This window comes from Haliotis rufescens, unplaced genomic scaffold, assembly GCF_023055435.1.
Source record: "Haliotis rufescens isolate VD_foot unplaced genomic scaffold, xgHalRufe1.0.p SCAF_69, whole genome shotgun sequence".
NCBI classification, from domain to species: domain Eukaryota; kingdom Metazoa; phylum Mollusca; class Gastropoda; order Lepetellida; family Haliotidae; genus Haliotis; species Haliotis rufescens.
The window spans coordinates 259,202-403,380 of record NW_025964360.1 but is presented as its reverse complement, the minus strand read 5'-3'; the positions used below and the strand labels follow the sequence as shown (position 1 = coordinate 403,380).

General features: G+C 40.7%; 1 protein-coding gene across 3 annotated transcripts; it reads left to right on the top strand.

Annotated features, from left to right (window-relative positions):
* Positions 1 to 44,148: 44,148 nt before the first annotated feature.
* On the top strand, positions 44,149 to 128,111 carry LOC124112067 (serine/threonine-protein phosphatase 6 regulatory ankyrin repeat subunit C-like). 3 transcript variants are annotated; one of them, XM_048387273.1, is made up of 4 exons: positions 44,149 to 44,460; positions 109,893 to 110,033; positions 113,839 to 113,928; positions 123,134 to 128,111. In XM_048387273.1, exons 2-4 carry the CDS (start codon positions 109,904 to 109,906, stop codon positions 127,228 to 127,230), a joined length of 4,317 nt encoding a protein of 1,438 aa, XP_048243230.1. In that variant the 5' UTR covers positions 44,149 to 44,460; positions 109,893 to 109,903; the 3' UTR covers positions 127,231 to 128,111. The 3 variants fall into 3 exon arrangements, with proteins under 3 accessions (XP_048243230.1, XP_048243229.1, XP_048243228.1); XM_048387272.1 differs by lacking the exon at positions 44,149 to 44,460 and adding an exon at positions 108,937 to 109,004 and having other exon boundaries at positions 109,898 to 110,033; XM_048387271.1 differs by lacking the exon at positions 44,149 to 44,460 and adding an exon at positions 108,937 to 109,004.
* The last annotated feature ends 16,068 nt before the right edge of the window (positions 128,112 to 144,179 follow it).

Below are 144,179 nucleotides of genomic sequence, written 5' to 3'. Positions count from 1 at the left end.
ATGGATTAATGCAGACTTGCTCAGAGGCCGTGACACAAGTATACACCAAATTTCAAGAATAAATCCCAAATTGGAATTAATCATTTCAAAGATGTAGCTTTTTTCAACCCCAAAGCAACTTTCATTCCAGCGGTACATTTGTGACCTGTTCTTCTAAACCTGTGACTTACAAAGGGATTATTTTAGGCATAACAGGTTATACATATATCATGCTATAAAAAACAAGATTGTTGTTGTTGTTTGTTCCAGTGATTGACATCATGAGCATCGATCCACGCAATTTGGATACGATGACATGCATCAACCAAGTTTATAAGCTAGTCTGACCACCCGATCCTGTTAGTCACCGCTTACAACAAGCATAGTCGCCTTTTATGGCAAGCATAGTTGCTGAAGACCTATTCTAGTTCATTAATAGTTTCTGATCAAATTCCTTTCAATCATTGAATAAAAATAATTCTTTTGAGTCATTATGATAACATTTTTCAGTGAATCACGGGTAGATCATGGTATTTATGACTACCTATTTCCTAGTCGATTTTACAAGCACATCACACACGACCCTATTACTTTGCTCCCATAAAGAAATTACTCATGCAACAGGAAATACAATTGAAAATGTAAACTATTTTGTCCAGTGAGTACTCTAGTTTAAGACTGAGCATTGAAACACAAGACAGCTCGTTTTCCTGAAATGCAGGGTTAGAAACTAACAGTTTTTGTCCACTAGTCCTTATAATGATAACATACAGCAAAACCCTTAAAATGGGCCAATTCCTACTAGTCCTTAGGAAACCTTTACTATTGGGCAGTTTGGTAAGGACTACAGGACTAGTGCCAATTTCTAACGCTGAAATGTACCCTAGAAAGGGATGTCTGTAGAAAAGATGGTAAATTTTTGTCTGAACATCCATCGTCACATACCCAGTGTCCGAAATAACAGCTTGCCTGCCTGCCCGTGGCTGGTAACTTTTCTATTGGGCTGCATGAAATTTTCCTCCACTTGCCAGACTGTCTGACAGATAACTACAGACGACTTACGTATTCAGTTCTATTATTACTCCATGTAGATTCTCAAGTAATTGTTTGCATAATTTCAACTGAGTCAAGACGCTATTTGTCTCTTTATTTTTTTTTGCGATTTTTCAATATTTATAATGTGGGAATGCAGGCAGGTAACACTTATGGGTCACCTGCCTGACTGTCTCTTTGGGTTTTAAACATATTTCAAACACTGCCCAATAATCTTCTCCCATCTATTTCATCATGCCCGAATTAGTGACAAGGCACATAGAAATGAGTGAAGAGAGAGTTCCAGAACAGCTAGATAGTTGCATAAACTGTGGAACATAAATCACTATTACCGTATTCGTCATAATAAGCGCCCCGTCTAATAAGCGTCCATGGCGATATTTGCTAATATATTGGCTAGTGAACAATCCCAATTAGCACCCTTTCCAATTGATCAATGTACACAAGACTTATTTATTCGTGTATAATGCGCACTCGTGTGTTATATGCACCCTTAATCATGGGCAATTAAATTCTCGAAAATATATCTATCGTGTATAATACACATAGATTCTTCTTTTACATCATTTCAGGCTGTCAGCATAAACCACAAAATTTACGATCTTTCAACACTGTTTTCTCTCTCACCAAAATTATATTCTAATAAGAGCCCCCTATTTCTAATTTTGAGAGCGCAGTGGGCGCTTATTACGTCGAATACGGTACCCTATTTATTTCACCTCCCGGTAAACACTACTGTACATTATTCGGGGACACCTGTAATAAAGGGTCCTTGTGGAGCTTCCCTACCTACAACAGTCAGTGTCATGAAAGCATTCAAGCTCGAAACTAGTACCTGATTAAAAAGAGAGTACTTGGAGGTGTTAGCCCAATACCCTATCTTACGTATCATACACACTCTCTATATAAAAATAGGTTATTTATATTGCGCATATTTCCACACCACTCAGGGGCATGCTCGAAGCGCTATTATTACCCTGGTCACAGGATCACTGTGGACTTAAGAATCATTCTCAGCTCTCTGGGCAGTACAGAACCCAAGCTGCCTGTAACTTCACCTGATTTGTGACCTATCCTAAGAGTAATGGCTGACGCCCCACTGAGTCTTCCTCATTCAGTAGTCTGGAAAGTGGTTTGATCACTACTGTCATTTAGGTGAGGTGAAATTGGGTTTAAAACCGCGTCCAAGATTATTGCACTTATATAGCAACGTGCATGCACGTCTGTGTGTGGCTGCTTATACTAGTCAGGACCGATGCCGATTTATAGTGCTAGCCCACTGAGATACCATGCCACAGTTTAACATGAATACCCCACTCAGACACAGTATACTGACTCCAAGCTGACCAGTCCTTGTTTTAGCCCCTTAATGCCAAGCGCCAGACAGAGTAACAACAAGTACTATCTTTTAACGTCTTTTGGTATGACGCGGCCGGGGATCGAACCCAGTACCTTCCGCTCTTCGGGCGGACGCTCTATCACTTGACCATGGAGGCGGTCCTACTGACATTTAAGTCAAACCATCCAGTTAAAGGCAGCGTGTTTTGGGACGCTACAGTCCAAATCAACAGACAATATCGCCAAAGCAGAGGAACTGCCTAACAATCAGGTTGGACCCTACAAAACATACAGAAATCTAATTAGCAAAATCACCAGCATGCAACTAGAATTCTTGATTGCCTGCAAAGAGAACCGTCTAGAGCATGGCTAAACAGGATCAGGTGGTGAGTTGGTTGACGCATGTCATGGCATTCCAATTGCGTGGATCAATGCCCATGATGTCAATCACTGGATTGCCTGGCCTAGACTCAATCATTTACAGACCGCCGTCATATAGCTGGAATATTGTTGAGCGCGGTGTTTATAAACAAAAAAAACAACAAACAAAACTGTCCACCCGCAAGACATGACTGAGAAGATCTGGTCCTGGAGTTCCCCCCACCTATTTCTCTGCCTATTCATTTTGAGTGGCTAGCATAGAAACATGCATGAAACATTGAAAGAACAGTTATATAACTACACTCTGCATAATTACCCAATGTATTGTTACCCATAAATTGTGTCTACTTGGCCATCTGTAAACTTCTTAGTGATGAGGGGGCACAGATGGTCCAGTCGCCTAAGGTGCCGCGATTCGCTGTGCAGAGTTGCGTCCCTTGGGCACGCCAGAAACCTATGATTGTGGGTTCGAATCCCAGTTTGCCCCGATTATGTTTCTAGGTTTGTCAGCACCATAGCCGTGCTCGTGGGTTTCACCGAAGTGGTAAACGTCTGAGACCTGCATCACTTCGGGCTTTCCTCCCACATTAAGCTGACACGCCGTGATATAACTGGAATAATGTTAAAAGCGGCGTTAAACTCAACTCACTCACACACTCTTAGTGATGCCTATCAAACAATACAAAATAGAAGTCACCTGATACAACCAAGGCTCTAACTAAAAGCAGCGAACTTTTCAAAGTTATTTATCATTATTTGTGTTAGTCATACACATAGTAAGAGCCAAATTCATTTGATTATTTAAGTCTTGAAATCTACTGGACCTAAGGGAGTAAAAATATATTGAATACCCAAAGAAAACTATCAATACCCAATGTGAATGACGACTTGTGAGTTAATACTCAATTACCATAAACATTACCGGTATCTGGAGCCCTGAAGTTATGTATAGTTAATCCAAGCACGGCTTTATTTCAAGCAAAGCAAGCTATTGAACTTGAACAAGTGGACAAAATATTTGACATCCTGTTTCTGAGAATACTGCAAGGATAAAGACGTGGTGATCTCTGTCAATGTAACCTCTCTCTTATTAGTGCTACAATATCCTGCACAGCAATATCCTTTGGTTGATTTGGGGGTGTGGGGGTGTGGGGTGTGGGGGTGTGTGTGTGTGTGGGGGGGGGGGGGGGTGTGTATGGGGTGGGGGGGTAGGCAGATTCAGATATATATATATACACGGGTGGGCAGGTTCATATACATACAGGGGTGGGCAGGTTAATATATATATATACAGGGGTGGGCAGGTTCATATACATACAGGGGTGGCAGACCTGTCAACCCTCCCACATTTTGCGGGAGACTCCCGCAATTTGATGAAATCTCCCAGTCTCCCGCAAGATGGACTATTTCTCCCGCAAAACAGAATTCTTCATTATTTAAAAAAATCGCCTCATTGTCCCGTGAGTGAAAACAATGAACGGGAAGTTTGCGTCCTGATCTGTCCGGTAGGCTCCCGGATTAGCGACCCTTATCACAGCCACCCGCAGGGGGACCCAGATGGGCCTTTGTCCAGTAATCAAATGGTAATTAATTTCATATGGTGAACGATTGAACAATGTAAACTGTTAAGAAAACTCGGATAGTCCTAACAGGTGCCTGAAGGGTTGAACTTGAAATGAAAAATCAGCCAAGTATTCATCACTTCATGAAATGAACTGTTGTCTTCATGTTCTTAGCGTGTTTATTCTTCCATAATTTAAGAACGTAGATACATATGGCCGGTCCAGTTATACATGACTTTATTGGTTATCAGATTTGTCAGAAACTTTGTTAAAACATCAACATACCTCAAAGTTACGTCATTGAACTCTTGGAAATGAAAACAAAATATGTCCTGCAAGCGCCGTCTTCAGAAACAACACTATGCGTGATTGGTTGATTCGGTAGTCGAAATAACAATGAGTTACACGATCAGGCTTCCTCACAGCAGGATTTCAAAGTCAAAGTTTAAAGTGAAACTTACAAATTTCCTTTTGACTGACATCGTGACTTGTGTGCACAGAAAATATCAAAACAGAACTTTATCAAATTTTGCGAGAATGTATCATGTGATTATTTTACACGATTTGATTGGCTAATAGTTTGCTTGCGTCCCAGATCTGCAATCTAATTTGCATACAACAGTACTAGTCAACCAATGAGATTAATACACGCCAAGGTCAGAAAGGTCAACAACGACAACGAGACTCATTTCATTCATAAATTGTAGTAAAACGTAATAGTACTTCCAAATATGGCATACATTTCTTGGAATGGAATAACGTGAACATTTCTAGGAAATTTAAGAAGCGAAGTAATGGGACTGTCAACAGACTACCGCAGACAGAAAAAAAACCAGTATATCTTATTGAAATTAAGGGCGATGATGTTGCGTCAGGATAAATGCATTTGATATTTCTTTGGCGAATTTTGTAACCAACATCGCGCCAAATACTCAGAAAACCTGCATCGTAACGAAGCCTGACAACTGGTCGGATTGAACACGTCGTCAACTGGTCAAGCTACTGATTGTGAAATTTCAATATCTGTTTGCGTTTATCTGAGATGATCTTTGAACGAAAGTTATATGGGTAGATTGTGCTGTGTTTATTTTTGGAGGAGGAAAATGCAAACGGAAATTATGCAAGCTGTACGTATAAGAAACTTATTGATTATTTATTGTTTCAAAATATTTGGTTTTCTTTGTAACATTATTAAAAATAATAGTTGGAAATTATCTTATCCACTATCTTAAAAATCTCCCCCTTTGGAGGCAAATCTCCCCCATTTTGAAGTCAAATCTCCCACATTGTCATGATGAGGGGTTGACAGGTCTGGGGTGGGCAGGTTCATATATATACAGGGGTGGGCAGGTTCATATACATACAGGGGTCGGCAGGTTCATATACATACAGGGGTGGGCGGGTTCATATATATACAGGGGTGGGCAGGTTCATATACATACAGGGGTGGGCGGGTTCATATATATACAGGGGTGGGCAGGTTCATATACATACAGGGGTAGGCAGGTTCATATATATACAAGGGTGGACAGGTTCATATAAATACAAGGGTGGGCAGGTTCATATACATACAGGGGTAGGCAGGTTCATATATATACAGGGGTGGGCAGGTTCATATACATACAGGGGTAGGCAGGTTCATATACATACAGGGGTGGGCGGGTTCATATATATATATACAGGGGTAGGCAGGTTAATATATATACAGGGGTGGGCAGGTTCTTATATATACAGGGGTGGGCAGGTTCATATATATACAGGGGTGGGCAGGTTCATATATATATATATACAGGGGTGGGCAGGTTCATATATATACAGGGGTTGGCAGGTTCATATATATACAGGGGTTGGCAGGTTCAGATATATACAGGCGTGGGCAGGTTCATATATATATACATATATACACAGGATTGGGCAGGTTCATATATATATACAGGAGTAGGCAGATTCATATATATACAGAGGTGGGCAGATTCATATATATATACAGGGTTGTTGTTGCATTAAGTGTTTAAGAGGTCGCCTTCTGCCTAAGCAATTTCGGCTGACCTGTCCCTCTTTGGGACTCCTGTGTGTGAGTAGGGTATTATGTGTCGAGTGTTAACCAAAGACCTCCAACATTGATATATCATACATAAAAGATCAGTTATCCACTCTGTAACATGGTAATTGGAAGTACTTATATCCACATATTAGAGACGGGCACTTATTGGAGGAAACATGGTAATTTTCAGCTCTAACGTAATGTCACCCCATCAGCAAAGAGGAAACAAAATGTCACAGGGCAATCAAACACAAGGTGGGCAGGCAGCCAACTCTGCCCAGCTAACTGCAAACTTCCTCCTGGATATTAATTCTTCTTAGCGTGGCAGAGGAACAATGGTGTCAGGAAATTAGGTTACTAACAGCGCCATGCATGGGTTACAAAGCCATGTGACTTTGAATGTGATGATACATGTATATTCCTGTATGCAAACAGTCTGTGCAGGGTTTTGGGGTTCATAGCTTCTGGTATTTATTTATATACATATATACTTGCATAAAAAAAACTTGCTTATACTGCAAGCTATCAATCTGGGGTTCCTTAACATTTTATAAATATATATACGATTGCCTACAAAGTAAAAAGTATCGATTCTAACCTTAAATGTATTCTTTAATAAATGTTACACCAAACACTAACTACTAGTGAGTGAGTGAGTGAGTGAGTTGGGTTTAACGCCGCTTATATCACGGCGTGTCAGAGGAAAGTCCGAAGTGATGCAGGTCTCAGACATTTACCACTTCGGTGAAACCCACGAGCACGGTATGGTGCTGACAAACCTAGAAACATAATCGAGACGAACCGGGATTCGAACCCACGATCATAGGTCTCTGGCGTGTCCTAGGGACGCAACTCTGCACAGCGAATCGCGGCGCCTTAGACGACTGGGCCACCCGTGCCCCAACTACTAGTGAAATTGAGGGGTGAAAACAAGAATATTTTCATTTATTGCGCTATACTTGACTCGGCCAACTGTAAATCATCAGTGTGCCCGGTATTGGGCCATCCTGCCTATAAAAAAGGTGAGCAAGGTATCGTAATACATATCGGATCTCACAGTTGGTGTATTGTAGGTAAAATCAGAGTTTTTTTAGTTGCACTAAGCATGCAAAGGTACTGAAAAATAACGACTCCCTAAAATGACAAAATTCAAAAACACTTAATATTTTCTTATAAAATGTCCATTTTGAATTACCCTCCCAAAATATACATGTGTTTTATATTTTTATGGTCCTCCGCTACAGACTGTCATATTTTTCACTTCGCTGACTTCCACCACACCCTACCCTCTACCGCCGATATTAAATGACTGGCCTCTAAGTGCTCCACTTTTCAAGTTCTAGATCGACCCGTGAAGATCCAGGTTAGAATACCGTATTTTCTTGAGTATAGTGCACACTTTTTTCCCCAAAAACACAGCTGTTTAGAGGGGGGTGTGCATTATACATGCCATAATGAGTTTTGATGTTTTTTCCCACATGGAAAGACATTACCTTGAGCACGTAACACTGAAAATACCATGTCAACAAGTCCATACTGAAGTACGCAAATTGATCATGTAATTACACTGTCTGGCTAAGTGTTCTTTGTATATCTGGACTTATGTTTGTAACTTATTCCATTAATTTTATTCAAAATTCCTTTTAATATTGTTTTAATTAATTTCGGCAAAATCGTGTGTGAAGCAATCTGAATATCGTACAACTCACCATTATTAACTGCAAACACGGTCAGATTACCTCTATTGACGCCTTGAAACAAATTTTAGTTGACAGAGAATGGATACATATATCATAAATGTCATACTTTGACTCGTTAAAATTAATATTTGTTATAGTTTGACGATTCTATGTCAACACATATAGTTCTCGCGATCACGTGCGCGGGAGCCTTGATGGTGACTGGTCAAACTAATTCCATGTGAAAAATAATAACCGGCAATGATAGCGATCAGCTGCTTAACTTGGGGTTATTATTATTTTAAATATATTTAGTAAAAGCTGCAACTAAATTAACAATATATTGGAATATATTATTCCTGATAAAAAAAAAAAGTTTCAGATACAATTTTTGCCGATCCTTGCATTAAAATCCAGTAAAGTTTTATCATTGGGTGTGTCTTGACCGAATCACCGATAGATTCTAAGAAAAATGTGTGCTCAGCTGATTTCTGGTTCCGGCTTAGTTTACGAGAAAATACAAAAGGTAATCTTAATTCCTGGATGTAGAACAATGCTTAGCAGAACAAAAACTACAATACAAACGGTAAATCAACATTTCTGGTGATCTTTTATCTCAAATTTCAAATTTGTACCAAGTTTCTCATCACCCGTTCGTTTATCGGAATTCGGTGAAGGGGTACAGTGTAATTTGTTTTCTGCGCATAAAATTCGAAGTTTTTATCAAAAATGTTTTAGCTTCCTCCAGCTTGAACAAAGTTTGTTTTCTACCACGATATCTCTAATAACAAATGGAACTCATGTATCAGGCCAAGGGCATTTATAACAGAGTATATGGTAATACATTCCTGAATTGAGAACCCATTGATATGCCCTGCACACAGCCAGCTATTATTAGCCCTCCATGCTCTACTGAGTCTACAATAGTGGTTTATGAATTCGAGTGCTGCAGCTCACATTATGCAATATTATACATGATAATTCATATCCTGCTGCGTATTATTACTATGAGAACATGAATGAGTACTTTGAACTAGGTGAAACAAATATCACTCACATTTATAATCATAACTACACAAGACCATATAGTATACATGTGTATATAACTTATACACTCCAAACATTTCACTTACGAGTAGAGGTGTAATGACACGGTTGTGTCGCAATATGATCCTATCTCGATACTATGGTGTGATTCGATTTATATCACCATACAGTACTTATATTTCAAAAGATAATTCTTTGATTTTGCAGGTTAATCACAAACCTTAATCATTTATTTTGGAATTTACAGATGGGATGTTGTTGGGCAGAAATTTATCATGGTTAGGTTTAACGCCGCTTTTAACATTATTTCAGTTATATCACGGCGCATCAGCTTAATGTGGGAGGAAAGACCGAAGTGATGCAGGTCTCAGACGTTTACCACTTCACTGAAACCCACGAGCACGGGTATGGTGCTGACAAACCTAAAAAACATAATTGGGGCAAACCGGGAATCAAACCCACAATCATAGGTTTCTGGTGCGCCAAAGGGACGCAATTCTGCACAGCGAATTGCGGCGCCTTAGACAACTGGGCCACCCGTGCCCCCACAGGGATTGTAAGTCAGTGTATAGTGGGCCTCGTATCGGGATACAATACTGTATTGTCGTATCATTACACCAGTACCTACAAGCCGGTGGTACAACCAGACAATCCAGTGATTACCGATCCATACATTGGAGTATGATGACATGCTATTCCAGTTGAGAACTTGTTTGTTTGTTGTTAAATGCTGCACTCAGCATTATTCCAGCTATATGATGGAGTCTGTAAATAATCAAGTCTGAACCAGACAGTCCAGTGATTGACATCATGAACATCGATCTACTCAACTGGGATACAATGACATGCATCAAGAAAGTCAGCTTGACTGACCACCCAGTCCTGCTAGTCACCTCTTACGACAAGCCTAGCCGCCTTTTACGGCAAACATGGGTTGCTGAAGACCTATTCTAACACGGTCATCATGGGGATTCCGGGTGAGAATTGTCCCCAGCAACTTACTATATGCCTAATGGATCAACGGTCAGACTCGGTGACTAGGCTGATAGCATGTCAACATACCCTTATGGCGAGGACTGTTGCTCATAATATCAATCACTGGATTGTCTGGTCCAGACTCGATTATTTACAGGCTGTCATCACAAATAGATTCTTCATATCAAAACCAAGGTCACCACAGTCAGATTTGAAATGGAGTATTACAATGTCCTCTGTCCACACAACCAGCAAGGCTTGTACCCAAATGTAAGAATACTATAAACAACTTGATACATTAACACTCACCATGCTCACTGATACATTTCACCAGGCCAAGGAAATATAACACGCTCGAAAACAACCTAGTCTACCAGAAATGAAATAACAATGTGCAACTGCAATGGAACTGAACAATTCAACATTCGAAATTACTGAACAATTTGATTCAATCAGGTTCCACTGTCAACATTACTGAACAGTCTGGATTAATCTGATTCCATGTAGCAACTCTTGACCAATTTGGATAAATGAGGTTCTACTGTAGACATTACTCACCAACAGTCTGGATAAATCAGGTTCTACTGTAGACATGACCGAACAACAGTTTGGATAAATGAGGTTCGACTGTAGACATGACTGAACAACAGTCTGGATAAATCAGGTTCAACTATATACATTACCGAACAACAGTCTGGATAAATCAAGTTCTACTGAAGCAACTACTAAACAGTCTGGATAAATCAGGTTCAACTGTAGAGATAACTGAACAGTCTGATTTGTCAAGCCCCAATGTTGTGGCCATAGAACAGATTGAATTAACTGAGGTTGTAAAGCAGTGGTTATTAAAAAACAGGTTGAATTAACTGAGGTTGTAAAGCAGTGGTTATTAAAAAACAGGTTGAATTAACTGAGGTTGTAAAGCAGTGCTTTTAAAAAACAGGTTGAACATAGCAGAATGATTTTCACATATATAAATATATAATTCACATTTCTTTTCATAATTATTACGATCGATTTATATGGCACACTAAGATGAAAAAAGTGTTTCCTCGTTTACAATAAGCAAGCCATCATTATTCACAGTAGTAGACCAGATTTCATGTGTGTGTTTTGCCTGCATTCAATCAGTAAACAAAGATCTGTACAAAGTAACATGCATTGCATGTCAAAAAGGATACATTATGCAATTGGGATTTTTTTTATAATTTCCAGTGGGTTTCTACACAAGCAACTCAAAAGTAATTTGGTAAAGGTGATTTATTCTGCGTATTTTACACAACTTAGCAGTTCATCTGGAGCTCTGTACTCAATCTCATTGAAATCAGATCTAAGTTCTCACTGCCGCTAAACAAAGATATGAGGACATCCGATTATTGGTCACACCAGGACGACCTTGGGCGAACTTTGACCGACATCTGACAAGAAGTCGACATAAGCCAATTAGAAAGCAGCTTTCTTGAGCTTTACGGCACTCGTTTCAACCTGGCGAATTCCATTTCTGTCTTCGCTTGAAAAATATAATGACGCAGTTCTCGATTAATATTTTGAAAACTGAACAAACGAACATTCTGGAATGTCTAATATCTGGTTGAGAATGTATGGCAGTGCTTCCCACGTACTGTGCAAAACCTCCTCCGTTCAAATGTTTATCCCACGGAAGCGAGAGATAGACAATCATTTTGACAGAAACAGTCGTACGGGCTGTAACTTTCGTTCGGAATACCCCATGTTAACGTTTTCGAGGTTGCATGATTAGAAAATACATTCAGACTGTCACTTTCATGATCTGGTAAGCGACGCTTTGATTGGTCGGATGAAAGGTCGTTCTGACATGACCCGCAATGGGATGTCCTGGGCTCTTTGTTTAGCGATAGCGAGAACTAAGATCTGATTTTAATGAGATTGCTCTGTACTTCAACAGGAAAGATCAAGTACCATGGATTCCCCTTAATTTCTAACACTGGTTTACTGATAAAGTCTGGACTAAACTTAAACCAGTCAAATCATGTTAAAGTTAAATATCTTATATTAAGAAACAAAAACCTACTACCTTATCTACACATCCTCCAGAAACTAGTCCTCAATTGTAACAAAAGGATGTCTGGACCCTTGTTGTTGTCTCCACTATCTCTAACCTTGACCATGCAGACAGTGGATGCTAATCCCAAACTGGAAATCTATCATCAGACAACAGGAAATAGTCGTCTTGCAGACTTTGGACTTTCTGTCAAGTGTTTCACAAACAGCCCTCAATCTACAGACACAATCACATTGTGAAACTATAAATGCATGTCTCATGCAACACGTGTCCTGCATGGTTATGTGGGTGATGTAGGTTGCTCTTGGATTAAAACTTGGGTGGGCTAAATATGATGATTTACTCGCTATTTGAATTGAGTTAGATGCCGGAGCAGACGCCATGGAAATTATCAAAGGGAGGTTAGTCTCAATTCTGCCAAAGCTGTTTTCATTCATGTCATTGTGAACTGAGGTTCTACTTCTCATTGCAAACAGGGAAATAACGGCAGTTGGTTGCTTGGAAACACTTAAATACAAAAGTACTTTAGAGTGATGAATAATTAGTTAACCAGGACATGAATCAGTGGAGAAGGTGATGAGTTGGGCTCACCTGCTCATTGAGCATTCTTATTGGGCATGCTGGCTGTATGTGGGAGCTAAAGTACTCATGGAAATGAAAAAAAAACTGTTTTGCTGGATTTAATAATCAACACAAAGCATTACGGAGATGTAAATACGAAATAACAAAACAACTGGAAAAGTACTAGTCTGGATTTGCTAGTTTTATCTCAGTGCTCAATACAAAATGTACTTTACAGGAGGTAATTTGTGGGCACTTTCAACATTCATAAATAAAAGTAAGTCCAAATTGACGTGGCAGAAACAGGCTATAGGCATTATGCAAATTAGCCTGGAAAAAAGGCTGGACAGACACAGTGTCATGAGAGATGGTAGATATAATCATGCCATAATTCTTCCCAGGTAATAATATTCAAATATATGACAAGTTTGAAGAAGTTCTTTCACCGAAAATTGAGGTGGATGCGCCATCTTGTTGGACAGTAATGAAAGAACGATGTTACCAAGGATACTTAGATCACGAGGGAGGTAATTAGAACAGCCCAATGACATCAGTCCTTTATGATGTTATTAAAAAATGTACTTTTTCGCAGGTCGAAGTACAGTCGGTGCCTTTGATTGTTTATCGAGATTCTTAGAATAAAAAATACATACCTACAAAATATGAAGTAAAATCCATATGGAGCTCAGAACAATGCTTAAGATTTGCCAGATAATTCAACAATTGTTATTCATTTTTCCCTTTATTTTCTTAGATCTGGGATATCTCTAAGGGATGCAGGTCATACATACATGTGCACGATGTGTAACATTTTCACTGAATAAGGTTCTGGCACAGCAAAGGGGCACAACTCTGTGCAGTGATTCGAGGCATAGTAACATGACTGGGCTAAAAATAGTTTTCCAGCATTGGGTCGCCTGTATTTTTGTTTCCATGTTACATATCAATGCATATCTAATCAGTAATTTATTTTAAATGCATATAAGTTTTTAAGTATAAAGTGTGTAAAATGTTAGCTTCATCTGGAGTTGGGTTTAAGGCCGCTTTTAACAGTATTCCAGTTATATCACGGCGGGTCAGCCTAATGTGGGAGGAAAGCCCGAAGTGATGCAGGTCCCAGACGTTTACCACCTCGGTGAAACCCACAAGTACAGGTATCGTGCTGACAAACTTAGAAACATAATCGGGGCGAACCGGGATTCGAACCCACAATCCTAGGTTTCTGGCCTGCCCAAGGGACGAAACGCTGCAAAGTGAATCGCAGCGCCTTAGACAACTGAGCCATCCGTGCCCCCATCAGGAGCTGAAATATGTACCTGCTTTCTTCATGGTATACTTCTGTAAACACTCACAATTTACCATTCCCCCCTTCCCTACCCTAACCTAGCTATAATAAATGTCAACATGGTCAAGTCTCTGGACTTGCTCACCACTAAAAATTTCAAATGTATGTCACATTCCTAACGGTTGTCACTATCTTGGAGTCTTAGTTGTCTGTAAAACACTGTTGATAAGTACTTCACATTTATGTAATCAATATATCCATACCAGATGTCTGCCTAATCTGTATAATAACCAAACATTTGCACGACTTATAATAAATATGGCACAATTCAAAATACAAAAAACAAAAAATTAACGTCAAGGTAAAACATATATCATAAATCTGATACGACAAAACTGGTTAGTATCAAGGCATGAGTAAATATTGATTGCCACATAAGTAATGTCTTAGACACAAGTGTCCCAAGCACTGGTAGAAACTAACATTTTTAGTCTGCTTGTCCTTATAATGATAACATATAAAACCCCTAAAACTGGCAAGATTTTTCTAGTCCTTATGTTACCTTAAGTATTGGGCAATTTGGCAAGGACTACAGGACTAGTGTCAATTTTAAGATTACCAGAATAATCCCAAAGAATTCAACTCACCTGACACAAACAGCCCTGTTGTCCGTGAATTGGACCTATAGCCTGACTCAGCATATAAGCAACAAGGTAAGACCCCACACACTGTAAAGTCGTAACTGTTATTGTATACAGATAAACACACATCAGCTCTGTGTTGGATATAAACTGGAGCTCTAAGTCTTCATACGGGGATTTCACAAACTCACGTGAGCAGTGGTTTTGATGTGGATCTATATTTAGCCAGCATTACATTATAGCCCCGGAATGCCAGCCATGCATTCACTCGTGTTTTTTGACTGAACATTACAACAAATAAGAAAGAGAAACCTGTGACTTGATCATCAATTTGACCATTTTGTAGCAAGGCTGTTTTTTGTGGCTAGGGGACAGTGAACTGAGGTGAAATGGGGTTCACATCGCGTCCTAGATTATTGCACTTATATAGCGACGTGCATGCATGTGTGTGTGTGTGTGTGGCTGCTTGTACTAGTCCAGACTGATGCAGTATATATGTGAAATTACTTGTAAAATTGAGAAAACAAGATGCCCTTCTAGGTTTACTGTGGTGCCACAACCAAAGTTTTAGGTCAAGTTGTTTGTTGTTTTCTCTGGTCTGTTAATACTCATGTTTGGACCAGACAATCCAGTGATTGACGTCATGAGCATCTATCCACACGATTTTATCAGCATCCCAGGTATATGATGACAACCTGTAAATATTTAAGTGAGGTGAGGTGAAATGGGGTTCACATCGCGTCCTAGATTATTGCACTTATATAGCGACGTGCATGCATGTGTGTGTGTGTGTGTGGCTGCTTGTACTAGTCCAGACTGATGCAGTATATATGTGAAATTACTTGTAAAATTGAGAAAACAAGATGCCCTTCTAGGTTTACTGTGGTGCCACAACCAAAGTTTTAGGTCAAGTTGTTTGTTGTTTTCTCTGGTCTGTTAATACTCATGTTTGGACCAGACAATCCAGTGATTGACGTCATGAGCATCTATCCACACGATTTTATCAGCATCCCAGGTATATGATGACAACCTGTAAATATTTAAGTGAGGTGAGGTGAAATGGGGTTCACATCGCGTCCTAGATTATTGCACTTATATAGCGACGTGCATGCATGTGTGTGTGTGTGTGTGGCTGCTTGTACTAGTCCAGACTGATGCAGTATATATGTGAAATTACTTGTAAAATTGAGAAAACAAGATGCCCTTCTAGGTTTACTGTGGTGCCACAACCAAAGTTTTAGGTCAAGTTGTTTGTTGTTTTCTCTGGTCTGTTAATACTCATGTTTGGACCAGACAATCCAGTGATTGACGTCATGAGCATCTATCCACACGATTTTATCAGCATCCCAGGTATATGATGACAACCTGTAAATATTTAAGTGAGGTGAGGTGAAATGGGGTTCACATCGCGTCCTAGATTATTGCACTTATATAGCGACGTGCATGCATGTGTGTGTGTGTGTGGCTGCTTGTACTAGTCCAGACTGATGCAGTATATATGTGAAATTACTTGTAAAATTGAGAAACAAGATGCCCTTCTAGGTTTACTGTGGTGCCACAACCAAAGTTTTAGGTCAAGTTGTTTGTTGTTTTCTCTGGTCTGTTAATACTCATGTTTGGACCAGACAATCCAGTGATTGACGTCATGAGCATCTATCCACACGATTTTATCAGCATCCCAGGTATATGATGACAACCTGTAAATATTTAAGTGAGGTGAGGTGAAATGGGGTTCACATCGCGTCCTAGATTATTGCACTTATATAGCGACGTGCATGCATGTGTGTGTGTGTGGCTGCTTGTACTAGTCCAGACTGATGCAGTATATATGTGAAATTACTTGTAAAATTGAGAAAACAAGATGCCCTTCTAGGTTTACTGTGGTGCCACAACCAAAGTTTTAGGTCAAGTTGTTTGTTGTTTTCTCTGGTCTGTTAATACTCATGTTTGGACCAGACAATCCAGTGATTGACGTCATGAGCATCTATCCACACGATTTTATCAGCATCCCAGGTATATGATGACAACCTGTAAATATTTAAGTGAGGTGAGGTGAAATGGGGTTCACATCGCGTCCTAGATTATTGCACTTATATAGCGACGTGCATGCATGTGTGTGTGTGTGTGGCTGCTTGTACTAGTCCAGACTGATGCAGTATATATGTGAAATTACTTGTAAAATTGAGAAACAAGATGCCCTTCTAGGTTTACTGTGGTGCCACAACCAAAGTTTTAGGTCAAGTTGTTTGTTGTTTTCTCTGGTCTGTTAACACTCATGTTTGGACCAGACAATCCAGTGATTGACGTCATGAGCATCTATCCACACGATTTTATCAGCATCCCAGGTATATGATGACAACCTGTAAATATTTAAGTGAGGTGAGGTGAAATGGGGTTCACATCGCGTCCTAGATTATTGCACTTATATAGCGACGTGCATGCATGTGTGTGTGTGTGTGGCTGCTTCTACTAGTCCAGACTGATGCAGTATATATGTGAAATTACTTGTAAAATTGAGAAAACAAGATGCCCTTCTAGGTTTACTGTGGTGCCACAACCAAAGTTTTAGGTCAAGTTGTTTGTTGTTTTCTCTGGTCTGTTAATACTCATGTTTGGACCAGACAATCCAGTGATTGACGTCATGAGCATCTATCCACACGATTTTATCAGCATCCCAGGTATATGATGACAACCTGTAAATATTTAAGTGAGGTGAGGTGAAATGGGGTTCACATCGCGTCCTAGATTATTGCACTTATATAGCGACGTGCATGCATGTGTGTGTGTGTGTGGCTGCTTGTACTAGTCCAGACTGATGCAGTATATATGTGAAATTACTTGTAAAATTGAGAAACAAGATGCCCTTCTAGGTTTACTGTGGTGCCACAACCAAAGTTTTAGGTCAAGTTGTTTGTTGTTTTCTCTGGTCTGTTAATACTCATGTTTGGACCAGACAATCCAGTGATTGACGTCATGAGCATCTATCCACACGATTTTATCAGCATCCCAGGTATATGATGACAACCTGTAAATATTTAAGTGAGGTGAGGTGAAATGGGGTTCACATCGCGTCCTAGATTATTGCACTTATATAGCGACGTGCATGCATGTGTGTGTGTGTGGCTGCTTGTACTAGTCCAGACTGATGCAGTATATATGTGAAATTACTTGTAAAATTGAGAAACAAGATGCCCTTCTAGGTTTACTGTGGTGCCACAACCAAAGTTTTAGGTCAAGTTGTTTGTTGTTTTCTCTGGTCTGTTAATACTCATGTTTGGACCAGACAATCCAGTGATTGACGTCATGAGCATCTATCCACACGATTTTATCAGCATCCCAGGTATATGATGACAACCTGTAAATATTTAAGTGAGGTGAGGTGAAATGGGGTTCACATCGCGTCCTAGATTATTGCACTTATATAGCGACGTGCATGCATGTGTGTGTGTGTGGCTGCTTCTACTAGTCCAGACTGATGCTGATTTATAGTGCTAGCCCACTGAGATACCATGCTGCAGTTTAATATGAATACCCCACTCAGACACAGTACACTGACTCTGAGCCGACCAGTCTTTGTTTTAGCCCCTTAATGCTGAGTGCCAGACAGGGTAACAACAAGTACCATCTTTTAACATCTTTTGGTATGACGCGACCGGGGATCAAACCCCAGACCTTCCGCTCTCCAGGCGGTTTCTAGGGGACAGTGGGTGTGCCTCTGAGTTCTATGTAACTCTGGCACAACAGACTTGGTGAATTCAACTGGACTACATACTCACAAACTGGCCTATTTTCTTAACTATATTCTCAAATCTAAACTGAATAAGGTTTTCAAAATGTATCTGTTGCCAAATATATATATTGGTTTAATATTTCTCAAAACTAAAAAAATTTCGTCAGATTTATTCTTTATTTTTGTTGAAAAGACGTTTGTTTAAGTGAGGGGGAAAAATGCTTGGCCCATAGGCAGATGACAAGTCAGCATCTCTCCAGCATCCTCAGTCTGCTTTCCCTCCTTTAGTGATCACCGCTTGAGTTATTTCTCCCACTCTTGAGGCGGGCACCTGTTGCTCCTAAACTACTGGCTATCTCCAAGTCAAAGTTCCCCTAAAGACACAAGTCCAATGAAAAAAATCTTTTTGATCTTGTGGACTTCTGTAAACAATCAGGCATTTATTTATTTCGGTAAATTCTTAGTTTACCATGTTCATCATGTTCAGGGGAGGAATTCACGGTTTTGTTTGGAGACTAGATTTGATAGACAAAGAATCATGGCATCTTGATTTCTCACGAATATTTACAGTGGCAAGTATTGTTAAAATCTTACATATACAACCCCAGTCTTAAATGAACTGTGTATTAGTTGGGTTTTATCTGTGTCTCTACCTGTCTTCTTGCCTAAGTCTAACTTGTTCATCTTCCCGAGGCAAGAGAGTTAACCTACTTTAAAAGTCCAGTTTCCACCCTTGCTGAACTAGGCTGGAATTCCTGGGCTCGATCGTAGCACCTCCAGTGGTTATTACGAGTTATGTCCATTCTGAGCCTCTCCTATGGACCAATCAGATTCCACCTCTCGTATCACTTGCATTTGTTTCAAACAAAATGGCGGCGTCCAGTCAAGACTATCTGATCGATACTCAAGATCTATATTGTGATAAAACGGGTCTTACATCGCGAAGTGCATCACATCACACGAGCACCTTGATTAAAAACATGAAAAGATTGGAAAAATATCTGTTGACAACGAGTTGGCGGTGCACATGCTTCGCAAATCCTGCAATCAACCGAAATCTGCACAAAAGTTACGAACTGGATTTCAATTTTGTTGCGCGAGTTTGATTGGACTATGCATAGACTCGTTAGTCCAGCCAAAATTTAACTCCATATCCTAGCCTAGTAGGGCAAGGGTGAAAACTGGACTTTTATAGTCTGTTAACTCTCTTGCCTTGGGAAGATGAACTTGTTTGGCTTCAAAACTTCACAAGGATGGCAATGGCACAGTTAGAATCATAGTGGAACTGTGCAGTGTTTGAAATAAAACAACAACCAGACAATCCAGTGGTTGACATCATGAACATCGAGCCACACAACTGAGATACGATGACCCGATCCCGTAAGTCCCCTCTTCCGACAAGCACAGTCGCCTTTTACGAATAGCTGGGTTGCTGAAGACCTATTCTACCCCGGATCTTAACAGGTGGTGTGTTATCAGACCAGTTATAGGTCAATGTCAACATCATGTGGGAGGAAAGATGAAGCAGGACCTAGAGTGAAGGTCACAAACACGGGTGTGGTGCTGACAGATCCAGAAGGATAATCAGGGAAAGTATTGGATTGAAACTCACTATCTCCACCCGATCCCGTTAAGTCTCCTCTTATGACAAGCATGTCGCCTTTTGCGTCAAACTGGGCTGCTGACTTCGACCTATTCTTCCCCAGATCTTCACGGGTCCTTCAATATGTCCAGACCTACAGACCTACTGTAAGGCATCAGCAAAACTCCAGAGGAAATTCTGATTTTTATACATGTGATCTGGTCAAGTCATATGACCATGTGTCACATGTGTGTAACAATCCACGGCCAGTGACTTAAGACACAAGGAAGATATTGACAGGCAGGTTGTCACGAGGACAGTAGTCAAAGGAAGGTATCATATTTACTCATACAATGAGTCCAACCTGGAGAAAAGACAATTTGAAATACGGAAGAATTTCCAGTAGGCGAAATTGATGTGGTGGTCAGATTGGATGACTTGGTTGATAGCATGTCATCATATCCACACGGTGTGGTATAATTGTCAAAATACCAATAACTGGATTCTCTCACGTGGTCCGTGGTCTAGTGGTAGACGTCCGACCGGAGAGCAGAAGGTCTGGGGTTCAATCCCCGGTTGTGTCATACCAAGACGTTAAAAGATGGTACTTGTTGTTACCCTGTCTGGCACTCGGCATTAAGGGGCTAAAACAAGGACTGGCCAGCTGGAAGTCAGTAAACTGTGTCTGAGAGGGGTATTCATGTTATCTGCGGCATGTATCTCAGTGGGCTAGCACCATAAACCGGCATCAGTCTGGACTGGTATGGACAGCCACATACACATGTGCATGCACGTCGCGATATAAGCGCAATAATCTAGGACACGACGTTAAACCCCATTTCATGTCACCTCATTTAAATATTTATAGGTTGTCATCATATACCTGGGATGCTGAGTGCAGCATTAAACAACAAACAACTTGTCCTAAAACTTTGGTTGTGGCACTACAGTAAACCTAGAAGGGCATCTTGTTTTCTCAATTTTACAAGTAATTTCACATACGGTATATACTACCCATGAAGATCCGGGGTAGAATAGGTCTTCAGCAACCCATGCTTGCCGTAAAAGGCACTATACTTGTAAAAGGCAACTAACGGGATTGGGCGGTCAGGCTTGTTGACATGGTCGATACACATCTTTGAATCCAAATCGCGTGGATAGATGCTCATGATGTCAATCACTGGATTGTCTAGTCCAAACTTGAGTATTTACAGACCAGAGGAATATTGCTTAGTGCAGCATTAAACAACAAACAAACCAACAAACAAACAGACAAATAAATGAACTGTGGAGTAGTCATGGTAGTTGGATTTGAACTGGGTGTCTCACCAATGCTTAGGCCTAATTGGCCACGGTTTGAAATGTCTTGTATGAGAGTGGCAATGAAACAATAAGAATCATAACGGTATGGTTGGAAAAAGTTCACAGTGGCTACGAATACACATTTCTACAAGGAAGATACCCTGTGAGAATCTTCATGATGTGAAGACAGTGGATAATAAAAAACTGGAAAATTGATGAACATAAACTGGACAAAAAAGTAAGGGATCATGGCTATTTTTTTAGAATAATTTAATGAAATTGTGTGCTCAGTCTTCACTACACAATAATATTCCCCCAAAATAATAATAATAATATTCCCCAAAATAGTCATAATCAAAGGTTTCTGGCATGCCCAAGGGACGCAACTCTGCACAGCGAATCACGGCACCTTAGACGACAGGGCCGCCCATGGCCCCCTATAGCACTTGAACAAAGACACCAGAATGCTATCTCTTGTTATCCTGTAACTGCTATGATGCTGTCATATTACAACAGCAGGGATAGAAACTAACAGTTTTCCGCCACTAGTCCTTATAATGATAACAAATAGTAAAACCCTTAAAAAGGGCAAATTTGTACTAGTCAATACAGGGGTCCGGAAACCGTCATATGCGCCGGACATGTCCGATTGGGAATCTCAAATGTCCGTTTTAAAATATTGCTTACCGGACATTTTAAAAAGTATTGTCCCGACATTCTTAAATTTTGACCGGACATGATCAACAGTTGGACTGAGCAGTTTCTGTCTGCAGTTGCAACACAATGAAGATTAACTACACTGACAAGCTTTGTTTGTTTTGATTGCTGTAAATACATCGTACCTACATGATAGTCCAATCGGTCAATCACTGTAATAGGCAATAAACTGAGTTGACACTGATTAATCGAGGATTAATTACTGAGAACATCTTGTTAATTTGAGTGAAAGGTGTTTACAACTGTACATTAATACCTTGCATCATCGATGTACCTCATTATCCTCACAATGCTACGATACGTAACCTCAGACAAGAAGCGAAAGCGTGACGACAGCCAGTCGACCGATGCAGATCAGTCGAGCGGATCTGCCAAACCCTCAAAGTCTGGACGATCATTTTGTAAGTCGTGGCTAACGACTTTCACTTGGTTGACATACAATGAGGATTTGCAGATTTTATTGTTTTCAGTAGCTAGTCGTATATTGAATCTTGATTGACCGCCATTTTGTTTTCTCGGACGATCGATATCCAATTTTTTTATGGTCAATAAATAAGTACAGATGAAAAAAGTATTCAAATAACTATTGCTATCAACGATATTTTAGTATTTGTGATTAAATTATGTCTTGTTTTTAAAAAAATCTTGAGTTTAAAAAAAAAAATTCCCGTGAGGTCACGTGATAACCAAATATGGGATAATAGTCTCAATCCAAATGTTACAACGCGTACACTTGAGCAGACTCATGAATATGCACATATATACTGAAACACTTTTATAACTCTTTTTTCCTTTTTTTTTAAATAATTGGCAAAATGGCCAAAAATCAAACCAAGTTCTGTGTATTTAGGCATAGGACAATCAAACACAACAATGTTGTCAAACGGGTTCAAATCTCATTCCATGTGTAGATGGACTTGAACGCATAACCATATCATATCTTCTCTGATGTGAAGTTGATCATGCATTGTCAGTTTCAGTACCTTATTAAGCGCCCACAGCAATATTTGCTAATATATTGGCTAGTGAACAATCCCAATTAGCACCCCTTTCAAATTGACCAATGTACACAAGAAATTTCTATTCGCGTATAATATGCACTCATGTGTTATAGCATCTATATGCACTCTTAATTATGGGCGATTAAATTCTTGAAAAATATATGTCCTATATAAACACTTCAGGGTGTCAGCATAAACCACAAAATTAATCCTTTTGTCACCAAAATAATATTCTAATAAGAGCATACTATTTCTAATTTTGAGAGCGACCTGGGCGCTTATTACGTAAAATTACGCCAGAGGCCTTAAACTCAATAAATATATCAACATCACCATTTCATTCAAGGACACAAACCAATGTTCTGCAAGCATGGTCCATATGTTTATCGAGGACCATATTGCTAGGGTACTAGCAACAACTGAGCCAATGACTGCTTCAATAACAAAACTAGCCACAACTATACACATGAAGTCCTACTTACCATCAGTGAGAGAACAGAGATGCACCTACAAGCAACCCTTCCTATATAACAAGGTGGAAACCAATCCAGTGTTTCAAGGAACTGTAATGCATTCAGCTCATTGACACCAGATTCGACTGGCTCCATATAAGGAAACATTGACTGTAATCAGTAATTTGTAAGGTCAACTACGAGACTAGGTCAAATACACCAGGACATGGGGCGACCTAGATGAGTGGCGTTGATCAATGCAACAAAGCATTGTTGACCCGGATGCAAAGCATGCATGCACAATGCACGATTAACATGAAAGAACTTGTCTTTCTTGGTAAATGCTTTAGTTTTCTGAGAGCACAGATCTTGCCTCTCTGACGTCAGTTAATAGAGTTGGGTAAAACTAGACATGAAGGTCCCCAACTGAAACAAATCTACAAGTGATAGCACTGGAAGATTGTAACGCATTTAGCTGTGGATTGTATTTTTATAAATGTTCATGTACAGAAATACATTTGGATTTGTACCAGATAATAGCAGAGAGAGCAATTGTAGCATTATTCTTAAACATGCATACAAACTTTCTGCATCTTATATCGCAGTGGATGCACTCTGTATTTATCTTAGGTCATCATTATCACTTTTTATGCGTTTAGGACACAGGACTTCATTATTAATTTTAGTAGTAGTAGTAGGAGTATAAGTAGTAGTAGTAGTAGTAGTAGTAGTAGTAGTAGTAGTAGTAGTGAATTATGAATTTGCATAATGTATTATCGTTATTATTATTATTATTTTATTATCATTTTATTACATTATATTATGAATTTGCATCATCATCATCATCATCATCATCATCATCATCATCATCTTTTTGCATAGTGCACAAATATAAACTGCTGAAAAATGCACAAAGACAATGATAGATATTCCAGTGTTCCAGTGAGCACTGGATTTTCATTCTGAGCTCCCTGGGGAGTATACAGTGACATATTTTGAACAACGTAACTTGCCGGAGGAAATAAAGGCAAACATGCCAGGAATTTAAGGTCAAGCAAGACAATCTACCATGATTAATCTCCTTCAGAGTCAAACACTATGAGGTTTCAAATATGTGTGTCTTTCTCTCTGATCTGAAGTCCAACATGATGACCTATTGACCCTAAAATAGCATCCACGATGCAGCAAAAATGATGATTCCGATTTCCTTTTCAATGCACAGTTTCACCGCGTTGTGTCAGATGATTTCTGAAGCCAACTTTAGCACAGTGTGATTTTAACATTCAAAAATAACACAATATTTTAACAATTGTAAATCTGCATTATTTCATTCCTACTGATGACGAATCACATCTTACTAGACCCGTGAAGATCCGGGGTAAAATAGGTGGTGATTATTTATAGACCGCCGTCATATAGCGGGAATATTGCTGAGTGCGGGTCGAAGACTCTAATGCTAAACTGGATCTTCCAGGGTATTCTGATTTAGAGTATTTCAGTAATGAGTTATATCATGGTGTGTCAGCTAAATGTATAAGAAAACCCAAGGTAATCCTGAGTGAGTGTGGTTTTACACTGCTTTTAGCAATATTCTAGCAATATCAAGGCAGGGAACACCAGAAATGGGCTTCACACATTGAACCCATGTCAGGAATCTAACCCGGGTCTTCGTCATGACGAACGAACGCTTTAACCACTAGGCTACCCGACTGCCGTTTTGGAATTAGAAAACACAATCAGTGAATCCTGGCATGACTAGGGGACATAACTCTGTACAACCTTAAATCTATGAACCACCAACCCTCATATCAGCCATAACGTCATGAGGACTTTTAACTGAAAACACAAATCATGAAAAAAAGCTGTAACAGAAGACAAAGCCATCAGGTGACAATGCTCCAGGAAGTAATACCATGCAAAGGCATGACAAAATTGTAAATTCATACTGTATGGCCATGACATTGTGAACTGACTGATCCGAACTTGGAGAGACTTGAAACAGGAAACAGATCAGTTATATTTATAGAAGTCAGAAGAATGGATCTGATCAGGAGTGAAACCCTTTCTCTCCGTCATCATAAAAATGTTATCAGTCGCGGTGATCAGTTGATAATGTTTTTTGAGATGGGGGAAAACAGGGTGTCATTAGAAAATAGGGGTGACTGTTGGTCTGGAAATCACTATTGCGATAACTATTGATACTGAAAGGAACTATTGCGATAACTATTGATACTGAAAGGAACTATTGCAATAACTATTGATACTGAAAGGAACTATTGCGATAACTATTAATATTGGAAGCAACTTTTGCGATAAATATCAATACTTTTCAGCATGTTCAGTGTAGAATTTTAGATGGACTTTAGAGTTGAATTAAACCTTGGAACTGAAGTTTCCTTTAAATGTGATAACCATAACAACAAATAAAAGTAAAGTTTGAGATATGACTGATTTGTTTTTTCTTTACCCTAATAATTTAAGAAAAAGAAACTTCCACATCACCATGTGTAAATTACTGCCACTCATGATCAAAAGAAAAACAAATTTGAACGGCATGGCATGTATTTTATTGATATGGTAAATACAATCGAAACTATCGATATTCCAAAATGATATCAATACTATTGATCGGAAACTGATTTTTTATTCGATTTATTGACTTTAAGTGCCTACCAATAGCAATATATCGACATTTCGATTTATTACCACTAATGAATACCCCACTCAAAAACAGTATGCTGACTCTCATTCGTGACCAACTTGTGTTATTCAGGGACAAGCCGAATAGTGACTCGTGCCCATCTCGTGGCCATTTTTGCGACCGGGTTCCGTCTTAGCGCAAAAGGACATACCTAAAACAATTGTCAACTCGTTGTGAAATGGTTCACTGTTTATTTCCCCGTATATTATATATATTTCAGAAGGAATTTAAAGCACATCGGGACATGCAGAATTTTACAGTATGATTGAACACATTTATCTGTATCTTGGGTTTATTTTTAGATGCAAGACGTATGTAAAATCAAAAATTATTTCTGAGGGATTCTTTGACGATGAACTTGAAATCATACGCGCATTCTGATTGGTTTGTCGTATTTTCGCACATAACATTAATCAATAGGGATGAGTCTTCTTGCAGGTAATGGAAAGGGGCGAGTGGTGACGAATGACCGACTCCAAGCCATCCAGTCGCCCTTGTTTTAGCTCCTTATTAAAGCCTAGCGCCAGACAGGGTAACAACAAGTACCATCTCTTAACATCTTTTGGGATCAAACAGCTAGACCTTCCTCTCTCTGGGCGGACATTCTTCCACTAGACCATGAAGGCAGTCCAGAAGACAACAAACAAAGGCATAGCAAAGAAACCGATGTAACATACAGCATGGCTGGTCCAATCATCATAATCAATCATAATGAATCAAACTTGAAGATAGCATGTTACATTTAACCATGATAACAAACATTTTTCTTCTGGTAAGAAATGCACCCAAAAGGTTTTCAAACTTCAATAGTTGATTTTCACCAACATCTAAATCCCTATCTTAAGGATACTGAGCATGTGCAATGACATTCCTGGGAATCATACGAAGTGTGACACACTCCCAGCCTGGGACTCATGTTCCATCTTCCTGAGGCAGGGGAGTTAAATGACTAAGTCCAGTTTCCACCCTTCCCGAACTAGGCTGGAATCATGGAGTTATATAAATATGGAGTTTTGGTTGGTTTGTTGTTTAACGCCGCACTCAGTAATATTCAAGCTATATGACGGCGGTCTGTAAATAATCGAGTCTGGACCAGACAATCCAGTGATTAATATCATGAGCATCAATCCACGCAATTGGCATCGATGACATGCATCAACCAAGTCAGCGAGCCTGACCACCCGATCCCGTTAGTCGCCTTTTACGACAAGCATAGTCACCTTTTACGGCAAGCATGGGTTGCTGAAGACCTATTCTTCCCCGGCGTCTTCATGGGGCAGTTATATTTTGACTGGACTAACAAGTCTATGCACAGTCCAATCAAAACCATGCAATGAACCAGACACCCGGTCCGTAAACAGTCATGCAGATTTTGGTTGATTGCAGGATTTGCAAAGCTTGTGTACCGTCAACAAGCCATCAACAGAAATTTTCCAAATCTTTTCATCTTATAAATTCAAGGTGCACTTTGCAAAGTAAGACCCGTTTTATTACAACAGAGCAATTGATTATCAATCAGATCATCTTGACTGGGCGCCGCCATTGTGTTTGATGCAAATGTAAGTGATATGAGAGTGAGTGAGTGAGTTTGGATTAACGCCACTTTCTAATAGTATTCCAGTTATACCACGGCATGTCAGCTTAATGTGGGAGGAAAGCCCGAAGTGATGCAGGTCTCAGACGTTTACCACTTCAGTGAAACCCACGAGCACGGGTATGGTGCTGACAAACCTAGAAACATAATCGGGGCGAACCGGGATTCGAACCCAAAGTGATATGAGAGGTGGAATCTGATTGGTCAATAGGAGTGAGTGTGTGAGTGAGTATGGTTTTACACCGCTTTTAGCAATATTCCAGCAATATCACGGCAGAGGACACCAGAAATGGGCTTCACACATTGTACCCATGTCAGGAATCGAACCTGGGTCTACGGCGTGACGAGCTAGCGCTTTAACCACTAGGCTACCCGACCGCCCGGTCAATAAGAGGGGCATAGAAGGAACATAACTCATAATAGCCACTGGTGGTGCTACGTTCGAGCCCAGAAATTCCAGCCTAGTTCGGCAAAGGTGGAAAGTGGACTTTTACAGTCAGTTAACTTCCTTGCCTCGGGTAGATGATCATGTTCATGCATGAAAAATTATTCTTAAGAGTCCACAGATCTTGAAAATAGAAAGATCCAGCATTTCAAATTGGCACGAGTCCTATAGTCCTTGCCAAACTGGCCAATAGTTAGGTTTCATAAGGACCAGTAGAAATTTACCATTTTTAATGGTTTTGCTAGTATGTTATCATTAGGAGAATAATGGACTAAAAATGTGAGTTTCTACCACTGTAGATCAAACTAAATATGTGTTTCACGTACACTGCCAGTTCATCTTATCTTGCACTGGTTTGAACTTTCTTCCTTGATCCAGCTATATAGCAACATGGGTCTCCCCACATTGGCATGGACTGATACCTCAGACACAGGAAACATACATAGCAAACACATGATCCCATTTTCATCCGTAGCAGACAAGGTAGTCCTGCACCATGACTGTGGAATATATTTGTTTTATGAAAAAAATAATAATAATCTAGAAACGTATGCAAAAGCAAGTCTAGCCAGCTCTCGCTTGCTCATTTCCACATGAAATCAGCATCGGGAAAAATATTGTTTTTATTTTTAGAGTCAAGAAGGGTATTGTGTAATAAAAGAAATCAAAGACTAAACGTTAGTTTACAGACAAGGCAGTACAGGAGTTATTTAGGACTGTTAACTAAGTGCCCCTCCCAGGAAAATTGGGAAAAAACAATATTTTGTTTATAATTTGGAATTTGTAAAAGTTCATATTTTCTTAAATTCAAACGTATTTCAGCAGTATAAACTAACATTGTTAGTCCACTAGTCCTTATAATGATAAAATAGCAAATTTCTACTGCTCCTTATGATGCCTAATCTATTGGGCACTTTGGCAAGGACTTTAAGACTAGTGCCAATTTCTAACATCATATTTTGAGATTGCATTAAATGCACTAATATAAAATGAAGAATCAAAACCTGTTCCTTTTTATTTTGTTATTTTTGTTGTTATAAGTGAATGCAGACTACTTCTACAAAGCCATAAAATTAGTTATATATATTAATACATAGTAACAAGAATTGGGAAATTCCTAATTCCAATTTTGAATTTTGAATGACACTTGGGGCTGAATATTGGCCTCAAAGCAGATCTAGGTAAGTCCCCGCAGTGGCAAGGCATATTATCATGATTATATTTAACAAAATATATCTGATTGCCATGATGATGTATAGCACATGTTATACTATATATAGGTATAATTAGAGATATGTTTGTTTGCTTGTTGTTTAACACCGCACTCAGCAATATTCAAGCTATATGACGGCAGTCTGTAAATAATCGTGTCTGGACCAGACAATGCAGCGAATGACATCATGATCAGCGATCCACACAATTGGAATCAACGACATGCATCAACCAAGTCAGGGAGCCTGAACACCCGACCCCGTGAGTCGCTTCTTACGACAAGCATATATGTAACATGATGCAGGCAATATACAGCTATGTTAACATGCAATAACATGCTCGTGTCAGGAAGTGCAATAGTGTGTGATGTTCTTTTGTTTCAATACTCTACTTATAACCAGGACATGATTTCAATGGGCAAAAACAATTTCCCTGTCACACCCCTAAAATTGAAACCAATGTTAGTGAAATAAACATGGACGAAATAAACATGGATCTGCAATCCCGAGGCCAATAGATTTGTTCTGGGGCTGATAGTTTTAAATTTCAGCTTTAACAAGAAATACAAAGGAAGAGAATTTATGGATGTCAACTTCTTTATTATAAGGAACACAACATTTCAGACTAATTACTTACTTCTATATCAGGTGAAAAAAACACCTGAACAGTTATTTTATTTTCAGAGATTGAGTGATGGGGAACGCAGCTTTTAGCAATATTCCAGCGATATCACGGCGGGGGACACCAGAAATGGGCTTCACACATTTTACCCATGTCGGGAATCGAACCCAGGTCTTCGGCGTGATGAGCGAACACTTTAACCACTAGGCTACCCGACCGCCACGGATTTTACATGATGTTACTGAGACGTTACAATATCACATCGGAACATAAAATCACAGGGATGTTGTAACACACCAACGTATGACTTAACAGACTCACGAGGCTTTAATGTTTGGATTCAAACAAACATGAGACAGTATCATAATGCATAGGCCCCTCAACAGAGACAGTCCAAACAACCCATTGTTTTGAAACTACAACAATCTTGAACAAACACTCCTTACACTAAATCCCTGTATGGTAGATAAAGTTTACTGGGGAATGCACTACACCACTCCAAATCACCTGACCCAGATACTGAATAATGTTTGACCATAGATTGGTTTAGACGAGATTACACTATACCTGATACATTATTTCAGTCTGGAGCCCAGTTCAAGTCTATGTCAAGTCACTTGCTCCTCATGTGAAACCACACACTGTCCGTGTGTAATTTGGATAATCATTATAATCTTGTGGACTTCAGATTAATAATAAAATTTTTAAGTTAATGACAAGGAAATGGATTTTAAATGAGTTTAATCATACTTGTAAGACTCAATTGTCCAGAGTGTAGTTCAAGAGTGAGTGAGTGAGTTGGGTTTAACGCTGCTTTTAACGGTATTCCAGTTATATCGCAGCGTGTCAGCTTAATGTGGGAGGAAAGCCGAAGTGATGCAGGTCTCAGACGTTTAGCACTTCGGTGAAACCCACGAGCACGGGTATGGTGTCGACAAACATACAAACATAATTGGGGCGAACTGGGATTCGAACGCACAATCATAGGTTTCTGGCGTGCCCAAGGGACGCAACTCTGCACAGCGAATCGCGGCGCCTTAGATGACTGGGCCAACCGTGCCCCCTGTAATTCAAGAAATCATTGTGTTCTGACTCTGAAATATAATTCTATTGCATTATGATTCTGTTCAAGTTATCTGACCCATATCCTGTGGTTAGTTTATTTGTTGTTGAACGCCGCACTTCGCAATTTTCCAGCTATATGACTGCGGTCTGTAAATAATCGAGTCTGGACCAAGACAATCCTGGTGATTGTTTGTTTGTTGTTTAACATGTTTAACACCGCACTCCGCAATTTTCCAGCTATATGACTGCGGTCTGTAAATAATCGAGTCTGGACCAAGACAATCCAGTGACTGATACTATGAGCATCGATCCATCAATTGGGAGACAATAACATACATCAATGTTAGTCGCCTGTGGTATCCTGTGGTATTGTCAATGAATATTCCTTACGATGGTTTAGAGAAATGTCCAGGTGACAGTCTGTTTACCACTTATCATCATGTGCATATGTCATGTATAAATAATGTGATTAATTAACTCTTAGGTTTACTCTTAGCAGAAATTAAATTGAAATATTACTTCAATGCATCCAGACAGCACATAAGGACACCCTGAAACTCTGCAACTGGACTTTAGCCATGTTGGCGAAGGACTCGGGAGAGCAGACTGATCAAATTCTATTCATGCTAACAGCTAATGTAAACTGGTTGATAATAGCGAGATGCAAAACAATCACCCTCTGTGTTAATACATTCCACAAGGAGAATAATGACTGAGTCATGCGTCTGTTAATCGAGATATGCCTAGTGCTTAGACGTGCCAATGGCCGGCGTTGACCTGACTTGAAAGCTTACAAGTGGTCCATTACAAATTGGCCATGGCATGATGCAACACACAGACAACTATTGCAATATACACATCTGAAAGAGTAGAACTTACCATCGCATTCCCTTTGTGGTTGTAAGTGGTCCTTGTTGTGCTAACTTCTGAAATCCACTCAGTTCTAAACTTTTAGCCAGTACCAGGAAATGTCGTATCACCTATGTTATTTACTGGGTTTCCGTCTACAGTACAAGTAGCAATTGTCGCGGAATATTTTGCGCGTATCGACACGTGAGGACCAGTCAAAGACTTCAGCGCCGTCTGAGTCTGAGAAAGATAACTCTCACAATTCTACTTTTTCAGTTATTTAATTGGAATAATCGTTCGTAAAATATCAACGTTACTGATGACAAAATGAATGTCGGACATGAATAGAAAAGGATTTCCACCCCGTGAATGATTACCCATATAGGAAATAAAACCAAACTATATATCTATCACATGGAAAAAAACACATCATATTTCTGTAGAGTCTCCGACTCATATTAAACTTGATGAATGTCAGAAACCACGTGAGACGTTTCAGATAAAAATGATTCTATAGATCTCCTGAGAATCACCTCTGAAAACAAAGTGTCATTTTTAAAAAAAAGTTTCTAATAATTATTTTTAGATGCTGTTTTTGTATAATTATTAAAGATAGTGCCGAGACTTAATTGCGATAGAAGCGGTGATAATTTTCTAGCTCTAGTTTTGGCTATAATAGTTCAGGGCAAACTATATTTATTTAACTGAGGGTAGAGTAAACTTTATTTCTTAATTAACGATTGAGACGTCCCCTCAAATGTCACACATGGTTTGCCAGGATCGTTGCTCATGTGCTCAGTCCATGGTTTGCCAGGATCGTTGCTCATGTGTTCAGTCCATGGTTTGCCAGGTTCGTTGCTCATGTGTTCAGTCCATGGTTTGCCAGGTTCGTTGCTCATGTGTTCAGTCCATGGTTTGCCAGGATTGTTGCTCATGTATTCAGTCCATGGTTTGCCAGGTTCGTTGCTCATGTGTTCAGTCCATGGTTTGCCAGGTTCGTTGCTCATGTGTTCAGTCCATGGTTAGCCAGGATCGTTGATCATGTGCTCAGTCCATGGTTTGCCAGGTTCGTTGCTCATGTGTTCAGTCCATGGTTTGCCAGGTTCGTTGCTCATGTGTTCAGTCCATGGTTTGCCAGGATCGTTGCTCATGTGCTCAGTCCATGGTTTGCCAGGATCGTTGCTCATGTGCCCAGTCCATGGTTTGCCAGGATTGTTGCTCGTGTGTTCAGTCCATGGTTTGCCAGGTTCGTTGCTCATGTGTTCAGTCCATGGTTTGCCAGGATCGTTGCTCATGTGCTCAGTCCATGGTTTGCCAGGATTGTTGCTCATGTGTTCAGTCCATGGTTTGCCAGGATCGTTGCTCATGTATTTAGTCCATATCTTTTCCGAGATCATTGCTCATGTGTTCAGTCCATGGTTTACCAGGATCGTTGCTCACGTATTCAGTCCGTGATTTGCCAGGACAGATGCTCATGTGTTCAGTCCATGGTTTGCCAGGATCGTTGCTCGTGTGTTAAGTCCATGGTTTGCGAGAATCGTTGCTCATGTATTCAGTCCGTGGTTTGCCAGGACAGATGCTCATGTGTTCAGTCCATGGTTTGCCAGGATCGTTGCTTATGTGCTCAGTCTATGGTTTGCCAAGATCGTTGCTCATGTGTTTAGTCCATGGTTTGCCAGGATCGTTGCTCATGTTTTCAGTCCATGGTTTCCAAAGATCGTTGCTCATGTGTTCAGTCCATGGTTTGCCAGGATCGTTGCTCATGTGTTCAGTCCATGGTTTGCCAGGATCGTTGCTCCCTTTTTCAGTTCATGGTTTGCTAGGATCGTTGCTCATGTGTTCAGTACATGGTTTTCCAAGATAATTGCTCATGTGTTCAGTCCATGGTTTTCCAAGATCGTTGCTCATGTGTTCAGTCCATGGTTTTCCAAGATCATTGCTCATGTGTTAAGTCCATAGTTTGCCAAGATCGTTGTTCATGTGTTCAGTCCATGGTTTGCCAGGATCGTTGCTCATGTGTTTAGTCCATGTTTTTCCGAGATCGTTGCTCATGTGTTCAGTCCATGGTTTGCCAGGATCGTTGCTCATGTGTTCAGTCCATGTTTTTCCGAGATCATTGCTCATGTGTTCAGTCCATGGTTTGCCAGGAGCGTTGCTCATGTGTTCAATCCATGGTTTTCCAGGATCATTGCTCATGTGTTCAGTCCATGGTTTGCCAGGATCGTTGCTCATGTGTTCAGTCGATGTTTTTCCGAGATCGTTGCTCATGTGTTCAGTCCATGGTTTACCAGGAGCGTTGCTCATGTGTTCAGTCCATGGTTTGCCAGGGTCGTTGCTCATGTGTTCAGTCCATGGTTTGCCAGGATCGTTGCTCGTGTATTCAGTCCATGGTTTACCAGGATCGTTGCTCATGTGTTCAGTCCATGGTTTGCCAGGATCGTTGCTCGTGTGTTAAGTCCATGGTTTGCCAGGATCGTTGCTCATGTGTTCAGTCCATGGTTTGCCAGGATCGTTGCTCATGTGTTCAGTCCATGGTTTGCCAGGATCGGTGCTCATGTGTGTAGTCCATGGTTTGCCAGGATCGTTGCTCATGTGTTCAGTCCATGGTTTGCTAGGATCGTTGCTCATGTGTTCAGTCCCTGGTTTGCCAGGATCGTTGCTCCCTTTTTCAGTTCATGGTTTGCTAGGATCGTTGCTCATGTGTTCAGTCCATGGTTTTCCAAGATAATTGCACATGTGTTCAGTCCATGGTTTTCCAAGATCGTTGCTCATGTGTTCAGTCCATGGTTTTCCAAGATCATTGCTCATGTGTTAAGTCCATAGTTTGCCAAGATCGTTGTTCATGTGTTCAGTCCATGGTTTGCCAGGATCGTTGCTAATGTGTTTAGTCCATGTTTTTCCGAGATCGTTGCTCATGTGTTCAGTCCATGGTTTGCCAGGATCGTTGCTCATGTGTTTAGTCCATGTTTTTCCGAGATCATTGCTCATGTGTTCAGTCCATGGTTTGCCAGGAGCGTTGCTCATGTGTTCAGTCAATAGTTTTCCAGGATCATTGCTCATGTGTTCAGTCCATGCTTTGCCAGGATCGTTGCTCATGTGTTCAGTCCATGTTTTTCCGAGATCGTTGCTCATGTGTTCAGTCCATGGTTTGCCAGGGTCGTTGCTCATGTGTTCAGTCCATGGTTTGCCAGGATCGTTGCTCGTGTATTCAGTCCAGGGTTTACCAGGATCGTTGCTCATGTGTTCAGTCCATGGTTTGCCAGGATCGTTGCTCGTGTGTTCAGTCCGTGGTTTGCCAGGATCGTTGCTCATGTGTTCAGTCCATGGTTTGCCAGGATCGTTGCTCATGTGTTCAGTCCATGGTTTGCCAGGATCGTTGCTCATGTGTTTAGTCCATGGTTTGCCAGGATCGTTGCTCATGTGTTCAGTCCATGGTTTGCCAGGATCGTTGCTCATGTGTATTCAGTCCCTGGTTTGCCAGGAATCGTTGCTCATGTGTTCAGTCCATGGTTTGCCTGGTTATTACTTGTAGATTTGACGGTGCTTGAGTTTGGAATCCAGATTGCAGTGATATACTTGAAACCGCGAAGACCAGGGTTAGAATAGGTTCAATGGTTGAAATTCGCCTTCCTGTTATTGTACGGATTTCTCAATTTGACAAATTTGAATCCATTGCTTAGTGCAATAACGTAATGAGACGATCTTGTCTAGGTGTCGTTTTTTAGGCCAGTCACGCACAGATCTCATTGCAAACCCACCCATATGAAGATACTTGTCCCACAGAGGAAAGATTACACCTTTTGCTTAGCCAGCATTCGGGCAACGTGGGATATTGACGTTTCTCCTCTCTTTTGTACCCACAATTTACCATCTTCCCTGTTCATTGAGATACTGTCTCGGATGCATTTTAAGCGTGTATTTAGCCCATATGCATTAGTGATTGTGAGTCCCCTATAAGTGCTAACGCACCACACTTCACTCATGCACGTGATTAGATGTTGCGTTCAGACGCAGCGCCACGGTATTGTAACTGTGCACCTCAACGATAAGTACGAAATCACTAGAAATCACTAGTTCCCTTATTTCTGTCGGTAGAATATAGGAGATCCTTTGTGAAATGCTGCTTCGACTCTTAAACCTTTCCTTCAGATGCAGTGTTATCTTTGCCACTGCTTGTAGATGAATAATCAGTGAGACCCGTTTATCCGGACGGTGTAGTATCCTGGATAAACAAATCCCAGAATCACTGTTTCGACGTTCCTCACAGAATCATATAGTCTGGACATGTTTAACAGAATCGTTAGGTATACGCTCTTACTACCGCCTCCATGGTCTAGTGGCAGAGCGGCCGCCCGGAGAGCAGAAGGTCCCGGGTTCGATCCCCGGCCGCGTCATACCAAAAGACGTTAAAAGATGGCACTTGTTGTTACCCTGTCTGGCGCTCGGCATTAAGGGGCTAAAACAAGGACTGGTCGGCTCGGAGTCAGTATACTGTGTCTGAGTGGGGCATTCATGTTAAACTGTGGTACGGTATCTCAGTTGGCTAGCACTATAAATCGGCATCAGTCCGGACTAGTACAAGCAGCTACACACACTTGCATGCACGTCGCTATATAAGTGGCTATATAAGTGCAATGACCTTGGACGCCGTTAAACCCCATTTCACCTCACCCCCACCTTTCGTGGTCTTACTGGCCGTCCTGAGGACGATCTCATGAGTCCGCCGGACCTTTTCCCCCATGCGGAATAGTAACAAGCAGCTCAACTCACTGATGCCTATTACTTTTGACCAATTAGATTTTCAAATGAACCGATTGATAAACTTGAAGTTTATTTTTGTTGTTAAAAGGGGGCGTTGGATCGGATCCGCTAAATGTGATTCAAGACCTTCAAACACCACATTGTCTGCTAGTTCAGAATGTATTGTGTGTCAACTAATGACGTCTTGATCTAGACTACGGAGCATTGTCCCCAATTAACACAGCACTCAGAAGTAGTCCCGCGTCATTGGTGCCTGTAAATAATGGAGACAAAAACCAGTGATTGATTCGATTTAGCAGCTATCGTTCCCTAAAGCAATCTTTGCATACGACTGCCGTAACTGTATCTTAATTTGGAATTAAAATACTGGGAAGAGTGAGTGAGTTTGGTTTTACGCCGCGTTTAGCTATATTCCAGCAATATCACGGCGGGGGACACCAGAAATGGGCTTCACACATTGTACCCATGTCGGGAATCGAAACCGGGTCTTCAGCGTGACAAGCGAACGCTTTTAAAATACTGTGAGCCATACTTGGATTATAAGATACTATTACCTCAATGTCATCAAAATCAGATCTGATTTTAATGAGATTGTTATTACCCTGAATCAGTACAGTTAAAAATGGTCAAGATTATAGATTATCAACATTGTTTACATTGCTCTCGTAGTTATTTGTCCAAGTGTGTACGTTTTGCACTCGGATGGTAGCTCAGTGTGATGACGGAAAACAAAACTCGGGTGAAGATTGGACGACAGCCGCCATATTTAGAGTTGATGGGGAATATCGGTCGAAAAGATACTAGTAATGGCAATCACGTGACAGAACGCACACCGGGACCGAGTAGACTGGTTCCCTTTCGTTCCTGCGACAGACTGGGATTGGAAAGCGAACAAGTGCAGCGACACCAAGCGGAGGATCCGGGAACCAGTCTACGGGACCGAGTTACCAATATGTTCACGGTGCGGAGACCCGTTCTGTCACTAAAACACTGCAGGAAGCCGGACCCGTACTCTATGAAGGTTCATAATCCAATGAACTCACACAAAGTGACAGGCATTTCTTAAGTAAATAAAGTTTGATATTCTAAGGACTAGAATTGATTGTGTCTCACATGTCAGAATGTCAGCAGCACGTGTACCTATAACTTCAGATGGATCTTCGAATACGTATGCGGAGAGTGGAAGTGGAACCAGTAGTATTGACAGATTCAGTTGCACTGGTTGCAGTCTCACACGGAAGAGTCTGTCCAATAGCATCTAGGGGCGGTCGGGTAGCCTAGTGGTTAAAGCGTTCGCTCGTCACGCCGAAGACCCGGGTTCGATTCCCGACATGGGTACAATGTGTGAAGCCCATTTCTGGTGTCCCCCGCAGTGATATTGCTGGAATATTGCTAAAAGCGGCGTAAAACTGTACTCACCCAATAGCATCTTCGTCAGACTGTGAGAGATTTGGTGAGCGCGGGCCATGTACTTCGAGTGAGATGCAGGCAGAAATAAACACTCACTCAGATAGTGGTATGTGTTGGAACGTCACTCAAGAAACATAGACAAGATGTTCTCTGAAAACATTGACCGCCAAGTCGTTGTTGACTCGAGTAGGGAGTTATGTGAGAGTTGCCTACATGAAATGTTGCCGCGCTTATTACTTTGGCATCCTCTGATGATTGCACTTCATCCAGAAGAGAGTCTAGTGCTTGTGAAATTTCAGGTTGATAGAGCCAAAAGCACCAGATCTGGGTTCAATCCACGCCCCATAGCTGGGCTAGCACACAGGCGGTACAACGTCGCCTCGTCGAGTTGACATGGGTCTGAAGGAATGCACGAAGACCAATGGGGAAATGGCGACCTAATGTTGTAGCTGATGTATCCCATCTGTTGGCCTGAATGACACAGGAATCAGCGTTACATTCATCACGGCGACGCAAAACACGTACACGACCGTAAGCATGAAAAAGATGGTGGCGAGACTTGTCCGAAAAGTCCACTTGACACCACTGAGCACGTCGCCAACGTTGATGTTGCCGGGCCCACTGTAAACGTTGTTGACGTTTTAGTGTCAAAGCTGGTCCGACGGCGGAGTTTAGCAGCGTCGTCGAATGGTGTCTGCTGATACTGCGGCCCCTGGCTCCCCGACATACGGACGTTGACAGCGGAGTTTAGCAGCGTCGTCGAGTGGTGTCTGCTGACACTCCGCCCCCTGGCTCCTGAGCTACAGCTGCTGTTCTTGTTGCTGCTTGAGGACTGGGACCCTCATAACGCCATATTGTGCAGATGTTGTAACTCTGGGTCGTCAGAACGTGGTCGATCAGTAACAGACAGCCTACTGCCGACGCTGTGCAAGTCTTGTGATAGTGGTGAGATGACGTCCAAACTGTCTGGCTAGAACTGTTACTGAGTTACCGGCCAACAACATTCCAAGGAGCCATTCCTCTCTGCACAGAGGGCAGTCTAGGCATCGTTGGCGTTAACTGTAGACCTTCTCGTGTGAATACTACTAAACCTTGATATTCACCTTTACAAAGAATATATTTGTTCGCGCTTTTACCCCGGATCATGACTGCACGTGCACAATTCATGGTTTTGGTTGGTTGTGTTTGTGTGTATGTATGTGTTGGACGCCACATTGCATGACGCTAGTTCATACGTCATGTAATCAGACAAAATGGTATGTATACAGTCATAATTTTTAAAAAAGTACTATCGCGATGTTACGGACAGTGTAACGATGGTGTCATGCGCTGGGAAGGAGCTTGAGTATGAGACAAGGGATGGGAGGTAATCCTCACTGATGGTAGAGTTACATAATGTGCATACCACTAATGGCGTATATTATATACTTACCTCCCTTGCCAAGGCGAAAAAGAAAGTTGATATTTCCGACACCTAACTTCCTGACGCTAGTCGATGAGACGAGGCTCACACAGCCCCTTCAGCATGTTCAACTGACGAAATGTGAGCGTTTAATATGTATGTGGTGCTTGTAACACGGTGTCATGACAAGGTTAGAACACGATGGTGTAAACAGTGCCATGACTTGGTTGGAATTTTTAAGTGTCGTAAATTCTAAGAGTAGTTCGAACACGGATGTAAAACGAAAACCGCTGATGGGGATGCTGTAACTGCTGCTACAGGCAAGTCCGTTAAGTAACACTTTTGATTGCTTTTGTTCGCTTTCCAGCTTCTCCCCACCCACCCCTTATCTCATTATCCAAAAATCTTGGTGGTGCGATACTTTTGACGAGGTGTATATGTTACATAACACTTTGCAAGGAATACTTGTCCCTCGGTATAGCTGCCATGTAGACCATGGTCGAGCGTCATCCTGGAGAGCATAACGTTGGTTGTTCAATCTCCTGCCCCCTCAGTTGATAAAACCATCTGAGTCATCTTCCAGAGCGACCTGTGATGATCCGGGTTAGAATAGGTCTTCAGTAGCACATTCTTGCCGTAAAAGGCGACTATGCTTGTCGTGAGAGGCGACAAACGGGATCGGGTGGTGACTTGGTTGATGTATGTCATCGTATCCCAATTCCGTGGATCGATGCTCATGATATCAATCACCGAATTGTCTGGCTCAGACTCGATTATTTACAGACCATCGTCATATAGTTGGAATATTGCTGAGTGCGGCGTTAAACATCAAACAAAACCAACATAAACTTGTATAGAAAATGATCTACTTCTCATTCAGATCAAATTTATTACATGTGCAGTGTTGGGATGAAATAATATTTACTTGATGAAACAGATTTGAAGCCAGGGAGGTAAGGTTTTAAGCTGAAAGTTATATTTTTTGTTGGCCGGATTCTACATCCGGAAGCATGTACGAGCCTGCAACCTTGATACCTGATGCCGATTGGATTTAATAATATATGTACTTAACATCCTGTTAGCTCACCTCATTCTAAGTTTCAAACCTGCCATGGAACATCCTGACAATAGTGTCTCTGATATCTGCACACTGAATTTAAAGCATAGGGGCCGTGACAGACATTATGATTTTACAATTTTAACCGTAAATGTAGGCTGTTGATGGTCGCTGTGGGCACAGGTGGTACAGATATGTAATGTCTATTTAGTGCAGTTTTACAGCTTGGGTCCAGTTAAAACAAACACTGTACGAGCAGTGATGAGGCGGTATGATCGTTGATAATGGAGGAATTGTGTATACGTTAGCAACCACCTTAAGAGCAAAATGGAGAGGAAAGATTCACCTGTTGATGGTCGCTATCGGCACAGGTGGTACAGATATGTAATCTGTGCGCACCCCACCTTTTTATTTCGAAAAAAATCATTATTTCTGTATAAATTACCACCAAAGACAATAGATAGATCTTAATTGTGCACCTCCCCTTTTAAAAAAAGCTGTATCCGCACATGTAATGGAGGAATTGTGTATACGTTAGCAACCACCTTAAGAGCAAAATGGAGAGAAAAGATTCATCTAAATGACAAGTAAAATTGTCACATGCTATGTCAAAGAGCATATATATGTATATGTAAGAACAAGAAGACATTATCACCTATCAGCGTCAATTATCTGTTAGCTTCCTTTGTAAAGTGCCCACCTTCTCTGATCTTCTTGTTCTTACATGTACATATATATGCCATCTGCCTCATAGCATTCTTTCACCTGATGAAGGAGTAAGCATATACTCAGAAACGCTGTGTTCCTCATACTAAAGAAGTTGACATCCATAAATTCTCACACTTATGAATTATATTTGCAGTTACATATCAAAGTCTGCTACTTTGTTAAAAAAAATGTTTAAAGTCACAGCAAGGCCACTCATTCGCAACCATCTTCTCGAGGCAAGTGGTTAACTGACTATAAAATTCCAGTTTCCACACTTGCCGAACTGGGCTTGTAAAAAGGAGTTACATTTTGGCGGTACTTACGAGTCTATGTATAGTCCAATCAAAATCGCGCACCGAAATCGAAATCCGGTTTTGATCTCTACACTGACCAGTTTGTGTAACCATTTCGTGACAGCCATAGGGTCAATTGTGTACTTTGTGATAAAAGCATGACACTTGGCACAATTGTAGATATTAACATTTCAAATATTGGGGCCACTAAAAATGTCCCTTATGGCCGCTAAATCCAATATGGCAGCCATGGAGGAATGAAATTCCAGTATATCTCACTTGAACATGACATACTTTATTGAGGCCAATTAACTATACCAATAGTGTGTGAACTTCTAAATTATCTAATTATTGGAGAAAGAGGATATCAAAGTTTCAACTGATCCAGGACTTTAATATTGTCTTTAATTTTAAACTGCACAAATTCCATATGACATATTTCCATAAATTCTGTGAATATCCACACAATGATTGAATAATATAACACACACCCCAAGAATAAGTCGTAATATAATGAACAGTTGCAGCACAGTTGCAGGACAGTAACTTGTACCATGGCTCGGACAGGTTGAAAAACCGTATGACCTCTATTCCCTTAACACAATCTTCTTACACTCTCTTAGAAACATGTCTTTCTTCTTTCATATCTTTAAACTCTCTGCTCCCTTTCTCACACTCATTTTTCCAAATCTATATCTGAAATTCTTGTGGGATACTTATTGCGGTTGATTAGGTCACGACCTCTAGGACTCCACACAAGACAATTAACTTTTAAGTCTTAGCTGCAACATTATACTATTGCTGTCACCAACCCCTGGGAAAATAGCCTGAAACGGCCGTTTGCAGCAAGGGCTGGCTGTTTCTTATGTTTTATCTTATAACGATACTAAACACATGCACCCATGTACACATACAAACCCTAACAAAGTTCCAATTAAAAGGATTTTCAAATAACTACAAATACCTAAAATTCAGCTCTAACAAGTGTATACTCATTAGGTGAATACAATGACAGTAACTATATATTTAAAGAACAAAAATTGTCTTTTTAAAAATATGCTGCCTGTAAATAGTTTGGTTGTCTGGGAACAGTTACATGTGATCAGTGTTGCCACCACATTTGCAAAGCGGTGTACTAATTAATGTGACACACTTGCTCTGCTCCCCTTCTCAGACTCTACAACTACATCTGAGAAGCTCTTGGCATGACTTAGAAGCTTGTGGTAGTGTAGTCCACAAAGGACACATCCTGTTAGGTTGGTACATCACCAATAACACAGGCATTCAGTCTCATTGGCGATGTATCAATCGAACAAGATGTGACGAACACGAGGCACGCAAAGAATTGATCACTGAGTATGGCAGAGACACTGATTTCATTCTTCCTGCTTTTGGCTGCTTTGTACCAACATGTCAAGGGCTGCATTTCAAGCTGACCGACGTTGAGGATTGTTGCGTGTCGATTCCCAAATTGGAACAATATATTCGCCCAGATTCTGTACGTTAAAGAACTTAACCAAACAACCAACAATAGTATACAATCAACAATTGTAATACATAATAAACTAGGTTTTCAAATCAATACAAATGACTGCACATCAATTACAATGGCAGTACACAAAATAGTGGTCGTCCAATATTCAATGGCAGTATCAAATACAAGGTACGATGTCAGTGTTGAAGCCAAAGGTTCAGTGGTAATAATATTTATCTATCCCCAGCAAGCTTCCAAGATAGGCCAAGGCTGGATATCCGGGGTCGTAATTGATCCTCACACGAAAGCTGGTCTTGATGTAATCAAGTGTAATGACAGGCACACGCCCGCTCCACTTATATAATCTGGGTCCACAGGTGGCCCAGTCGTCTAAGGCGCCGCGTTCGCTGTGCAGAGTTGCGTCCCTTGGGCACGCCAGAAACCTATGATTGGGGGGGTTCGAATCCCGGTTTGGTTTGTCAGCACAATACCCATGCTCGTGGGTTTGAGACCAGCATCACTTCGAGCTTTCCTCCCACATTAAGCTGACACGCCGTAACTTAACCGTAATACTGTTAAAAAGCAGCGTTAAACCCAACTCACTCACTTATATAATCTAACTAGTAATACATTGTAATATACTTTTATCCTTATATTGAAACCTGTCATTGTTTTTAGTGGTGAGGTGTAAAAGTCAGCGTCAACTTAATACGATGTATAATACTGTATTTCATTTTATTGATCAATGTGATCAATAAAAGTGACAAATGCGCTTAGGAATTGCGCAACACAGGTCGCGAACTAGTCTAGGTTTCTGCTATATCATCCGGGTACTCACGGAAAAACGTAATAACAAAGGCAACAACCAGTCCCGGGGAATTGTTTTAGATCAGTGCCCCTTTAATGTGACATATTAATTGAGTTTGTTGTCTTTATTTTTGTGTGGCCGTTTTGACTTCGCTTTTTGAGGCCATTCTAACATTAGGCCGTTTTGATCTGTCATCAAAATCGTTTACAGGGAACACCACAGAGATATGGTTGTTGCAACTTTCCCATGTACAAGTTGATCAATGTAGTTCTATTGCTTATTTATTCCATAAGGTCTTTCTTATGTGGCTAAAATATTATTTGGAATTTCGCTGGTCCGTTTTGCCCAATGAAATTGTTCATGAATATGGCCCGCGGGACAAGGCTATAAATAGCTTCTCGGTCTTTCCTCGGGGCCGAGTTTACTGCGTCTCCAGTATATCCACCCCAAAGGCCTTGAAAGGGTGACTGGCAGAATCGCTGGGACACGAACACTTTGAAGATGATGATAATCAAATGCGGTTGATCTAGACGGTCTGAAAGCGATCATAAGTCAACTGAACAACTCGTCAAGCTATCGAAAGTCAACCTAAGAGAAGACGCGCCACCCGGAGACTTGCAACGCCTTCAGCAACAGCAGGTACCCTCCTTCGCGGTCAGCATGTGATTGTTTCGCCCAGAACTGCAGAAGGTAACGCCACTAGAATTTCTCATTATGTATCTAATAACAATCGCAATGCACTAAAATGAAGTCTTACCTATATATGAGCACATTTATTTCTGTTTACAATTAAAAAATAATGACCACATCTTGTCAATTTAATCGTGATAATGCCCCGCCATGCTTGACGAGTCAATCAGGCGCCATCTTGTTAACGTCACCTGATTTCGTATCTCTTCCCAAGCTCCTTCCCAGCGGGTGACACCTTGTTACACTCTCGGTAACATCGCTGCCACCAGTGTTAGACATGTTCGACACACGTTATGTGAAGAACCTTCTCGATGTACTGCTCTTTGAAAACTTTGCAGTCAGAAGAAATGTCTCTGTCTTAGAACCTCCAATAAAAACGTATATTCTGTTCGATGCTACATCGTTAATCCGACAATCGGCTTTATCCGACACTAATGATGGGAACCGATTAAATCAGTGCTATTTAGACCCGTTAATCCGACATTCTCGCACTCCGACTCCGACTCCGACACACCTAATTTGCAACGAATTACCGAAATCACTTATTAATCTGTCTCGTTAATCCGACACAGTGATCAGCGTACTCCGTGGTCATCTGCCCTTTACTTCTATTCTAAGTGAAAGAATTAATAATTATCTAGAAAATAATAATTTGTTATCAGAATCACAAGGAGGATTTCGACACGGATAGTCTACTGTTGATAACATGTTCGTATTGCACTCCCTCATTGAATACCTTAGGGCACACAAAAAGAAACTGTATTGTACATTTATAGATTTCTCTAAGGCCTTCGATAACGTTTGGTGCTTTGGACTCTGGCAAAAAGTAATAAAAACAAATGTACAAGGTAAACGTTTCGAGATCATATTTAACATGTATCAAGGCATAAAGTCGTGTGAAAATTCATCGTTTTTCTCTAGTAATATCGGAGTTAGACAGGGGGGAAATCTATCGCCAATTCTCTTTGCCCTGTACCTAAATGACCTTGAAGAATATCTAAAACAGAAAATATGTAAAGGTATTGATGTTATATCGGAAGATGAAGTATTTAGATGATACTATTATACTTGCAGATAACCCCTGTGACCTTAGAGAAAAATAATATGAATATTTTTTATGAATATTGAAAAGAATGGAAGTTGAATATTAATAAAACTAAGGTGGTTGTATTTTGATCAAGAAAGAACAATAATGTGTTTAGGATAGGCGATAATGTTGGGCCCATAATGTTGTTGAAGTAGTAGATCAATATAAGTACTTGGGTCTGGTTTTTAAACGAAATGGAAATTTCCTAGCAGCCAAGATGTTGTTAGTAGCTCAAGCTAGAAAAGCTATGCACTTATTATATATTAGAATACGTAATCTTGACCTGACTGTAACCATAAATACAGCTGGCTCGAATATGTTAAAAGACTATTCGATGGATTAGGCCTTAGTTTTATATGGACCCAACAATTCATGCCAAATATAAACGGATTAAAATGTGTTATTAAACAACTATCTTTGATCAGATTAGCCAGACGTGGACAAGTTATGTAAACAACTCTCCCAAGGTAGTATTTTACCGAATATTTAAACATAAACTCCAGTTAGAAAATTATCTGCTGTCGCTACCCTGAAGATTCAGTATCCCGATTACTAAAATAAGATAGATTACCAATAGAAAAGGGGGGATGGGAAAATATACCGCGGGAAGACAGAATTTGTAGTCACTGTAATAAACATGACTTAGCTGACGAATATCACTATCTACTAATATGTCCTTTTCTGCATAACTTCCGTGAGTAATATCTTCAAAAGAAGTATTTTACAAGACCTAGTGCGATACTACTTGATATGTTACTCAATACTGAAGGTTTATCAGATCAAAGAAAACTAGCACAGTTTGTAAAAGAAATCCTCAAGATGCTTAATTAAATGTATGAGTGTGTTGCAGTTAAACGTAAAGTCTCCTGCCTCGTGTCACCATACATCTCCATTTGTACCTTCAATATGTCACAGCTATGACCTTGAAGCGAAATATACGTTTGTTGCTTGTTATTGTGTTGTTGTTGCCTGCGAGTACACAGCCTTGTGTTTTGATGCGAGACGAGTCGGCGAGTAGCTGCATATTTCAACGGCTGCAGAGATAAACTTGCTCAACAATAAACAATTACTGCTTTAAATAAACAAAACAGGATTTATCACATACCTAGATTACCTCAAGCTCATAAAATCGGATACAAGTTCTCGCTGCCACTGAGGACATCCCATTACAAGTATAGTGCAAACCGTAAATAACTTTGAAATCGTTGTCGGATTTTTCAAAAGATTTCTGGATATTAGACACGTAAGCTCTCTCAACTGCCCACGACTGACAGTGAGAGTGTGTGTGTTTGGGGAGAGGCAGTAGCGTCAGTAAATATTCCTGTCAGACACACTTTCAGTGGCCTGTCAGTAATGGGTGATAGCAATCTTTACGTGTGTTGTGAATTTCCAGGCAATTATAGCTCTACAGATTTGTTTAGTCTCTGAAAAAAAAGAGAGTATTTATTATTAACATATTTAATAACTAATATTTAACAACTGGTTTTATCTGTAAAATATGTTAATTTCAGAGACAAGATGTTCGTCTAAGACATAGTATGTCGTCATTGTTACGGTTTGTGGCTGTTTTAGTTTTAAGGCACACTCACCAAGAAAGGGTGATGACCAACAGTAACACACCCCGAGACACCAACCAATTCCAGATGAAAAACGCAGAGATTGTATAAGAAGATATGAAGATAATATGGAGTAAAAGATATAGCAGAATCGCTGCAAACCCCCCACCCCCACTCCTCACCCCCAACCCCCACCAGAGGGAGGCTATATAGTTTTCACCAGGTGGTATAGAGCGATATAGAGCTACACCTTTTACTTCATTTTATGCCTAAATGGTTCAGGAAAGAGATAATAATATTTTAAACCCGTACTTTAATCTATTTCCATGCGGAACATGCGAGGCTCCCAGATGTGCCACTAAGTTTTCAGGCTATTTCCATAGGGACGTTTGTATAGACAACCCCCCTGTGGTAAAGGGAAGCATTATAGTTTCCAAAAGGGGATATAGAGCGACTGTTTTAAAGTTATTGTATGCCTCAATGGTCCAGGAAAGAGATAATAATATTTCAACACGTATTTTAATCTATTTCCATGCGAAACATGCGAGGCTTCCATATGTGCCACTAAGTTTTCAGGTTTTTTCCAAAGGGACGTTTGTATAGACGACCCCCTGTGTTAAAGGGAAGCTATATAGTTTCCAAGACAGGATATAGAGCTACACCTTTTACTTCATTTTATGTCTAAATGGTTCAGGAAAGAGATTATAATATTTCAAACACGTATTTTAAACTATTTCCATGCGAAAAATGCGAGGCTCCCAGATGTGCCACTAAGTTTTCAGGCTATTTCCATAGGGACGTTTGTATAGACAACCCCCTGTGGTTAAAGGGGAGCAATATAGATTCAAAAAGGGGATATAGAGCGACTGTTTTAAAGTTATTGTATGCCTAAATGGTTCAGGAAAGAGATAATAATATTTCAAACCCCTATTTTAAACTTTTTCCATGCGAAAAATGCGAGGCTCCCAGATGTGCCCACTAAGTTTTCCATATTTTTCCAATTACGACACACATGAGTTCATGGTCATATCTAACTTTTAACGAATCAAAATGAGGTATTATGACATGTGACAAGGACAGGCCAGGCTCGAACACTATAAAATGATACCTTCAACATTAGGAGAAGAGAGCGCGGTTTGCAATCGATCGAGTCGAATCCCGATCGTCCTAAGTTTCCCCCAGCTAGTGACGAGTCTGGTCAGTCTGATCCTGTCCTGCATTGATAGATGGGCTGAGAGTAAGTAAAACTATGTGAGTATAAACTGGTGCTGCGTTTCTTTATTATGCGTGTGTGAATGCTGATAGAGACAACTTGGAGTAAGTGTCGTTAACCCAATCACTCCTTGACGGAGCCGAGCCGCGGTGGACAAGGCGAGTGGCAATGCCAGGGCGTAATTGACCACAAGGACCAGGAACGGCAATACATTTAGTAACTGTATCAGGGTCGCTCTGGACGCCCGAAAGCAGTTACGACATTACGCTATCCGCATGGATGACCTATTCCTGCATAGATATATCTAGATCGGTGACGCTAAGCCGATGACCCGTACCCAGATCCGGACATACCAGTGAAACAGGCACTCACTCACTCACTCACTCACTCACTCACTCACTCACTCACTATCAATGTATCAATGTATCAATGTATCAATCTAACAATGTATCAATCTAACAATCAAACAATCAATCAAATTGGAAATCGAGTGACGGATGCTTGACTAATAGTAAGTCTTTGTACTCCATTGTATCGTTGCTGGTGGTACCAGTTACCGGGTCGGGCTAGACGAAGCAAAGAATTTAATCAGACGTCTCCTTGAGGGAGACTGGATTCACACCTGTGATCCCTGGCGATAAGAAATAAGACATTGCGTACAAGGCCAGCAGTGAGGCGTATCAAAGTATAATCGTAAATTCTCCTCGGCGTAATCTATATCTTGCATGTGTACGTAAACAGGATGTGTAGGAAGCACAAGTGCACGAAGGGATGGTATTTCAGATGACAAATGAAAGAGGACAGAAAGATTGTGACCCAAATTTAGTGACTGGTGGCCGTGTCGCACGCACGAATTTTTATTAAATGTATCCTCGAGAGTCAGTAAGAAACAAGATATAACTGCCTTTGTTCTGTAAATCTCACCAAGTTTCAGCTTTCGCCTCTTCCTTTGTGGAATGAGGTTTCACATTTGTAAAATGATCTCTGTTATCTGTCTGTACCATCAACTTAACTGCCCTCACCCCCTGCAGTTTCCCCGTCCCATATTGCCAAGCAGGTGACCCACAAGGAGGAATACGGGCCTCCCTCAGTCCAGACTCATGAGTTATACTGTGCCTACGACAATAAGTTGTGAATACGTAGCCTTGCTGTGGCCAAACATTTTGTAACAATTTGGCAAAGTTTGATATGTAAACAGCACATATAATTCAGTTTTATTTCACCCGTTCCAGATCAGTTGAATCCCACTTGACCTTTGAAGATCCGGTCAAGAATAGATTTACAGCAACCCATGCTTGCCGTTATAGGCGACTATGCTTGTCGTAAGAGGCGACTAAAGGGATCGGGTGGTCAGGCTCGCTGACTTGGTTGATGCATGTCATCGTATTTCAATTGCGTGGATCGGTGGTCGTGATATCAATCACTGGATCCAGACTCCATGTACAGACAACCGTCATACAACTGGAATATTGCTTCGTGCGGCGTTACACAAAGAACAACAAAAACGGAAGAAACGGATCCTACTTATTTTGTGGATACCACAACAATAAATCAAACCAATGGATCGTTTGAGCTAGCTAAATATAAAAAAATATAGTCGATAGTCATATTTCCCTCTGTTGATCCCACGTGAATTGTTCTTCATGAATACTGTAAATCATGAAACTAACGCAATAATAAGTCAGCACATTAATGCGAGTATAGAAGAACCCTGGCCTCAAATGCGTCATGACATTTATGAGCGTAGCCTTGCAAAAATCACTGTAGTCTCACAATTTAATAATGTAGTATTGGCTGATAGATGTTCGACCGAATAATATCATTTGTTCAATCAACTGTTCATCTAATTTCCATTAATGTATGTTACATTGATAATATGTTCATGGGTTTCTTCTCTGAACGTATAGTGTTGAGGACTACTTCAGTTGAGGATAAGTAACATAAATAATGATGATATTATTTTGATATAATTGTCATTATTATTCCTTCAGATCATTAAAAAGGGTTATTATGTTTCACATTAAACATAGAGAAAGAGGTATGGATATTGTGGAGATTATTTTTTAGCATCGACATTATTAACATAATTCTTAAAGATATTATGTTTTGTTTATGGTCTAATGCCGCACTCAGCAACTTAAGGATATTACAACATACATGTTGGTTCAGTTGTATTATTTAATTTGTTTTATATTGCAAATGTTACAGAGACCTGATAAAGTAATATAAAAATGTATAGTCGCTATTCTTAAAAGTAAGCATATGTTAGATTTATCAACCGGAAATATTGCACACCAAAGGATAATTATGTATCATGACACTATTCTATGTCGAAGTCAACGATATTTTTGTTTGCTATTGCTACATGATTGGTTATGACTCGCTTACGTCATGATAAAGCAATGAGAAATTGACATTTGATGATATAAGACTGCTACGCGATAAATCACAAAGAAGAAGGAAGCGATTTTTATTTCACGATAAAACCTCGTTCTATCATGACGTCATTTATGGAGATTCGAACATGCACTCGCAACTTGAGGACGTCGTAACTTTGATGTTATGTGTGAGAGGGAAATGTCCAGTAAGTTGTTCCCAATAGATGTAGCAGTGGCAGGTAGATAAATGCAATGCCCGAACAATCGCATCAGAAAGTGAGAGCGAAATGTTAATCGGTATTGGGAGAAAAGGTACAGACGAGAAAATTGTGAGAATATGCGGGAAAGACCAAATTCAAACCCTCCAGTTCATAAAATGGATTTATCTGGCATTGCCGCGGTCGTACGTAATGTTGATATCTCATATAAGAAATAAACGAGTCGTGGTCGTTGTTTATCTACAATAAACAACTCCCACTCGCGGTTTGTTTCTTAATTACATGACCATATACCTTGACATTATATCACAGTTGATTATATCAGTTGAAAAAAAACGACATAAGCCGTTCCAACATCACAAGAAACCCTTGCCAAAAGTAGCGCCAACCTCACGATTCCGACAACACCAGGAGCATGCATGTTTCATTATTCACCTTATAAAATGATGATACTGGGTGCTCGCAAAAAGGCGAGCTCATCCCGATCCACTAGTGGCACCCGCTACAAACACATGCAAAGGCAAGCCAATTGTTCACCCGAAAATGCACGGAAAAACACGGTACAAGTTAAAATAGAGAATTGCATCAGACATCATTTTGGTCATTGATACGTCAAACCTGGAAATGCCAGCTACGCGTCCAACACAAAGACCAAGCCAGGACCCGAATCCTTTAAACCCACCCAAACAACCCCCTGAGCACGAAGCTTGCATACATTTTCTCCTAGCCTAAATTAATCTATACTAGTTCTGAAGTAAATCGTATTTACCCGCATGAATCGCCTTATGTCATTTATTCCCGATAAACAGAGCATGCACACTTTCCGACAGTAATGTGGGGTAAGTCACGCACCAAACCTATACTCTCGATATACATGTTGCTCTTACTTAAAACACTATTGGGCTAACAAGATACGTATATTAAAGTGCCATGCTTTTCTGATGTGCTATCATTCTAATTCGAAATAATGACATAAATAGTCACCCTTCAATATTTTTCAAGGTCGGGTTAATCACAAACATATTTGAATATATACCACATCTATACTTACATGTACTTATCTTTTATACTTTAAAGAATTAGGTGTGTCTGTCATATAGACCCCGAAACAAATATGTCCAATACAGCCCAATATTTGGCAAAATGAAGAAAGTCTCTTGGCTCCTTTTTGTTATATTTTATAACTATTGTTTAACAACTGTTTTTTTCTGTAAAATATGTTCATTTCAGAGATTTAGGAGATAAACACAGTATGTTTATCTCCATTCTACCATGACTAAATAAAATGCGAACTCTTTGGTGTTAGCAAATATACTGAGTGAAGCGGCATGGGTTGAGTTCAGTGTTTTGAGTGGGTTATCGATCTGATTTACAGAATCACCGAACAAAATATGGTGCTTTATATACTCAGGCAGTTTGTTTACACCGTAATACTTCACTCGAACATATGTCAGGCATTGAAAGCATATAAGTACGGCAACTTGGTAAGCTAACATGAGGTGGGCATCCCTAAAGAAAACAAATCCAGTTTTGCAAGGCATTCGCTCTACAGCGCGCTTCACCATTATGACGTCATATCGCTCATTGTGACGCAAAAGATATGACGTCACAGTCGTAGATAGAAAAGCGCCAAAATTCCAAGCTCTCTGTTGTCTCCAAAACGTAAATACATTCCCTTTGTTGATTTCTGTCGTGTTTTTCTGCACAAAATGTATTGCCACACATCCTTTGAATATTGTAATTACCGCATCTGTGCATTTTGTAACCTGTAATTGTAGATATAATTATTTAAATATGCCTACCGACAATGACTGAAAATAGTACTATTCTATGAATATTAGCTTCCGCGGTGACGCGGTCGTCAAACCAGCTGTTTCAATCAGAGGGGGTTTATTGTGATTTAATAGCCTCTGATTGACCAATCAGAATCGAGTAAATTCCAAATTCATGGTAGAATAGATGTTATTCTAGCCACAGGTCTGTGGTACGTTCACTGCATCAGCGTTGACATAAAAACGATTTTTACATACATGTATATAAATACATACAGAGGAAATGCTTAGCATTTATCTTTTAAGGAAGAATGTGGGACTTGCTTAATACATATGTATGTGGACATATATGTATGTACATTTGGATGAATATAGATATACCTCCTTATAGATAGTGATCGTAGATGATTGTAGAACGTGCATGAAGAAAATGGAATTATCATGTGAGTAATCGGGTAAATACCACGTTTAGCAATATTCAGCCATGTTGCGATATTGGTTTCCAACATACAAGACTGACCATGAAATTATGACTTGAATTTGGACCTGGCTTTCTGGTGTGATGTAACAACCCATAATCTAATGTAGAAAAAGAGCTAAAAGCACGAATAAAGATCACGAGATGAAACTTATGTATACATCTGGGCATATATTTGCGTAGTATTACTACGTTAATTCATCAGTATATATGTATTTTGCGCAAAGGATATTGTAGATCGACGCTTACATGCGCAATTAACCTATTCACCAGTGCTGTACTATTCACCAGGAGCCCAAGGGGTATGGAAATTTCAGCCTGAACCTGTTGAACATCTAGGCTTGTTTCATTTTGGGCTATAGCATTGCCGTAAGTCCTGGGCGGAAGGGAACACCTGTTGGAAGTGTATCCTTCCAAATTTCTATTTAGATACATGTTTTAACTTTTAAGTAATTATATGGATCTCATGTATTATTGGTATCTGTGATGCTGGTACCGTTTTGTCGCCATTGTGTAGCTTTTGTGGATTTATTATGAATATCAAATACATGAAATATAGACTTGTAAAAGAGTTCATCAAAGAACCATATGCAGCCATTTAATTGGCGTGTATGGATATATTATCCATTTACTTATACACACTTATTATGGAAAAATACAGAATTTCATTGTACCTTATTATTGAAAAAATACCCGTGAAGATCCGGGTTAGAATAGGCCTTCAACAACCCATGCTTGTTCGAAGGCGACTAACATGATCGGGTGGTTAGGCTCGCTGACTTGGTTGATACATGTCATCGTATCCCAATTGCGTAGATCGGTGCTCTTGGTGATGATAACTGGATTGTCTGGTCCAGACTGGATTATTTACGAACCACCGTCATATAGCTGGTATATTGCTTGGTGCGGCGTTAAACAACAAACAAACAAAATCTATTATTAAACACCTTCCAACAATGAGAAATTAGACTTATATTTCTATATATTCTGTTATATTTATAACATAATTTGATTCATAATTTAATTATTGCGTTGGTTTCTTCCCTGTCATTCAATGTACATGTTCAAACCCCTAAACTTTGATTATTTCATTTTTCACAAATGGCTACGTTAGTGAGTTGCCTAGATCTCTCGTTACCTACTCACACGAACAGATTAAAATAATTTGTTTTACTATCATATTTCTGTTTATCTAATTCATAATACGAAATTGATAATTCATTTATCACAGTATAGACAATATTTGTTTATATCACTATCTGATGCTAAGGTTTTATTGCAGAAATTATAATTAATTCAAAATGTAGAAAGATACACAATTTGCCATTATTTGTTTTTTAAACTGTACAAAGTATAATATAATGATCAGAATGCCTGTAACGGGAAGTATTTAAGAAAGAAATATTTGTCGATAAGTCCCATTTTTCAGATATGCCCTTCAGTAGTATTATTGTATATCTCCAAAGAGAGTTTTACTTTGTAGTTATCATTATTTGTGGAAGCAACAAAAAGCAACATAGAAAATATATATGCTACCATGACGAAAGAATACAGAGTATACATAAGTCGCAATTTTCCAAAAGAGATTTCAAATCACAATAACATATCTGATATAAAGAGAGGTGGTAATGATTTAATTTCTACATTGTGCCCTTGTTTGTGAGCCCTTGTTCTATTCAGCAAACAGCCCAAAACCGAAACTCCCCAACATATCCGATTACACTGATTCAGGCCGTCCCAGATCTTCATGCGATACTGACGCCCGTTCGTCTCCCAGACCATAGAGAATAAATTTAAAAGGAATCCAGCTCAAGTCTAGAACGATTTGGCAAGCCTAGATTGCCTCAATTCTATCCATGAAAGTAAGCATTAATAAAAAAAATATTGTTCTTGTCTGCTTCAGATTATATTTGGTAGAGACATATTTTTAACTAGGAAAATTGTACTGACACCGGCGCTGTCCCTATTGAAGCTATTTATAAGAATTTCGAATTGTCGTCCATTGTTCCATGTCAATACATCGATGACAAGTGAGGATATCATAAAGTAATCGTTGATGCCGCGCTACACTATAATACAAATTATAATCAAGTTGACTGGTATGTACATTACTACAGTGAACATGTACATGATCATGCCCTAAAAATCAAATGCTGTAATGTCAAATACTAATATATTATTGTGTGATGAATTTAACTGGATCAGTGGTAATATATGATATTAATATTCCATCCATTTCTCTCCTGGTTGGTCCATCCATGTCTACAAAATGAACATAATACAATTAAAATGGAGCCTAGAACAATTCTTAATTTCAGGCTAGAGCTGTGGAAATCTAGACTTTCCCAAACATTATAGACTAGAGTTGGTCTCATTTTTTACATTATTCTCTTGGGTCAACGCCACAGCTCATACCATACAGTAACAAGACCAGATTGCGAAATTTCAAGCCACGCATTTACGGAAACAAAACATACAAATCATGTGCGTGGAATGTTGATGCTGTTCTTTTCCAGCAATAAGAGATACTTCAAAACGTCTTTATGTAGTTAATTGATACATAATTTTCTGATTTTCACGGTGTATAACAAAAGAAGAACTGTACTCTGGAGATCGTAAATAACAGCATAATATAAAATATGTTCTGTTTATGCTTATTCATGAACAACGACGACTTCTCAATTTAAATGTAATATGGCTGAATTCCACATTCGACATACCACACTTTTGATTGTTTGGATGCTTATGTTCACTGGAAATATTTGGAATAGTTATATTCCGTATTTTGAATTAACCCAGTCCCCCGTGTTTTTTTTAATCAGTGCACTGCACACAGCCACATGTGACACGTTTGGTAGCAAAGTCAAAGCAAAATCGGAGTAGTGTGTCGGCGAGTTTGCATCAAGGCTGTAGTATTTTTCAACCGTTTAATGGAGCCGTAGCTCTGGCCACTCATATATTTTGGGCCCCATGACTCAAATCTATTTGCGTCTGTACCGTGTTCCACTGACCTCGATAATCTGTTAGATGAAGGCACAGCTCTCTACAGTCACATAGTTAACACCGAAGGCTATGAGGGGTATTTAGGTCATAATCAGCTCCCAGCAGCCACTGCCTCAAGCGATATTGTCTACATAACAGATCAGTTTTATGGCTCCGTCACAGGTGTTCCAAGTATTGAAGCAGGGAAAACAAATTTCATAGGATCATTTCAACAATCAATATTGATATCCCCGTCACTTTTGGTAACTTTTAATGATGTGTCCATTTTTACGGATTTTGATTCGTATGCATTATTTGACTCTCATCAGCGGAATGGTTTGGGTCAGACTGATCCGAATGGAGCGGGTTTACTTCTGTTTAGTAGTATGGATGAATTGTTATGTTACATCTTTACAGTATATCAGGCGACTATGCTTGTCGTAAGAGGCGACAAACGGGATCAGGTGGTCAGGTTTTGGTTGATGCATCGCACTAGTTTGTCTGGGCCACACTCGATTATTTACAGAACGCCGTCATACAGCTGGAATATTGCTGAGTGCGGCGTTAAACGACAAACCAATCAATCATCATCATATGAACTCAAACAAGTCATTGTTACAAGTAAACCACATTCCACAACAGTTACTGACACTGGATAAGAAAAAAAACAGCACATAGAAAAAAACCAAGTAACTCAACTCATCATGATCACAATTACTATTCTCTGAAAGAAAGAAATACAAAAAAGAAACTGACCAAAAAACGTAATACAAGAGACGAGGAATCTCCGTTATTGATTAGTCCCGGTATTGAAATGTTCTCCAACTACGTGATAATATTTTGAGTATGTGCATCTGTGGTTGTGACAAAAAGACCTTATCTGGTATGACTTTTTTGTCATATGGAGCCCTTAGTATTTTCGTTTACATTATAACGAAATGCCAAGTGTAAAAAGAATGTGATCTATTATTTGAGTATGTGCATCTGCCAATGTTGTTGGCAGTTTTGATACCATTTCCACATGTTTACATTTGTTCCAGAAATTGCTTCAATTTCCTTCGATCTACTTTTTAAATAAAGACCCAGGTTAGAATAGGTCTTCAGCAACCAATGCTTGCCGTAAGAGGCGACGAACAGGATTGGGTAGTCAGGCTCGCCGATTTGTTCGATGCATAACATCATATTCCAGTTGCGTAGTTCGATGCTCTTGGTGTCAATCACTGGATGATCTCGTCCAGACTGGATTATTTACAGACCGCCGTCATATGGCTGGAATACTGCTGAGTGCGGCGTTAAACAAGAAACTATTTTCAAATAGACCTACCCTATGCAAATGTATCAACGTATTGTCCAATACTCAAAATAAATATTTATTTTTTTCCACAACAGCTTTGTGTTTTTTGTTGTTAATATAATTATGCTCCTTCATGCCTTTCAGTAATATAATAATTATGCGTTTTTGAGGCATCACATATGGCGGAGAACTTTGATGCTTTCCATCAATGTTTTCTTGTACACATTTGTGATGGGGCGACAATGCGACAACGAGACATATTTTGACCTTGAAAATGTCGCGTTACGGCATCGTCGCCCTTATGTAAAATAAAGAAAAGGATTATTCAAAGAGCGACAATGCAAACACGCGATTGTCGCGCTTTTGTTAATTTTGACACGTTTTGCTTGTTTTTGTAAGGGCGTCAATGCGACAATGCGACAACGCGACAATGTCCCTTCCATAGTGATCCGTGCAAATAAAACTGAGCTATGCAAATAAGTCTGACATGCCAATTAAAAGATAAAGTGTTGCAGCTTCTGATTTCATAGATCTTAAAGAAGGATAATCAATATTAGGATGGGTGTTGAGTTCAACTGCATGCCGAGTCTATACGTTGTGATTAACAATAATGCTCCGAGTCAATACATTTTGTCAAAATGTATGACATGTATTACGTGAATGAACATATTGTTTATACACGTCCATGTTTTTTACGGACAATATAATTTACATGCTGGGTAAAAGTGAGGACGGGCATCATTGTGTGTTTCCGTGCTTTGTTCAGGTGAACAGTTGACTTGTCCTTGCATGTGTTTGTGACGGGTGCCACTTGTGTGGCAGGATACGCTCACCTTTTCCCGAACACCCGTTTGATGGCCTGAACCAATTCGGATTTTAATCCCACATCAGTCTGTACACCGTGATATAACTGAAATACTGAAATACTGTACAGTTGAAAATGGTGTTTAATGCGATTACCGTAGTGTGTTACTGCAACTGTTCAAATGTTGTGCAGTGCTGTTATGTAATATGTAAAAGAAAGAATATTCAATTATCCAATTGATTTGAATAGAATATACTTGCGTCAGTGTATTCTATTAACGCCCCAAACCGTAATTTAAACACATATAATAACAGATCATATATATACGCATGGTGCCTTGACTTACTGCTAACTTTAATAGGCCATCCCGGAATAAAATAGTCCCCCCCCCCCCCCCCCCCCTCCCCCATGTTTTAGTATGTTTACAAGACATATATTTCAAACAATATCCTCATTAGCTGAGAAGATGTTTTTTCAGAATTACGTCAGTAAGTCAATTACAATGACAGAGCGTCGTAATACATTTACATCAAGTACAATACGTCAAAATGGCCGACACGATAAACGTTGTTAATTAACCTGTGGCTATTTCAAGCCTTTGTCATCACTGATCAATTGGACGATCGTTGAAAGGTGATTGTAAAGATGTGTCAAATAGATACTAAGGTAAATTCATAGATTGCTGTAGATTGTCACCCTTTTCTGCACGCTTTCTAGACGCTCACCAATTAATCAATTTTAATGAATTTTTAGTCGTTTTTCCGTCCAATGACCATATACGGATCAAAAACGTTTTCGTGTTTGCAGTGGTAGTTTCCGAGACAAAATATAGAGCTACCCCTTTTACTTCATTTTATGCCTAAATGGTTATGTAAGGAGATAATAATATTTCAGACACGTATTTTAAGTAATTTTCGATGCGAAAAATGCGAGGCTCCCAGATGTGCCGCTAAGTTTGCTTAGACAGCCTCCTGTGTTTGAGGGAAGCTATATAGTTTCCAAGAGAGGGTACAGAGCGACTCCTTTCAAGTAATGTTATGTCATAATTGTTTAAAGAATGAGATAATAATATTTTAAGCACGTATTTTAAACTTTTTCAATGCGAACAATGCAAGGTTCCCAGATGTGCCACTAAGTTTTCAGGCTATTTCTATAGGGACGTTTGTATAGACGACCCCCTGTGGTTGAGTTAAGCTATATAGTCTCCGAGATAGGATATAGAGCTACCCCTTTTACTTCATTTTATGCCTAAACGGTTAAGTAAAGAGATAATAACATTTCAAACCCGTATTTTTAGTAAAATAGATGCGAAAAATGCGAGGCTCCCAGAAGTTTTAACTTATTTCCATAGGGACGTTTGTATAGATAGCCTAACGAGTTTGAGGGAAGCTAGGGGGTATAGAGTGACTCCTTTTAAGTAATATTATGCCTAAATGGTTAAGGAATGAGATAATAATATTTCAAACCCGTATTTTACACTATTTCCATGCGAAAAATGCGAAGCTCCCAGATGTGCCACTAAGTTTTCAGGCTATTTCCATCCGAATCTTGCATAGACAACCTCCCGTGTTAAAGGGAAGCTATATAGTTACGAAAACGGAGTAAAGAGAGACTATTTTAAAGTTATTGTATACCTAAATGGTTCAGGAAAGAGATAACAAAAATATTTCAAACCGGTATTTTAAACTATTTCCATGCGAAACATGGGAGGCTCCCAGATGTGCCACGAAGTTTTCAGGCTATTTCCATAGTGACGTTTGGATAGAGAAACCCCCGTGTTAAAGGGAAGACATATAGTTTCCGAGAGAGGTTATAGATCGAAATGAATAACAACATGCATAATCGTGTTTACCCTTGGAATATATATTTCTTTACCACTGTGTTGTATTTAACTTAGATTTTATGGTAATGTTGCAACCATGTTTCTTATTTCGTTTCCAATGAAACTTTGATGATTGGTCACATTACATAACATTTGTAAAAGACGGGCATACAAAAGAACTACACACAGGTCAAACTACTAATCCTTTGAATCATATAGTAGCTTCACGCGATGTTATGCTCAGTTGGTTTATAAGATTATTTGATGAGAAACAAATGCATTATAACACAAGAACACACTGATATATATCTTTACTATCTATATGGCTACTTTACCTGTTTCATTTGGCACGCTTGATGATATAATAGGTGGAACTAATTGAAGATGATATTGTATAATGTAAATGCATTCCCAGCCGGAAGTAAAGAAAGTAAAGACAGCTTCCAGCTTAATTATCCTGTCGTCCTCGTCTTTATGAGTTTGGAGAAGGGAGATTTGTACATGTGGACCTTCACTGAAGGGATTTGTTCCGGGGCCGCGCTGCAGTTTATTTGGAGATGTGGTACCAGATTACAAAAGTCATTTGGCCTTGACGTGTTGACGGGAGACTGGGGGCGGAGACTGGCGTTGAGCAGCCGGCGGGGGGTGGTGTGTGTGTGTGTGTGTGTGTGTGTGTGTGTGGGTGTGGGTGTGTGTGGGTGTGTGGGTGTGTGGGGGTGTGTGGGTGTGTGGGTGTGTGTGGGTGTGTCTTATTTAAGATGACCCAGAGGGGAGAAATAGAATAAAAACGCATAACTGAATTCAACAGAAAAACACTGGAACATGCATGCTGAAACAGAACAGTGAACTTAAATTTGGCTAGAGGGGTTGGTGGTGGGGAAATTAAAGGAAACATTATTCAGGAGCTCTTAACTGTTTGGAGAATATTTTTAAAAGAGATCAATTTAACTATAAACCCCCACAGTATAGAATTTCTTGGTCAAACTCCTCTCACGACAGCATTAGAAATTGGCACTAGTCCTATAGTCCTTGCTAAACTGCCCAATGGTAAAGGTATCATAAGGACTAGTAGAAATTGGCCCTTTTTAAGGGTTTTGTTATATGCTATCATCACAAGGACTAGTGGAGGAAAACTGTTAGTTCTAACCATGCACGGTATTTACTTTCGAAACAAGAATATTATATGAACAGGGTGTTATATACTACCTAAATAATGTAACATATGAATAAGTATAATATATGTGAATAAGTACTATAATAAGACACAAAAAATGTGATCAATGCTTTGGGAAAAGCCTGCGTAAGTCTATGTCTCCTGACCCCCGGTTCTATCAGATAAAGGACAGTCTCGCCACAACACAGCTGTTGCTGAAAGGGGATATGAACAATAACACAGAGATGTGGGTCAGCTCACTGGCACTTCACTGGCACATGTGCCAATCAGTAGCATGAGCCTTCCCCATATGCCCCTTCAGCATGTTCAACTGACGAAATGTGAGCGTTTTATATGTATGTGGTGCTTGTAACACGGTGTCATGACAAGGTTAGAACACGATGGGTGTAAAACATTGCCATGACTTGGTTAGAAGTGTCTTAGATTCTAAGAGATTCGAACATGGATGTAAAACAAAAACCGCTGATGCGGATGCTGTAACTGCTGCTACAGGCGAGTCCGTGACATTTCACGTTTAACAGACTGGTTGAAAACACGGGAGCAGGACGTTCGTAATGCTGGGCCTACCGTATTTTGTAAAGGGGCACTGATCTAACGCAATTCCCGGGACTGGCTGTTGCCTTTGTTATTGTTTTTCTCCCCGTGAGTACCCGGATGATACGCAACGCAACTGAGCGTGACCAGAGACTGGGCTACCGTCTGCAAGGACAGCTAAATAAACTTGGAGGCTGGAGGCAATATTTGTTTTACGCATTTCTGCACAAACACTGATTGGTTAACCGTGATCTAAAAAAAATTTTGACAAAGGGCGCATGTTAATAAATTTCTTCAGCCTAAACTAACAGACAAAAAGAACGGCGGAGCTCATCGGACGCGCTGGGAAGGGATACACCCGACTCGCCTAAAAAGATTTTGACCCGACTCGCCTAAAAAGATTTTGGGCGATCTACGGTCGGTTTTTGTATTTTAGAATAAGTATGTAACTATCAGAAATACATAGTAATGCATTTTATACACATAATGTACCTAAATGTTAGTGGTTGTAGTCTCGGTCCCAATAGCGTAACCGACTGGGCTCTGACTCAACATGAAGCTCAGCGCGTTTAGCATAGATTGAGTAAACGATGTCATGGCGATGTTTTGATACAATCGGTGTCACTCTCGGTTATATCACATCACTGATTGATTAGTTTGGGCGATAAAATAATAACACTCTTATTAATGTTGTTGTCTCAAGTTGAGCGGATTACCGGAGAAAACTCAACAGAGTTCATGACGGGATTACTGTACTATGATAACAAATAGTCGTCACTTTATCATTATATCTGCGTTGACCAATCAAAGGCGAGAATTCTCCGAAACTCCGGGGAAAAAATACAAATGCCAGTTTAGTGAACATTAGGTGTGGTATGGCACGACGGGCTAATACAAAAACTAAACAAAAAATAGGACTCAAAGATCAGATAATAAACTACATCCAGGACTTCCTAAACAATCGTAAAAGAACCGTGGGTATAGACCTAACACTATCGGACCAATGTCCCCTAGAAAATGGCACTCCCCAGGGCAGTATCCTCAGCCCCACCCTCTTCAAGATAATGATAAACGATCTATTCGAGGGCCTATCCCCTAAAGTAAACACATCAAAATTCGCGGATGATGGAGCCCTCTGGATCCGCACTAAAAGCATTAAAATGGCCCAAAATTTACCCCAAAAATCTCTTAATAAAATACAACAATGGGCTGACAAATGGGGCTTCTCCCTTTACTCAGAAAAAACAACAGGAATAGTATTCAAACACAAAAACATGAAACCCGCCTCCCCAATCCTCCAGCTAAACAACCAAACAATCAAATTTCAAAAACAAACCAAATTCTTAGGACTTATTTTCGATGAACTTCTCACCTGGGATGCTCACATCCAAAACCTAACAACTAAATGCAGTAAAGACCTAAACACCCTAAGATGCCTAACTGGCTCTAACTGGGGAGCCCCCAAAGATACCCTCCTCTCTCTCTACATATCACTAATTAGATCATAACTAGACTACGGCTGCGCCATTTACAACACCCTCAACGACTCTCTATCTAAAAAACTTGACTCAATACAATATCAGGCTCTCAAGCTAATTACACGCATCCAACATAGCACCTCCTACGCTTCACTTTAGGCCTTAACACGATAAATGCCACTAAGTCTATGCAGGGAACAGCTAAGCTTAAATTTCTGGGCCGCGTCCCAATCAAACCCTCTCATCCCAAACTTAATAAACCAAAATATCAGCCCCCAAAACCAAGCTCTAGCTCGTAAACACCCCTTACTTACACCAATATCCCAAAGAATAACAAACTACCTAAATGAACACCAAATTAAAAATCTTAAACAAAACTGCAAACAATCAAATGTCTTCACCCCTAAACTTAAAATACCCAAAATAGACACAACACTAGCTAGCCAGATAAATAAACAAACCGACCCAAACATAGCTAAAACCACCACACTAGCATACATACACGAAAATTAGCCAAATTGGTGACACATTTACACGGACGGATCTTCACATCCGACGTCCAAACACGCAGGTTTCGGAGTCCATACCACACAACCAACTAAAACCACACAATCCTTCCGACTCCCAAACAACCAATCAATATTCACGGCAGAACTAATGGGCATGGCCTCAGCCCTCCATAATCAAAAATCCAAAAACCACAAAAACAAATCCTAATACTTACCAACTCCCTAAGTGGACTGCAAGCCCTCCAAAACAACAATACCAAACACCGACCTAAATTAATAAATCAAATACTTAAAAGCTCCAACGACCTAACTAATGCAGGCAAACAAATAACCTTCTTGTGGATACCCGCCCACGTAGGAATATACGGTAATGAAAACGCCGATAAGGCAGCCAAACTATCCCTCAAAATCCCAGAAATAAGCTTAAACTTACCCTTCCCAAAATCAGAAATTAAAAGTGTAAACAAGCAAAAAATCACCAAAAATTTGCATAACCTATATCTAAACTCAAATAGCAAAATCAAACAATTACTCAGCAAACCACTAACCACACCAAAATATTCTCCATCCATCAAAAAATATCGACAGAGTAATCACTAAACTCCAAACAGGACACACCAACCTAAATAACCACCTAGAAAAATAAAAAAACACACTACAGGTGACTGCCCACACTGCAAACAACTAGAAACCCCAGAACACGCAGTCATCCACTGCACACACTACCTAACACATACGAACCGCATTACAAAAAACCCTCAATCTAAACAAGGCTCTCACTCTAGAAGCAATACTAAACACACAAAATAAACTAGAAAACTTCAAGGCCTTAGGCGTATTCTTAAACAAAACGGAACTAATAAAACGCATCTAAAAACACTATAATCTACCAAATCAAAATCACATAAACAAACAAACATCCACCATACCCAGCTCCCTTAGTTCTACTCCCCAACCCCATCGGCATCTATTCCAAATCTCAAAATTCCCAAATTCTATATAAGCAACCCCTAAAGCACCCTCTTGGGTTGCACACACCACTTTCGCCCCTTTCGGAAACACATTAAATGGCCTGGCCGGGCCAGTGTGCGAAATACGCATCAGTCGGAAAGCGCACGTTAAATCTCCAAAGTAAGTAAGTAAGTACATTAGGTGGTGCAACTGCAACGTACGTTGTGTTATCTTCAGGATATGAATTATGAATTAATTATTTGATGGATATAACTAACCCATGAGGTATGTAAAGACTTAAGTGATCTTTTAAATTATGTTTTTAGGATGTAAATATGACAGAAGACAAATTCTATGGATGATACGTTGTTGTTTTTGTATTATGTTCATACTTGTGTATGAATATACTAGTAATTGTGATCATTAGGCCTACCCTAAGTTATATTTGCCACACGCATATTAAAATATTAAATATATTTCTTTAGGCGAGTCGGGTCAGATTTTTTTTAGGCGAGTCGGGTGCAACTCGCTGGGAAGGAGCTTGAGTATGACACAAGGAATGGGAGGTAATCCTCACTGATGGTGGAGTTACATAATGTGCATACCACTAATGGTTGAGGTTTGTGTTGCCGCTAATAATTCTTGATATGAGATTGTCAAGGTGGTTGGAGTTGTTGAAGTTGCGACATTTTAGATTAGGTTGCGTAAAAATTGATCTGAGCCATTGCGAATTGGTGTTTTGGATTATGTTATTGTAGTTTTGGAGTTTGGTAGACCTTTATATTTTATTCTTGATTTATACTTTTGAGGTATGGAAGTAGATTTCAAGAGATGGCTGTTGGGTGGCTATTTTGGCTGCTATATGTGCTTTGTTACCCAGCTAACACGAGACGTTGTCACAACGTTGTGGAAAGGTTGTGGATTGGTAACGTCGTGATATAACGTTGTCACAACGTTATTATAACGCCAACCTGCAACGTTATTTCATAACGTTATAACAACGTTGCATATTCACGTTGTGAAAACGTTGTGCATTGGACATCACACAACGTTTTGTAACTACGTTTCTGAAACGTCGGTGAAACGTTATTGAGTTTGCTTCTCGATAGTCATAAAGGAATAGTACTGCTTTATCAAAATCAACATGAATTTGTCAGAATACCGAGGCAGTAATGAATTACCTTTCTATATATTCGGCATTTGAATTTTCATCTCTTAATACTAAAATGTCAAGAACATAATTGCGTATCTCTATGAAAACGTTATTCCACAACGTAACAACAACGTTGCAATATAACGTTGTGATAACGGTTGTGCTTTTGACATTACAACACTTTTTGTAAATGATGTTTAGGAAACCACTTGTAGATCTACCATCTCTTAGTGTTATTTTTTTAAACATATATATCTATTAACGAAGTTATCTGTCTACTAAATGTTTGTCACAAGCAATATTACAGTTAAAAACAATTGGCGCGCATTTTTTGCAGCGTGAGAGCGACTTCTGAAAGGTTTAGCCTGTTGCCTCGTGAAGTGACGTCAGAATGACGTAACATTGTCGCGGAAGATTTGTTGTCACCAACCATCTTAGTTCAAACTCACACTGGAGATAATATATTACAACCAAGTGATTGTGCAGCAGCTGGAACTGGGCAGATGATCTGTGAATTCGGATGAGGTAAGTTAATTTTTCAAAAGCAGTCACCGCTTGTTGATATATTTCTGTACATGCAGATCGTCAAATGATTTTAATGTGTCGTATTATTCAGAAGTGGCAGGGTTTAGAATGCCGTTTGTCGGTCACTTTCACTGCGCGTCAGTGTTGATATTAATATGATACACAGAACATGATGCATATAGAGGTGAAGGGGGCCCAAGACTTTTTTTCCATATTATTATTTTATGGATACCAAGGGCAAGCAGTATATGTTTGACCAGAATTCAGTCTGGCGGAGTTTTGTTGCCGTCATATTATGTTTGGGTTTCGATCCTAAGCGTGTAGGTCTGTAAATAGGCCTAACCTATGCATCGCCTTCTGGCCACTGACAGTTATCGCCATTTCTTCCGTATTATTTCTGAAATCATTACTAATAAAGTTTACATGTACTAATCCTCTGACTTTGGTTTTTGTGAAACAATGTGGCTCATTCAGGGCATGGGAAAGGTTTAGTAGATTTCTCTTATACAGCGAAGAGAGGGAATCAAAACAATGGAAGTATTTTCAGATCGACTCTCTGTAGGCTACAAGTGATAGCCTTAGTCTTAATGCGCTCAATGATGTTATGACAAATTGTATTTTCGGGAAGAGACAGAAACATACTTGTTTTATTATTTCCAAAAACGAATCAATTCATCATTTTCCGATAACTAGATCTATGTCCGACTCCTTTCTAATGAAAACGAGCAAAAGTAAAACAAGTCTCTTGTCGCGCGCTATAACGGGGTGTTTGCGGTATTGTCCTCGCTGGTGATGATAAGCTAGTCGATAGTCAAAGTTAAATATCACCATATATTGTCAGTGAGTTGGTCATCGTTTGTTGATTATAAAGGTGAGATAGGTGTAGCCAATGTGCACCAATGAAAAATACAATGAAATTGATAGCAACCATATTCGTTCGGTTTTCGGTTTCCATATGTTGCCACGTAAGCTACCATACTACAGAACCATATCTAACGATATTGAACTGTATTAGATCTATGTTAATAAACTTAGTAACAAATAAATTACAATAAATATTTACAGAGCTGTTTCAACTTAGTCTGGTATTGTATAAGTTATTGCATTTTGTTAATTTCCCCATGTTTCTATCTTTGTAAATGTTGGAACATAATATAACTATCCTGGCATATTAATATTCACTTGAATCACTAGTTTTTGATGTACAGCAGAAAGGTAAAGTTACTGCTTTTGAATAACTACAGTTGAACTGTTGACTGATAAAACTATTTGCCAATATTACCACCAGTTGCACCATTCTCTATTAGTCTAAGTAAATTGGATTTATCTATACAGTACTGGTTTATTTCAGAATGTGATACTTTGTGGTTTCTGTTTTTCTTTCAGGACGAGAAAACAGTATTGTGGGAGCATATTTGTTTAAAGTACATCACTGACAGAAAGGTATGTATGATGCAATAATATATACAAACATCTTCAAGAATTAAATTTAGATGATTCTTATTTAATTATACCCACAATCTAAAAGGGCGGGGGTATAAAGTTACACCAATGATTCAGTGCTAAAAGCTTTTCTGCCTGTGTATGATTCAAGAGCATCATGGTATTACTGTCAGCGCCTTCTTCTTACTTACCAGTTTAAAGACTGACATCAGACATCAAAATATTATCTTGGGTAATGCAAAGATTATTTTGTTATGTCAGAAATATGTCCCTTGCCTTGCCATTTTATAACATTTGTGTCATTTTTTATTCAGTTACCAAGGCATAAGGAGAGACTATGGATACAGTTGAAGATCATCCCTGTGACTTTTCATTTTAGGACTGAAAAGGCTCCTCAGCAACTCAGCCCAAGTTCTGACTTGTCATTTAACAAATAAATAAAGGTCACCTCAACCAGAATTCTATTGTCATTTCGTTGCTGGGAAATGGATCTTAGGACATCAGATGCATAGACTATTCTGTTTGTCACAGTGTTGCTCTCAATGCTGAATTCATGGGATAAGGCCAAGAAAATTTAAATGTTTCAATTTGTGCAGGGCTTATTGTTTGATGGTTTTTAATTTGCAAATTCGTGGGAAAATCAAATATCTTTTAATTGTGTTGAAACATTTTGTGGACTATTTGCAGATAGCCTTGAAAATTGTCTGGGAAAATAAATATTATATAACCAAATTGTACATGTAATTTAAAACATTTAGGTTTTTATCTTGGCTGTATTTCAAACTCTGCCAAAGGAGAGTGCATTTCATTGACTTGCTGTTTCATGGATAGGGTTAAAGTGAATTCAGCTTGCAGAATGAATTGCTTGGTACCTGATGTCTTGACTAGATTGGTACCTGCTGTCTTAACTATATTGGTACAAACTTTTGAGGCTGCCTGGGAGGTATTGAGGAATAATACAGGCGTTAATCTATATGGACATTGCAACAACGTGCTAAAATGGCTGTAGTGTCGCCACATGTATGCGATACCTACGTTGTCGCGACGTTTTGGTTAAACGTTGTAGCAACATAAAAAATGGACGTTGTGACAACGTCTTGATTTGGTTTTATTTTGGTTTACGCACAACGTTGCAGCAACCAATCTGGGAGTCTACAGATTTACGTTGTGACAACGTAACATCACAACGTTATAGCAACGAAAAGTCAACGTTGTCACAACGTTGTCACAACGTAGAATTGTTTGCTGGGTTATTGCTATTTGTGGCGAGACTCGTCCGAAAAGTCCACTTGACACCACTGAGCACGTCGCCAACGTTGATGTTGCCGGGCCCACTGTAAACGTTGTTGACGTTGTAGTGTCAAAGCTGGACGTTGACAGGGGAGTTTAGCAGCGTCGTCAAATGGTGTCTGCTGATACTGCGGCCCCTGGCTCCTGAACTACAGCTGCTGTTCTTGTTGCAGCTTGAGGACTGGGACCCCCATAATGCCATATTGTTCAGATGTTGTAACTCTGGGTCGCCAGGACGTGGTCGATCAGTAACGGACAGCCTACTGCTAACGTTGTGCAAGTCTTGTGTTAGTGGTGAAATGACGTCCAAACTGTCTGGCTAGAACTGTTACTGAGTTACCGGCCAACAACATTCCAAGGAGCCATTCCTCTCTGCACAGAGGGCAGTCTAGGCATCGTTGGCGTTAACTGTAGACCTTCTCGTGTGAATACTACTAAACCTTGATATTCACCCTCATAAACAATATATCTGTTCGCGCTTTTACCCCGGATCATGACTGCACGTGCACAATTCATTGTTTTGGTTGGTTGTCTGTGTGTGTATGTATGTGATGGACGCGACATTGCATGACGCTAGTTCATACGTCATGTAATCAGACAAAATGGTATGTATACAGTCATAATTAAAAAAAAAAGAAGTTCTATCGCGATGTTACGGAGGAGTGTAACGATGGTGTCATGCGCTGGGAAGGAGCTTGAGTGTGATACAAGGAATGGGAGGTAATCCTCACTGATGGTAGAGTTACATAATGTGCATACCACTAATGGCGTATATTATATACTTACCTCCCTTGCCAAGGCGAAAGAGAAAGTTGATAATTCCTGCACCTAACTTCCTGACGCTCGTCGATGAGACGAGGCTCACACAGCCCCTTCAGCATGTTCAACTGACGAAATGTGAGCGTTTTATATGTATGTGGTGCTTGTAACACGGTGTCATGACAAGGTTAGAACACGATGGGTGTAAAACAGTGCCATGACTTAGAAGTGTCTTAGATTCTTAGAGTAGTTCGAACATGGATGTAAAACAAAAACCACTGATGCGGATGCTGTAACTGCTGCTACAGGCGAGTCCGTGACATTTCACGTTTAACAGACTGGTTGGAAAACACGGGAGCAGGACGTTCGTAATGCTGGGCCTACCGTATTTTGTAAAGGGGCACTGATCTAACGCAATTCCCGGGACTGGCTGTTGCCTTTGTTATTGTTTTTTCCCCGTGAGTACCCGGATGAAACGCAACGCAACTGAGCGTGACTAGAGACTGAGCTACCGTCTGCAAGGACAGCTAAATAAACTTGGAGGCTGGAGGCAATATTTGTTTTACGCATTTTTGGTTAACTGTGATCTAAAAAGATTTTGACAAAGGGCGCATGTTAATAAATTTCTTCAGCCTAAACAAACAGACAAAAAGAACGGCGGAGCTCATCGGACGCGCTGGGAAGGGATACACCCGACTCGCCTAAAAAGATTTTGACCCGACTCGCCTAAAAAAAAATTGGGCGATCTACGGTCGGTTTTTGTATTTTAGAATAAGTATGTAACTATCAGAAATACATAGTAATGCATTTTATACACATAATGTACCTAAATGTTAGTGGTTGTAGTCTCGGTCCCAATAGCGTAACCGACTTACTTACTTACTTACTTACTTTGGAGATTTAACGTGCGCTTTCCGACTGATGCGTATTTCGCACACGGGCCCAGCCAGGCCATTTAATGTGTTTCCGAAAGGGGCGAAGGTGGTCTGTGCAACCCAAGAGGGGGGTTTTAGGGGTTGCTTATATAGAAATTGGGAATTTTGAGATTTGGAATAGATGCCGATGGGATTGGGGAGGAGAACTAAGGGAGCTGGGTATTGTGGATGTTTGTTTGTTTATGTGATTTTGATTTGGTAGGTTATTGTGTTTTTAGATGCGTTTTATTAGTTCCGTTTTTATTAAGAATACGCCTAAGGCCTTGAAGTTTTCTAGTTTATTTTGTGGGTTTAGTATTGCTTCTAGAGTTAGAGCCTTGTTTAGATTGAGGGTGGTTTGTAATGCGGTTCGATGTGTCAGGTAGTGTGTGCAGTGGATGAGTGTGTGTTCTGGGTTTTCTAGTTGTTTGCAGTGTGGGCAGTTACCTGTAGTGTGTTTTTTAATTTTTTTTAGGTGGTTATTGAGGTTGGTGTGTCCTGTTTGGAGTTTAGTGATTACTCTGTCGATTTTTTTGGATGGATGGAGAATTTTGGGTTTGGTTAGTGGTTCGCTGAGCACTTTTTTGATTTGGCTATTTGAGTTTAGATATAGGTTATGCCATTTTTGTGTGAGTTTTGCTTGTTTACACTTTTAATTTCTGATTTTAAGATGGGTAAGTTTAAGCTTATTTCTGGGATTTTGAGGGATAGTTTAGCTGCTTTATCGGCGTTTTCGTTACCGTATATTCCTACGTGGGCGGGTATCCACAAGAAGGTTATTTGTTTGCCTGCCTTAGTTAGGTCGTTGGAGCTTTTGAGTATTTGATTTATTAATTTAGGTCGGTTTTTTGTATTTTTGTTTTGGAGGGCTTGCAGTCCACTTAGGGAGTCGGTAAGTATTAGGATATTTTTGTGTTTTTTGGATTCTTGATTATGGAGGGCTGAGGCCATGCCCATTAGTTCTGCCGTGAATATTGATTGGTTGTTTGGGAGTCGGAAGGATCGTGTGGTTTTAGTTGGTTGTGTGGTATGGACTCCAAAACCTGTGTGTTTTGAGGTCGGATCTGAGGATCCGTCCGTGTAAATGTGACACCAATTTGGCCAATTTTCGTGTATGTATGCTAGTGTGGTAGTTTTAGCTATGTTTGGGTCGGTTTGTTTATTTATTTGGCTAGCTAGTGTTGTGTCTATTTTGGGTATTTTAAGTTTAGGGGTGAAGATATTTGATTGTTTGCAGTTTTGTTTAAGATTTTTAATTTGGTGTTCATTTAGGTAGTTTGTTATTCTTTGGGATATTGGGGTAAGTAAGGGGTGTTTACGAGCTAGAGCTTGGTTTTGGGGGCTGATGTTTTGGTTTATTAAGTTTTGGATGAGAGGGTTTGATTGGGACGCGGCCCAGAAATTTAAGCTTAGCTGTTCCCTGCGTAGACTTAGTGGCATTTCTCCTGTTAAGGCCTGAAGTGAGGTGTAGGAGGTGCCATGTTGGGTGCGTGTAATTAGTTTGAGAGCCTGATATTGTATTGAGTCAAGTTTTTTAGATAGAGAGTTGTTTAGGGTGTTGTATATGGCGCAGCCGTAGTCTAGTTTTGATCTAATTAGTGATATGTAGAGAGAGAGGAGGGTCTCTTTGGATGCTCCCCAGTTAGAGCCAGTTAGGCATCTTAGGGTGTTTAGGTCTTTACTGCATTTAGTTGTTAGGTTTTGGATGTGAGCATCCCAGGTGAGATGTTCATCGAAAATAAGTCCTAAGAATTTGGTTTGTTTTTGAAATTTGATTGTTTGATTGTTTAGCTGGAGGATTGGGGAGGCGGGTTTCATGTTTTTATGTTTGAATACTATTCAAACGTCCCAATCAAACCCTCTCATCCAAAACTTAATAAACCAAAACATCAGCCCCAAAAACCAAGCTCTAGCTCGTAAACACCCCTTACTTACCCCAATATCCCAAAGAATAACAAACTACCTAAATGAACACCAAATTAAAAATCTTAAACAAAACTGCAAACAATCAAATATCTTCACCCCTAAACTTAAAATACCCAAAATAGACACAACACTAGCTAGCCAAATAAATAAACAAACCGACCCAAACATAGCTAGAACTACCACACTAGCATACATACACGAAAATTGGCCAAATTGGTGTCACATTTACACGGACGGATCCTCAGATCCGACCTCCAAACACACAGGTTTTGGAGTCCATACCACACAACCAACTAAAACCACACAATCCTTCCGACTCCCAAACAACCAATCAATATTCACGGCAGAACTAATGGGCATGGCCTCAGCCCTCCATAATCAAGAATCCAAAAACCACAAAAAAATCCTAATACTTACCGACTCCCTAAGTGGACTGCAAGCCCTCCAAAACAAAAATACCAAAAACCGACCTAAATTAATAAATCAAATACTTAAAAGCTCCAACGACCTAACTAAGGCAGGCAAACAAATAACCTTCTTGTGGATACCCGCCCACGTAGGAATATACGGTAATGAAAACGCCGATAAAGCAGCTAAACTATCCCTCAAAATCCCAGAAATAAGCTTAAACTTACCCATCTCAAAATCAGAAATTAAAAGTGTAAACAAGCAAAAAATCACCAAAAAATGGCATAACCTATATCTAAACTCAAATAGCCAAATCAAAAAAGTGCTCAGCAAACCACTAACCAAACCAAAAATTCTCCATCCATCCAAAAAAATCGACAGAGTAATCACTAAACTCCAAACAGGACACACCAACCTAAATAACCACCTAAAAAAATTTAAAAAACACACTACAGGTAACTGCCCACACTGCAAACAACCAGAAACCCCAGAACACGCACTCATCCACTGCACACACTACCTAACACATCGAACCGCATTACAAACCACCCTCAATCTAAACAAGGCTCTAACTCTAGAAGCAATACTAAACCCACAAAATAAACTAGAAAACTTCAAGGCCTTAGGCGTATTCTTAATCAAAACGGAACTAATAAAACGCATCTAAAAACACAATAACTCACCAAATCAAAATCACATAAACAAACAAACATCCACAATACCCAGCTCCCTTAGTTCTCCTCCCCAATCCCATCGGCATCTATTCCAAATCTCAAAATTCCCAAATTCTATATAAGCAACCCCTAAAACCCCCCTCTTGGGTTGCACAGACCACCTTCGCCCCTTTCGGAAACACATTAAATGGCCTGGCCGGGCCCGTGTGCGAAAGTAAGTCTCCAAAGTAAGTAAGTAAGTAAGCTATTTTGATGGGGGCATGGTCGCTGCCCCAGGTGTCTTGGTGTGCTTCCCAGTTGACCAGGCTGGCAAGTTTATGTGTAGCTAAGGAGATGTCTATTGCGGTGGGGTTTTGGTGTAAGTGTTTGGGGTATCTGGTGGGTTGGTTGTTATTGAGTGAAATGAGGTTAGTTTGATTAATCCATTGTGTAAGTAAGTTACCGTATTTATCAGAAAAATTGTTAGTCCCCCAAAGGGGGTGGTGGGCGTTGAAGTCTCCAAGTATAAGGGTATTAGTGGTGAGATGATTGGTTAGTACATTAAGATCTTCTTGGTTAAAGGGTTGGGTTTTAGTATGATAGATGTTTATGATTCTGACGTTTTTATTATTTATGTTAGTATCTATTGCTAGGGTTTCCAGGTTGGGGGTGGGGATATGGATGGTTTGGTAGTGTATGGAGTCGGCGATATATAGACCCAGCCCCCCGTGAGGGCGGCCGGGTCTATTTATGGGGTTGAGCCTGTCTTTGCGGAGAGTTTGATATCCCGGGATGGGAAGGAGTGTTTGGGGGAGAGAAGGGTTTCCTGGAGGGCTATGATTTGTGGTTGGATTTTACCATTAAGTATTAGTGCTTTGAGCTCGTGCCCGTTAGGGCGAAGGCCATTACAATTCCATTGTATAATAGACATGGGCTGGGTTGGATTTGATAGGTTAATGGTGGTTTATTGAGAGGTTTGTTAATGTGTGAGTAAGGGTAAAGAGTAGAGTTAGTGTTTGAGTTTAAGGTAGGTGGTTTGGAGAGTTGCAAATGATTTTTGGTATATTTTTGTTTTGGTGGCTAGTGTGTGTAGTTTTTTGATTGTAGGTTGTTTAAGCATGACGGCAGCTATTATAAATTCAACAAGTTTGCTGGTGTGGGAGTGGAGCTTGTGTGGAGTGATGTTGGCGGAGGGAGCTGTTTTGAGTTGTTGCATTTTGATGGCTAAGTGATGTTTGCGGTGTTTGGTGATGTCGTGAGGGACTGGCCGCTGTTGGTTGGAAGTAGGGGGTGTACTGGGAATTGGGCGGGGGGGGGGGGGGGGGGGTGAGGGGGCGCGGGTGGGGGTGTGTGGTTAGGTTGGGCTAGGGTAGTAGTTGGGGGAGCGGGAAGGGTGGGAGTGGGTAGGAGGGGGAGGGGGGGCATAGAGGGCAGGGGGTAGGGGGGGGGGCTGCTGGTTTAAGGAGGTGGGGGGTGCTGGGTAGTGGATGTCTGCCTGTATAGTGATTTGTTGGTTTCCCAGGGGTTGGGGTGGGGGTTTTGGTTTGGGTGCGCAGGGTCTGGTTTGTGGTACCGGGACGCGTGAGGGTGGGTGGCTGGTGGGGCGATTGAGTTTAGGGTTGAATAAAGTGACTCGTCGGAGTAGGGGTAAGGAGAGTCATCAGGGTGATCCGGGAAGTATTGTAGGAGCGGGATGATAGCTGGTTTAGGAAGGTCAGACTGTTTAAGATTTTTATTTAGTTTGAGGATATATTTTTGCTTGGTGGGACAGGTGTTTTGATGTGTGCCCTTCGGCGTTGCAGTTTACACAATACGGGGACCATGAACATTCTTGTATAGTGTGATTTTCGGATCCGCATTTGGGACAGAGGTTGTTTTTTTTGCAGTCCGAGGACTTATGGTTGAAGTCATGACAGTATATGCATTGAGGGGGATTTTTGCGAAGGGGGTGTACTTTGTAATTTAGGGCCCCGAATGTGATATGGGTGGGTAGGGAGGTAGCTTTAAATGTGACAAAAACAGTTTGTTTAGTGGGACGTCCTTGGGCTGATTTGCGATTATTAATGGCTCTGAAGTTTGTGATTTCCGGTTGTGGTTGGTTTGGAGAATGGTTAGCTAAGGTAATATATTCTTGTATATCTTCGGGGTGTCACGAGAGTCAAGGTAGAGGACGCCTTGAATTTCAGTTTGCCATTTGGGTATTTGCCAGTTAATATTTAGTCCGTCAATGATGGGGGAACGGATGGCCTGATTTAGTGAAGATTGGTCAGTAAAAGTAATTTTGAAGCCATAGTAATGCATTTTATACACATAATGTACCTAAATGGTTGTAGTCTCGGTCCCAATAGCGTAACCGACTGGGCTCTGACTCAACATGAAGCGCAGCGTGTTTAGCATAGATTGAGTGAACGATGTCATGGCGTTGTTTTGATACAATCGGTGTCACTCTCGGTGACATCACATCACTGATTGATTAGTTTGGGCGATAAAATAATACCAATCTTATTAACGTTGTTGTGTCAAGTTGAGCGGATTACCTGAGAAAACTCAACAGAGTTCATGACGGGATTACTGTACTATGATAACAAATAGATGTCACTTTATCATTATATCTGCGTTGACCAATCAAAGGCGAGAATTCTCCGAAACTCCGGGGAAAAAAAAAATACAAATGCAAGTTTACTGAACATTAGGTGTGGTATGGCACGACGGGCTACTACAAACACAAAAAAATCCTAATACTTACCAACTCCCTAAGTGGACTGCAAGCCCTCCAAAACAAAAATACAAAAAACCGACCTAAATTAATAAATCAAATACTTAAAAGCTCCAACGACCTAACTAAGGCAGGCAAACAAATAACCTTCTTGTGGATACCCGCCCACGTAGGAATATACGGTAATGAAAACGCCGATAAAGCAGCTAAACTATCCCTCAAAATCCCAGAAATAAGCTTAAACTTACCCATCTCAAAATCAGAAATTAAAAGTGTAAACAAGCAAAAAATCACCAAAAAATTGCATAACCTATATCTAAACTCAAATAGCCAAATCAAAAAAGTGCTCAGCAAACCACTAACCAAACTAAAAATTCTCCATCCATCAAAAACAATCGACAGAGTAATCACTAAACTCCAAACAGAACACACCAACCTAAATAACCAACTAATATTTTAAAAAAAACACACTACAGGTAACTGCCCACACTGCAAACAACCATAAACCCCAGAACACGCACTCATCCACTGCACACACTACCTAACACATCGAACCGCATTACAAAAAACCCTCAATCTAAACAAGGCTGTCACTCTAGAAGCAATACTAAACCCACAAAATAAACTAGAAAACTTCAAGGCCTTAGGCGTATTCTTAAACAAAACGGAACTAATAAAACGCATCATAAAACACTATAATCTACCAAATCAAAATCACATAAACAAACAAACATCCACCATACCCAGCTCCCTTAGTTCTCATCCCCAACCCCATCGGCATCTATTCCAAATCTCTAAATTCCCAAATTCTATATAAGCAACCCCTAAAGCACCCTCTTGGGTTGCACACACCACTTTCGCCCCTTTCGGAAACACATTAAATGGCCTGGCCGGGCCAGTGTGCGAAATACGCATCAGTCGGAAAGCGCACGTTAAATCTCCAAAGTAAGTAAGTAAGTACATGAGGTGGTGCAACTGCAACGTACGTTGTGTTATCTTCAGGATATGAATTATGAATTAATTATTTGATGGATATAACTAACCCATGAGGTATGTAAAGACTTAAGTGATCTTTTAAATTATGTTTTTAGGATGTAAATATGACAGGAGACAAATTCTATGGATGATATGTTGTTGTTTTTTTATTATTTTCATACTTGTGTATGAATATACTAGTAATTGTGATCATTAGGCCTACCCTAAGTTATATTTGCCACACGCATATTAAAATATTAAATATATTTCTTTAGGCGAGTCGGGTCAGATTTTTTTAGGCGAGTCGGATTTTAGGCGAGTCGGGTGCAACTCGATGGGAAGGAGCTTGAGTATGACACAAGGAATGGGAGGTAATCCTCACTGATGGTAGAGTTACATAATGTGCATACCACTAATGGCGTATATTATATACTTACCTCCCTTGCCAAGGCGAAAGAGAAAGTTGATATTTCCTACACGCTAGTCGATGAGACGAGGCTCACACAGCCCCTTCAGCATGTTCAACTGACGAAATGTGAGCGTTTTATATGTATGTGGTGCTTGTAACACGGTGTCATGACAAGGTTAGAATAAGATGGGTGTAAAACAGTGCCATGACTTGGTTAGAAGTGTCTTAGATTCTAAGAGTAGTTCGAACACGGATGTAAAACAAAAACCGCAGATGGGGATGCTGTAACTGCTGCTACAGGCAAGTCCGTGACATTTCACGTTTAACAGACTGGTTGGAAAACACGGGAGCAGGACGTTCGTAATGCTGGGCCTACCGTATTTTGTAAAGGGGCACTGATCTAACGCAATTCCCGGGACTGGCTGTTGCCTTTGTTATTGTTTTTCTCCCGTGAGTACCCGGATGAAACGCAACGTAACTGAGCGTGACCAGAGACTGGGCTACCTGACTGACTGACTGATTTAATGATTTTACGTCCGCTTCGCCTTTATTGCATTTCGCGGGCGGGGTAGGTGGGGAAGTAATTATAAATAGGTTAAATAAAGGAATCACCATACCCAAAAAACTGAAACTAACCGGGGTGTAACCTATGCTATCCTAGAGAAGGTACTAGAGAGTATTATTACTGGGGGTGTTATTTTCATTAAGAGACGTTGGGCCGTAACTTTATCTGACCGGGTGAAGGTTGGGTTGGTACAGCATATTGGGTGATTGTAAGTATGCAGTTAGGCTGCATTAATAAATATAGGGAGAGTGGTTGACTAAAGAAAGAAACAGGGGTTAAATGAAGGGACTGTATAAGCCGGTAATCCCGGGGGGTGGGGAGAAGGGGGGGGGGGGGGGGGGGGGGGGGGGGGGGTAATGACTTGGTTAGGTGGCGAGCGGTGTGGGCTTGTGGTAGGCGCTGGCTGGCTAAACGGGTGTCTTTGTTTAGTGTGTGTATAACTGGGTTTTTTGGCGCGGACGTCGGAGAGGGCGACTCGCGTTGGAAATTTGGATCCCGATCCGAAAGTTAATGGCGATTGTTGACTAGAGCAAAGTAATTTTATTTAGCTTTGTTTGGGAGATTCTAAATTCTGTCTAGGAGGTCTGCTTTGATGATAAATTGTGTTATTGCATTGAAGATGTGGATAGGGTTGGAAGGGTTGAGGAGTAGTGAGAGGTTTTGTTTATAGTTAGGAGGGACAGCTAGGTAAAGTTCCGAGTGAATGGTGTTATAGAAAGGACAGTTGTTAAAAATATGGTACAAGTCTTCAGGTTTTTTACAGTATATACAATTTCCGTCCGTGTGTCTTTCTTGTTTGTGGAGATTGTGGTTGAGGTTTGTGTTGCCGCTAATAATTCTTGATATGAGATTGTCAAGGTGGTTGGAGTTGTTGAAGTTGCGACATTTTAGATTAGGTTGCGTAAAAATTGATCTGAGCCATTGCGAATTGGTGTTTTGGATTATGTTATTGTAGTTTTGGAGTTTGGTAGACCTTTATATTTTATTCTTGATTTATACTTTTGAGGTATGGAAGTAGATTTCAAGAGATGGCTGTTGGGTAGCTATTTTGGCTGCTATATGTGCTTTGTTATTGCCTGGTATATTGGTGTGACCTGGGGCCCAGAGTAGACTGAGTTGGTTTGTGAGAGTAATAATATTGTTGATCAGGTCTAGACGTGATCTGGAGTGTTTGTTTTGTATTTGTTTGAGTGACGTTAGTGAGTCGGATATTATTAGGAATTTTTGTTGGTTAATTGTTTTGGTAGCGTGTATTGCTGTAAGGATTGCTAGTAGTTCCCCTGTGTTATTGTTGATGAAATTTTTATAGTGAAAGTTAGAAGTGACCGGGGGTGTTTGGTCTATGTGTATTCCTAATCCTGTCTTGTTGTTTGATTGGGATGCGTCTGTGTAGATGTGAGTGTGTGTAGGCCAGTTTTTATGGATGTGGGTAAGTGTTAGTTTTGCCTTATTTTCAGCTGGGATGCCGTTGCTTGGTGTGAACAGTTTGTGGAGGGTTGTATCTACTGGGGGGGGGGGGTGGTCGGCTATGTATTGTAGGGAGGGGGGTGTATGTATTATGTTGCTTAGATTGTGGGTGAGTATTAGCTTGTGCAGTCGGGTCATATATGGAGCTTGGTCAGAGGAATTTTGGAATTTGTGTGCCGTCTGTTTGTTGATGTTGTTGTATTTTTGTTTTATTATTTTAAAAATTGGATTGTGTTGTGCCCCAGCCCAGTAGTTGAGAATGGTTTGTTGTATTCGGTGTTTGATGGAGAGTGTATTTGTGATTAGTAGTAAGGCGTGATGTGAGGTCCCAGTCCTAGTGCTGGTGGCTATTTTGAGGGCCTTGTATTGGATTGATTTTATTTTGTTATAGTTAGTAGTTGAGATGCCGCTTAGGACCGGAGCGGCATAGTCGATTTTGGATTGAATGAGTGTTTTGTAGATGTTGAGGAGGGTTTGTTTGTCGGACCCCCAATTATTACCTTTAATAGCTCTCATTAAATTTAAATCTTTTTCACAAGAGTTGACCATTTTCAGCATTTGGGGGCCCCATGTAAGGTGTTGGTCAAATGTAACCCCTAAGAACTTGGCTTCTTATTGATATGTAATATTAATTATTTTGTCATAAAGGTGAAGTTTGGATGTGTACTTTTGCATATACTGTTTTTTAAATAGCATGCCAGTGGTTTTATTGGTGTTAATTTGGAATCCCCATTTGGAAGCCCAATTTTGAATGTTGTTTAACGCAGATTGCATTCTAGTTTTTAATAAATTGATGGAGGCCGAGGAGGTCCAAAAGGAAACGTCATCTGCGAATTTTGCAGTAGTGATTTTTTCAGTGTTTTTGGTGTCAGAGAAGATATCATTAATCATAAAATTAAATAGCGTTGGCGATAAGATGCTTCCTTGTGGGGTGCCGTTTTCAATGGGGTGAGTGTCGGAGAGGGTTTGATGGGATTTAACGGTAATGTGTCTGTCTGATAGGAACGAGTGAATGAAGTTTAAAATTCTCCCATTGATCTGATTGTTTTCAAGTTTTTTTAGAAGGCCGGTATGTCAGACCATGTCGAAAGCTTTGCTAAAATCTATAAAAATGGCCAGTGTGTATTGTTTCATTGATTGGGCTGTTCTAATGTCTTGTTCTAGGTGAAGGATGTGGTCTAGTGTTTGTCTGTTATTTGTGAAGCCGCTCTGGTCTGGGCTTATAAGTCTGTTAGTAGAGATGTGATGCTTAAGTCTGTTATTAATAATGGATTCAAGGATTTTGCAAATATGTGAAGTGAGCGATATGGGGCGAAAGGAATCAGAGTCATTGGGAGGTTTACCCGGCTTTAGGACTGGGATGATTTTTGTGTGTTTCCATGTTTGTGGTCATGTGCCTGATGACCATATTTGGTTGTAGAGCTGTAGTAGTAGTTGTTGTATTTGTGGTGGTATTTTATTTAGTATTATGTAACTTATGTTATCGATTCCTGTGGCTGAGGCTGTATTTTTGTTGTGTAGTGCATGTAGAAGTTCATGTATATTGATGGCTATGTTGATGGGGAGATGGGCTAGGTCGGGGCGCTTTGTAAAGGGGGGGGGGGGGGGGTGCTTTTTGATAGTGTCCTGGAATGAGGGAGGGTAGTTGGCCCTCCAAAACAAAAATACCAAAAACCGACCTAAATTAATAAATCAAATACTTAAAAGCTCCAACGACCTAACTAAGGCAGGCAAACAAATAACCTTCTTGTGGATACCCGCCCACGTAGGAATATACGGTAATGAAAACGCCGATAAAGCAGCTAAACTATCCCTCAAAATCCCAGAAATAAGCTTAAACTTACCCATCTCAAAATCAGAAATTAAAAGTGTAAACAAGCAAAAAATCACCAAAAAATGGCATAACCTATATCTAAACTCAAATAGCCAAATCAAAAAAGTGCTCAGCAAACCACTAACCAAACCAAAAATTCTCCATCCATCCAAAAAAATCGACAGAGTAATCACTAAACTCCAAACAGGACACACCAACCTAAATAACCACCTAAAAAAATTTAAAAAACACACTACAGGTAACTGCCCACACTGCAAACAACCAGAAACCCCAGAACACGCACTCATCCACTGCACACACTACCTAACACATCGAACCGCATTACAAACCACCCTCAATCTAAACAAGGCTCTAACTCTAGAAGCAATACTAAACCCACAAAATAAACTAGAAAACTTCAAGGCCTTAGGCGTATTCTTAATCAAAACGGAACTAATAAAACGCATCTAAAAACACAATAACTCACCAAATCAAAATCACATAAACAAACAAACATCCACAATACCCAGCTCCCTTAGTTCTCCTCCCCAATCCCATCGGCATCTATTCCAAATCTCAAAATTCCCAAATTCTATATAAGCAACCCCTAAAACCCCCCTCTTGGGTTGCACAGACCACCTTCGCCCCTTTCGGAAACACATTAAATGGCCTGGCCGGGCCCGTGTGCGAAAGTAAGTCTCCAAAGTAAGTAAGTAAGTAAGCTATTTTGATGGGGGCATGGTCGCTGCCCCAGGTGTCTTGGTGTGCTTCCCAGTTGACCAGGCTGGCAAGTTTATGTGTAGCTAAGGAGATGTCTATTGCGGTGGGGTTTTGGTGTAAGTGTTTGGGGTATCTGGTGGGTTGGTTGTTATTGAGTGAAATGAGGTTAGTTTGATTAATCCATTGTGTAAGTAAGTTACCGTATTTATCAGAAAAATTGTTAGTCCCCCAAAGGGGGTGGTGGGCGTTGAAGTCTCCAAGTATAAGGGTATTAGTGGTGAGATGATTGGTTAGTACATTAAGATCTTCTTGGTTAAAGGGTTGGGTTTTAGTATGATAGATGTTTATGATTCTGACGTTTTTATTATTTATGTTAGTATCTATTGCTAGGGTTTCCAGGTTGGGGGTGGGGATATGGATGGTTTGGTAGTGTATGGAGTCGGCGATATATAGACCCAGCCCCCCGTGAGGGCGGCCGGGTCTATTTATGGGGTTGAGCCTGTCTTTGCGGAGAGTTTGATATCCCGGGATGGGAAGGAGTGTTTGGGGGAGAGAAGGGTTTCCTGGAGGGCTATGATTTGTGGTTGGATTTTACCATTAAGTATTAGTGCTTTGAGCTCGTGCCCGTTAGGGCGAAGGCCATTACAATTCCATTGTATAATAGACATGGGCTGGGTTGGATTTGATAGGTTAATGGTGGTTTATTGAGAGGTTTGTTAATGTGTGAGTAAGGGTAAAGAGTAGAGTTAGTGTTTGAGTTTAAGGTAGGTGGTTTGGAGAGTTGCAAATGATTTTTGGTATATTTTTGTTTTGGTGGCTAGTGTGTGTAGTTTTTTGATTGTAGGTTGTTTAAGCATGACGGCAGCTATTATAAATTCAACAAGTTTGCTGGTGTGGGAGTGGAGCTTGTGTGGAGTGATGTTGGCGGAGGGAGCTGTTTTGAGTTGTTGCATTTTGATGGCTAAGTGATGTTTGCGGTGTTTGGTGATGTCGTGAGGGACTGGCCGCTGTTGGTTGGAAGTAGGGGGTGTACTGGGAATTGGGCGGGGGGGGGGGGGGGGGGTGAGGGGGCGCGGGTGGGGGTGTGTGGTTAGGTTGGGCTAGGGTAGTAGTTGGGGGAGCGGGAAGGGTGGGAGTGGGTAGGAGGGGGAGGGGGGGCATAGAGGGCAGGGGGTAGGGGGGGGGGCTGCTGGTTTAAGGAGGTGGGGGGTGCTGGGTAGTGGATGTCTGCCTGTATAGTGATTTGTTGGTTTCCCAGGGGTTGGGGTGGGGGTTTTGGTTTGGGTGCGCAGGGTCTGGTTTGTGGTACCGGGACGCGTGAGGGTGGGTGGCTGGTGGGGCGATTGAGTTTAGGGTTGAATAAAGTGACTCGTCGGAGTAGGGGTAAGGAGAGTCATCAGGGTGATCCGGGAAGTATTGTAGGAGCGGGATGATAGCTGGTTTAGGAAGGTCAGACTGTTTAAGATTTTTATTTAGTTTGAGGATATATTTTTGCTTGGTGGGACAGGTGTTTTGATGTGTGCCCTTCGGCGTTGCAGTTTACACAATACGGGGACCATGAACATTCTTGTATAGTGTGATTTTCGGATCCGCATTTGGGACAGAGGTTGTTTTTTTTGCAGTCCGAGGACTTATGGTTGAAGTCATGACAGTATATGCATTGAGGGGGATTTTTGCGAAGGGGGTGTACTTTGTAATTTAGGGCCCCGAATGTGATATGGGTGGGTAGGGAGGTAGCTTTAAATGTGACAAAAACAGTTTGTTTAGTGGGACGTCCTTGGGCTGATTTGCGATTATTAATGGCTCTGAAGTTTGTGATTTCCGGTTGTGGTTGGTTTGGAGAATGGTTAGCTAAGGTAATATATTCTTGTATATCTTCGGGGTGTCACGAGAGTCAAGGTAGAGGACGCCTTGAATTTCAGTTTGCCATTTGGGTATTTGCCAGTTAATATTTAGTCCGTCAATGATGGGGGAACGGATGGCCTGATTTAGTGAAGATTGGTCAGTAAAAGTAATTTTGAAGCCATAGTAATGCATTTTATACACATAATGTACCTAAATGGTTGTAGTCTCGGTCCCAATAGCGTAACCGACTGGGCTCTGACTCAACATGAAGCGCAGCGTGTTTAGCATAGATTGAGTGAACGATGTCATGGCGTTGTTTTGATACAATCGGTGTCACTCTCGGTGACATCACATCACTGATTGATTAGTTTGGGCGATAAAATAATACCAATCTTATTAACGTTGTTGTGTCAAGTTGAGCGGATTACCTGAGAAAACTCAACAGAGTTCATGACGGGATTACTGTACTATGATAACAAATAGATGTCACTTTATCATTATATCTGCGTTGACCAATCAAAGGCGAGAATTCTCCGAAACTCCGGGGAAAAAAAAAATACAAATGCAAGTTTACTGAACATTAGGTGTGGTATGGCACGACGGGCTACTACAAACACAAAAAAATCCTAATACTTACCAACTCCCTAAGTGGACTGCAAGCCCTCCAAAACAAAAATACAAAAAACCGACCTAAATTAATAAATCAAATACTTAAAAGCTCCAACGACCTAACTAAGGCAGGCAAACAAATAACCTTCTTGTGGATACCCGCCCACGTAGGAATATACGGTAATGAAAACGCCGATAAAGCAGCTAAACTATCCCTCAAAATCCCAGAAATAAGCTTAAACTTACCCATCTCAAAATCAGAAATTAAAAGTGTAAACAAGCAAAAAATCACCAAAAAATTGCATAACCTATATCTAAACTCAAATAGCCAAATCAAAAAAGTGCTCAGCAAACCACTAACCAAACTAAAAATTCTCCATCCATCAAAAACAATCGACAGAGTAATCACTAAACTCCAAACAGAACACACCAACCTAAATAACCAACTAATATTTTAAAAAAAACACACTACAGGTAACTGCCCACACTGCAAACAACCATAAACCCCAGAACACGCACTCATCCACTGCACACACTACCTAACACATCGAACCGCATTACAAAAAACCCTCAATCTAAACAAGGCTGTCACTCTAGAAGCAATACTAAACCCACAAAATAAACTAGAAAACTTCAAGGCCTTAGGCGTATTCTTAAACAAAACGGAACTAATAAAACGCATCATAAAACACTATAATCTACCAAATCAAAATCACATAAACAAACAAACATCCACCATACCCAGCTCCCTTAGTTCTCATCCCCAACCCCATCGGCATCTATTCCAAATCTCTAAATTCCCAAATTCTATATAAGCAACCCCTAAAGCACCCTCTTGGGTTGCACACACCACTTTCGCCCCTTTCGGAAACACATTAAATGGCCTGGCCGGGCCAGTGTGCGAAATACGCATCAGTCGGAAAGCGCACGTTAAATCTCCAAAGTAAGTAAGTAAGTACATGAGGTGGTGCAACTGCAACGTACGTTGTGTTATCTTCAGGATATGAATTATGAATTAATTATTTGATGGATATAACTAACCCATGAGGTATGTAAAGACTTAAGTGATCTTTTAAATTATGTTTTTAGGATGTAAATATGACAGGAGACAAATTCTATGGATGATATGTTGTTGTTTTTTTATTATTTTCATACTTGTGTATGAATATACTAGTAATTGTGATCATTAGGCCTACCCTAAGTTATATTTGCCACACGCATATTAAAATATTAAATATATTTCTTTAGGCGAGTCGGGTCAGATTTTTTTAGGCGAGTCGGATTTTAGGCGAGTCGGGTGCAACTCGATGGGAAGGAGCTTGAGTATGACACAAGGAATGGGAGGTAATCCTCACTGATGGTAGAGTTACATAATGTGCATACCACTAATGGCGTATATTATATACTTACCTCCCTTGCCAAGGCGAAAGAGAAAGTTGATATTTCCTACACGCTAGTCGATGAGACGAGGCTCACACAGCCCCTTCAGCATGTTCAACTGACGAAATGTGAGCGTTTTATATGTATGTGGTGCTTGTAACACGGTGTCATGACAAGGTTAGAATAAGATGGGTGTAAAACAGTGCCATGACTTGGTTAGAAGTGTCTTAGATTCTAAGAGTAGTTCGAACACGGATGTAAAACAAAAACCGCAGATGGGGATGCTGTAACTGCTGCTACAGGCAAGTCCGTGACATTTCACGTTTAACAGACTGGTTGGAAAACACGGGAGCAGGACGTTCGTAATGCTGGGCCTACCGTATTTTGTAAAGGGGCACTGATCTAACGCAATTCCCGGGACTGGCTGTTGCCTTTGTTATTGTTTTTCTCCCGTGAGTACCCGGATGAAACGCAACGTAACTGAGCGTGACCAGAGACTGGGCTACCTGACTGACTGACTGATTTAATGATTTTACGTCCGCTTCGCCTTTATTGCATTTCGCGGGCGGGGTAGGTGGGGAAGTAATTATAAATAGGTTAAATAAAGGAATCACCATACCCAAAAAACTGAAACTAACCGGGGTGTAACCTATGCTATCCTAGAGAAGGTACTAGAGAGTATTATTACTGGGGGTGTTATTTTCATTAAGAGACGTTGGGCCGTAACTTTATCTGACCGGGTGAAGGTTGGGTTGGTACAGCATATTGGGTGATTGTAAGTATGCAGTTAGGCTGCATTAATAAATATAGGGAGAGTGGTTGACTAAAGAAAGAAACAGGGGTTAAATGAAGGGACTGTATAAGCCGGTAATCCCGGGGGGTGGGGAGAAGGGGGGGGGGGGGGGGGGGGGGGGGGGGTAATGACTTGGTTAGGTGGCGAGCGGTGTGGGCTTGTGGTAGGCGCTGGCTGGCTAAACGGGTGTCTTTGTTTAGTGTGTGTATAACTGGGTTTTTTGGCGCGGACGTCGGAGAGGGCGACTCGCGTTGGAAATTTGGATCCCGATCCGAAAGTTAATGGCGATTGTTGACTAGAGCAAAGTAATTTTATTTAGCTTTGTTTGGGAGATTCTAAATTCTGTCTAGGAGGTCTGCTTTGATGATAAATTGTGTTATTGCATTGAAGATGTGGATAGGGTTGGAAGGGTTGAGGAGTAGTGAGAGGTTTTGTTTATAGTTAGGAGGGACAGCTAGGTAAAGTTCCGAGTGAATGGTGTTATAGAAAGGACAGTTGTTAAAAATATGGTACAAGTCTTCAGGTTTTTTACAGTATATACAATTTCCGTCCGTGTGTCTTTCTTGTTTGTGGAGATTGTGGTTGAGGTTTGTGTTGCCGCTAATAATTCTTGATATGAGATTGTCAAGGTGGTTGGAGTTGTTGAAGTTGCGACATTTTAGATTAGGTTGCGTAAAAATTGATCTGAGCCATTGCGAATTGGTGTTTTGGATTATGTTATTGTAGTTTTGGAGTTTGGTAGACCTTTATATTTTATTCTTGATTTATACTTTTGAGGTATGGAAGTAGATTTCAAGAGATGGCTGTTGGGTAGCTATTTTGGCTGCTATATGTGCTTTGTTATTGCCTGGTATATTGGTGTGACCTGGGGCCCAGAGTAGACTGAGTTGGTTTGTGAGAGTAATAATATTGTTGATCAGGTCTAGACGTGATCTGGAGTGTTTGTTTTGTATTTGTTTGAGTGACGTTAGTGAGTCGGATATTATTAGGAATTTTTGTTGGTTAATTGTTTTGGTAGCGTGTATTGCTGTAAGGATTGCTAGTAGTTCCCCTGTGTTATTGTTGATGAAATTTTTATAGTGAAAGTTAGAAGTGACCGGGGGTGTTTGGTCTATGTGTATTCCTAATCCTGTCTTGTTGTTTGATTGGGATGCGTCTGTGTAGATGTGAGTGTGTGTAGGCCAGTTTTTATGGATGTGGGTAAGTGTTAGTTTTGCCTTATTTTCAGCTGGGATGCCGTTGCTTGGTGTGAACAGTTTGTGGAGGGTTGTATCTACTGGGGGGGGGGGGTGGTCGGCTATGTATTGTAGGGAGGGGGGTGTATGTATTATGTTGCTTAGATTGTGGGTGAGTATTAGCTTGTGCAGTCGGGTCATATATGGAGCTTGGTCAGAGGAATTTTGGAATTTGTGTGCCGTCTGTTTGTTGATGTTGTTGTATTTTTGTTTTATTATTTTAAAAATTGGATTGTGTTGTGCCCCAGCCCAGTAGTTGAGAATGGTTTGTTGTATTCGGTGTTTGATGGAGAGTGTATTTGTGATTAGTAGTAAGGCGTGATGTGAGGTCCCAGTCCTAGTGCTGGTGGCTATTTTGAGGGCCTTGTATTGGATTGATTTTATTTTGTTATAGTTAGTAGTTGAGATGCCGCTTAGGACCGGAGCGGCATAGTCGATTTTGGATTGAATGAGTGTTTTGTAGATGTTGAGGAGGGTTTGTTTGTCGGACCCCCAATTATTACCTTTAATAGCTCTCATTAAATTTAAATCTTTTTCACAAGAGTTGACCATTTTCAGCATTTGGGGGCCCCATGTAAGGTGTTGGTCAAATGTAACCCCTAAGAACTTGGCTTCTTATTGATATGTAATATTAATTATTTTGTCATAAAGGTGAAGTTTGGATGTGTACTTTTGCATATACTGTTTTTTAAATAGCATGCCAGTGGTTTTATTGGTGTTAATTTGGAATCCCCATTTGGAAGCCCAATTTTGAATGTTGTTTAACGCAGATTGCATTCTAGTTTTTAATAAATTGATGGAGGCCGAGGAGGTCCAAAAGGAAACGTCATCTGCGAATTTTGCAGTAGTGATTTTTTCAGTGTTTTTGGTGTCAGAGAAGATATCATTAATCATAAAATTAAATAGCGTTGGCGATAAGATGCTTCCTTGTGGGGTGCCGTTTTCAATGGGGTGAGTGTCGGAGAGGGTTTGATGGGATTTAACGGTAATGTGTCTGTCTGATAGGAACGAGTGAATGAAGTTTAAAATTCTCCCATTGATCTGATTGTTTTCAAGTTTTTTTAGAAGGCCGGTATGTCAGACCATGTCGAAAGCTTTGCTAAAATCTATAAAAATGGCCAGTGTGTATTGTTTCATTGATTGGGCTGTTCTAATGTCTTGTTCTAGGTGAAGGATGTGGTCTAGTGTTTGTCTGTTATTTGTGAAGCCGCTCTGGTCTGGGCTTATAAGTCTGTTAGTAGAGATGTGATGCTTAAGTCTGTTATTAATAATGGATTCAAGGATTTTGCAAATATGTGAAGTGAGCGATATGGGGCGAAAGGAATCAGAGTCATTGGGAGGTTTACCCGGCTTTAGGACTGGGATGATTTTTGTGTGTTTCCATGTTTGTGGTCATGTGCCTGATGACCATATTTGGTTGTAGAGCTGTAGTAGTAGTTGTTGTATTTGTGGTGGTATTTTATTTAGTATTATGTAACTTATGTTATCGATTCCTGTGGCTGAGGCTGTATTTTTGTTGTGTAGTGCATGTAGAAGTTCATGTATATTGATGGCTATGTTGATGGGGAGATGGGCTAGGTCGGGGCGCTTTGTAAAGGGGGGGGGGGGGGGGGTGCTTTTTGATAGTGTCCTGGAATGAGGGAGGGTAGTTGGCCGTGCTACTGGTGTTGGCAAAATGGGTGGCTAAGTGTTTGGCTTTGTCTTTATTAGATGGGCAGTTTTTAAAGTTGGGCTGAACGGATTTCAGGAAATTTCCTTTTATTGACTTAAGCTTATTCCATATTTTTCTTGAGTTATTTTCCCCGATTTTGAGGGTATTACAGAAGAGTTGCCAGTGTTGTTTCCTGGCCGTTTTAATAAGCTGTTTAGTATGATTTCTAAGTTCGATGAATTCAGGGATTTTTTATTTGTCCCTTTTACTTTTATTTAGGGCTCTTTTCCTTTGTTTTCTGGCTTTTTCGATGTCGTCATTCCACCAGGGGACAGGGTTGTGGGCTGGGGCGGGGATGGAAGTGGGAATGCATTGACTGCAAGGACAGCTAAATAAACTTGGAGGCTGGAGGCAATATTTGTTTTACGCATTTTTGCATCAACACTGATTGGTTAACCGTGATCTAAAAATATTTTGACAAAGGGCGCATGTTAATAAATTGACTGCAAGGACAGCTAAATAAACTTGGAGGCTGGAGGCAATATTTGTTTTACGCATTTTTGCATCAACACTGATTGGTTAACCGTGATCTAAAAATATTTTGACAAAGGGCGCATGTTACACTGCAAACACGAAAACGTCGTTTTTTTCCGTATATGGTCATTGGACGGAAAAACGACGTTATTTGGACGTTTTCAAACCATCGTTTTTCCGTCCAAATAACGTCGTTATTTGACATCGGAATTTACTGGGAGAGAACGATAGCGTTAAGCTCCTCCCTTTCTTGATTGACATTGTCAATCAAGCAACAGCGTCTACCGGTATTTCTCAGATTTCATTGGTCAGTCCCCGCGTGTTAGATTACAGGCCCGCGTTTGACGCTGCACTCGAAGCGCTTAGCGGAAGTACTGAAATCAATCGTTCTGCGCATGCGGATTACTTAATGCCTTGACCAAATTTTCCGTTCTGTGCATGCGGGATTTCGCGTATTGTTTCCTAGATTTAATGTCACCACTATTTGACAATGGTTCATAAACACAGTCACGTGAAGGTTCGGAATCGTAACGAGTAACTCCATTTAAATTGAAGAGGATCCCCAGTGATATGGGAGATTCCAAGATGAAACTATTCTATGGCTATCTAGGCTGCCACCCAAACCGATCTAAACGGGACCCGATAGCTTATTGTATGCTATATAGTCATATGGAAGTGGACAAGAACTATACATTGTATTCCGGCCGATTGTTCTTGCATTTACTTATAAGTCAGGAAAATGGACTTAAAAGGGGAGTTGTTAAATGTAATTATTTTAATTATTAAATGTTGCCTATACACTAGTCTGGACGAACTTCTCATTGTTCTGTTTATGTCATCCTATATACTATTAGTATGTTACCGTTCTAAAGTCAACCTCTCACATAACATTATACTGTTCATAGTATCAAAGTTTAATCAACAATATCAAGAGCAGCGATTTAAACCACTGAAACACCCAAACACAAGGCTGTTATCAAGCGCTAGTGCAGACGTGATGCATCGTAAAAACTGTATCGTGATGTCTTCAGAAATACAATTATACTACGAGACAGTACGGCTAACGCTGACTCACCGGTGGAACAAAGACAATATCGCTAATACAGATATAACGTATTTGAATGTTAATACTAAAGACAAACAATCATTATTTTGCAGTGACGATATAACACGTATACACGTTTATTGTTAACTTTCATCAGTTTTGCTCTTCATTTTAATAATTTTGTTTTCACATATATATGTAGCAATACCCGACAAGCATGTCAAACATAATTATGGGGCAGTTTTCAATCTTGTACTGAATTACTCTGGTGTTAATGAGCGAAGTTTATTGGCTTGTGTGTAAAACCCCGTTTTTCTGGTAATCTTATTACTTAGTTTATTTCTATCTAATGACTCCCTGTACTCTGGATCATGGCTCCGTGACTATCCATAACAATTAAGATGAACATTCAGTTCAAGTAAATGAATGAGTTTGTTTTGACGCTACAGTCAGTCAAAAAACCAATGCTGTGAGGTTTGATAACACACTTCTACCAGGTCGAACATCGTGGATCCTCATTTTCTGACCTTACTTGTTGATAAATCTATCATCTATCCCCCAAATCTCCAAATCTAAATAACCTGGACAGAAAATACTGCTGATAGCCTCTGGTCATCTCAGCCGCGCCACCGCAGAATGTTCGTCCAACTCTGCAGGGGGCATTCTCAGTGGCTTCAAACGCGCTGAAATGTTTTCGCCTTGCATCCAAGATGGTGGACAAGTGAAATCGTATGAAATTTGGCTATTTTAGGTCCTATATCTTTTTTGATTACCCAATAAAGTCAAGTCATAGTTACACGGTTGTGAAAGCTTACAACTTTATAAGACTTATTCATCTCATTCCAAAAAAGCTACTCGCGCTCACATAAAGTTGTAGTTATTATGTCACTGTTTTATTTCTTTCAAAATATATTACATGTTCAACAATAACAATTAAGATGAACATTCAATTTCCGATACAGGTAAATGAATAAGTGTGTTTTACGCCACAATCAGTCAAAGACCAACGTTGTCCGTTCTGATGACACACAATCTACCAGGTAGCACATTGTGTACACCCTATCCCCATTGAAGTCTCCACTGTGGGTATTCCTGGGGACGAAAAGGCCCCATGTACCTAGGAATTTCATCAATACATTCATGCGCGGCATTCTCTGCCTAAAGAAGATCATATAGTTAACATGCTAATCCAACTCGGACTACCATCCCGCTCAAGATGAATGTTTTATGTAACATCCAACAGGCCCACATTTACGCACGCACGCACGCACGCACGCACGCACGCGCACACACATATTTGGATTTACCAATCCCTGAATTGAGAAGACGTGCGTTACGAAGCTCCCCCAAGTCATCATCAATATCCGTATATGTCTGTGATATCATTACCCATCCAAAGCCGAATATACATTTATTGTGTTTTCTTGACAACAAATGTTATAATTGGGATAACACTTTCTGAGTAAAGTACAGATTCTCGTACTTTCTTGGGTTGAGCCCCGTCCGGGATTTGAACCCACACTGTGAGTGAGGCACCCAATCGCCAGAACACAAAGTTGGCGATCTAACCCAGCCACCGAACAAAAATTGTTAGTCCAGATGACGTATACTTTGTGTACTCCTCTGACAAGAGAAAAATGGCACGGCTTCTATGACCGAAAGCTTTGAACCAACAATGCCTTTAAGAAAGTGGTCAACAGTAACACACATTATATTTGGATACCACTTTCTCAGTAAACTACATATGTTTAGGGTGGATATAATAGACGTTGATGGTTGATTATCAATGGACAAATTAAAGCCAAAACTTAACTTATGAATGATTGGTAATGGGAAATGGACAACGGGCAAACGGGAGGCGGGGTAATCAGCGCCATGCCAGTTATCTGTTGGCTTCCCTTGTTGCGTTCCCTTCTTTGCTATCTTTTTACTTTTGTTGTTCTTACAGGTACAAATATATGTTCTCTGCCTCATAGCATTTAATAATATGCACCTGATGAAGGAGAAAGTATATATTCCGAAACGCAGTGTTCCTCCGTTGACATCCATAAATATTTTTCCTTGTGTGTATCAGTTCTTAATGCCCTTCAAAGACTCAATCTAGCTTTGTTTTTAAATGTGGTGATATTTGCGTAGAATATAATATGGTCATGCCTATATACATTTGGGTCTTTGTCTACATAAGCATTTAGACATACAATTTAGAGCTAAGGACATTGCTAATTCTGCAGGCATGAAGTACACGTCATAGCAAGCTGTGATCTTTATTCATACTTTAGATATTCGTTATGGGGATCTGTAACTGAAGTTTACCGTAATCTTCCGCAACTCTCACCTCCTGACCAGATGAACGTCTTAGTGCATTCAGATGCCATTGTAAAATCTATTGCGTTATAATAATCTCTGTTTGCTGATATATAATATGTACATGTTGTAAAATATTTACGATATTTTAAACGTGTAATTCGATACATATGCAATGCAATGTGAACATAAGTGCGGATGCACGAAGGCGGTTATAGTCATAGTTATACTGCGATGGATGTAGGGGAATGGTAGGGGGGTGTATGTATGTATGAAAGCACGAATACCGATACATGAGGGCGGATATAGTTATAGTTCGATCGATGTTGGGGAATGGTGGGAGGATGGATTATGTATGAAAGCATGCGCATGGATCCATGATGGCTGACGTAGACATAATGGTGGGGAAAGAAGAATGTGATGTGTGTGTGTGTGTGTGTGTGTGTGTGTGTGTGTGTGTGTGTGTGTGTGTGTGTGTGTGTGTGTGTTTGTGTGTGTGTGTGTGTGTGTGTGTGTGTGTGTGTTATAGAGTTTTCTTTCACTCAAATACTGTTTTACGCATTTTAATGACTGAAACTGTAGTGACTCAAAGGTCATACTGGCGGGGCATTCAACATATCTACCCCAACTACATACGTAGCCATTTTTATGGTGTACAATTCTTCTTCTACCTCACACACACACACACACACACACACACACACACACACACACACACACACACACACACACACACACACACACACACACACACACACACGCATTAATTGTTTTATTAAATGTATCTTCGAGAGTCAGTAAGAAACTAGAAATAACTGCCTTTGTTCTGTAAACCTCACCAAGTTTCAGCTTTCCCCTCTTCCTTTGTGGACTGAGGTTTCACATGATCTCTCTTATCTGTCTGTACCATCAACTTAACTGCCCTCACCCCCTGCAGTTTTCCCGTCCCATATTGCCAAGCAGGTGACCCACAAGGAGGAATACCGCCCTCCCTCAGTCCAGTGATACTGTGCCTAGCACAATATGTTGGGGATACGTAGCCTTGCTGTGGGCAAACATTTTGTAACAATTTGGCAAACTTTGATCTGTAAACAGCAAATATTATTCAGTTTTATTTCAACAAAAACGGAAAAAATCGGATCCTACTTATTTTGTGGATACCATAACAATAAATCAAGCTGGCATGAATATAAAAAATAATTAGCAAGTCGATAGTCATAATTCCCTCTGTTGGTCCCACGTGAAATGTTCTTCATGAATAGAATAGATGGCTGATAGACGTTCGACCGAATAATATCATTTGCTAACTTCAACTGTTCATCTAATTTCCATGAATGTATGTTACATAGTTAATATGTTCATGGGCTTCTTCACTGAATGTATAGTGTTTAGGACTACTTCACTTGAGGATAAGTAACATAAATACTGATGATAATTATGATAGTATTGCCATTATTATTCCTTCAGATTATTAAAAAAAAGTTATTATGTTTTAATAGTGAAATATTGCACACAAGAGGATAATCATATTTCATGACACTATTCAACGTCGAAGTCAACGATATTTGTGTATGTTGTTGCTACATGACACGGATACGTCATGATAAAGCAATTAGAAATTGGCATTTGATGATATAAGATAGCTACGCGATAAATCACAAAGAACAAAGAAGGAAGCGATATTTATTTCACGATAAAACATTGTTCTATCATGACGTCATTTATTGAGATTCGAACATGCACTCGCAACTTGAAAAGTAAAATTTGTAAATTTGACCTTATTTTTGAGAGGTATGTGTCTAGTGAGTTGTTCTCAATAAATGTTGCTGGAGAATCCGAAAGTGAGAGTGATATGACAATCGGTATCGGGAGAAAAGGTACAGTTGATTGACGAGAAAATTGTGAGAATATGCGGGACCAAACTCAAATCCTAAAATGGATTTATCTAGCATGGCCGCTGTCGGATTCTATTCAAGGAATCATCATTATTTAAGTACGGGTAAATATTGTAAAGCGTGTATTTTTTCCTAATTTAACACCCTAAAAGAGGCTGTACGTAATGTTGATATCTCATATAGAAATAAACGAGTCTCGGTCGTTGTTTATCGTACAATAAACAACTCCCACTCGTCGTTTGTTTCTTAATTACATGACCATATACACTAACATTATATCTTTTCATGTTTATCGGTCAACAAAAGCGACATAAGCATTTCCATTATCATGAGAAACCCTTGCCAAAAGTAGCGCCAACTGCACCATTGCGACAACATCAGGAGCATGTTTCATGATTCATCATAATAAATGATGACATTGGATGCTCGCAAAAACGCGAGCTCATTCCGATCCACTAGTGGCACCCGCCACAAACACATCCAAAGGCAAGCCAATTGTTCACCCGAAAAGGCAGAGAATTGCATCTGACATCATTTTTGTCATTGATACGTTAAACCTGGAAATGCCGTCTACACGTCCAGCACAAAGCCCAAGCCAGGACCCAAATCCTTCAAACCCGGCCAAAGTTATGTTAATTACATACATTTCCCCCTAAGCTTAAATAATCTATACTAGTTCTGAAGTAAATCGTATTTACCCGTATGAATCGTCTTATGTTATTAATTGCCGATAAACAGAATATGCACACTTTCTGAAAGTACTGTGTGATAAGTCACGCACCAAACCTATACTCTCGATATACATGCTGCTCTTACTTAAAAAAGAATATTGGGTTAACAAGATACGTATATTAAAGTACCATTCTTTCCTGATGTGCTCTCATTCTAATTTGAAGTAATGGCATAAATAGTTACCAGTCATCTTTCAATATTTTTCAAGGTTGGGTTAATCACGAACATATTTGAATATGTACAACATCTATAATTACTTATCTTTATACTTAAAGGCATCAGGTTTGTCTGTCATAAGACCCCGAAACAAATATGTCCAACACATCCCAAGATTTGGCTCTTGGCTCCTTGTTCTTATATTTTATAAGTATTGTTTAAACAACTGTTTTTTTCTGTAAAATATGTTCATTTCAGAAATTAGATGTTATTCTAGCATTAGGTCTGTGGTACGTTTACTGCATCAGCATTACATTAAAACGATATTGCATTATATAAATACATACAGAGGAAATGCTTAACATTTATCTTTTAAGGAAGAGTGCAGGACGACTTGCTTTATACATATAAATGTGGACATATATGTATGGACATTTGGATGATACAGATATACCTCCTTAAAGATAGTGTTCGTAGATGACTGTAGAAAATGGAATAATTATGTGAGTAATCGGGTTAAAACCACGTTCAGCAATATTTAGCCATATTGCGATATTGGTTTCCAACATACAAGACGGACCATAAAATTATGACTTGAATTTGGACCTGGCTTTCTGGTGTGATGTAACACCCCAGAATCTCCTGTAGAAAAAGGGCTCAAAGCACGAATTAAGATCACGAGATGATACTGATGTATGCATCTGGACATATATTTGCGTAGTATTACTACCTTAATTCATCAGTATATATGTATTTTGCATAAAAGGATATTATAGGATCGACGCTGACATGCGCATATAACCTATTCACCAGTGCTGTAATATTTCTTCTGACACATATCGACACGAGAAATTATATTTAAATTTAAAAGGAGCCCAAGTGGGATAGAAATTTGAGTCTGAACCTGTTGAACAAGGCTTGTTTCATTTTGGGCTATAGCATTGCCGCAAGGCCTAGGCGGAAGGGAACACCTGTTTGCACCCATCAGATACCAATCACAACTTCTCTCTCCAAACGAAAACAAAATACGAAAAATGTCGGAAGTGTATCCTTCTAATTTTCTATTTAGATACATGTTTTAACTTTAAAGTAATTATATGTATCTCATGTATTATTGGTATCTGTGATGCTGGTACCGTTTTGTTGCCATTGTGTAGCTTTTGTGGAGTTATAAATGCCTTGAAATATGGACTTGTGAAAGAACTCATCATTGAATCATTTGCATTTAAATTAATGCATATACCATTTACTTGGCGTGTATGGACATATTATCCATCTACTTATACACACTTATTATGGACATATACAGAATTTCATTGTACCTTATTATTTAAACAAATACCCGTGAAGATCCGGGTTAGAATAGGCATTCAACAACCCATGCTTGTACGAAGGCGACTTGGCTCGCTGACTTGGTTGATGCATGTCATCGTATCCCAAAAGCGTAGATCGGTGCTCTTGATGATAATGACTAAATTGTTTGGTCCAGACTGGATTATTTACGAACCACCGTCATATAGCTGGTATATTGCTGAGTGCGGCGTTAAACAACAAACAATCAAACAAAATCTATATAATTATTAAACACCTTCCAACAATGAGAAATTAAACTTATATTTTCTAAATATTCTGTTATTCTTATAACATAATTTGATTCATAATTTAATTATTGCGTTGCTTTCTTCCCTGTCATTCAATGTGCATGTTCAAACCCCTAAACTTTTAATATTTCATTTTTCATAAATGGCTACGTTAGTGCGTTGCCTAGATCTCTCGTTACCTATTCACAAGAACAGATTAAAATAATTTGTTTTACTATCATATTTCTGTTTATCTAATTCATAATACGAAATTGATAATTCATTTATAATAGTATAGATCATATTCGTGTATATCACTATCTGATGCTAAGGTTTTATTTCAGAAAGTATAATTAATTCAAAATGTAGAAAGATACACAATCTGCCATTATTTGACTATTAAACTGTACAAAGTATGATATAATGATCAGAATGCCTGTAACGAGAGGTATTTAAGAAAGAAATGTTTATGTCGAGAAGTCCCATTTTTCAGATATGCCTTTCAGTAGTATTATTGCATATCTCCAGAGAGAGGTTTACATTGTAGTTCTCATTATTTGTGGATAATTCAAAAAGCAACATAGAAAATATATATGCTACCATGACGAAAGAATACAGAGTATACATAACTTGCAATTCTATATATTCAGCAAACAGCCCAAAACCGAAACTCCACAACATATCCGATTACACTGATTAAGGCTGTCCCAGTTCTCCATGCGATACTGACGCCCGTTCGTCTCCCAGACCATACAGAATAAATTTAAAAGGAATCCAGCTCAAGTCTAGAACGATTTGGCAAGCCTAGATTGCCTCAATTCTATCCATGAAAGTAAGCATTAATAAAAAAATATTGTTCTTGTCTGCTTCAGATTATATTTTGTAGATACTTATTTTAACTAGGAAAATGAAAATAATACAATTAAAATGGAGCATAGAACAATTCTTAATTTCAGGCTAGAGCTGTGGAAATCTAGACTTTCCCAATCATTATAGACTTGAGTTGGTCTCACGTTTTACATTATTCTCTTGGGTCAACGTCACAGCTCATACCATACAGTAACAAGACCAGATTGCCCCCCGCCAGAGCTCCCGGATTTTGGTTATATCATCTAACATGGCCAACTCTGCTCTTAAGTAAACAAGAACCTAATCAGCGAGGGGTCCTTTATCATCCCTATGTGGCTGCTTATAAAAATCTGATATCGTTTCCCAAAGACCTGGTTAATAATATATTTTCTGCTGAATATTCGAAACAAATAGAGTGAGTTGGTACTACATGTACATATGTATACGGTTCTATTTTAAATGACTGCAGCGCTCCATTATGAAAACAATTTGTTTTAACGCCGCTCTCAGCAGTATACCAGTGATAAATGACGGCGGTCTGTTGTATATGAAATCAGAGACCATATATCGGTATATGGTCTCTGATGAAATATATGCAAATTGAATCTTGAATCTTGAAAGTTGTAACATTTCCGCAAATAAGTGTCACATGCAGTATACAGTATATCAACTGCAATATACTGTATACATCAGTATACAGTGTGTCGCGAGCTCTGCGCTGGGCTGGAGCACACATTTCCTACAACTCTCCCTTCGGCAAACACATCACGAGGGTTGCAACGAGGTCACAGGTCAGGCGTGCACTCGTCAGTTGTCTAATACGGTCAAGAGTAAGATCTTCCGGAAGACCACTGCACTAGTACTGGAGGTATGTGGATTATTGAGGAGGTACTACGTGTTTGGAACTGGGAGTTGAACACTAAGCACTTTTAGAGAAGAGCTCACAATAAAACGTTATGGACTCGTGGACGGACTTGTGTTTTCATTTCAAGACGTATATTTATCAGGTTGAACTTCCTAACTGTAACAATAACTGAACTTTACGCCTTTTATACACATTTGTGATGGGGCGACAATGCGACAACGAGACATATTTTGACCTTGAAAATGTCGCGTTACGACATCGTCACCATTTTGTAAAATAAAGAAAAGGATTATCAAAGAGTGACAATGCGAACACGCGACAATGCGACAAATGGCCAATTGTCGCGCTTTTGTTAATTTTGACACGTTTTGCTTGTTTTTGTAAAGGCGTCAATGCGACAATGCGACAACGAGACAATGTCCCTTCCATAGTAATCCGTGCAAATAAAACTGAGTAATGAAATAGAAGTCTGACAATCCAGTTAAAAGATAGAGTGTTGCAGCTTCTGATTTCATAGATCTTCAAGAAGGGTATCAATAATGGGATGGGTGATGAGTTCAACTGCATACGCTGTGATTAACAATAATGCTCCGAGTCAATACATTTTGTCAAATGTATGACATGTATTACGTGAATGAACATATCGTTTATACTCGTCCATGTTTTTGACGGACAAACTAATTTACATGCTCGGTAAAACTGAGGACGGGCATCATTGTGTGTTTCCGTGCTTTGTTCAGGTGAACAATTGACTTGTCCTTACATGTGTTTGTGACGGGTGCCACTTGTGTGGCAGGATACGCTCACCTTTTCCCGAACACCAATTGGATGACCTGAACCACTTCGGATTTTTATCCCACATCAGTCTGATACACCATGATATAACTGAAATACTGAAATACTGTACAGTTGAAAATGATGTTTAATGCGATTACCGTAGTGTGTTACTGCAACTGTTCATATTTTGTGCAGTGATGTTATGTAATATGTAAAAGAAAGCATAATTATCCAATTGATTTGAATAGAATATACTTGCGTCAGTGTATTTTATTAACGCCCCAAATCGTAATTTAAACACATAAAATAACAGATCACGCATGGTGCCTTGACTTACTACTAGATTTAATGGGCCACCCCGGAATAAAATAGTTCCCCCCAAAGCGAGGAACATGTTTTAGTATGTTTACAAGAAATATATTCCAAACAATATCCTCATTAGATGAGAAGATCTTTTACAGAATTACCTCAGTAAGTCAATTACAGTGACAGAGCGTCGTAATACATTTACATCAAGTACAATACGTCAAAATGGCCGACACGATAAACGTGACGGGAGATATTTTCGAAGTTGTTAATTAACCTGTGGCTATTTCAAGCCTTTGGCATCACTGATCAATTGGCCGATCATTGAAAGGTGATTGTGAAGATGTGTCAAATAGAAACTAAGGTAAATTCATAGATTTCTGTAAATTGTCACTGCGACAGTTTGGATTTTTTTTCGTGTTTTTTCTCTCTGGGATGGGTTGTAGCGAGGGTATCCTTAAATGGGCTTGCAACCACGCTTCTGTATGAATTCGTACCAGGGAATTCCAAGGGTTTTCCCCAGGAATGTGGAAGTAGTCAGTGTTTACGCCTTTTCAAGAATACAGTCACGTGAAAAAAAGTCATGTGACCGACCTCGCGTCCAAGTCGTAAATCTTGTAAACTTCACATTAAAAAATTAGTTATTGTTATAACCAAATGAAACACAACCCATTATCCGATAGGGGTAACTGTACATAGCCGTTACCACAATAAACTTAGTAACATTGTTTGGTTTGACTTCTTGGCGCGTGTCTGAATTCCATTAACATGTAACATATCCTAAAACTAGCTTATCAGCAAATCTCGCTGCACTGCGCGCGACAGATACTAGAGCAAGGCATGCCAGAAATACGAAACCTTAAGCTTCCGAAAGGAAGCTTTGGACATCACGTGCGTCGGGGGACCAGCGCCATCTGATTGGCCGTTAACAGTTGTACAAGGCGGAGCAAAAAGCATCGTTTTTCCGTCCATTTTACGCTTGAAAAACTCGACCCTTTTCTGGACACTTTCTAGACGCTGACCAATTAATCAATTTTAATGAATTTTTAGTCGTTTTTCCGTCCAATGACCATATACGGAAAAAAACGACGTTTTCGTGTTTGCAGTGTTAATAAATTTCTTCAGCCTAAACTAACAGACAAAAAGAACGGCGGAGATCATCGGACGCGCTTGGAAGGGATACACCCGACTCGCCTAAAAAATATTTCGGCGACCTACGGTCGGTTTTTGTATTTTAGAATAAGTATGTAACTATCAGAAATACATAGTAATGCATTTTACTTACTTACTTACTTACTTTGGAGATTTAACGTGCGCTTTCCGACTGATGCGTATTTCGCACACGGGCCCGGCCAGGCCATTTAATGTGTTTCCGAAAGGGGCGAAGGTGGTCTGTGCAACCCAAGAGGGGGGGTTTTAGGGGTTGCTTATATAGAATTTGGGAATTTTGAGATTTGGAATAGATGCCGATGGGATTGGGGAGGAGAACTAAGGGAGCTGGGTATGGTGGATGTTTGTTTGTTTATGTGATTTTGATTTGGTGAGTTATTGTGTTTTTAGATGCGTTTTATTAGTTCCGTTTTGATTAAGAATACGCCTAAGGCCTTGAAGTTTTCTAGTTTATTTTGTGGGTTTAGTATTGCTTCTAGAGTTAGAGCCTTGTTTAGATTGAGGGTGGTTTGTAATGCGGTTCGATGTGTTAGGTAGTGTGTGCAGTGGATGAGTGCGTGTTCTGGGGTTTCTGGTTGTTTGCAGTGTGGGCAGTTACCTGTAGTGTGTTTTTTTAATTTTTTTAGGTGGTTATTTAGGTTGGTGTGTCCTGTTTGGAGTTTAGTGATTACTCTGTCAATTTTTTTGGATGGATGGAGAATTTTTGGTTTGGTTAGTGGTTTGCTGAGCACTTTTTTGATTTGGCTATTTGAGTTTAGATATAGGTTATGCCATTTTTTGGTGATTTTTTGCTTGTTTACACTTTTAATTTCTGATTTTGAGATGGGTAAGTTTAAGCTTATTTCTGGGATTTTGAGGGATAGTTTAGCTGCTTTATCGGCGTTTTCATTACCGTATATTCCTACGTGGGCGGGTATCCACAAGAAGGTTATTTGTTTGCCTGCCTTAGTTAGGTCGTTGGAGCTTTTAAGTATTTGATTTATTAATTTAGGTCGGTTTTTGGTATTTTTGTTTTGGAGGGCTTGCAGTCCACTTAGGGAGTCGGTAAGTATTAGGATTTTTTTGTGGTTTTTGGATTCTTGATTATGGAGGGCTGAGGCCATGCCCATTAGTTCTGCCGTGAATATTGATTGGTTGTTTGGGAGTCGGAAAGATTGTGTGGTTTTAGTTGGTTGTGTGGTATGGACTCCGAAACCTGTGTGTTTGGAGGTCGGATCTGAGGATCCGTCCGTGTAAATGTGACACCAATTTGGCCAATTTTCGTGTATGTATGCTAGTGTGGTAGTTTTAGCTATGTTTGGGTCGGTTTGTTTATTTATTTGGCTAGCTAGTGTTGTGTCTATTTTGGGTATTTTAAGTTTAGGGGTGAAGATATTTGATTGTTTGCAGTTTTGTTTAAGATTTTTAATTTGGTGTTCATTTAGGTAGTTTGTTATTCTTTGGGATATTGGGGTAAGTAAGGGGTGTTTACGAGCTAGAGCTTGGTTTTTGGGGCTGATGTTTTGGTTTATTAAGTTTTGGATGAGAGGGTTTGATTGGGACGCGGCCCAGAAATTTAAGCTTAGCTGTTCCCTGCGTAGACTTAGTGGCATTTCTCCTGTTAAGGCCTGAAGTGAGGTGTAGGAGGTGCCATGTTGGGTGCGTGTAATTAGTTTGAGAGCCTGATATTGTATTGAGTCAAGTTTTTTAGATAGAGAGTTGTTTAGGGTGTTGTATATGGCGCAGCCGTAGTCTAGTTTTGATCTAATTAGTGATATGTAGAGAGAGAGGAGGGTATCTTTGGATGCTCCCCAGTTAGAACCAGTTAGGCATCTTAGGGTGTTTAGGTCTTTACTGCATTTAGTTGTTAGGTTTTGGATGTGAGCATCCCAGGTGAGATGTTCATCGAAAATAAGTCCTAAGAATTTGGTTTGTTTTTGAAATTTGATTGTTTGATTGTTTAGCTGGAGGATTGGGGAGGCGGGTTTCATGTTTTTATGTTTGAATACTATTCCTGTTGTTTTTTCTGAGTTAAGGGAGAAGCCCCATTTGTCAGCCCACTGTTGTATTTTATTAAGAGATTTTTGGAGTAAATTTTGGACCATGTTCATGCTTTTAGTGCGGATCCAGATGGCTCCATCATCCGCGAATTTTTATGTGTTTACTTTAGGGGATAGGCCCTCGAATAGATCGTTTATCATTATATTGAAGAGGGTGGGGCTGAGGATACTGCCCTGTGGAGTACCATTTTCTAGGGGACATTGGTCCGATAGAGTTTGGTCTATACCCACGGTTATTTTACGATTGTTTAGGAAGTCCTGGATGTAGTTTATTATCTGACCTTTGAGTCCTATTTTTTTAAGTTTTTGTATTAGCCCATCGTGCCATACCATGTCGAAAGCTTTAGAGAAGTCTAAGAAGATGCCTGTGGTATATTGTTTATTTAGCTGTCCTGTCTTAATATCTTGTTCTAGTCGGGTGAGGTTATCTAGGGTTGAGCGGCCAGGAGTGAAACGGCTTTGATCAGGGTTTATGATGTTATTTTGGGTTAAGTAATGTTGTAATCTATTTTTAGCCATTGATTCCATTACTTTACATAAGTTTGAAGTTAGGGATATTGGTCTATATGAGTTAGCTTGATTAGCTGGTTTATTAGGTTTAGGGATTGGTATGACTAGGGCCTGTTTCCAGGGAGTAGGAACCAGTCCGTTTAGGTAGATGAGATTGTATAGTTTGAGTAGTGCCTGGAGTAGTTTTAGGGGGAGTTTTTTAATTATTTGGTAAGAAGTTAGGTCTAATCCTGGGGCTGTGCCCTTTTTCCTGTTTTGGATTACGTAGAGGAGCTCCTCCATTGTGTAGGGTTGATTTATTTCTAGATTGTTATTGTTTGGTTCTTTTGTGGGTTTGTTTTCTGTTTTAAGTTTATCTTGGAATTTTTTACTGAAGTTGGTGTTACTGCTAACGGCCGAAAAGTGGTTGGCGAGATTATTTGCTTTTTGGGCGGGGTTGGTTGAGTTGTCAATGTTAGGGTTTTTTTTATGTCGTTTTAAGCCTCTGATGGCGTGGATTTTGCGCCAGACCGTTCTGGCATCTGTACGGTTATTTATACCTTCGCAGAATTTTTTCCAGTCTCTACTTTTGGCTATTTGGACTAGTTTTTGAACCTGGTGGTTTAGTTCGTGGGCTATGTTTAAATATTTGTAGTCGCGTTTTGCTTTATTGAAGGCTGATTTACGTTTTCGTCTAGTCTGTTCTATTTCCTCATTCCACCATGGTACCGTCGGTTTGCCTGTCTTAGATGTTTTGAAGGGGATGGAGGTTTTGGCTGCGTTTATTATATAGTCTGTTAGGTTTTTACAATAGGTTTCTGGATCATTTTTTTCTATTTAGTTTAGGTTAGCTTCGTTGCAGATATCTTGGAATTGGTCCCAGTTAGCTTTATTGTAATGGAATTTTGGTTCTTGGTTTTCTGTTTGGATTGGTACGTTTGTATTTCCTATGGTTATGTTTATGGGGAAGTGGTCACTACCTAGCGGGACGTCGTGCACTTCCCATTGAGTACTTTGGGCTAGATCTGCGGTGCATATGGTTAGGTCGATAGCCGACATTTTTTGGTTTATCTTATCGTACCTCGTGGGTTGGTTGCTATTAAGGAGTACTAGGTCGTTTGTTTCTATCCATTCGGAGATTAATTTGCCATGATTATCTATTTTATCATCTATGCTCCATGTAGGATGGTGAGCGTTAAAGTCTCCTAGGAATATAGTAGATTTATCGCTTATTTGGAGTAGTTTGTTTAGATCCTCAGGTTGGACTTTTTGTTCCGCCCAGTGGTAAATATTTATGATGTTTATGTTTCGGTTATTTAATGTGATTTTAATGCCGTTGGCTTCTAGGTTTGGCGTGTCTATTTTTATTTCTTCGTAATTTATATCTTCCCTGATAAATATGATTAGTCCTCCTGCGGCTCTTCTTGTTTTCGGTTTAGCTCTGTCAGTTCTAACTGAGTTGTAGTTAGGTAGTGTGAATTTGGATTTTTTTGAGAATTTGGTTTCCTGTATACAAGCAATGTGAGGGCCTTTATTTAGTTTAAATTTAGTTTTTAGTTCATGGCCGTGGGAGGTGAGTCCGTTGGCGTTCCACTGAAAAATATTTAGTCCTTCGAATATTGGGTTCGGGTGATTGGTGATTTATTTTTTATTTTATTCGGTGAGTTCTTTTAGATGGAGGTTAAAGAGGAAGAAGGGAAGTACGGTTAATTTTAGATTGAAAGCTACTTTGTAGAAGGATTTCATGCTAGCTTTTGGTGAGTTTTGACTATGCATGTATGCTAGGAGTAAGGTGAGGTTGTTTAGGTTTTGGGTGTTGGCTGGTTGGGGAGTTTGGTTTGTTTTAGTTGGAGTAGTGTCTATTGTTTCCTCAGTAGTGGAGAAATCTTCGTCATCGGTTAGATTAGGTTTAGCTGATTGAGTTTCCATGGGGGAGGCATGTGATGTGGAGGATTGTGAAGGTGTTTGTGGGATGGGTGTAGCTGATGATTTCATAGTGTTTGTGTTTTGTTGTTGTGCTTGCTTGTGGGAGAGCGTTGTTACCATATTGGCTGTAGGGTGCTTGGATGAGGATCGTGTTGTGGTGGTCATTTTGAGGTTTGTTTTGCATGCGGGGGTTGATGTTTTGGCTATGTGAGATGTGGGAGGGTTCGTGGTTGGTTGAGTGGCTGCTTGTATGTGTGAGGTGGGTGCGGTTTCTCGGTAGGGGCCCCAGACAGAGCTGTCGGTTATGGGTGTGGTGTTTGGGTGTGGTTTGGGTGTGGTGTAGGGATGCATTTTATACACATAATGTACCTAAATGTTAGTGGTTGTAGTCTCGGTCCCAATAGCGTAACCGACTGGTTACTTACTTACTTACTTTGGAGATTTAACGTGCGCTTTCCGACTGATGCGTATTTCGCACACGGGCCCGGCCAGGCCATTTAATGTGTTTCCGAAAGGCTCCGACTGGGCTCAGACTCAACATGAAGCGCAGCGTGTTTAGCATAGATTGAGTGAACGATGTCATGGCGTTGTTTTGATACAATCGGTGTCACTCTCGGTGACATCACATCACTGATTGATTAGTTTGGGCGAAAAAATAATACCAATCTTATTAACGTTGTTGTTTCAAGTTGAGCGGATTACCTGAGAAAACTCAACAGAGTTCATGACGGGATTACTGTACTATGATAACAAATAGATGTCACTTTATCATTATATCTGCGTTGACCAATCAAAGGCGAACATTCTCCGAAACTCCGGGGGAAAAAAAAATACAAATGCAAGTTTACTGAACATTAGGTGTGGTATGGCACGACGGGCTACTACAAACACACAAAAATCCTAATACTTACCGACTCCCTAAGTGGACTGCAAGCCCTCCAAAACAAAAATACAAAAAACCTACCTAAATTAATAAATCAAATACTTAAAAGCTCCAACGACCTAACTAAGGCAGGCAAACAAATAACCTTCTTGTGGATACCCACCCACGTAGGAATATACGGTAATGAAAACGCCGATAAAGCAGCTAAACTATCCCTCAAAATCCCAGAAATAAGCTTAAACTTACCCATCTCAAAATCAGAAATTAAAAGTGTAAACAAGCAAAAAATCACCAAAAAATGGCATAACCTATATCTAAACTCAAATAGCCAAATCAAAAAAGTGTTCAGCAAACCACTAACCACACCAAAAATTCTCCATCCATCAAAAACAATTGACAGAGTAATCACTAAACTCCAAACAGAACACACCAACACAAATAACCACCTAAAAAAAATTTTAAAACACACTACAGGTAACTGCCCACACTGCAAACAACCATAAACCCCAGAACACGCACTCATCCACTGCACACACTACCTAACACATCGAACCGCATTACAAAAAACCCTCAATCTAAACAAGGCTCTAACTCTAGAAGCAATACTAAACCCACAAAATAAAATAGAAAACTTCAAGGCCTTAGGTGTATTCTTAAACAAAACGGAACTAATAAAACGCATCTAAAAACACTATAATCTACCAAATCAAAATCACATAAACAAACAAACATCCACCATACCCAGCTCCCTTAGTTCTACTCCCCAACCCCATCGGCATCTATTCCAAATCTCAAAATTCCCAAATTCTATATAAGCAACCCCTAAAGCCCCCTCTTGGGTTGCACACACCACTTTCGCCCCTTTCGGAAACACATTAAATGGCCTGGCCTGGCCAGTGTGCGAAATACGCATCAGTCGGAAAGCGCACGTTAAATCTCCAAAGTAAGTAAGTAAGTACATTAGGTGGTGCAACTGCAACGTACGTTGTGTTATCTTCAGGATATGAATTATGAATTAATTATTTGATGGATATAACTAACCCATGAGGTATGTAAAGACTTAAGTGATCTTTTAAATTATGTTTTTAGGATGTAAATATGACAGGAGACAAATTCTATGGATGATATGTTGGTGTTTTTTTTATTATTTTCATACTTGTGTATGAATATACTAGTAATTGTGATCATTAGGCCTACCCTAAGTTATATTTGCCACACGCATATTAAAATATTAAATATATTTCTTTAGGCGAGTCGGGTCAGATTTTTTTTAGGCGAGTCGGGTACAACTCGCTGGGAAGGAGCTTGAGTATGACACAAGGAATGGGAGGTAATCCTCACTGATGGTAGAGTTACATAATGTGCATACCACTAATGGCGTATATTATATACTTACCTCCCTTGCCAAGGCGAAAGAGAAAGTTGATATTTCCTACACGCTAGTCGATGAGACGAGGCTCACACAGCCCCTTCAGCATGTTCAACTGACGAAATGTGAGCGTTTTATATGTATGTGGTGCTTGTAACACGGTGTCATGACAAGGTTAGAATAAGATGGGTGTAAAACAGTGCCATGACTTGGTTAGAAGTGTCTTAGATTCTAAGAGTAGTTCGAACACGGATGTAAAGCAAAAACCGCAGATGGGGATGCTGTAACTGCTGCTACAGGCAAGTCCGTGACATTTCACGTTTAACAGACTGGTTGGAAAACACGGGAGCAGGACGTTCGTAATGCTAGGCCTACCATATTTTTTAAAGGGGCACTGATCTAACGCAATTCCCCGGACTGGCTGTTGCCTTTGTTATTGTTTTTCTCCCCGTGAGTACCCGGATGATACGCAACGCAACTGAGCGTGACCAGAGACTGGGCTACCGTCTGCAAGGACAGCTAAATAAACAGACTGGTTGGAAAACACGGGAGCAGGACGATCGTAATGCTTGGCTACCGTATTTTTTAAGTATAAACTATCAAGCCAGAGAAGATAAACCACTTCCTGATCTAGATCAATGCCTTGTATTTTCAACCAGGTTAGACGTGTTATAACCAAGTTCTAACCTCATCTGTATTACCTGAAATCTGTATTACAACTGCGTTCTAACTTTGTATTATTCTTTCACTTATAAAGAGTATTAGCATTGGAGGATAGCCTACAATTGACTTATCCCACGTTGACCTTGGGAATCAGTGGTCAAGGGCATGAGAAAATCTCACTGAAACAATTGTGGTTGCACTTTCTCAAAAAGTACCAATGCAGTTATCATTAAAATTCTAGATATATATATGCTTTAAAGTGCAAAGTTCATACCTTTGGGGAATTTGGTGTTGCTTGATCAATGTCCCAAGTCATATTATCAATGGTAGTAACTATGGTTTTCTTTCAGAACAGTGAGAAATGGAAGGAAATCCGGACTCGCGTGGCTATCAGATGACCGGACGCCTCACAGAGGAAGCAGCTGAATTACTGAGGAGGACTGAACAAGGGAGACAACCTACTGCCACAACTGCAATACAGCACAACTACAGTGAGTATTTCAAACCTGTACAGTCCTGTATACAGCTAGAAAAGAAGGAGTAAGATGGATATCAGAAGTTTATCATCCAAAACTGGCTCCCACAGGAGATATCGCTTGGATGAGATCAAGCGATATCTACACTGTAGATATCCCTGCAATGAAGTTACATCACGATGCTTTGCAGACCATTGTAATGTCACGGGTTACCATGACGTCACAATCAAATGACATCACTAATGGCTCTGCTACTGAAGCTGTTTGCAGTACTTTTTACACTGAAGACACTGCTAATTACTGTCTACAAATTGAAAAAATTGAAAGAATGATGTTGAATGATCAATAAAATCTCACCCGCGTGTCTTTGGATATCAAATATATCAGTGGCCAAAATCCTCGGCAAGCCTCAGAATTTTTCCAGTTTCATCAACTCGTGTTGATATATTTGATATCAAAAGACTCTCTGAGACGGGTGAGATTCTCTATCTAACACACAAAAATTGAGTTACAATTAGAGAATCTGTTGTGGTATTTTTGTTTCAGGCCAAACCAGGTATAAACTTTTATCTTGTTAGCACATAATTTGTCTGATATCCCACAAATTACAGGAAGTCATATGCATGACATGTGGAATGATATATTTAAAACATAAAAAGACCTGGACCCGTGGTTAGTCACCCGTGGTTTAATGACAAAAATTATCTAGAACTCTATGGTTACACTACGTGACTAAGTACCATTCTGACCTTAATAGGTTTGAATAAAAATAAAACTTCAGTCAACTTCAGTGTATGTATGCATGACCAGATCGTTTTATACGAGTATCTAAATACATTTTACCAGGGCTACGGTCAAACTAGTCCCAATTGGACATTTTGTACCCATCTCTTGAGACCTGTAGCCGGTACCCATGTAGGGTCGGGTAATGGCGGGTGGGGTACCCGGGTAGGGTCGGGTAATGGCAGGTGGGGTACCCGGGTAGGGACGGGTAATGGCAGGTGGGGTACCCGGGTAGGGACGGGTAATGGCAGGTGGGGTACCCATGTAGGGTCGGGTAATGGCAGGTGGGGTACCCGGGTAGGGACGGGTAATGGCAGGTGGGGTACCCGGGTAGGGTCGGGTAATGGCAGGTGGGGTACCCGGGTAGGGACGGGTAATGGCAGGTGGGGTACCCGGGTAGGGACGGGTAATGGCAGGTGGGGTACCCGGGTAGGGACGGGTAATGGCAGGTGGGGTATCCGGGTAGGGTCGGGTAATGGCAGGTGGGGTACCCGGGTAGGGACGGATAATGGTAGGTAGGGTACCCATGTAGGGATGGGTAATGGCAGGTGGGGTACCCATGTAGGGACGGGTAATTGCAGGTGGGGTACCAGGGTAGGGTCGGTAATGGCGGGTGGGGTACCCATGTAGGGTCGGGTAATGGCAGGTGGGGTACCTGGGTAGGGACGGGTAATGGCAGGTGGGGTACCCAGGTAGGGTCGGGTAATGGCAGGCGGGGTACCCATGTAGGGTCGGGTAATGGCAGGTGGGGTACCCATGTAAGGACTGGTAATGGCAGGTGGAGTACCTGGGTAGGGACGGGTTATGGCGGGTGGGGTACCCAGGTAGGGTCGGGTAATGGCGGGTGGGGTACCCATGTAGGGTCTGGTAATGGCAGGTGGGGTATCCGGGTAGAGTCGGGTAATGGCGGATAGGTTACCCGGGTAGGGTCGGGTAATGGCAGGTGGGTAGGGACGGGTAATGTCAGGTGGGGTACCCGGGTAGGGACGGGTAATGGCGGGTGGGGTACCCGGGTAGGGACGGGTAATGGCAGGAGGGGTACCCGGGTAGGGTTGGGTAATGGCGGGTGGGGTACCCATGTAGGGTCGGGTAATGGCAGGTGGGGTACCCATGTAGGGTCGGGTAATGGCAGGTGGGGTACCAGGGTAGGGTCGGGTTATGGCGGGTGGGGTACCCATGTAGGGTCGGGTAATGGCAGGTGGGGTACCCGGGTAGTAAATTTGGACTCGTCCCAGCCCTACCTTTCTAAAAATTTCCATGTAAGTTTTTTACTCCCAATGATATTATATTTGTAAGGCTTATATGAATAGGAAGTAATTGCTTTTTCAATTTATTCAATATGTCCTCAGCTCATCTCACTGAGTGTCGTGGGGTGTTGTCCTTCAACAGGTTGTCCATCTTAACTTTACATCTTAGACGCCTTCTCTGAAACAACAACAGAATTCTGATCTGATTTTATACACTGTGATGACCATATTGTCATTTTTGCCATTTCTGCATGTGGGGGCGAGGGTGGCCCAGTCGTCTAAGGCACCGTGATTCGCTGTGCAGAGTTGCGTCCTTTAGGCACGCCAGAAAAATATGATTGTGGATTTGAATCCCGGTTCTCCCGGATTATGTTTCTAGGTTTGTCAGCACCATACCCGTGCTCGTGGGTTTCACCGAAGTGGTAAACGGCTGAGACCTGCATCGCTTCGGGCTTTCCTCCCTCATTACGCTGACACACCGCGATATAACTGGAATACTGTTAAAGAGGCATTAAACCCAACTCACTCACTTACTCATTTCTGCATGTATCAAACTGAAAATGTGATATGTTGTAAGCCAAATAACATATGCTGTGTTTTGAAACATAATGTGATTTTTTATCAAGTTATTATTACCTTTGACCTCTGTATTCCTCTCTAACAGCATTTTTCACTTTGCTGAAATGTGGCGATGAAGGAATGGAATGTGGAGCTGAAAATGTGCATAATCATTTTAATGTCTCGAAAAGATGCTCACAGAATTCTGGATTTCCCACTCCATTTGATGATCACGTGATAAAACCGTCAAACTCACAGTTGAGATACCTAGATATGTATATGTACCGACACTACCATATATGGTAACATCTTGATAAGAATAAGCTGGTTTGTGACAGAATGGAAGTCAAGGGATGTGTAGACAGGATGCAATGTTTCTTGCAGGATTGGCAGCATGATTAGCAACAGTTAGAATCATGAGACATCTCGTGGTACTGAAGATGGACTATTCTGATCTGATTTATAACATGGTCGCTATGGTGATAAAGTCATTTTTACTACTTTTGCAGCCATTTATCAATGCTTTCTTCTGAAATTTGATGTGTTGCAAGTATATAGTACCGGTATATTATATGCACAACAACATACAATGTTGGGGGGCATTTTGAGAATATTTTCTATCAAGGTACAATCTTTGACCTTCAGATATCACTGTTTTCACTGTTACTATGTTTTTTGGGGGGGCACGGGTGGCCCAATCGTCTAAGGCGCCGCGATTCGCTGTGCAGAGTTGCGTCCCTTGGGCGCGCCAGAAACCTATGATTGTGGGTTCGAATCCCGGTTCACCCCAATTATGTTTCAAGGTTTGTCAGCACCATACCCGTGCTCGTGGGTTTCACCGAAGTGGTAAACGTCTGAGACCTGCATCACTTCGGACTTTCCTCCCACATTAAGCTTGACACGCCGCGATATAACTGGAATACCGTTAAAAGCGGCGTTAAACCCAACCCACACACTCACTCACTACTATGTTTTCGACATCTCCTCTGAAACTACGACTGTGATGGTGAAACGGCAATTGAAGGATCCAAAGTGAATAGTAGAGACAGATAATTCTCTTGCATTGATGTTTTTTTAAATATATTTTTGACAAAGATTAATTTTGTGCCAAATTTCAAAGTATGTCAAAGTATATTTATATATTTTCAGGAGAGATTTCTCATGATTGTGGAAGGGTTTTGTTGCTTGTATTTATCTGACGATAATGAGACCAGAGTTTTACTCTGTTGCAGGTGGTCCAGTGTCTCAGGTGGACTTGACCAATGCTACCAATGTCTCCATCTCCGTCGGGGAAGAAGGAGCTAGAGGATGTCTGTCACAAGGTGAGATGTCACCTGGCATGCACATGCTGATAAATTGATGTAGAGGACAACTATTATTATAAGAATTAATAGAGGATAATTTAGCATGATTCAAACATGGTACAGGACCAGGCAATTGTTATTTGGGAGAGGGCTTGTAAATGTATTAAACAAACTGTCCCAAGAATGATATGGGAAACTTGTATGAATAATCCTAGCTATGTTATCTCTAAAATATGCTCATATGATTTCAATCTGATTTTATGAAACATGGCTCCCGCTGTGGCTATCTTGAAAATGTCCTTGGCGTAATTTCAGCATTTCTGCTTGTATCATTACAGGGATGTGAAATCTCCGCGGAAACGCGGAAAATCGCGTTTTTTAAAACTGTAGTCCTCGGAAAAAATCATCTTCCGCGTAAAAATTTAATTAAAAAATTAAAAAAAACACTCTGAAAAATATGATCGAAAACCGGACATTTGGCTCGGATTGTCCTGTTTTCGATCAGGGCTTTCACCAGCATAGGTTTTCGGAACTCATACGTTTTCTGTCACGAATACTTGCACTATAACGTGGGGTGTGGCGTCACACAGAAATTGTAAATACTCAGAGTCAGCTGATGGCTTGTTTTTAAGATAAAGTTGTCTTTTAGCCTGTAAGTGAATGAGATGTTTTACAGTTGTTCATGTGATAAGCGAAAGAACTATGAATGTTTCTTCAGCGCCCAAAACCCCGTCATGGGGATATATGTTGTATTAATGTCTTATGTTTGCAATGGAGTTTTGTTTTTTCCATCAAAAGGTAAGTACAAGGTCAGTTTTTTTCAATATGCTTCAACATGGGGAAAGGGTCAGACATTGCACGCTTGTGACAGTTGTCCTTGTGTCTGGGGGATGGGGGTTGAAGTTTATGGCAGTATTGCTCCCAGACCTGGCGGGTAGCCAGGTGCGCGGAAGCTATGCCCGATTTTTTAAAAGTACTGATTTAACTTCGAAATTTTACTGCATCTGCCATCTTGTTTATTTGACTTATTGACTTTTGCCATTGACTTATTACATTTCTTGGTGTGAATGTTGTCCAAACTGCACGAAATTGCTTAAAATGCAATCAAATGTTTTAAAAATTTCTGGGGGGACCCCCCTAGACTTTTCCTCTTTTTTCGGGAAAACCTGCTCACATCCCTGATCATTATGAAAGTTGATATGCACAAGTATGCGTCTTTTGGAGTTACATACATTTTTATGACCTTTGCCTTTTAAATACCCATTTTTCAAGTATTACTGTATTTTATACATCCCGGAAACGACAATACCTATGAACTGAAACTTTGCCAGCCGATCCCACTGAACTGAATTTTTCAATACGACCGTCAATCGTAGTCATAATAGGTTACATCATTATCATGAAAATATTGTCATGAAAATGAGTGAGTGAGTGAGTGAGTTGAGTTTAACGCCGCTTTTAACAGTATTCCAGTTATATCGCGCCGTGTCAGCTTAATGTGGGAGGAAAGCCCGTAGTGATGCAGGTCTCAGCCGTTTACCACTTCGGTGAAACCCACGAGCACGGGTATGGTGCTGACAAACCTAGAAACATAATCGGGGCGAACCGGGATTCGAACCAACAATCATATTTTTCTGGCGTGCCCAAGGGAAGCAACTCTGCACAGCTAATCGCGGCGCCTTAGACGACTGGGCCACCCGTGCCCCTGTCATGAAAGTGAAGACGCTCTCATGGGCAATAAAAATGAAAAGAAGGCGCAAAACTGGAAACCATATCTTAGATCCCACCGCACTCCAGCATGCCATCATGTTTCATCAAATCATCTGCATCATTTGGGAGCACATGGGACCTGTGCTTGTTGGTTTCAGTGGTAAATGTCTGAGACCTGCCTCAATGTGGGGTTTCCGCCTACCCTAAGCCATGCTATATCTGGAATACTGTTCATGGAAAGCAAACTCAAAAAGGAAATGGTTCCAGCAACTTTGGGAGAAGCAGTCGATAGGGTGGCCCAGGCTAAGTTTCATGCACATTTTGATGTAGGAAATCAATAGTATAAGTTCAAGCAGGACCAAATTGTCCACGAATGGCAGACAAACGTTTGTGCCATTTACTTCAGCTGTTGAGGCAAGGGCTAAGTCCCACAGTACTTTAAAGATAGGTTACTTTCTATTGACGGAGGACTTAAAAGGGCACATGACCTTGTGACCCCTGATAACCCCAACTATGACCTTTGCAGTAGACAGAGCCTTGCCCTTTTAGAATGCTTTCAGAGATCTTCTCATCTGATACTGCTTGACTTCTTATGCTATAAGCAGTGTAAATTAATTGCATGTTTTTTGTATGAAGTATATTGAACAATTCAAATTTTATAATAAGTTTAAAGATCCTGACAATGGTCTAGTGGAAAAGTGTCCACCTGGAGAGTGGAAGGTCGGGGATTCAATCCCTGGCCTCACCATACCAAAAGATGCTAAAAGATGGTACTTGTTGCTCTTCTGGTGCTCGGCATTAAGGGGCTAAAACAAGGACTGGTCAGCTTGGAGTCAGTATACTATGTCTGAGTGGGATATTCATGTTAAACTGTGGCATGGTATCTCAGTGGGCTAGCACTATAAAATAGGCATTTGTCTGGACTAGAACAAGCAGCCACACACACACACGTGCATGCACATCCTTATGTAGGTGCAATAATCTTGAACGCGACATTAATCCCCATTTCAACTCGCATCACCTTAAAATCAGTGTGATGCACAGAATGTACTTGAACTATCCAGGGTCTACACAAAGGATAAGATGGCTGTCTCGAGGTGTAATATCCCAATGCATGCAGACATTTGTCATTGGCCGCATCTTCATGATGTTCGTATGCCACAAGCTTCAGCAGCTATTGGTCTGTTGATTGGGGACATGCATGCAGGACGATTGATTTGAGGACTGGACCAAGTAGAACTCCACATGCGACACCAACCAGGCTCGGATGGATAGTGTGGAAGACTGGCCAAGTGGAAGTCCACATGCCACACCAACCATACTTGGATGGATAGTGTGGAAGACTGGTCAAGTGGAAGTCTACATGCGACACCAACCAGACTTTGCCGGATAGTGTGGAAGACTGGCCAAGTGGAAGTCCACATGCGACACCAACCAGGCTCGGATGGAGAGTGTGGAAGACTGGTCAAGTGGAAGTCTACATGCGACACCAACCAGGCTTGGATGGATAGTGTGGAAGACTGGTCAAGTGGAAGTCCACATGCGACACCAACCAGGCTCGGATGGATAGTGTGGAAGACTGGTCAAGTGGAAGTCCACATGCGACACCAGCCAGGCTCGGATGTATAGTGTAGAAGACTGGTCAAGTGGAAGTCCACATGCGACACCAACCAGGCTCGGATGGATAGTGTGGAAGACTGGTCAAGTGGAAGTCTACATGCGACACCAACCAGGCTCGGATGGATAGTGTGGAAGACTGGTCAAGTGGAAGTCCACACGTGACACCAACCAGGCTTGGATGGACAGTGTGGAAGTCTGGTCAAGTGGAAGTCCACATGCGACACCAACCAGGCTTGGATGGATAGTGTGGAAGTCTACATGCGACACCAACCAGGCTTGGATGGATAGTGTGGAAGACTGGTCAAGTGGAAGTCTACATGCGACACCAACCAAGCTTGGATGGATAGTGTGGAAGACTGCTCAAGTGGAAGTCCACATGCGACACCAACCAGGCTCGGATGGATAGTGTGGAAGACTGGTCAAGTGGAAGTCCACACGTGACACCAACCAGGCTTGGATTGACAGTGTGGAAGTCTGGTCAAGTGGAAGTCCACATGCGACACCAACCAGGCTTGGATGGATAGTGTGGAAGACTGGTCAAGTGGAAGTCCACATGCCACACCAACCATGCTTGGATGGATAGTGTGGAAGACTGGTCAAGTGGAAGTCTACATGCGACACCAACCAGGCTTGGATGGATAGTGTGGAAGACTGGTCAAGTGGAAGTCCACATGCGACACCAGCCAGGCTTGGATGGATATTGTGGAAGACTGGTCAAGTGGAAGTCTACATGCGACACCAACCAAGCTTGGATGGATAGTGTGGAAGACTGGTCAAGTGGAAGTCCACATGCGACACCAACCAGGCTCGGATGGATAGTGTGGAAGACTGGTCAAGTGGAAAGTCCACATGTGACACCAACCAGGATTGGATGGATAGTGTGGAAGACTGGTCAAGTGGCAGTCCACATGCCACACCAACCAGGCTTGGATGGATATTGTGGAAGTCTACATGCGACACCAACCAAGCTTGGATGGATAGTGTGGAAGACTGGTCAAGTGGAAGTCCACATGCAACACCAACCAGGCTTGGATGGATAGTGTGGAAGACTGGTCAAGTGGAAGTCCACATGCGACACCAGCCAGGCTTGGATGGATATTGTGGAAGACTGGTCAAGTGGAAGTCTACATGCGACACCAACCAAGCTTGGATGGATAGTGTGGAAGACTGCTGAAGTGGAAGTCCACATGCGACACCAACCAGGCTTGGATGGATATTGTGGAAGACTGGTCAAGTGGAAAGTCCACATGTGACACCAACCAGGATTGGATGGATAGTGTGGAAGACTGGTCAAGTGGAAGTCTACATGCGACACCAACCAGGCTTGGATGGATAGTGTGGAAGACTGGTCAAGTGGCAGTCCACATGCCACACCAACCAGGATCAGATGTATAGTGTGGAAGACTGGTCAAGTGGAAGTCCACATGCGACACCAACCAGGTTGGGATGGATAGTGTGGAAGACTAAGACTGGTCAAGTGGAAGTCCACATCCGACACCAACCAGGCTTGGATGGATAGTGTGGAAGACTTGTCAAGTGGAGTTGGGCGACGAACCTTTCTGAACAGAACAGAAGTAGTAGCCATAGATGAACTGAACGAGCTGGAAGGACTTGTGAATCAATCAATCCATCTTCATTTCCCAGGAAGATCTATTGACAACAGGAAAGAGAATTCAGAGGAGGATAAGATATTCATTCAACACCTGAACAGTTCCATTTCATTTCAGCATAAAATTGCCATTCAAGAAAGCAGAGGTGAAGCTACCAGATAACCATACCCAAGTCCTAAAGAGACAAGAAAAAGTGAAAGTGAAACTGAAAAGAGATCCTAAGTTATTGGAAGAATATGAAGATTCCATGTCTGAACTTGTTGACTAGGGCAATGCTGAGAGCATACCTGCAGTCGAGGTGATGGGTACTGTTGGTCAGCATATGAAGGTACATCCCAAAACAGTCAGCTGCTGCAGAAACCAAGTAATCTCAAAGGCGTCCTTCTGTGATTCAGACAGGAACATACAGCCATAATGGCAGATAATGAAGCCATGTTCAACCAGGTGGAATTAGTGAAAGATGACTCTGATTTCTTCAGATACTATCTGTGGCTGGAGTGAGTGAGTGAGTGAGTGGGTTGGGTTTAACGCCGCTTTTAACAGTATTCCAGTTATATCACGGCGTGTCAGCTTAATGTGGGAGGAAAGCCGAATTGATGTAAGTCTTAGATGTTTACCACTTCAGTGAAACCCACGAGCACAGGAATGGTGCTGACACACCTAGAAACATAATTGGGGTGAACCGGGATTCGAACCCACAATCATAGGTTTCTGGCGTGCCCAAGGGACGCAATTCTGCACAGCGAATCGCGGCGCCTTAGACGACTTGGCCACCCGTGCCCCCTATCTGTGGCTGGAAGAAGATGTATATCTATACCAAACATTTTATGGAATGGTGGCACATTTGTATGGCTCAATATCATCACCAAGCTGCTCGAAAGCGGCAAATCATTATAAAAATGACTTTTCAGAGAAGGCAATAGTAGTGACAAGAAAGATATTTTGTGTGGACGATTGTTTAAAGTCTGGGCCTACAGATGAGGGCGACATCTTGTAAAGAATGTGGGTGAACCATGCCAGTAAGGTGGCTTCCATTTAACAAAATGGATCACCAACATTTACTCGGTCATTGCCACAATTTCAAAAGGAGAGCAATCAAAAGGTAGTGAAAAGTTTGAATCTTGAACAAGATGAACTTGCAACTGAAAGAATTGTAGGAGTCCTATGAGAGGTAGAACCTGACATGATTAGCTTCAAAATTCAGATGATGAATCAGCCTGGAACTGGAAGGGGAATTCTCCCTACAGTCACTTCAGTGCAGGACCACTTATGACTTGCTTCACCTGTTACATCGCACGCCAAATTCTCTTATAAGAATTGTGACAATTAAAGATGGACTGGGATGAAGAGGTCAGTGGAATTTCGTTACAGAAGCGAAATCTGGATCTTGAATCTTCCTAACCTGGAAAACATGAAAGAACCCAGATGTTAGAAACCAGCTGACTTTGGATCAGTCATTTCAAATGAATAGCATGTGTTTTGTGATGCCAGTGAACAAGGCTTTGGCATTGTTGTTACATTCGATTTCCGAAAAACAAAGGTGATGTTCATTGTGCTCTCATGTTTTTGATTGCCTGGCATCTGCGTCAATCGACAGTTCAACAGTTCAACAACATGCCAAGATTAACAGAAGTGCAAAGAAACAACGTCATAGGCTACTTGCAGGCAGAGGAATCCCGATTAGCTGTCGCCAGGGTTTTCAATGTAGCGCCCAGCACCATCACAATACTATGGGATCGGTTTTATCAGCATTGGTCAACACATGATCGGCCAAGGTCGGGACGACCAAGAGTAACCATCCCCGCCCAAGATTGCAACATCGACCACATCACCTATGTGAAAAGACGACCACAGCCACCTCAACTTCATCCCAAATACCCAGACTGCGCAGAATCTCTGACCAGACCGTATGAAATCGTTTAAGAGCAGCAGGTCTACAAGCAAGATGCCCTGTTCGACAGGTCATACTGAGTCGACCACATTGTCAACAATGACTGCATTGGTGTCCTCAACAAAGGTGTGGCCTCAACTGCGATGGATAGATGTCTGGTTCAGCGACGAATCAAGATTTCTCCTCCGTCGAGGTGATGAAAGAGCACGGGTCTACAGACATCGGCGAGAACCTTACGCCAGAAACTGCGTACAGGAAGTGGACAGGTTATAGATAGAGCACCTGTGGGATGAATTGGATAAACAGCTATGCTGACGTCCACCACAACCCCAGACGTTGCTGCAGTTGGCTTTTGCGTTGCAGGTTGAGTCGGCGACAATTCCCCAGGATGTGATTTGCATACTCGTCTTTTCCATGGGCAGGAGATGTCATGCCACTATCGATTCCAACATACACGTTATTGATGGTAGCTGACCTTCACCTTGGACTTTTCCTATGTACCAATAACTGAGATGACTACAATCACCAAATGTTCTCTCCACAACATTTTGGCTCAATACTTTGTAAGGTTCCTCGTATTAGTGTATTTTCCTACCTCACACAAATCTGTCTTTGCGTTTCTTTTTTTTAAGAGTATATCATTAGTATATTATTGGACAGATAGCATGGCAGTGATCAGTGATCAGATATCTCCAATGAGAAAACCTGCGTCCACACGTTTTTAGCAAACCATCTCTCTGTGATTCATGAAGCAACTGGCGTCAACCGAATTGAGATATGTAACCTAGGGCGGGGACGGGTAATTCGGGTACCCGGGTCAGGTGGGTACTAAGTAGGACCCGGGTACCCACAGGACTACTGGGACCCTTGGTTATTCACGTGATTATATTGTTTAATGGCAAAAACTCATCTAGAACTCTATGGTTTCACTACAAGTCACTAATGTTCGTATTTCTTTCTGACTATGCACCCATTCATTCTGAGTTTTCATATCTTTGAATAAAGATATAACTTGAGTCGAAATTCAGTGTATGCATGACCAGATTGTTTAATACATGTATCTAAATGCGTTTTGCCAGTGCTATGGTAAGAAAATGCCCAATCGGACATTTTGTACCTTTCTCTTGAGACCTACAGAGGGTACCTGGGTAGGTTCGGGTAATAGGGGGTTGGGTACCCGGGTAGCAAATTCCGACTCGTCCCAGCCCTATTGTAAACAGTAGCTGTAATCTTGTAGATGTGTCATCACCCAGAGAATAAAGGCTGTGATAGAAAGAGAGAAGAATTGACATTTATTGACTTTCATAAATACTGTCAGAGAAATATGACTTTGTTGTCATTATTCTTTTGCCAAGTTATAAACAGAGGATGGGGTCATTAAGAAAACTCATCACTTAATAACTTAAATTATTCATAAAAAAACTAACCATTTATTGGGAATTATGTCTTTTATGCAAAATAAGTCGTTCAGCACATCCTCACCCATTAAATGCTACATCACTGAATAAAGGTTTCTTCTCAGATGCATGTGTGTAGGATGATGTGTAGGACCATATCGTTTTTTTCTGTTGACCAAAAATAGTTTTCTCAATTGAGAAACATATTTAAGCATGATCATCTAAAAAATGCAAATGCCGGGAGAGTCGACATTTTGGTAGGATATGTATCACGTGAAATGGGATGCACACTCAATCATTGGCAATGAGATTAAGATAGTGATTCATCTTTAGATTGAACATACGATATGTTTTTTATCTCACCAAAGCCAAAGCTGAAACTTAGTGTAAAAAATACTATTTGGTTTTTTTATGGACCATTTTTATGCAGCTCACTTTGATTGTACCTGGTAAGCAGCACTGTCTCAGAATGACATAGTGAAATTGGGCTTAAAGTCATGTTGAAGATAACTACACATGCATAGTGATGGGCATGCATGTGTCTGTATGTCGGCTTGTACTAGTCCGGACATATTGTGGCTTTATAGTGCTGGACCAAAGAGATACCATGCCACAGTTCAATACGGATGTCCCACCGATACTGACTCTGAACTGACCAATCCTTGTTTTATCCCCTTAATGGTGAATACCAGGCAGGTAACAAGTACCATCTTTTACCATTGTTTGGCATGACATGGCTGGGGGATCGAGGATGATTATGAGTTTGCTGAGGATCATTGAACGCACCTGGTAAGCAAAGGAAAGACTCAGTACAATGTTTTAATTTTTTTTGTGATAATTGTATGAAGGGCCTGAATCAGATCCAAGTGGTAAAAACCTGTGGCTTGATTTAAACTCTGCCTTGCTGTTGTGTTGTCTATTCTGACAGGTCCAGATTTGACTATTTATAGACCAACTTAACATTCACACAATCAATGTTTCCCCTTTTCCCACAGAACGTTACTGCCAAAAGCTGGACTTGCTCAAGGAGTATTTTGTGGACATCCATGCCCTCCAGACTGCCCAACAGCTCCTTGAGAAGCATGGCCATGTCAGCATCTGTGGAGCTCCTGGAGATGGGAAGACCAGCATTGCTCTGAAGATCTGTGAGGCATATCAACAAAAGGGATATGAAACATTGTTTGTGGAAAACATTGAACGTTTTGACGTTGATACAATTTCTAAACGGCAATCACACATGCTGGTTGTTTTTGATGATATGTTTGGTTCTGTCACATTCAGTTCAAATTTGGAAAAACTACATGAATTGTTCAGTGCCTTGGTTGATGATCTTGCTAAAACTGCCGCTGATACAGAGAGGGATTCCAAGAAGAAGAAAGATAAACAATCAAAAGCTAAGGAACAATCCAATGAAGAAACCCCCATCTACAGACTGAAGCTTGTTTTTACATCCAGGACATACATCTGGAAGGAGGGGTGTTCAAGACTACATCAGTACAAAGTGGATCTACTTAAAACAGAAGCTGTGCTTGATATGACTAAAGACCATCTCACGGTTGAAGAAAAGAAACGTATGTTACGTTCCTTCAAGAGCAAACATCCTAAATGTGATATCTCTGAAAAGGATATTTGTAGCATCACAGATTCAAAAAATAATATATTTGGATTCCCTCTTATCAGCAGACTCTTTTTCACTCGTGAAGTCTTCCAGATGCACAACGTAAAATTCTTCAATAATCCTCTGACCTACCTGAGAGGTGACCTTGACGCTATTGTCCGGGAAGAAAGCAATAGATCGGCAGCCATCCTCCTCCTCATCCTCTGTGATGGAAACCTGAACCTTGTTTCTTTGCAGTCAGGAAAATCTAGAAATGTCAAGTTTGATGCTGTGAAAAACATAGTTCCTTGTTGTACAAGCATCGGCGTTGCCAAGGAGATCACAAACTTTACTGGGGTCTACTGTACAGTCGAGGATCACATCGCATCTTTCTCTCACCCCTCCATATACGATGCTGCAGCCTGTGCTGTAGGACATCTCAATATCGTGTTGCTGCTGGAACACTGCTCCCTGAAATTCCTGTATGAAAGAGTGAGGCTGGGTAAGAGTATACAGTCATCAGACATTGATGATGTCTCAAACATGATCTACATCACCCCCCAACTACACCAAACAGTAGTGGACAGACTTGTGGAAGGTATTCGACAAGGATGCTTCATTTGGACAGTGAAACATCCAGCTCTCCGTGATGAGAGGATTGCCTCCCTACTATGGACAGAGATTAATGATAACATTGTTGAAATTGTTGAACAAAAGGATAGGGACTCAGGTGAATGCTTTTTGTATTTAGCTTCCCTATCTGAGAGTTACTTTCTATTCTCAAAGTCATTAGAAGTTGTTGGAAGACAGGGTGACACATCAACTGAACTATATGACTGCGTGGTAGGCTGTGTTACTCACGGCAAACTGAAACACCTGGAACACCTCGTTACAGTCATGAGTCTACAAGCAGGATTCAATGTTGAATTTTCAATACGCGGGAAAACCCTTCTGATCATGGCTGCCAAGTCAGGACAGTCAGAGGTGTTCAACTTCCTCATCCATAAGGGTGCTGATATTTCAGTGACGGACTGGACAGGAAACACCTGTTTACATCATGCCTGTGAATCAAGAAGTATGGCGTTGACCAGAAAGGTGGTTGAAATGTGTCCTGTTTTACTAGATTCCATATCTTTTGTGGGTTTCACACCTGCAATGCTTTGTGCCAGAGCAGGTCACCTTTTGATCCTGAAGTTCCTGAAACAAAAAGGAGCCGATTTAACTCTTACCGACTGGAGCTTGTCAGATTGTTTGCACTTGGCCAGTGAAAATGGCAATCTGTCAACTGTGAGATTTTTGATTTCGCTGAAAATGTTTAATGTGAACAAGAAGGAAACATATTTAATGCAAACATCAGCTATGAAGGCAGCACAAGGTGGACACTATGATGTTTATCATCTCCTTGTGTCTGAGGGTGCAGATCTGACACTTACTGATGAATACAAGAGAGACTGTCTGATGTTGGCATGTGAGAGAGGGAACATATCTATAGTGAAACATGTTTTGTCAATGAAAACATGTGATATCAACAGGCGGGGAGGAGAGTGGAAACAAACACCAGTTATGATGGCATTGGAAGGAGAACACTATGATGTGTATCATCTCCTTGTGTCTGAGGGTGCAGATCTGACACTTACTGCTCCATACAACAGAGACTGTCTGAATTTGGCATTATATGGAGGGAACATAAATATAGTGAAACATGTCTTGTCAATGAAAACATGGGACATCAACAGGCGGGGAGGAGAGTTGAAACAAACACCAATTATGATGGCATTGGAAGAAGGACACTATGATGTTTATCATCTCCTTGTGTCTGAGGGTGCAGATCTGACACTTACTGATTACCAAAACAGAGACTGTCTGATGTTGGCATGTACGAGAGGGAACATGAATATAGTGAAACATGTTTTGTCAATGAAAACATGTGACATCAACAGGCGGCAACGAGGGTTGAAACAAACACCAATTATGATGGCATTGGAAGAAGGACACGATGATGTTTATCATCTCCTTGTGTCTGAGGGTGCAGATCTGACACTTACTGATTCCCAAAACAGAGACTGTCTGATGTTGGCATGTAAGAGAGGGAACATGAATATAGTGAAACATGTCTTGTCAATGAAAACATGGGACATCAACAGGCAGGGAGGAGAGTTGAAACAAACACCAATTATGATGGCATTGGAAGGAGGACACTATGATGTTTATCATCTCCTTGTGTCTGAGGGTGCAGATCTGACACTTACTGATTACCAAAACAGAGACTGTCTGATGTTGGCATGTAAGAGAGGGAACATGAATATAGTGAAACATGTCTTGTCAATGAAAACATGGGACATCAACAGGCAGGGAGGAAGGTTGAAACAAACAACAATTATGATGGCATTGGAAGAAGGACACTATGATGTTTATCATCTCCTTGTTTCTGAGGGTGCAGATCTGACACTTACTGATTTATACGAGAGAGACTGTCTGATGTTGGCATGTGTGGGAGGAGACATATCTATAGTGAAACATGTTTTGTCAATGAAAATATGGGACATCAACAGGCGGGGAGGAGAGTGGAAACAAACACCAATTATGATGGCACTGGAAGGAGGACACGATGATGTTTATCATCTCCTTGTGTCTGAGGGTGCAGATCTGACCCTTACTGATTACCACAACAGAGACTTTCTGATGTTGGCATGTAAGAGAGGGAACATAAATATAGTGAAACATGTCTTGTCAATGAAAACATGTGACATCAACAGGCGGGGAGGAGGGTGGAAACAAACACCAGTTATGATGGCATTGGAAGGAGGACACGATGATGTTTATCATCTCCTTGTGTCTGAGGGTGCAGATCTGACCCTTACTGATAAATACAACACAGACTGCCTGATGTTGGCATGTGATCATGGGAACATAAATATAGTGAAACATGTTTTGTCAATGAAAACATGTGACATCAACAAGCTGGGAGGAGAGTTGAAACAAACACCAATTATGAAGGCATTTGAAGGAGGACACGATGATGTTTGTCATCTCCTTGTATCTGAGGGTGCAGATCTGACCCTTACTGATTACCACAACAGAGACTTTCTGATGTTAGCATGTGCGGGAGGAGAAATAGATATAGTGAAACATGTCTTGTCAATGAAAACATGTGACATCAACAGGTGGGGAGGATATGTGAAACAAACACCAATTATGACGGCAATCGAAGGAGGACACTATGATGTTTATCATCTCCTTGTATCTGAGGGTGCAGATCTGACACTTACTGATGAATACAACAGAGACTGTCTGATGTTGGCTTGTGTGGGAGGAAACATATCTATAGTGAAACATGTCTTGTCAATGAAAACATTGGACATCAACAGGCGGGGAGGAGAGTTGAAACAAACACCAATTATGATGGCATTGGCAGGAGGACACGATGATGTTTATCATCTCCTTGTGTCTGAGGGTGCAGATCTGACACTTACTGATGACGACATCACAGACTAGTATATTGTTACCTGTATTTATGTAACTTGACACCAAACTCACGAGGGCTGCATTCAGCTGGCACCTTCCTCCACTAGTGTCTGAGCAAGGTCTGTTCATGTGAGTGGAGGAAAAGGCAGGACAACGGAACGATGTTCCTGGTTGATTCATCGTTGAGATTTCACACTGGCATCGCAACAGATTCCTTGCCACACCATGACGATCGGCCTCGAGATCACAACCAACATGCCTGCCATTTCCCTCATGGGTGGTGTGCTCTGATAATCCTATCATCGTTGGCATCGACCTTTTTATCACAACAGAACAGTCTTTGCCAGTTGCTGTTCTGCCACTAACAAATTATGTGTGTGTACCTGGGTGGTGGTGCTCACTCTGAATGAGTTATAGCCACATAAGTACCACCCACTTATAACCCCCTAGTATTCATTATATACATATATACATGTATACTTATTCATCTATTATCACCATCACTTCATTCTGTGTTCATTATATGTTGTCCTTGTCTGCAGTTGAATGTCAGCCAACTAACATCAACCCTGATACCCTTTTGCAGCCTCTGTAATTTCTCCAGCTTCACCTGGACTTCCCCCTATCTATTTTTAGATATGTCCACCACTTCATATGACTGTGAAGCATCTTGACTTCCTTTAATACCTGTCAGATGCTACCTTTCTTCTGATTGGTCATTTGGTCCAGTTCTTTAAACTTCCTTTCTCACCCGCCTCTCTGCTCAGGTGATAATCTTGGCATGATTGTTACTTTGAGTAAATTCTGATGCAAACTGTCAGTGTTACAGTGCTTTTATACCCTTTGGAGATCATTCTGCACGTGTATTGCCTTTTGATTATTTAAAGTCAATTCTTACATATTTGAGTTTTCAAAAACGGTCATGCTGCTTGAGACCCGTTAAATTCTTCAGCAACCCATGCTTGCTTTAAAAGGCAACTATGCTTGTTGTAGGAGGCGACTAACAGGATCGGGGGGTAAGGCTCACTGACTTGGTTGATGCATGTTATGGATCCCAATTGCGTAGATTGTCACGATGTAAATGACTGGATTGTCTGGTCTCCATTATTTACAGACCACCGTCATATAGCTGGAATACTGCTGAGTGCGGTGTAAAACAACAAACAAACACACTCACATGTTGCTTGAAGCATAGTATTAGTGCACTAGTATTGTAGAAGTGTATACAGCAGTAAGGTGTTGTAGTGGTGTATACAGCAGTAAGGTGTTGTAGTGGTGTATACTGCAGTATGATGTTGTAGTGTATACAGCAGCATGATGTTGTAGTGGTGTATACAGCAGTAAGGTGTTATAGTGGTGTATACTGCAGTATGATGTTGTAGTGGTGTATACAGCAGTAGTGAGTGAGTGAGTGAGTGAGTGAGTGAGGTTTTACGCCGCTTTTAGCAATATTCCAGCAATATCACGGCGGGGGACACCAGAATTGGGCTTCACACATTGTACCCATGTCGGGAATCGAACCCGGGTCTTCGGCTTGACGAGCTAACGCTTTAACCACTAGGCTACCCGACCGCCCCTTATACAGCAGTAAGGTGTTGTAGTGGTGTATACAGCAGTAAGGTGTTGTAGTGGTGTATACAGCAGTAAGGTGTTGCAGTGGTGTATACAGAAGTAAGGTGTTGTAGTGGTGTATACAGCAGTCAGGTGTTGTAGTGGTGTATACAGCAGTCAGGTGTTGTAGTGGTGTATACAGCAGTAAGGTGTTGTAGTGGTGTATACAGCACTCAGGTGTTGTAGTGGTGTATACAGCAGTATGATGATGTAGTGGTGTATACAGCAATATGATGGTGTAGTGGTGTATACAGCAGTATGATGGTGAAGTGGTGTATACAGCAGTAAGGTGTTGTAGTGGTGTATACAGCAATATTATTGTGTAGTGGTGTATACAGCAGTATGATGGTGTAGTCGTGTATACAGCAGTAAGGTGTTGTAGTGGTGTATACAGCAGTATAATGGTGTAGTGGTGTATACAGCAGTATGATGTAGTGGTGTATACAGCAGTATGATGGTGTAGTTGAGTATACAGCAGTATGATGGTGTAGTGGTGTATACAGCAGTATGATGGTGTAGTGGTGTATACAGCAGTATGATGGTGTAGTGGTGTATACAGCAGTAAGGTGTTGTAGTGGTGTATACAGCAGTATGATGGTGTAGTGGTGTATACAGCAGTAAGGTGTTGTAGTGGTGTATACAGCAGTAAGGTGTTGTAGTGGTGTATACAGCAGTAAGGTGTTGTAGTGGTGTATACATCAGTAAGGTGCTGTAGTGGTCTATACAGCAGTATGATGGTGTAGTGGTGGATACAGCAGTAAGGTGTTGTAGTGGTGTATACAGCAGTAAGGTGTTGTAGTGGTGTATACTGCAATATGATGTTGTAGTGGTGTATACAGCGGTATGATGGTGTAGTGGTGTATACAGAAGTAAGGTGTTGTATTGGTGTATACATCAGTAAGGTGTTGTAGTAGTGTATACAGGAGTATGGTGTTGTAGTGGTGTATACAGCAGTATGATGGTGTAGTGGTGTGTACAGCAGTATGATGTTGTAGTGGTGTATACATCAGTATGTTATGTAGTGGTGTATACAGCAGTTAGGTGTTGTAGTGGTGTATACAGCAGTAAGGTGTTGTAGTGGTGTATACAGCAGTAAGGTGTTGTAGTGGTGTATACAGCAGTAAGGTGTTGGAGTGATGTATACAGCAGTAAGGTGTTGTAGTGGTGTATACAGCAGTAATGTGTTGTAGTGGTGTATACAGCAGTAAGGTGTTGTTGTGGTGTATACAGCAGTAAGGTGTTGTATTGGTGTATACAGCTGTAAGGTGTTGTAGTGGTGTATACAGCAGTAATGTGTTGTAGTGGTGTGTACAGCAGTAAGGTGTTGTAGTGGTGTATACAATAGTATGAAGTTGTATTGGTGTGTACAGCAGTAATGTGTTGTAGTGGCGTATACAGCAGTATGATGTTGTAGTGGAATATACAGCAGTATGATGTTGTAGTGGTGTATACAGCAGTATGGTGTTGTAGTGGTGTGTACAACAGTCTGATGTTGTAGTGGTGTATACAGCAGTATGATGTTGTAGTGGTGTATACAGCAGTGAGGTGTTGAAGTGGTGTATACAGCAGCATGTTGTAATGGTGTATACAGCAGTAAGGTGTTGTATTGGTGTATACAGCAGTAAGGTGTTGTAGTGGTGTATACAGCAGTAAGGTGTTGTAGTGGTGTGTACAACAGTATGGTGTTGTAGTGGTGTGTACAGCAGTATGGTGTTGTAGTGGTGTATACAGCAGTAAGGTGTTGTAGTGGTGTATACAGGATCATGGTGTTGTAGTGGTGTATACAGCAGTAAGGTGTTGAAGGTGTGTGTACAGCAGTGTGGTGTTGTAGTGATGTATACAGCAGTGTGGTGTTGTAGTGGAGTATACAGCAGTATGATGTTGTAGTGGTGTATACAGCAGAAAGGTGTTGTAGTGGTGTGTACAGCAGTAAGTTGTTGTAGTGGTGTATACATCAGTAACGTGTTGTAGGTGTGTGTACAGCAGTGTGGTGTTGTAGTGGTGTATACAGCAGTATGGTGTTGTGGTGGTGGGTACAGCAGTATGAGTTTGTAGTGGTGTATAGAGCAGTATGATGTTTTAGTGGAGTATACAGCAGTATGATGTCGTAGTGGTGTATACAGCAGTATGGTGTTGTAGTGATGTGTACAACATTATGATGTTGTAGTGGTGTATACAGCAGCATGATGTTGTAGTGGAATATACAGCAGTATGGTGTTGTAGTGGTGTGTACAACATTATGATGTTGTAGTGGTGTATACAGCAGTATGACGTTGTAGTGGAATATACAGCAGTATGGTGTTGTAGTGGTGTGTACAACATTATGATGTTGTAGTGGTGTATACAGCAGTAAGGTGTTGTAGTGGTGTGTACAGCAGTATGATGTTGTAGTGATGTATACAGAAGTGTGGTGTTGTAGTGGAGTTTACAGCAGTAAGGTGTTGTAGTTGTGTATACATTGTAAGGTGTTGTAGTGGTGTATACAGCAGTAAGGTGTTGTAGTTGTGTATACAGGAGTAAGTTGTTGTAGTGGTGTATACAGCAGTAAGGTGTTGTAGTGGTGTATACAACAGTATGATGTTGTAGTGGAATATACAGCAGTATGGTGTTGTAGTGGTGTGTACAACATTATGATGTCGTAGTGGTGTATACAGCAGTATGATGTTGTAGTGGAATATACAGCAGTATGGTGTTGTAGTGGTGTGTACAACAGTATGATGTTGTAGTGGTGTATACAGCAGTATGATGTTGTAGTGGAATATACAGCAGTATGGTGTTGTAGTGGTGTGTACAACAGTATGATGTTGTAGTGGTGTATACAGCAGTAAGGTGTTGTAGTGGTGTGTACAGCAGTATGATGTTGTAGTGGTGTATACAGAAGTGTGGTGTTGTAGTGGAGTTTACAGCAGTAAGGTGTTGTAGTTGTGTATACATTGTAAGGTGTTGTAGTGATGTATACAGCAGTAATGTGTTGTAGTTGTGTATACAGGAGTAAGTTCTTGTAGTGGTGTATATAGCAGTGAGGTGTTGTAGTGGTGTATACAGCAGTATGGTGTTGTAGTGATGTATACAGCAGTATGGTGTTGTAGTGATGTATACAGCAGTATGGTGTTGTAGTGGTGTGTACAGCAGTATGATGTTGTAGTGGTGTATACAGCACTAAGGTGTTGTAGTTGTGTATACAGGAGTAAGTTGTTGTAGTGGTGTATACAGCAGTAAGGTGTTGTAGTTGTGTATACAGTAGTAAGGTGTTGTAGTGGTGTATACAGCAGTATGATGTTGTAGTGATGTATACAGCAGTATGTTGTTGTAGTGGTGTATACAGGAGTATTATGTTGTAGTGGTGTATACAGCAGTAAGGTGTTGTGGTGATGTATACAGCAGTAAGGTGTTAAATAGGGATGACACCATATATTGTACATACCATGCCACTATCTTATTTGATGTACCTGTGATTAATCAGTTGTATATATTTAGATAGGGTAGTGCATCTGTAGTATGTTTCGTGTAATGTAGACAACATGCCCCATGTTAGATGTTTTTTCTACTTTGTCTGTCATGATCTATGAAAGTGAATATATCCTCACATGGTTTAGACATACTTATAGTGGGGATTCAGGTGTATGGTTGATGTCGCCTTGTATTACTATTGGTGAAGTAGTATTGATGACCAAACATAAGTCTATTTTTACTTGATATGAATGATGTAATATTGTGTGTTTGTGTGTGGCATTTTATTATTTAACCTCACATTGCATTGATATGCATAATGTCATGTAAATAGCATTGTATAGTGTTGTAGTATTGTATATAGCATTGTGTTGTGTTGTAGTGGTGTAAATAACATTGTATAGTGTTGTTATTGTGTATATAGCATTGTGTAGTGTTGTAGTGATGTATAGAACATTGTATAGTGTTATTGTGTTGATAGCATTGTGTTGTGTTGTAGTGGTGTATATAACATTGTATAGTGTTGTTATTGTGTATATAGCGTTGTGTTGTGTTGTAGTGGTGTATATAACATCGTATAGTGTTGTAATTGTGTATATATCATTTTGTAGTGTTGTAGTATTGTATATAGCATTGTGTAGTGTTGTAATTGTGTATTTAAGAATTGACCTTCACTTTGTGTGAGTTCATTGGAGTATGAAGGTTCATACTCCAATGAACTCACACAAAGTGAAAGTCAATTCTTATAATTTTTTATCACAATTTCTTACCTCAAAGGATGTAGGTCAAGATCTAAACAAAATTGTATTGTTTACACTGACAGCCATACAACAACCAGCTATATCGCGGAGTAAAATAGTTCCTCAAAAAGAGAGGTGACATGGGCGTATGGATGCACAACTTGCTCTTCAGAAGCATCTTACGCAGCACATGTGTTCAAATCATATCCTCATTAGATGAGAAAGGTCAGTAAAGAACTGCCTCTGTAAGTCAGTCACAATGACAGCGCGTCGTAATACATTTACATCAAGTACAAGACGTCAAAATGGCCGACACGATAAACGTGACTGGAGAGATTTCCGAAGTCGTCACTGAACCTGTGGCGGTTACATGTGTTAGTCATCATTGATCAACTGGCCGATCATTGAAAGGTGAATAAAGATGCGTCAAACAGACACTAAGGTAAATTCATAGATTGCTGGAGACGGTCAATGTCAGCCTAGGTACGGATCGAGTCGATACTACGATAGTTTAGATGTGCATTTCTTTGTTTATTCATTAGGATGGGCCGTAGCGAGGATATTCGTGAACAATCATGCAGTCACGCTCTCTGACATTTCTCAATGTATACTGAAACGCTGATACCAAGAATAAAGGTTATAAATCATCAGAAATAATGCTTATGCATGTTTTCGTGCTTGGGAATTCCCAGGGGTTTCCCCAGGAATGTGGAAGTAGTCCGTCAGTGTTAACGTCATTTCAAGAACACGGCCTCGTGAAAAAGGTATGAACGTCAAATTGTGTCATTCATACACTTATGAACGTCAATTTCGCGGTCATGTGACCGACCTCTCGTCCAATGGAAACTTCAAATAAAAAAATTATATAGCATTGTGTAGTGTTGTAGTGGTGTATATAACATTGTATAGTGTTGTAATTGTGTATATAGCATTATGTAGTGTTGTAGTGGTGTATATAGCATTGTGTAATGTTGTAGTGGTGTATATAGGATTGTGTAGTGTTGTTGGAAAGATGTCACTTAAGTGAATGTAATATATCACTGTGTGTCAGCAAAATGTGGGACAAAAACCCAAAGTGATGCAGGTCTCGGACGTTAACCACTTTGGTGAAACCCAAGAGCACAGGCATGGTGCTGACAAAACTTGGAACAAATTTGGGGGGAACTCAGGATCATATGTGACACAATTCTGCACATCAAATTGCGTCACCTATGACGACTGGCTACCTGTGCCTTCCACTTAATTTAACTACTAAAAGATTGAAGTGGATCGTTGTGAGGTCAGGCACGGTGCCTTGTTTGATCACACCCCAAACACACACACCCCCCCCCCCACCACACACACACACATGCCTCATTGTTGTATGACTTGTGTGTCACAGACTTGATTATTTGTCATTTTCGAGTATTTTCTGTAAAATAAATTGTTGATCTAAATTACTTTTGAGTCATGTCGTTATTTACATTTATAATGTATTTCAAGAATATTTAACGCATACAAGAGTATTTCAAGCTGAATGCGTTTGGAACATAGTGTCAGGCGTTGCTTGATGGTTGTTGGACAATATGTGAAACCCATTGTCGTATTATCAGCGCAAAGATGTGATTGGAATATTGACACAAGGCACCTGTAGTTTCACCCATGCACTCCCTCTGATCTGTATGCATGTAAAATATCTTTCCTCAGTATGCACAGTTAAGACATGTTTCTTCATGCGGTAAAGGCAGTGATTTTGCTAGAGGCCGATTACATAAGCATATTTTAATAATTTGACCATCTTTTCAGAGGATGTTCTTCAATTCCATCACCAAATGTGAAGACTAGTGGGGCAAGTCGGGTAAGACTAAAGTTCACCAGCAACCTATGCTTGTCCTGAGAGGTGACTAAATGCCTCGAGTGTTCAGACTAGGTGACTTGGTTGATTGCATGTCATCATAACCCAACTGTGTGGATCATTGCCATGTCTAGCACTGGATTGTCTGGCCCAGACTATCATTTGTTCAATTTGGGGGGCGCTCGTCACCATGCAAGGGGACCCGGAGGAGATGCGGTCCTTAGGACCTCAGTATAAATCTATGACTTGTCTGATTGTGTGCATTCTGACTCTGATGGAGTACACATAGAGTTGCTCATGTATTCAGTCCATGGTTTGCCAAGATCGTTGCTCATGTGTTCAGTCCATGGTTTGCCAGGATCGTTGCTCATGTATTCAGTCCATGGTTTGCAAAGATCATTGCTCATGTATTCAGTCCATGTTTCGCCAGGATCGTTGCTCATGTGTTCAGTCCATAGTTTGCCAGGATCGTTGCTCATGTGTTCAGTCCATGGTTTGCCAGGATCGTTGCTCATGTGTTCAGTCCATGGTTTGCCAGGGTCGTTCCTCATGTATTCAGTCCATGGTTTGCCAAGATCGTTGCTCATGTGTTCAGTCCATGGTTTGCCAGGATCGTTGCTCATGTGTTCAGTCCATGGTTTGCCAAGATCGATGATCATGTGTTCAGTCCATGGTTTGCCAAGATCGTTGCTCATGTGTTCAGTCCATGGTTTGCCAGGATCGTTGCTCATGTGTTCAGTCCATGGTTTGCCAAGATCGATGATCATGTGTTCAGTCCATGGTTTGCCAAGATCGTTGCTCAAGTGTTCAGTTTATGGTTTGCCAAGATCATTGCTCAAGTGTTCAGTCCATGGTTTGCCAGGATCGTTGCTCATGTGTTCAGTCCATGGTTTGCCAGGATCTTTGCTCATGTGTTCAGTCCATGGTTTGCCTGGTTATTACTTGTAGATTTGACGGTGCTTGAGTTTGGAATCCAGATTGCAGTGATATACTTGAAACCGCGAAGACCAGGGTTGGAATAGGTTCAATGGTTGAAATTCGCCTTCCTGTTATTGTACGGATTTCTCAATTTGACAAATTTGAATCTATTGTTTAGTGCAATAACGTGATGAGACGACCTTGTCTAGGTGTCGTTTTTTAGGCCAGTCACGCACAGATCTCATTGTAAACCCACCCATATGAAGATACTTGTCCCACGGATGCTACGCGCCACACTTCACTCATGCACGTGATTAGATGTTGCGTTCAGATGCAGCGCCACGGTATTGTAACTGTGCACCTCAATGATAAGTACATTGAAATCACTAGTTCCCTTATATCTGTCGGTAGAATATAGGAGATCCTTTGTGAAATGCTGCTTCGACTCTTAAACCTTTCCTTCAGATGCAGTGTTATCTTTGCCACTGCTTGTAGATGAATAATCAGTGAGACCCGTTTATCCGGACGGTGTAGTATCCTGGGTAAACAAATCCCAGAATCACTGTTTCGACGTTCCTCACAGAATCATATAGTCTGGACATTCTTAACAGAATCGTTAGGTATACGCTCTTACTACAGCCTCCATGGTCTAGTGGCAGAGCGGCCACCCGGAAACCAGAAGGTCCCGGGTTCGATGCCCGGCGGCGTCATACCAAAAGACGTTAAAAGATAGCACTTGTTGTTACCCTGACATCAGCTATCGTTCCCTAAAACAATCTTTGCATACGACTGCCGTAACTGTATCTTAATGTGGAATTAAAATACTGGGGTGAGTGAGTGAGTTTGGTTTTACGCCGCTTTTAGGAATATTCCAGCAATATCACGGCGGGGGACACAAGAAATGGGCTTCACACATTGTACCCATGTCGGGAATCGAACCCGGGCCTTCGGCGTGACAAGTGAACGCTTTTTAAATACTGGGAGCCATACTTGGATTATAAGATACTATTACCTCAATGTCATCAAAATCAGATCTGATTTTAATGAGATTGTTATTACCCTGAATCAGTACAGGTTAAAGATGGTCAAGATTATAGATTATCAACATTGTTTACATTGCTCTCGTAGTTATTTGTCCAAGAGTGTAGGTTTTGCACTCGGATAGTAGTAATGGCAATCACGTGACAGAACGCACACCGGGACCGAGTAGACTGGTTCCCGTTCGTTCCTGCGACAGACTGGGAATGGAAAGCGGAACAAATGCAGCGACACCAAGCGGAGGATCCGGGAACCAGTCTACGGGACAGAGTTGCCAATATGTTCATGGTGCGGAGACTCGTCCTGTCACTAAGACACAGCAGGAAGCCGGACCCGTACTCTATGAAGGTTCATAATCCAATGAACTCACACAAAGTGACAGGCATTTCTTAAGTAAATAAAGTTTGATATTCTAAGGACTAGAATTGATTGTGTCTCGCATTTCAGAATGTCAGCAGCACGTGTACCTATAACTTCAGATGGGTCTTCGAATACGTATGCGGAGAGTGGAACCAGTAGTATTGACAGATTCAGTTGCACTGGTTGCAGTCTCACACGGAAGAGTCTGTCCAATAGCATTTAGGGGATGTCGGGTAGCCTAGTGGTTAAAGCGTTCGCTCGTCACGCCGAAGACCCGGGTTCGATTCCCGACATGGGTACAATTTGTGAAGCACCCGCCGTGATATTACTGGAATATTGCTAAAAATGGCGTAAAATTGTACTCACCAAATAGCATCTTCGTCAGACTGTGAGAGATTTGGTGAGCGCGGGCCATGTACTTCGAGTGAGATGCAGGCAGAAATAAACACTCACTCAGATAGTGGTATGTGTTGGAACGTCACTCAAGAAACATAGACAAGATGTTTTCTGAAAACATTGACCGCCAAGTCGTTGTTGACTTGAGTAGGGAGTTATGTGAGAGCTGCCTACATGAAATGTTGCCGCGCTTATTACTTTGGCTTCCTCTGATGATTGCACTTCATCCAAAAGAGAGTCTAGTGCTTGTGAAATTTCAGGTTGATAGAGCCAAGAGCACCAGATCTGGGTTCGGTCCACGCCCCATAGTTGGGCTAGCACACAGGCGGTACAACGTCGCCTCGTCGAGTTCACATGGGTCTGAAGGAATGCATGAAGACCAATGGGGAAATGGCGACCTAATGTTGTAGCTGATGTATCCCATCTGTTGGCCTGAATGACACAGGAATCAGCGTAACATTCATCACGGCGACTCAAAACACGTACACGACCGTAAGCATGAAAAAGATGATGGCGAGACTCGTCCGAAAAGTCCACTTGACACCACTGAGCACGTCGCCAACGTTGATGTTGCCGGGCCCACTGTAAACGTTGTAGTGTCAAAGCTGGTCCGACATACGGACGTTGACAGCGGAGTTTAGCAGCGTCGTCGAATGGTGTCTGCTGATACTGCGGCCCCTGGCTCCCCGACATACGGACGTTGACAGCGGAGTTTAGCAGCGTCGTCGAGTGGTGTCTGCTGACACTCCGCCCCCTGGCTCCTGAGCTACAGCTGCTGTTCTTGTTGCTGCTTGAGGACTGGGACCCTCATAACGCCATATTGTGCAGATGTTGTAACTCTGGGTCGCCAGAACGTGGTCGATCAGTAACGGACAGCCTACTGCCGACGTTGTGCAAGTCTTGTGATAGTGGTGAGATGACGTCCAAACTGTCTGGCTAGAACTGTTACTCAGTTACCGGCCAACAACATTCCAAGGAGCCATTCCTCTCTGCACAGAGGGCAGTCTAGGCACCGTTGACGTTAACTGTAGACCTTCTCGTGGGAATACTACTAAACCTTGATATTCACCTTTATAAAGAATATATTTGTTCGCGCTTTTACCCCGGATCATGACTGCACGTGCACAATTCATTGTTTTGGTTGGTTGTGTTTGTGTGTATGTGTGTGATGGACGCCGCATTGTATGACGCTAGTTCATACGTCATGTAATCAGACAAAATGGTATGTATACAGTCATAATTTAAAAAAAATAAATACTATCGCGCTGTTACGGAGAGTGTAACGATGGTGTCATGCGCTGGGAAGGAGCTTGAGTGTGAGACAAGGAATGGGAGGTAATCCTCACTGATGGTAGAGTTACATAATGTGCATACCACTAATGGCGTATATTATATACTTACCTCCCTTGCCAAGGTGAAAGAGAAAGTTGATATTTCTTACACCTAACTTCCTGACGCTAGTCGATGAGACGAGGCTCACACAGCCCCTTCAGCATGTTCAACTGACGAAATGTGAGCGTTTAATATGTATGTGGTGCTTGTAACACGGTGTCATGACAAGGTTAGAATACGATGGGTGTAAAACAGTGCCATGACTTGGTTAGGAGTGTCTTAAGTTCTAAGAGTAGTTCGAACACGGATGTAAAACGAGTCCGTTACATTTCACGTTTAACAGACTGGTTGGAAAACACGGGAGCAGGACGTTCGTAATGCTGGGCCTACCGTATTTTGTAAAGGGGCACTAATCTAACACAATTTCCCCGACTGGCTGTTGCCTTTGTTATTGTTTTTCCCCCGTGAGTACCCGGATGAAACGCAACGTGGCCAGAGACTGGGCTACCGTCTGACTGACTGATATAGAAGATTTAACGTGCGCTTTCCGACTGCAGCGTATTTCGCACACTGGCCTGGCCGGACCATTTAGTGTATTCCGAAAAGGGTGAAAGTGGTGTGTGCAACCCAAGAGGGGGCTTTTAGGGGTTGCTTATATTGATTTTTTGATTTTTTTAAATTTGGAATAAATGCCGAGGTGGGTGGAGGAGGGAACTAAGGGAGCCGGGTGAGGTGGGCGTTTGTATGTTTATTGGATTTTTGGATTGGTAGATTAATTAGTTTTTAGATGCGCTTAATTAGGTCTGTTTTGATTAGGAATACGCCTAGGGCCTTGAAGTTTTCTAGTTTATTTTGAGGGTTTAGTATTTCATCTAGAGTAGGAACCCTTTTTAGATTGAGGTTGGTTTGTAGTGTGGTTCTGTGTGTTTGGTAGTGGGTGCAGTGGATGAGTGCGTGTTCTGTGGTTTCTGGTTGTTTGCAGTGGGGGCAGTTGCCTGTGGTGTGTCTTTTAAGTTGTTTTAGGTGGTTATTTAGGTTCGTGTGTCCTGTTTGGAGTTTTGTAATTAATCTGTCAATTTTTTTAGAGGGGTGTAGGATTTTAGGTTTGGCTAGTGGTTTTCTGAGCACTTTTTTGATTTGGCTATTTGAGTTTTGATATTGATTATGCCATTTTTTGGTTATTTTTTGTTTGTTTACACTTTTAATTTCTGATTTTGAGATGGGTAGGTTAAGGCTTATTTCTGGTATTTTGAGAGATAATTTAGCTGCTTTATCGGCGCTTTCATTGCCGTAAATTCCTACGTGGGCGGGGAACCACTGTGACAAGAAGGTTATTTGTTTGCTTGCTTTTGTTGGGTCGTTGGAGCTTTTAAGTAGTTGATTTATTAATTTAGGTCGTGTTTTGGTATTTTTGTTTTGGAGGGCTTGTAGCCCACTAAGCGAGTCAGTGAGAATTAGGATTTAAAAAAAATAAAATTATTGTTGGTTATGCAGGGCTGAGGCCATGCCCATAAGTTCGGCCGTGAATATAGATTGGTTGTTAGGGAGTCGGTAAGATTGTGTGGATATAACTGGTTGTGTGGTATGGACTCCGAAACCTGTGTGGTTGGAGATCGGGTCTGAAGATCCGTCAGTGTATATGTGACACCAATTTGGCCAATTTTCGTGTATGTATGCAAGTGTGGTGGTCTTAGCTATGTTTGGGTCGGTTTGTTTATTTATTTGGTTAGCTAGCGTTGTGTCTATTTAGGGTATTTTGAGTTTAGGGGTGAAGATATTTGATTTTTTGCAGTTTTGTTTAAGATTTTGAGTTTGGTGTTCATTGAGGTAGTTAGTTATTCTTTGGGATATTGGGGTGAGTAAGGGGTGTTTGCGAGCTAGAGCTTGGTTTCTTGGGCTAATGTTTTGGTTAATTAGGTTTTGGATGAGAGGGTTTGTTTGGGACGCGGCCCAGAAATTAAGGCTTAGATGTTCTCTGCGTAGATTTAGTGGCATTTCTCCTGTAAGTGCCTGAAGTGAGGTGTAGAAGGTGCCATGTTGGGTGCGTGTAATTCAAATTCAAATAGACAAATTCTATGGATGATACGTTGTTTTTTTTATTATTATTTTCTTACTTGTGTATGAATATACTAGTAATTGTGATCATTAGGCCTACCCTTAGTTATATTTGCCACACTATATAAATATATTTCTTTAGGCGAGTCGGGTCAGAAGGGGGTGTGTGTGTGTGTAGGGGGGGGGGGGGGGGGGGGGGGGGGAGGGGGGTGTGTGTGTGTGTAATGACTTCGTTAGGTAGCGAACGGTGTGGGCTTGTGGTAGGCGCTGGCTGGCTAAACGGGTGTCTTTGTTTAGTGTGTGTATAACTGGGTTTTTGGCGCGGACGTCGGGGAGGACGACTCGCGTTGGAAATTTGGATCCCGATCCGAAAGTTAATGGAGATTGTTGACTAGAGCAAAGTAATTTTATTTAGCTTTGTTTGGGAGATGAGGTCTGCTTTGAGGGCCGCGTCCCAATCAAACCCTCTCATCCAAAACTTAATAAACCAAAACAACAGCCCCAAAAACCAAGCTCTAGCTCGTAAACACCCCTTACTTAACCCAATATCCCAAAGAATAACAAACTACCTAAATGAACACCAAATTAAAAATCTTAAACAAAACTGCAAACAATCAAATATCTTCACCCCTAAACTTAAAATACCCAAAATAGACACAACACTAGCTAGCCAAATAAATAAACAAACCGACCCAAACATAGCTAAAACTACCACACTAGCATACATACACGAAAATTGGCCAAATTGGTGTCACATTTACACGGACGGATCCTCAGACCCGACCTCCAAACACACAGGTTTCGGAGTCCATACCACACAACCAACTAAAACCACACAAATCCTTTCGACTTCCAAACAACCAATCAATATTCACGGCAGAACTAATGGGCATGGCCTCAGCCCTCCATAATCAAGAATCCAAAAAACAAAAAAAAATCCTTATACTTACCGACTCCCTAAGTGGACTGCAAGCCCTCCAAAACAAAAATACCAAAAACCGACCTAAATTAATAAATCAAATACTTAAAAGCTCCAACAACCTAACTAAGGCAGGCAAACAAATAACCTCCTTGTGGATACCCGCCCACGTAGGAATATACGGTAATGAAAACGCCGATAAAGCAGCTAAACTATCCCTCAAAATCCCAGAAATAAGCTTAAACTTACCCATCTCAAAATCAGAAATTAAAAGTGTAAACAAGCAAAAAAATCACCAAAAATTGGCATAACCTATATCTAAACTCAAATAGCCAAATAAAAAAAGTGCTCAGCAAACCACTAACCAAACCAAAAATTCTCCATCCATCCAAAAAAATCGACAGAGTAATCACTAAACTCCAAACAGGACACACGAACCTAAATAACCACCTAAATTTTTTTTAAAAACACACTACAGGTAACTGCCCACACTGCAAACAACCAGAAACCCCAGAACACGCACTCATCCACTGCACACACTACCTAACACATCGAACCGCATTACAAACCACCCTCAATCTAAACAAGGCTCTAACTCTAGAAGCAATACTAAACCCACAAAATAAACTAGAAAACTTCAAGGCCTTAGGCGTATTCTTAATTAAAACGGAACTAATAAAACGCATCTAAAAACACAATAACCTACCAAATCAAAATCACATAAACAAACAAACATCCACCATACCCAGCTCCCTTAGTTCTCCTCCCCAATCCCATCGGCATCTATTCCAAATCTCAAAATTCCCAAATTCTATATAAGCAACCCCTAAAACCCCCCTCTTGGGTTGCACAGACCACTTTCGCCCCTTTCGGAAACACATTAAATGGCCTGGCCGGGCCCGTGTGCGAAATACGCATCAGTCGGAAAGCGCACGTTAAATCTCCAAAGTAAGTAATTAAGTTCTGCTTTGATGATAAATTGTGTTATTGCATTGAAGATGTGGATAGGGTTGGAAGGGTTGAGGAGTAGTGAGAGGTTTTGTTTATAGTTAGGGGGGACAGCTAGGTAAAGTTCCGAGTGAAGGGTGTTATAGAAAGGACAGCTGTTAAAAATATGGTACAAGTCTTCAGGTTTTTTACAGTATGTACAATTTCCGTCCGTGTGCCTTCCTTGTTTGTGGAGATTGTGGTTGAGGTTTGTGTTGCCTCTAATAATTCTTGATATGAGATTGTCAAGGTGGTTGGAGTTGTTGTAGTTGCGACATTTTAGATTGGGTTGCGTAAAAATTGATCTGAGCCATTGCGAATTGGTGTTTTGGATTTCTACTTTCGAGGTATGGAAGTAAATTTCAAGAGATGGCTGTTGGGTGGCTTTTTGGCTGCTATATGTGCTTTGTTATTGCCTGGTATATTTGTGTGACCTGGGGCCCAGAGTAGATTTGTTTGTTGATGTTATTGAGTTGGTTTGTGAGAGTAATAATATTGTTGATCAGGTCTGGACGTGTTCTGGAGTGTTTGTTTTGTATTTGTTTGAGTGACGTTAGTGAGTCGGATATTATTAGGAATTTTTGTTGGTTAATTGTTTTGGTAGCGTGTATTGCTGTAAGGATTGCTAGTAGTTCCCCTGTGTTATTGTTTGTGAAATTTTTCTAGTGAAAGTTAGTAGTGACTGGGGGTGTTTGGTCTATGTGTATTCCTAATCCTGTCTTGTCGTTTGATTGGGATGCGTCTGTGTAGATGTGAGTGTGTGTAGGCCAGTTATTATGGATGTGGGTAAGTGTTAGTTTTGCCTTATTTTCAGCTGGGATGCCGTTGCTTGGTGTAAACAGTTTGTGGAGGGTTGAATCTACTGGGCGGGGGGGGGGGGGGGAGGGGGGGGGGGAGGGGAGGTCGGCTATGTATTGTAGGGAGGGGGGTGTATGTATTATGTTGCTTAGATTGTGGGTGAGTATTAGCTTGTGCAGTCGGGTCATATATGGAGCTTGGTCAGAGGAATTTTGGAATTTGTGTGCCGTCTGTTTGTTGATGTTGTTGTATTTTTGTTTTATTATTTTAAAAATTGGATTGTGTTGTGCCCCAGCCCAGTAGTTGAGAATGGTTTGTTGTATTCGGTGTTTGATGGAGAGTGTATTTGTGATTAGTAGTAAGGCGTGATGTGAGGTCCCAGTCCTAGTGCTGGTGGCTATTTTGAGGGCCTTGTATTGGATTGATTTTATTTTGTTATAGTTAGTAGTTGAGATGCCGCTTAGGACCGGAGCGGCATAGTCGATTTTGGATTGAATGAGTGTTTTGTAGATGTTGAGGAGGGTTTGTTTGTCGGACCCCC

What these genes read in the sequence shown, in the direction of transcription:
- LOC124112067 (XM_048387273.1), top strand. Translation starts at nt 109,904, where the DNA reads ATGGAAGGAAATCCGGACTCGCGTGGCTATCAGATGACCGGACGCCTC. An exon ending in TGCAATACAGCACAACTACA is followed by an intron (nt 110,034 to 113,838) that starts GTGAGTATTTCA and finishes ACTCTGTTGCAG; the next exon opens with GTGGTCCAGTGTCTCAGGTG. An exon ending in TAGAGGATGTCTGTCACAAG is followed by an intron (nt 113,929 to 123,133) that starts GTGAGATGTCAC and finishes CTTTTCCCACAG; the next exon opens with AACGTTACTGCCAAAAGCTG.